The 121896-nt window shown below is 45.5% G+C and overlaps 1 protein-coding gene across 1 annotated transcript; it reads right to left on the reverse strand.

The window, feature by feature from the left end:
* Nucleotides 1-35840: 35840 nt before the first annotated feature.
* ZAR1 (zygote arrest 1) lies at nt 35841-121636 on the reverse strand. Its single transcript, XM_069201588.1, has 4 exons — nt 120789-121636; nt 61836-61928; nt 61686-61760; nt 35841-36047 (listed from the first exon to the last, which is right to left on the reverse strand). The coding sequence occupies exons 1-4, from the start codon at nt 121482-121484 to the stop codon at nt 35904-35906; spliced, it is 1008 nt and encodes a 335-aa protein (XP_069057689.1). The 5' UTR covers nt 121485-121636; the 3' UTR covers nt 35841-35903.
* Nucleotides 121637-121896: the final 260 nt, after the last annotated feature.

Here is a 121896-nt window from a genome sequence, read left to right on the forward strand (position 1 = left end):
AACGTGGTAGAAGTTTAGTCTCCAACATTCGTATAAAATACACATCCTTACGTAGGGACATTTTCTTAGAACATCAGCTGTGTTATTATAAAAACACTTCCTAGTCCCATTACACGTTGAGAGGGAGATTCCAGCTAGGTAACCACGACTATGTTGACTTCTGAATGCTTTGCTGCAGATGCTAACGCAGACTACAGGCCTTTGGCCAGGTAAGAGGGTTGAGGTCCTCCCGGAGGAACCCGAAAGGCAGAATTGGAGCTCAACATGCTGTGCTCAGATTATGACTTAGATAGGAACTAGTCCATAACTCATGGTGACAATGATAGCGTTATTCTTATGCTTCACTCTCCTCGTCACCATTTTAATATCGTCATGTGTCGTCCTGGTTACTGCAGCTCACGCTTTGCTATCTAAAAAGATATTGTTTTATTAAACCAGTCTTTAAAACGTCTGCTGCTTCGTATTGTCATTTATATAGGAGACCGAAGTGTGAGTGAGAGAACCGGAGGTGACCTGAGTGACCACGACTTCTCTGAGAAGCCTAATGTGTCATGCGCTCAGCTGCCCAATCATCCCTATCCTCTGGTAGAGATGAGGCACTGCTAGTTAGCCGGAGCAAAACCCGGATTTAGGGCAGCAGGTGTCACCTGCAGTGGGTCAGACTCAGTCTCCTGCACCGTGGACAATCTTGCTGCTCCAAATCCAGTAGTCTAATTAGAATAAGGAGAGCCTACACGACATAGTAATTAGGTACCCAGGGCATTGGGGCACCAGGGGGTTCCCCATGGGCTGCAGCATGTATTGTGCCATCCATGGGAGCCCATGCAAAATGTGTCTGCAGGCCTGCCATTGCATCCTGCATGAAAAGGTGCATGCACCCTTTCACCACAGGTCACTAAGTCACTCCTAACCCAGAGAACAGGGTGCAAGTACCTCTGTGTGAGGGCACCAGTGCATGACAGAGGTGCCCCATCAACTCCAGCTTCATTCTCCTGGACTTTGTAAGTGCGGGGAAGCCATTTTACCCGTGTACTGGACACCGGTCACTACCCGTGTCCAGCTACATAATGGTAACTCCTAACCTGGGCACTTTTGGTATCAAACGCATCTTAATCAAACCCCAATACTGTTACAAATATTGGTTGTGTGATTCCATAAACAATGGGGGCTCATCAAAGGACCCCCCCAGCACTGCTCCTACCAGTCTTCTGCATGCTGCCATCCCACAAACATGTTTCTACCTTCCTGCTGCTTACCCTGCTCAAGCAGAGCAAGGAAGAACAAATTATTTCCTTTGGGAGAGGGAGGCAATACCCTCTCCCTTTGGAAATAAGTGTTACATGGCTTGGGAGGGATAGCCTCCCTAAGCCACCAGTATGCTTTGAAGGGCACATTTGGTGCCCTCCTTGCATAAACCGCTTTGCACCAGTCCGGGGACCAACCCCGGTCCCTCCTCTGGCATGAAACTGGACAATGGAAATCACCACCCCAGGGGTGGTGCCCAGAGCTCCTCCAGATGGTCACTTGATTCTGCCATCTTGAATCCAAGGTGGACAGAGGCCCCTGGGAGCATCAGAGTGGCCAGGTCAGGCAGGTGAAGTCACAGCCTCCGCCTGATAGGTGGTCACCCTGCTAGGTGACCAGTCCCCCTTCCTGGGATATTTAGGGTCTCCCTCCAGGGTGGTTCTTAAGATTCGATGTGCAAAATTCCAGCAGGACTGTTCTGCATTGTTTACTTCATCTTCTGGTCACCAGGATTGCAAATGGACCCTCCAGGAACCGACAATCTGCAACTCCAGCGATGGCTCCGCTCTGCAACATTGTTTTGCTAGCTCCTTCCAGCGACTGCAACAGTTCCCTGGCTGTGCATCCTTTGAGGGTGACGGGTCTTCAGCCTGCACGAGAAGCAAGAAGGAATCTCCATTGGAATGAAGGAACCATTCCCCTGCATCCGCAGGCACCAACTGCAACAACATCGAGCTGCATGGATCTTCTCTCTTGTGAAACTGCATGGATCCTGCAACCCAGGTGGTGGTCTGGAGTGGTCCTCTCTACTGGCTGTCCAGCTTAGGAGACTGAGCCCTTGCCTCTCCTTGCAGGACAGTACCCCTGTGCACTGCATCTCTTGCAGCTGCCAAGGTGTGTTTGTTCCTCCTTTAAGGGATCTTCGGACTCTGTGTAACCCCCGCCCTCCAGCACTCTTCCCTGCAAATCAGTTTCCTGCCTGCGCTCCAGCTTCTCCTCTCCAGGTGTGCTAAATGGGCCTCACTGTGCCTGAGTTGCCTGTGGGGGCTACATCCTAGTTTTCTGACTCTCCTCACTGCTGAGGGAGTCACCTGGGACTCCCCTTCTTGGGTTGAGTCCCCCCTGGATCTTGCTGGTCCCCAGCAGCTCTGCAACTCTTCATCTGAGACTTTTGCCTTTGCCAAGGCTTGTTGGTGGTTTTCCAACACCACTGACTGCAACTCTGTCTTCAGAAATCACCTGCATCACTTCTAGGACTCTTCTCCTGCTCAAGTGCTGCACAGCTGACTCCTTGTCTCCATCGTCAACCTAGTCCTGCATCTCCAGAAGGGTGGGTAGTGGCTCAGACCACAACCGGACACTCCATATGGAACTGGACTTGTTCCCCTTCTTTTGCAGGTCCTCTTCTGTCAGGCTCTACCTATAGTTTCTTCCAGTCTTTCTTGGGTCTTGCACAGTCTGTCTCCAAAGTTTACCTGTGGTTTTGGGGAAAAAACATGTACTTACCTCTCTTGGTCGCTGGGAGGCACCCTGGTACTTACCTTTTGGGGTTCCTAATTCCTCCAGCTCGCCTCTACAGATTCCACTTCTTTGGGTGAAGGACTGCCTTTTGCATTCCACTTACTTAGTATATGGTTTCGTCTCCCCTAGGACCTTCACTGTTTTCTATTATTTTACTGTTAGTGATTAGCATAGAAAGCAATAGACTTTTAACGTGTATATAATAGTGTTTACACTCACCGCCTAGTGGAGTATTGCCTACACAGTATTTTAGTATTTGTGTTACCAAAATAAAGTACCTTCATTTTTTGTAACACTGTGTGGTTCTTTCATGTGTTTAAGCGCTATGTGCCTGTAGTGGGATTGCATAAGGTTTGCAGATATCCTAGATAAGTCATGGCTTCTCACCCACACCTACCTCTAGAGAGCCCTGGCTTCCTAGACACTGTCTACACCTCACTAATAGGGGATACCTGGACCTGGTATAAGGTGATTATACCACAGGTGCTCACCAGGCCAGTTTCCTACACATAACTAAACTCTTTACTTCCACTTGTGATGCAAGCAATGTGGGTCAAACTGGGAACAGGAGGCTTGATTAGGGGTGGGACTCAAAACTATACTGTGGTGAAAAACCCATGATGGGGTGGGGAGTTTGGAGTTAAAGGGAGGAGAGACCAGCAATGCATTTCATAGATGCTCCATGCTGATGCTAACTGCTATAGTTATTTTATTCTGACATTGAGGCAGCATACTGCAATCACGATATTGTACTCCTGCATCGCAAGCTGGAATGGAATGTTGTAATGTGTATCAACCCAATAAACTTGTTTAAAAAAAATAGTGAAGCTGAATCACTAGATGACAAAGGATAGGAGCAGCTGTAAAGGCTTTCTTCAAAGCAGCAGAGATCAAATAAAATTCCCTTTTTAATTTAGATTCATAATGGCTGAAAAAACGTAGAAACATTCTGAACAAAAGGTTCGTGAAATTTTGCAAAACCCACAAATTATTTAATACCACTAGGATGAGGTCATTCAACAGCTTGTACTTTGGAGTTCTCCATCTTACACCTTTCTCTTATACCTAACATCCTAAAAAGCAGCCCTCTTAAAAAGGACTACTTCAAAAAGGCATTTTTCGAATTTGGCAAGTAGAAAATGCCTTTGTAGTCTTGTGAGCACTTCAACATGCTCCAGATGTTGCTGTATGATGCTTTAGAAGATGAAGTCATTCAGGTACATCGCAGTAACATTATCTAACAAATGACTCAAAATGTTTACAAAATGCTGAAAGGCATTGGGGGCATGGCAACAGCCAAATGTCATAACGTAATATTCAGAGTATCAATACCATGTATTGAATGCTTTCCTCCACTCATCTTTCTCTCAGATTTAAACAGGATTGTATGTTCCCCCGCTAAAAGAAACCTTGCCTAACTTGTTCTGACCCAATAAAAAGAGCAATGAGATAGAAATTTCGAATTGTGACAGTTCAGTTTAAGTTATGGTAATAAATGGCCTGCACTACCCATTCCACTTTGCTATAAAACGTTAAGACCCAGCTGAAGAAGCAGCCTTCTTCCTCCCAGATGACTCAGTCACAACCACCCATGGTGCAAACCAAAGGTCTGAGGCTTCACTGGGCATTGCTTGTGGTTAGCAACCACTTCAGAGAACTATGTTGCAGTCTGTACGGTAATCACAGGCACATTGCCCAATGACCCGTTCCCATTCAGCTATTTGTCGCTACATTCCTGATAAGTGCTTTAATCCAAGATCCTACAACCGAAGTGACAAGATTGCTCTAATAAAACAACAACTCCTATTAGTCAAATAAATTGTTAAGATTAATTTTAATCCGTTAGAGTCAGAGCAGCCAGGAAAGTAAACTGTTCATGTTTTGGAGGTCTCTCCTATGAGCCAAGCACTTATCGGTTCCAAATCCCCAATGAAGTACCGCACGGTTATGTAATGGGGAACAATACCATTGCATTTCACAGTCCTTTATGCACATGGTAGTAGGAAAAGAGTGTGGCCGCACAGATCACTACATTCCTGTCTCGATCTCCAAGTACATTTAATTTTAGATTGGTAGCCAGAATAGATGGAAATTGAAAAGTACTCAACAGAAGCAACCCTGAGTGACTATCCTGCCCCTCTACTACCACAAAAAAAAAACATTCCTCTGAAGTTTTTGGGACAAGTAGCCACATCAGACTTGGAATGTGGTAATTTTGCATCGACTAATATGAGTGCTAGATGGAGCCCAGTTATAACTTTTGGTTAGACTTGTTGCTACAACATTCTTGATGAATTACTCTGCTGAGCTACAAAGCACTTAGTCAATACCATTCTAAGAGACCCTCGAAAGCTGGCACTTCAAATTTAAGAGTTCAAGCTACAGAACAAGATGTGGTAAATAGTGCTGGGATCCCAAAAACAGTCAAAAAGGAGGTTTGGGATGGGATCAGATTGCCAGAAAGCAAACCAGAGACCAACGTACTGTTGTGCTGGTCTGGCACCAGGCCACAAGAAATTGGCATATGGTCTCACTTGAATGTCTTCAGTATCTGTAAGATCTATTCCATCATGCGGAGCTCAGATCTTCTGTGTCTCATCTTGAAAACAATTACCACCTTGAATCAATTGATTGCTAAATTGCACAAATCAAATTATCCTTCAGAGGGTACCCACAGCACTGAAACCAAACCCTCCTAATGTATGTAACAATCTAGTTGAAGGCCAATACCGGATTTGTGAAGCCCAAACACCACTCAGACAAAAACCTACCAGTTATGTCAAAACAGAATAAACTCCAGTGATGTCAAGATCAGTAGCAAGGTCAAAGAACCGCATTCAAATGTTATGGAAGAAGCGTACGGAGAAGAAATGCTAAATGTTGGAATGCACACAGTTCAGTAATATTATGCAAGTGCTCAAGCATAACAGAAATAAAAGTTAAACCAAGGATGGCAAACTTTCTTTTTGTCAGAAATTGTGTCTCTAGTTGGCAGAGGTATGCACCCTGTCCAAGTTGGAGCCACAATCCTAGTCAGGGTGAGATAGATACAGACTTAGAAATAACCTGTGCTCACACTCTGGTAGCTTGGCACAGAGCAGTTAGGCTCATCTAAAGAAGCAAAGTGTTAAGTATTTGTGCAACACAGTAACAATGCAAACACCACAAAAAGAACTCCACATAGGTTTAGAAAAATTGAGAATATTTATCAGAGTAAAACAAGACCAAAACAATAAAAATCCAATCAGTAGACCTTGAGATATGAATTTTAAAAGATTAAACTAATAGTAGAGATGAATGAAATGTGTTGCAGTCGAGCTGCTCAGAGCATAGTTGTCAGCTCACGTAGGCTGTGAATCTGCTGTCCAACAGCCTCAACGTCGAAGAAATGCATCAGTTCCAACTGGCAGAGTGGTGACGATGGATTGGGTTTTGCAGAATTCGGTTCCAGAACCCACTTCTGAGGGCCAGGGCTGGAGGAGGAGAAGGGGGGGGGGGGCAGAAGGGGGGCAGAGGGGGGGGGGGGGGGGAGGAGGGGGCATCTCAGGCAAGGGTAGGACTCACAGATGGCAGAGTCCCGCAGCACCAGGAGAGTTGCAGGCAGTCTTTGGGAGTTTTTCACTACTGGATCTGTAACACTTAAAAGTACATGTCCTACTTTTTACTTACGTGGCACCCTGCCCTATGGGCTACCAAAGGCCTACCTTAGGGGTGACATATGTAACACATGGGGAGTTTAAGGTCTAGCAAGGGGTATTAAATGCCAAGTTGAAGTGGCAGTGAAACTGCACACAGGCTCTGCAATGGCGGGCCTGGAACAGGTTTAAGGGCTACTGAAGTAGGTGTCACAATCAGTGCTGGAGACTTACTAGTAGCATTTAATTTTAGTTTACAGGTCCTGGGTATATGATATGCCACTTTACAAGGGACTTACAAGTAAATGAAATATGCCAATTGTGTATACACCAATGTTACCATGTTTAGGGGAGAAGCACATTCACTTTGAGCACTTTACGACTGCTAACCAATACTAGAGTCCTAAAGCCAACAAAACCAAGGTTAGAAAAAGAGGAAGACAAAGTTTTCTGGGTAGCCCTGCCAAAAGGGCCTGTTCCAACAGTATTTTACATAAGTTAATTCTCATTAGAACAGTGAGAAATGCATAAGCACCAGCCATATATTCCAGAGTCCACAGAGCTCCAGTTTCCATCATGCATTTGGTGTCTACCTGACCTGTCAGAGATGGAGGAATTAAGAAGCCCTTCAAATGCCAACACAGACAGGTTTAGTGGAAGCAGAGTTCTTGTACTTTAACACTGTGGCTTCGGGTTTAGTAAATTCTCACGTAGTGGTGGTTGGAAATGGCCCTTTCTGCAGGGTCATCCCCAAACTTTGCCTTCCTACTCCTACTTTTCTGACAGTTTGTTGCCTTTAGGACTCTGGCACTTTACCAGTGCGAAAGTGAATGTGCTCTCACAACAAAAACTTTGTACAATCGGCTTACACCTGTTTGGCTTATTTAATTTACCTGCAAGTCCCTTGTAAAATGGTATACCCTATACCCAGGGCCTGTCAATTAAATGCTACTAGTGGACCTGGAGTGCTGATTACACCGACAGGCGTACCCTTTCAAACTTCTCAGGCCTGCTGCTGCAGTGCCTCCGAGTGCAGTTTAATGACACTGACTTGGCAAGTCAAACCACTTGCCAAGGCCTAAACCTTTTTACTACAGCTAAGTATGAGGTAGGACATATTTACATGTCCTAGTAGTGACAGACTATTTCATTTTTCACTGCTGTGAGTACTGCTCTGCTCACAGGACTGCACTGGGCATTCCCATATATGTCCAAGTAGTAATTTCTGATCTGTGAGGAGTGGGCATGTTTGGAGTAGTAAACAAAAAAACAAACAAAAAAAAAAAAACACACACACACACACACACACACACACACACACACACACATACTTACTGGTGTTGGTGTATTTTTCATTATTTAAGAAAATGCCACTTTTAGAAACTGGGCATTTCTCTGTGCTTATAACTAGTGCTTGGCAGCCTGACTCCAATCCACGTGGGGTGCAGACTGACAGCTCCACTTGGTGCATACTTTCCAGAAAGCCATAAACACAGGAAGGGCTGGGTGTGACAAAAGAAACATCTGCATACAGATAGTCACCCTGTGCTGGGGAGAGGGATGGTCGTCGACACCTTACATGTCAATAGGCTGTGTCCTGCCCTCTCACAATAGACTGATTTACCATCTCTTCCGCCCTGCAACCCCCCTTCCCAACTGATGTTTGGAGCCAGGGCTGGGGTTGAAAAGGGGTGTGGTGCTCTAAGGTTCTTATGAAGTGTACCCAGATCAAACACAATGAGTATAAGTACAGGGGGTTCTTGCCCCAAGATTTGAGAGCACTTTTGGGAACCAGGACTCTGCCAGAAGGACTGCACCGATGGACTCCTCTGCACTGCTCTTCCGTTGCTGTCTTAAGTACTAGTGGGCCTCACTGGAGGGCTTTTCTGATTGTTGCCCTACTGCCAGCTGTTCCCTGATCCTGGTTTGCTAGAGGACTGCTTCCAGAAGACACCTTCATTTGACTGCCTTGTCCTTATGTGCTGGCCCGCTGCCTGCCCTCTACTCTTGTGCCCCCAGTGCTCTCAAGGGACGCGTGGACTGCTCTCCTCTCTACACTTGTAAATCGGGGCCTCAGGGTTAAAAGAGGACTTCCCAGAGGCATTACTGCTCCAGCCGTGGGAATCACAGAGTCTGACCACCCAAGCTGTCCTAAAACAGCACGTGTTGGGCACCCTCTCCCATTTTTAACCAGCACATGGCATGCACTAGTACTTGCTCAGCCTTAGCCCAGGTTTTGTGTCTCACTTCAGTCAAGAGGGCTCGAGCTTCAGGGGCTGTGTGTTTCTCCCTCCCCAGCACCGCGTTTCACAAGTGGAACAGCCACAACCAGGAGGAAGCACCACAACAGGGTGGCATTGTCCAGCACCTCCAGGCACTCAAGGAACATGAGGCCCTGCCCACCAACCTCATTGGCACTTGCCAGGGGATTCCCCTGCAGCTCACCAGCTGTGCAGGCTGTTAAGAGCCTCCCCTAGATCCCACCGTGTTGCCCAAGCAATGAGGGGGTTTCATCGAGGGGACTCGTGCTGCACTGTTACAGCAGTGGTAAAACAAGCATTCCCTCACTCCCAGTAGACTACCAGAGGTTGTAGACACCACCTCTAAACATCCAGTACGGATATAGGCAGAAAGTCACCACCTGGTCACTGGCAGTGGCCCACACTTGTTTTCCTGTAAAGCCTACATGTGGAGGACACCCAAAGAGGGTTTCCCCACAATCCGAGATTGGTGCTTACACCCAAAGCCCTTCCCTGGAGCCGTACCGGGGCAGGGAACATGACAAATAGCATCCACATTGGGGGGCCTCCCCTGCCAGGCCAACATTCGGAGACCTCGCGGGGCAAGGTGACCAGTACCGTATAAAAGCTATTTAGGAGCACATGTACTTCTGTGTTTCTGGTACCCATTTAGGTATACCCCTCTGGAGTGGGTGGGCATGTCAGCCCCTAGACTCTCCACATCAGTATGCTACAATTGTGGGTATGAGTGTCAGAAGCCTGGGGCCTAAAACAAGTTATGTTATTCTGATGATACTTGTATTTGTGCAATAGGGTGATTTACACGTTTTCACACTGCACCTCACCCTTGATGCTATCATGAATGGGGTGATTATTTCCTGCTGCAAACATTTCATAGATACAGGTCAGTTGCTTCATGATGATTATGACTTACAGTACTTATGGGGTCAAGTGGTTATTTGGGGGGTGGGGGGGGGTTGACCTGAGGCAATCTGGATCCCACTAGCTCTACGTCACAGGGTACAGATTGTGTTCACCTGGCCATGATAATGTATATAATTTCAGGTTTTGCATAATAGGCAGCCATACTTATGGTATCTGAAGATGCATACATTTTCTATTATAGCCTACCTGTGCCCTGATGTAGGACTTCCATGTATAACCAAGGATAAGGACTCAGGATTTGCATAGGGTGCCCAGTATTTGCAAGATATGCTGTTCTGATCCTTTCGGTATCAGGATATCAAGGACTGCATCATATGCCCAGTAATGAGGTCTTGATAATGTACAATCTAGAAAACGTATTCTCTTATGGCACGCACTGCACATGGCCAGTGCCTAATATGTACAGTAATTCTAAATTATGATGTTCTGGTCTAAGCATATGTGTATAACATGATATATATCTACACACATACACCCTGTGTGGCACTTCAATATTTCATTTGTGGTATACTTATTGTGTCACGGGGTGTGTGTGTGTGTGTGGCAACTGCCTTACATGACCTCTGGGGATAAACCGGACTACTGTCAATACGGGAGGAAGAGCAAAGCTATACATGAGCATACCAGCACACTATGACTGAGCTGATCTTCACTCTAGGCCCTTTGCTCACCCATCCATTGCTGCCCACCTGCCTGCCGCTGAGCCGGGCAGAGAAGCAGGGGGACCAGGCTGGGCAGAGAAATGCAGAAGCGGGGAGGCCTGCTGCCACCTGATAGCCCACCCCTGCCAGCCTGCTGCTGGTGAGGCGAAAGGTCCAGGAGAGACCAGCAGCCAGATCTGAAGCCAGTGCTGAAGCAAAGCAAGTGTCTGCATTCAGTTTGGTCAGTTGCGCTGTGGCTGCACCTGGGCTACAGGCAAAAGGCAGCTCCCACCCTACTGATTCAATTATTCATCACAACTTCGCTGACACTTTTTTGCCACTCCTGTGCTGCGATAAAAGCTTAATAGCCACATTTTGTCTCAGCCTGGGCTGATCCCACCCACTGTAGCACATCCCAGAAGTGACCTTGGCAAAAGACTTAAAAAGGAGCAACACCACCACTGGGGCACCACCAGGACAGCTGCAAGAGATGCGGTATTGGAGCTTTGGTGATTTCCACAGCATTAACAGGCAAGTGCAGCAGCTGTAGGCATTCACTGCAAACAGTGTGCCCTGGGCCCCTGCAGAAGTGGCCCTGCTACGTTGGGTGCAGCTTGCAGGGACTTGGTGAGCCTCGCTTGCCCCCGACCCCAGCCTTCTCACTCCTCTGAACAGAGGACTCCTTAGCTCCTGCCCCTGGCCTAAAAGCATACGCAACCAGCAAGACCAGCACCCTGGAGTCATATTGAGCCTGCAGCTTCTAGAGCATACCTTCTGGAAGGCAGGCAAACATACTTGTGCCCCTCTCCCCCCCCCCCCATCAATAACCCACTACAGAAGGAGGGGCTGGGGTGGCGCCAGTCACATTAACAGCCCACCTGGACCAGGCCAGGACCACTCCTTGGCCTAAACAAGCAATCTCAAACCCCCAATGGGTGGAGAAGGAGGAAAAAAAAAAAAAAAAAAAAAAAACCTCCCTCCAACCACACACCCCACAAATCCAGAATCAGGCGGGATAAGAAAACCATGAAGTCAGGAAGAGTAAGAAGATCACCCCTCAGGAAGTCAGTTATGCTTATAAGAGGAGCCTCCATCTATTTGATAAGCAAGCAAACATCCAGCCAGCCCTCTTACTCATTGAGATCACCAAGATTGAGGCAAGCAAAGAAGGAAAAGCAAGCAGCAGCTCAGGCGAAATAACAGCTCAAGCAAAGAAATGCTGCACGGATTAACTCTAGCCTAATATATATACAAGTTTAGTTTCTGGAAAAAGATACTGGGTCGGTCTTTCTCAAGCAACAGCAAGATTCAAGGGCTGCAGCCTCCACTACAACCATCAGTAACAGCCACTCACGTGACGGAAAGTCCACCCCTCTTATACAATGCCATGGTGGAGGGAGGGCTGAAACCCAGCACAGCTGCAGCCTTAAGTCTGCCGGCCCATGAACCACACAGGCAAACCATCCAGGTTACAAACTTCTACCCGGAGCAGGTGTTGGGGACAGAACCGCCTAGACAGGGTGGAAGTAGCCATTATCCAGCAGCAGCCAACCCCAGGGCCACAAGAAAGGACTACCGAAACATGTGGCTCAAAATGACAAAGATAGTAATAAGGCGCAAAACTGTTAAATCAATGATTCATTGACCATCTCCCCTCAAGAGGAAAACGCCCCACCCTTTGACACCATTAAAAGCTCTTCAACAGACGGCGATCCACATCATCAGCTGGGAGGCTGTGCAATATCTAACTGCAGAAGACAAAGGGATTCTATCGTACTTTAGCAGGCAGGAGTGGGAGGATATGCTAACAGCCTATTTCTAGGACACCTCCCCTGCTCCTAATACAAGTCTGCAGACAGGGAGGAAGAGAACAATGCTAAAAGAGGAATTCGACCAAATCTAGAGCAGTCAATCATGGAAGTGCTTGGACATCCCTGATAAAAACTATGTAGCTCCTGGTGGAAGGCCTTCTATAATCAGACAAAATAGACGTCCAACTCACACTTCTCAATACTCTAGCAGTCTTTGTTGCAGGACTCAACAGGAAGTTAAGTGACTTGAAGCTCCTTCTCACCCAGTCACAATCTGACCTTCTCAGCATCCAAATCAGCTGTGGAAGTGGCCCAGTTGTGGACAAATTATCTTCGTTCCCCTCTGTGCTGAACAAAACGTACAAGGACTTCAAACTTGGGATCAAGCAGTTTTCTTCTGTCTCATAACAACCAGAGCACACCCTTCCAAGATGGAGACTTGGTAATACAAAAGATACCTTATCAAGAACACCGAGAGCAGCAAGAGACCAAGGCCATTCACCCACCTCAGCTGGCTCAGAGCCCTCTAAAATCTCAGGCCTGGCTCTTGGTCACAAACGGCTCCCAGAAAGCTCCACAGAAATAAAAACAAATGCTAAACAAAGACGGGCCCAGAGGCGTAAAAGGCAGAATAAGAAACACCCTGTAGTCACAGCAGACATTGTCCTTATGTTCGGGTCACCGACTGGCCCAAAAAGTGGTACTGCATCGATAAGGTCCAGGGAAGAAGCTTCTGGCTTGGGGATCCTCAGGGGGGGGGGGGGGGGTAGACCACAAGCTGGAGGAGCACTTAGTGAGCACCCAACCACTAGCACCCAATGGGCAAACTCAACCAATCCCTTCAGGGGCTCCACCACAATATTTAACCACATAGATGCATACAGAGAGCCTATTTGATCAACAAGTAAGCAAGCCAGGATGCAGGGAGAGACCATCTGGGATCACAGCTAAACTGTCTCCTCCTTCAACCTCAGCCCGAATCCCAATCCCAGCGGGGGTGCAGACACCCTCAAAACATCAAGAGATCAGAGAGAACTCATTGTAGATCTGCTGGCCTCTTCAACTGGGACTGGCAGATCAGAGCACACCTTGTAGTAGAAGTGGTATCCCCAGCAGTCACAGTCAACAAACCTATGAATGCTGCCCTAGGTGCTAGGAACCTTGATGAGGGAGCGCGCTACCGGACCCAAATATCACATTATTCGGATCCAACATAGTGATGGTATACCTCATCCGCCTCAAACTGTCACTAATCCTCTTAATGCAAAGAAAAGGGAACAGAACTCTGTTGTGTGCAACAGGAAAAGGATCAAGCTGGCCAGACATTTATAATTCATTGACAGCACTCAGATGGCGCTCTCCATTAGCCTAAAATAAGTAAAAGACTAATACTATAAGGGGAAGTCTGAGTATGGCAGATTAGAAATTGGACTCACTGCTGAAATTCCACCGTCTTGGAGGGGACCTATAATTACACTCAACTTTATAAGTGGGGACCGATCTCTGCCCCCAAAAAAAGTACAGTTTAATTGCCCTCATTGATGTTGAGGCAAAGTACTTTGCAGGAACCTTGCTAGAACACCTGTTAATTTGGGCTGCAGAAAAGGGGTGTAATACCCTTTAACCAAACCGGGTTTTCAAAAACAGACAATACCAAATGCTATGGCCATTTCACTCTTCATTGACAAGGCGAACGTACTAAAAACAACCCATGCATAGTTATCAACTTCAGGGTGGCGTCTGATCATGTGGGGGAGGTCCAGGCTCTGGAGGAAGTTATCACTGTGGTGCATCCCTCAGCCACTACTGGAGTGGATTATAGATCTCCACCCAGATAACTGGATGCAGGTAAAATTGGGAGCAGGTACACCTCTCCACGTGGATAACAACCAGCATAGGACTGAAGCAGGGGTGTCCCCTGGCTCCCACATTGGTAAACCTATATCTAGCTGATCTATCGGGTGCCTTTGATACCTGTAATCCACAAGCCAGAGGCTACGGGTCAGTCAGTGTTGAGCCTCATGTACACAGATGACCTGGCACTAATCAGACACACCAGGGTAGATCTCCAGCGACTCAATACAATGAAGGAATACTCTGAAGAAAGTGTTCTGAATATTAACTTTGATAAAACACGCACAATGTCAATTAGTAACAGGAGGAAAGCTCCCTCCGCATGATACTGGGGCGAGATACAGATTCAACAAACAAAAACCTTGGAGTGAACATGGATAAATCAGGCAATTTCATGCAACAAAGGAGCTCAATATGAGGGGGAAAGGCCTAGCCTTCGCTGTATTCATAAAGATCATAAACACGCCACTGAACAGGCCCTCGTTTACTCCTATTCTATGGGTAACAAGCCAAGCTCCTACCCACAATAACATGGCAGCAGCATTCTAAGAGGAAGGGATGCACAGGTTTTAGACTGCACAGTAGCAAAAGCATACAGGATCGTCTTAAGTCTATCGAAATACACCTGCCCTGCGTAAATCAGACATGAATTAGGTCTGTTAAAACACTCTCATTCAAGATGAAGTGCCTACATTTATTTCTGGAGCAAACTAAGGGCTGCCACCCAGTCACTCTTAATTATTTACGGCAGGAGCCCCAGCAGAACAACCCCTGGCCTTCCATAGCATATCCCAATGAATCCCTGGCTGTGACAGGGCTTACTCAATTATGGGAGACTCCCAAGAGTCGTCACACTTTATAAAAAAAAATAATAATAATTGGTTTGGAAATCTATCAAGTTACAATCTCTTCAGGAAGGGCCCATGCTTGGATGACAAGTTCTTATATAGCTCAGGTGCCACAGACATGTCTTCACCTGGGCTTCTCAAGACATAAGAGCAGTTCTTGCGGTAATGCTTGGGGTTGCTACCTTGTCCCTCAAATTAAGCCCCCCTGACCAGAGATCGGACAAACAAGAGCTGTCTGTGTAGCTCTGGTACTGAAGATATATTGCACTTCTTTTGCACCTATGAAAAGTTTTTATCCAAAGGATTTTATTGTTGAAGAACCTGTTGGCTGGTAAAATTTCTTACTCTGGCAAACAAGAAGCTATAGGGGCCACTACAATAACTTGGGCTATGCAGTGCGATTTGGGCAATGTAAAATAAAGACCCATGGGTACATGTATTTACACATTGCCCAAATCAAACTGCATAGCCCAAGTTATTGTAGTGTCATTTTTCTTCTATGTCAAGTTTATATTTTCTACAACCCAACGTATCACATAATTTGCCTGTTGTACAAGTCCTCTTTGGATCAGTAAACTGCAAGTCCAAGGTTCATAAATCATTCAGGTCCTATGTGCTGACCTGAATTATGACCCTTGCTGACCCGTTTAAAGTCAGAGTTGTTTAAAATAAAGAACCAGGGATACGTGCATATAAACAACTGACTTTAACAAGGCCAGCAAGGGACATAATTCAGCTCAGTACATTGGAACTGAATGATTTATAAAACTTGGACTTGCAGTTTATTGATCAAAAGAGGACTTTTACAGCAAAACAATTATGCAATGGGTTTTAGGAAACATTAAATTGACAGATGAAAAATGTATTATGCCCACATGAGGTACAATATGTTTTATATATTTAAGTGATAAATACGAGACATTTTACATTAATAAAAAATATTGGTTTGATTAACTGCAATTGGTTTTAAGTAACTATGTAAATAAAGATGATAAACAAACTGACTGCTCTATGCCAAGCTCCCGGGGGTGAGCACAGGTTATCTTTGGTGTGTAACTTACTCGCCCTGACGAGACTGGTGGGTTCTGCCTGGCTAAGGTGCATACCCTAGCCAAGCAGAAACCCCTTTTCTAACATTGGTACTTCAGTAACAAAGGATGTGAACTGAAACTGATGGTGTATATCCCTTTAGCTGGGCATAAAGTAAAGAAAGCCACATACTGTTGGGTCACATTTATTGGCATAAGGCTGAAGTAAAAGTGAAGGATTGCTACAGGATCTGACGGACATGCCAGGTATTTGCCAGTTTTTTGTTTTTTTTTAAATCAAAGGCAACCTTGATTATTTCACTGGCAGTAGTGGGGACATCTTAATATAGGGTGATGATGACCAATGCCAGCTAGACCCCTAGATATTTTGAAATATGGCCACTGGGACCATATTTATACCGTCTGGAAGTTACACAACCAGGTATCCATAAGTTGTACCTCTCACGCAGGTACCAACCTCAGAGAGGGTTCATTTGAAGAGTGGTGTGGTGTTGGAAAATGGGATATTGGTAAGGGCAGGTAGGTACCTACACTTAGCAATAGGCCACTAACCTCCACTTAGGTCCAGTTAGGTCTCAGTAAATTAAACCCAGCTCAACCCTTGGTAGCTTGGCAACGAGTGACCAGGCTTAACTTAGGAGATAGAGTGAAAGCATTCGAATATCACAGAACAGTAATTAAATAAAACACATGAAACAGTTTTAAAAATCCAAATTATTGTTTTAACGCCTAGAAACAAAAAGCACCAATCGGGTCATCTGGTTGCACCTCGACCGGGGTAAAGTCAAAGTTTAAGGCCGACTGCGATAGAGCCCGGCTTGGCTACAGGCCGCGGGGGAGGCCTCGGTCAAAAGTTTACCTTCACACTTAATCGTTTTTCGGAAGATTTTCTTCAGCGGGACGAACCTGCCAGTCCAATCCGACCTCCTGGAACACTTCTCCGGATACGCGTAGCGGGAATCCTCGGTGGAGAATTTTACCTTCGGACTTAGTCGTTTTTTCGAGGTGAAAATCCTTCGACCGGGGTAAACCTGGATCTTGATCCGACGTCCTTGGAGCCCTCCTCGGATACGCTGGCTGTGAGGTCCCAGTCAACTTTGTACGTTCGGACTTAGTCTCTTTTTTAGAGATTTTCTTTACCAGGACGAACCCGCAAATCAGGCCGGGTCGCGGTTGAGGCAAGCCGGCTAGAGTTGCCGCGGCGGGTCGGTCCTTCTATGGAGCTTTTTTCCCCAAAGTTCTCCAAACTTCTGGGTCTTCTCCCAGATGTCCTTTTAAGGTTCTTTTGGGGTCCACAGCTCACCCCAAGGGTCCAGAAGCTCTGAGGTGATCCTTGGGGGTGTGGACTACAACTCCCAGAATGCACCTGGCGCAAATTCCTTTTTGGCCACTGGGCAGTGGTCAGCTGGTTGATTTCTTCAGGAGTTGGTGCAGGGGACTCTGGTTAGCAATTTTTCACCCGTAGCAAACAGGTAGTCCCTCCTTGAACAAGTTGAAGCCAGGCAAAGTCCTTCTTGTGGTGAAGCCCAAGTGTGCAGCTGGTGCAGTCCTGAGTGCAGGTTCCAGGTGCAGGCCAGGGGTCCAGCAGGGCAGTCCTTTTGTAGTTCTTCCTGGTAGGGATGTGGTAGGGAACTGAGGTGTGGGTGCAGGTCTGCCAGTTTTATCCTTGCTCCTGGGTGAAAAACAGGGGGGTCCTGATTCTCCAATCAGGTGTAGGGTCCTTCCCCCTGTGATGCCCACTTTCTGGGAAGTGTGGCAAAAATCAATCCCAGGAGGCAACATTCCTCAAAAATCCATCATGGCTGAAAATGATTTTTGGAAGTTACATCTGGCTGAGCCCACCCACTGGTGTGGCTAAAAATCATAAACACCCCCTCTCCTTATCTAATCAAGGGGGCACCTAGTTGTCTGGGGTTGCAGGATGTGGGGGTGTTGCTGGGTTGCTCCAAATGTCCTTCTCTGCCTTTGAAGACCAGTTTGGCAGCCCTCCCCCTTCCTGCCTCACCATCTGCTGAGGGGAGATCCCCTCCCACAGGCACATCTTTGTGTGAAGCAAGGCCACTTCATACCTCATCAAGGTAGCCTGGCCAGGCTCGCCAATCAGGGCACAGCAGCAAAAACAATGCAGGGCTGAAATTGGCAACTTTTCAGGTAAAGTTTAAAACTCTTTACCTGAACAAGTTATATTAAATCCCACAACTGGAAGTTGTGGGATTTATTAGAACAATTAATTTGATACCAAACTCGTATCTGTCATTTAAGGGGATTTTTAAAATTAAAATAAAGTCTCCCCATTCTAGCCTATGAAGGCCATTCACTACAATTAGGGAAAAACGAATTTGGCTGTTTTTACCTCACCAGGGTTTATAAAACTACTTTTATAAGGTCCCTGCTTGTAGTTACATGACACCCAGCCCTAGGGGCACAAAGGGCGCACTTTGGGGGTGACATATGTAAAAATAAGGTAGTTTAAGACTTTGGAACTACTTTTAATTCCTAAGTCGAATTTGCATATAACTTTAATTTAAAAGCAGCCAGCAAGGCAGGACTGCCTTTAAAATGACACTGGGCACCTTGGCAGTGCACCCACCTATGGGTGCACTACCTATGCTGTGGTCCCTAAACCTACATGCCCTACCATATACTAGGGACTTATAGGTAGGTTGACTCAGCCAAGTATAATTAGCCTAATTTGCATATTGATTTTACACAGAGCACAGGCCTTGGGACTGGTTAGCAGTACCCAAGGCACCATCAGTCAGGAAAACACCAGCAAACACTGGAAAATGGGGGCAAAATGTTAGGGGGCCTCTGCAATCAGCCCTGTCTTCTCACATGTGGGATCTTCATGACACCATGAGGACTGCGTGGGGTAAACGTGTAGTTCATGTACAAGCTCCACATATTTTGTACCCTTTAATCAATGACTAAGAAGACACAAACGCAAGTCACATGCATGATTGGGGGCTTGCTTTCACCATTTATTTTTTCATACAGTCGTTAGAGGGTAGTACGATGTAAATTCTTTGAATGTTTATAACCCGGTGAGCGCCCTACATTCAGTGAAATAAGAGTAGATTAACTGAGCACCTGTGGTTGAAACAGGGTCAATGCCTCCCACACAATGGAACTATACTCCCTCACCTGGGCCCAAGGTTCAATCGGAACAAACATCTAGGCAGCTTCACGTATTAGAGTTGTACAAATGAATTCATGGCCTGGTCATATAAATCGCATCTTGGCTAAAGTGCTGACACATCTATTAGGAATATAAAACATCAGATTAGATGATCTCAAGAATCTAGTGGCCATTTGTCTGCTTCAGAGAGGAGTGGGTAGTGGAAGAAGGTAGAAGACGGTTGAGCTGGGATACACATGACTTGAAAACCCTATATTAATGCTTCTCCATACCAACACCACCCAACTACACTGACTGGGAGGAGAAGGTCCTCGCCATCCTGCACCCAGAGGGACTCACTGGAGGTGTCAAAGCCCCTCTCTTCTTACTGGTCTAGTCCACGGACACACTGATGCTTGGAGGCTAGGCTTTCCGCCTTTGCAGCATGCCCTGGTCCACTGCTGCATAACAGCTTTGCTGCCTCCAAACGCTCTCTAGTCCACCTCAGCCCTTCAACATAATTTGCACAGTGAACTATTCTCATCAGTCACTTTGAGTGTTGGCTCAATCGCTGCAGTCCTGGAGGGTACAAAACAATGCCTACTTCCATGCTACACCACCAGCTCCATTCCGGCAGGAAACTTGTGTTCTCTCCCATTTCATATGGGAGACGGGAGGAGGGATTAGGCTTCTCAGCAAATCCCCAATCCATTTATAGAATGCCTAAACTTAATAGGAACGAAGATGCAGATGGCAGTAGGATCCGAAATTCATGGCTAAATTGCAAAGTTTTGGGTCTTTGACCTCTTTCTGAAAAAGGTATCCAGGGACTATATCAATAAAAGGCTTGGGCCCAATGTGGTTAAGGCTCTGGCCTTAAGTGTTACTCTTGAACAGATGAAGACATGACATTTGCAGACCATATTTAGTCAGGACAAAACCAAGACATTATTGGTCCAATGGGAAGACTTTCAAGGAAGGAATGTAAATATGGCTCTAGATTAAGTCTAATATTAGGCTTACAAAAGCAGAGATGGGACACACAAGCATGGAACTAACCAATACAGCTCTGAATTAATTGAAGCCTACCTATTCGCTTCTCACGCACACCTAGAAAAGCCTAAGTCATTCATGCAGGATCCTTTCAGAACATGCAATACAATCTTTGGCCTTTCCAAGGGAAGGATTATCAGGCCATTATAAGGGGCCAAATATATTTACTACAGTTATACAAGATGTTGATCTGACCTTCAAATGAGGTGGGGATTAAATATAAAAACTGAAATTTGTACTTCCTCAGCCACAGGAAGTCATTACAAACAGGCATATATTTATGCTATGTGGCAAATTTCACAATGAGCTGTAACTTCATCAGCACTTCCTTAGAAGTATTCAGGCCCAGCCAGTTTTCAGTGGTTACCGAATCCACCCACCAGTTTAGCTCTTTAAATGTTACCAGTTGAATGACATGTGGTGGGAAAATAGTCAGTCATCGCCACAAATATGGAAGTTCCAAGACCATATCATACAAAGACTGTGTAGATGTTAAAAAGAACTGGTGGCAGGGTGGCGAGTAGGTGCCAACTCTGAGATACCAGAAGTGTTTATTGCACAAGAAGCTGCCTGGTTCCCACACTACATAAGAGTCATTGGATTAATTAAAAAGATTTAAACAACCAAATAGCACTAGCAACCACTCGCTACGTGGTGTTTAATGTGTAAAATAATAATTGCAGGTGCCTAAAGCTTTTCTTAGAAGCCCACAACTAGCACAGACAAATGGTAAGATTTTCAAATAGGGCTACAAAGACTAGATTCCACCTCATGCCCCTTTCTTCCTCCACCATACAGTTCATGCCCGTTTATTTTATTCTTCCAGATTTGTTTTTTTTATCCCTTTCTCACTGTTTTCCCATCTTTCTTTACCTCATTTTAGCCTTTTCGGTTTTTCCTCTCTTGCTCTGGATCAAAGTGTCATGTGGACATATAAGTGCTGGTCCCTAAAAAATGAGAGCCAAATTGGACCCACCTACAACTACTAGCTAAAATTAAGCAGTGTCACTAAATTCACTAATCTGTAATAGAACATGGTGTCCAACGTGTCAAGTGGGAGCAAAAGAGGGAATAACTGCCAGCTCAAAGTGCTTTTCTAGCATCCAACAGAGAATTCATTGCCACAGCCTAGCATTAATCAGACTGCCGAACAGACTGTGATCCTTAACTTGGAATTTGACCACCACTTCTAAAATTGTGTCAAGAAACTGGGCATGAGTAAAGGATCTAAAACATTGAGTCAAGTGAGGGCTTCTGAAGTAACCAAGAGCAAGGCTTGTATGAGGCACTCCTGGATTTTCCAAACATTTTCACCATCAAAGAGGAGCAGGAGTTCTGTAAATATTGCACTGAGTGCATACTACCAAGGATGACTGCTGGTTTGTTTGGAGTCAAGGATATTAAAGTGAATGACGGTCTTAAAGAAGCACAAATGATGAGGACGACAGATGAAGTCAGCCTTTTACTGCTACTTACATCAAGCATGCAGGCCCAGATAGATTACAATAGGTGACAATGGTGATCCACATGGATTGTTGCTATTAACACGTTTGTGGGCAAAGAAATACTAATTACAACTGTGAGACAATCAAAGATAGTCAATGTGTCTCGCTTCAACTGAACACTGAATTCCATTAGAACAATGAAGACTGATTTAGTTCACCTACTTGTGCTGCCAATTATTTTGGATTAGTAGTTTTTTGCACTCTTCCGTGGCTACTCCATAAGTCTGTCAGACCCCATTCTGGGGAGCGGTGGAAGCTAATGGCCCTCAACCTCTTCTGAAGCGGACTTTCAGGGTAACAAGGGTTAGCAGTCAGGCATCTCAGGGAGCTTGTGTTTGGGTGTTCAGAGCTGATCAACCAACCAACACACAACTCCTTATCAGAAGTTGGCCAGGTTTTTCATACAATAAATATTGCATCAATAATTTCAACACTGGGTTTTTGAAGTTTCTGCATGTTGAGCTCTATTACAAGGAACAAAATGCACCACAATCACCAGCAGACTTCAATACAGCATTGCACTCTATGCAGGAATCAAGAAGCTCCTGAACATGCACCAAGCTGTTTAGGAACACTGCAGTTAAGACATCCTCAACCTACCTCATCACACCCACATTACCCCACACCTCAGAACTTCACTTCCCCATACATAAAAACACACTCAAAAATCTTGACAAAAACACAAACACTTCACATCACTGGCCCCGTCTACCTCAACAGCTGTGTACACTCCCACCTACCTTCCAGACACCTGCACGCAGCTGGACTCATTAGCACATGTACCCCGCATTAACAAAACAAAAGCCAGAGATCGTGCTTACTTACATCTCCCCCTCCCACATCAGAGCTTCCTCATCACTTAGCATTTCACAAGAAGCTGAAGATCTGGCTCTGAATAATCTCACCAAGGAAACGATAATCTGCCCACATGTAAAGCTCCTGGATACAATCACAGGTGGTTAGAGTTAGAGGGCTACACAAATAAACTTAACAAAATCTACACGCCCCAGCAAATAAGAGGCATTTTTCTGCCTATGAAATGGACAGGTTCGGATTTCTGACATTTAATGGGGGAAGTAGTAAAAAAAAAAAAATATATATATATATATATATATATATATATATATATATATATATATATATATATACATACATATATATATACACACACACACACATATATATACATACATATACAAAAGCTCGTATGTGGAGTGCAATAAAAAACCCATTTAAAAAAAAATAAAACTCAGTTCCGATGTGTTACTGAAGTTATTGCACATAGCAATTATCTACTAACTCATAATGAAGGTGAATAACGTTAGTGTTAAGTTTATGGGGAAGAAACCTCTAAACTGAGTAGAAAAAAAAAAATGGAGCCTTTGAAATTGATGCCCATACCCCGTACAAAAATTATTACTTTTCAATTTTAATTATCCTTTATTAAAAAATAAATTACAAATCTGTATTTAACAAAAAAATCTAATCTAGACGGTCACTGTTTTGCAACACCATGAATAATTTGTATCTTCCTCGTGCAGGTCACAGAGGGAAACAATAAGGAGTCCTCCGGGAAACATAAGGGCAAGGCTCACCTAGAGATTCTTTCCTTTCACAAGGGAGTCTGCAGTCTCCACCCATACCCCTACCATTTACTGAATGGTAGTGGCCAAAGACTAATCAGCAGCTCATTGATAAAAAAAAATAAAAAAAAGTATTTTGATTAAGTAGTCTCCACCCACCTCACTTTAATGTCTGGTGTTCTCCCTTTAGCTATATGAATGCAAGCAGCTCACTTCCATCCCGTCTGACAGCACAGCCCTCACCCTCCACCTTGTGCTAGACCAGGAGTATAGCAAGTGGCTCTCACTGGCATCCAAATCTCTAGCTCACTCACACCATGCATTACTGTTATCAGACTGGATGCAAGGACACAAGCATGCACACAGGAGAGGATCTTTACACAAGTTGGCCAATAGGCCTGAATCCAAGTGACTCAGATACAAAAAAAAAATAATAATAATAAACTTACTTTTCTTAACTGCAGTATGATGTGCTACACTAATGACATTAGTCCACAGCTAGTACTAAAGGCATGCTTCGTGCAGCGCTCCAAGTAACAGGACAAGTCCAGGACCGCTCAGTCGGGGACATACTTCGGACCCTGTGAGCACACTTAGATTATTAGCATGATTCCAGGGCCAAAATATTAAGTCAGGATATCAGATATACATGCGATTAAGCACTCAGGTTAGGGGAACATACCTTTACACCATGCAGGGGACACTGCTATCCAACAGTCACTCTTAGGGAATTGGCTTCTACTTTATTCCATTCAAGACCATGAGCAAGTTGGCAAATTATGTTTTGTCTCCCTCATATTCATAGGATACCACTTTGAGAGACTAGCTTAGTCTTCAGCCACCACTATTCATGGGTGCAAATTATTTCAAAATACTTTGAAGGGCAGCCTGTGAACTCACAAGGTTACTAGTAGGGGAGCAGATCTCCGCTAAGATTTAAATACCCAAACTGGGTTTGATTAGGGTGAGCTGAAGTTAGTAAATGTCATGCAGCTATCTCACTAGTCCAAGTTTGGGGGAAGGCTTCAAACTAGCATTAGATGAACACTATCAAATGTTCATGAATCAGCTTCCAAAATGTATGATCTATCCTCAGTCAACACAGACCGCTTTGGCTTCTATAAACTGTACTGCTCTGTTGGTGCCAGTCAATGCAGCTGATATCCAGAATTTCAAAAACCAATAATCTCTGCCCTCCATAAGACCAAAGATTGGTAGGTTACAAACCTTATTGATCTGAAAATCCTAAAGCAACATCACAGGGCATGTTTTCACAATGCTTAAGGCCCAATACAACCATGGACAATATGGCTACTCTGTCACATGAAGGGGACGAAATCGATCCACACCTCAACCTGCTACATGGGGCTGCAAAGAATAATGAATTGGACATTCAGCTCTTTCCCCACCCTGAGAGAAAAGCAGCAGCGGGGATGACGGCAGTTAGCGTAACTGCATATTTGTATTTTCCTCTACCCCAGAACTGAGGGATGTATGCCATCAACATGCTCATAAAGGGCAAGATATGCAGAATATTTGATAAGGGGCAACAACAAAGAACAAACTGATGTTAGACTTATACACCCAGTAGTGTTGATCCCCAATCAGGCACTAGAGAGCCAAAGCTTTCTGGGGACTAAAGAGCCTCAATGTAGTTACGAAGATGGATATGTGCCCTATGCCTTGAGAACACAAGCTCATGGATGAATTACTGTCCGACAGCAGCAGTGGATGGTGCCAAGAAAAGATTTTCATTTTGCGCCTTGCATCATAACTGGCACAAATAAAAATGAACTGATGGGCTCACTCCTCCCCACCCCCCCCCCCCCCCAAACCAACCCCCCCCCCCCCCAAACCAACCCCCCCACCCCCAACTACCACCACCTGGAACATAGTAGGTTATTCAAATTTCAGAAGCACAATTATTCCTTTGACCTTCATTTCTAACATTCTCTTAAATTGCTTCTCGGCACTCCTGCCACCCAAGACATCTACTCAGTGCCTTCAACTTCCACCTTGATACCCATGATGACCCAACACCATAAACCTCCTGAACAACTGCATAACACTCCACTTCAAACAACTCATCAACGTCCCATCCACAGAGCCAGATACATTCGACCCAGTTCTCTCAGCAGGAGACAACATCACTAACACACTGCCGAACACCACTGGACCGATCACAAGTGAGTCCACTTTACCTACACAAAGAACACTGCACGCCACTATGCCCCCAGCCACCTCACCATACGCTGGGGCAAAGTTAGACACACAACTCGCCACGCTCTCAACCACCCCCTCCCACTGGACACTGATGAAGCTGCATGCAATCTACACTGCTGGTTATTGGAGTTAACTGACAACGTAGCAATCCCCACTCCCCCAAGGAAACCAGCAGGAAATAACACCTAAATGGTTTTTGCTGTCTATGGCAGACCTACAGGAATCCAACCACTCCTGAAGTTGATTGGAATGTAAATTGAGGAACAGCAAAATCAACTGAAGACCGCACAACCTACAAGAATGCAGTCACCACGCATGACCAGAACATCAGAGCTGCCATTCCAGCATGCCTCAACACCAGCACTCACAACAGCAAAGAGCTCTTCGCCATCGTCAAAGAGTTCATGAACTCCGGAACAGAGACTTCATCCAACCCTCCCTCCCAAGACCTCTGCAACGACCTTGTCACCTTCTTACACTGAAAAATCCAGGACATTTACGAAGGCTTCAGAAACCAAAACCTGCCAGCATCACTCACCACCACAGACCTAGCACTTCACTAGATCCTGAACTCCTGGACCCCCACCATCACCAAAGAGGACACCCAAAGACTGAGGAACTCCATCCACTCGGGAGTGAGTGTCAGACTACCACCAATAACGTCAGAACCCAAAGAGACATGCTGTGGAGTGCTTCCAAGATCTTCACTCAGCCAGACACTTAACATCTACATGGCCCGCGTGCCAAGATCAAACACCACAATCTAAACAATCTCCTATACCGACAATACCCAACTGATCCCCTCCCTGTCCGAGGACTCTGCAAGGCCAAGAGAAATTTCCACGAGATGAGCAGTCGCCACCCGGATCGAAGCCAACTGCCTCAAACTCAACTCTGACAAGACAGAGATCCTCGTAATCGGCTCCACCCCTTCTGCCTGGAGCGATTCCTAGGGGCCCATCGAACTGGGAAACGCATGCAAGCTGGGCATATTCCAGGACTACTCTTCATGACCCGCCAAGTCAACGCCATCTCATCGTTCTGCTTCCACACACTCCGACTCCTGCAGTAGATTTTGAAGTGGATTTCCTCTGACAGGAGGAAGACAGTCACCCACGTACTCGTCACCAGCAAACTGGACTATGGCAACACTATGACGGCATCCCCAAGAAACTTCAATCAGGACTACAAAGAATCCAGAATGCAGCAGCCAGATTCATCCTGCCCCCCCCCCCCCCCCTATCCCCCCCACACACACACACCCCTCCTCCCACCTCAGAGGTACACTGGCTAACAAGCAACAAGCACATCACATACAAACTCCTGATCCACACCTACAAGGCACTGAACAACATAGGACTGTCATACCTCAACCAGACTAACCTTCTAAGCACCAAACAGACATCTGTTCTTCCCAGCTCACCCTTGCAGCCGTCCAAGATATGGAAAAGCACAACAGGAGGAAGATTCTTCTCCTACCCAGCAGCCTGGACATGGAACATGCTACCCCTCAAGCTCAGGCAGACCGCATCATTGAAGCAGTTTAAGAAGGACCTCAAGACCTGGCTCTTCAACTGAGCAGCATGCCCACAAACAGCACCTTGAGACCCTATGGGTGATTAGCAGTGCTCTACAAATCTCAGATTGATTTAGTCATGTAGGCACAGACTGGTTTCTAAATATTTTGCTCTACTCCAAACTATCCAAATAAGCCTCTTTGGCATGATTTGGCAAAGTAACTCTTAAGAAATTCAGAGCATGTAAATCTGTGGACTTGGAGTGTCTCAATCCCAATTATCAATATAAAGTAAACCACCTCTACACAAAGCCATCTTTCATCTAGGTACTCTCAGCACCCAGTAGAACACTCAAATAGGGCTCTTAAGGTTCACTGTATGCCACCACAGTGCTACACAATACCCGTTTACAACAATTTACTAGTATCGGATCCATACGTTGCTTCCACAAGCCACCTATCCTATTTAGAGCCTAGTGCCAGCAGCTATACAGATCGCCCAGCTGGGTCTTCTCAGTCCGTCCTACAGACCTACACCAGCCTACAGGTTACCATTCTGCATGCTACAGCACATCTCCTGCCCATCAAATAGCCCTGTCTGTTTCAGCAACCTTGAAGTTATCCCAGGGCTCTGACAAATTGACAGAAACCCAGCTGTTGGCAAAAACCCAGCATCTTCATTCATAAAGTCATTGGACCTACTGTTCCTCAAGTGGCGTCCTGAGAGAGCCACCCTCAATATCTCCTCTTAATAGAGCTCTCCTCTTAGGACAGCACAGCTCCTAAAGCTACACCACCTTCAACAGGTCACCCTCAAATTATCACTAACCTAGAATGTAGTTTTATGAAATACACCACCTCCCCAAAAACTGAATTATTTGCTCACCTTTTTCACAGCCTTCAACCCTACAAAAGCAAACTCAATTGTTACTAAAAATACACCTATTATATTTTTGAGGGGTAGGGGGCTAGGAATACTGATAATGTCCAGACAAAATCCTGGTATTGTAAATTAACTAATCATTGGTAAACGGAGCCATCTTGTTTGGCATCAAACTCAAAACGCTTTCTAGGGACACTATCATGTAATGCGTCCTAAAACATAAGACCTGCACAAGTATAGCCCAACTTCCTGGTTCGCTCCTCCACTACACCACAGAACATTATAATCTAATAGCAAATGACACTAGCCTCTATCACGGACAGACATCTTAAAATTAAAGCGGTCTCAATCGTGGACTAAAATAATTGAAACTGCACTACTAGACATTCCTGTGTTTACCTTCTTCAAACCCTTGTCCGTTAATATCAAGCTGAAACAAAATCAGATTTCAACATTTTTTTTAAAAAGCTCGCCGAAATTATAAGAAATTGTCTGTGCATCTTCCCTTCCTTCCATACAAAAGGACTGGAATACATTTAATTGTCCTTCAAAACTAATTTCCGATAAACCTTTGAAACTTGAGACCAAACACTATGCAGCTGAAGATTCAGGATACAGGTCATAAATTCACAACAAGACTACTCAGTGGTATTTGCTCCAACCACAAGTGCTTAAATTCAGTTACTTGCACAAATATTGATAACCCCAAAACCTTCAAACTATTAAAAGTCCAGTCTCATCATAACCTTTCTGCACTCCCAGAAACCGAGTGACAAGAGCTCAATGGTACATCAGAAAACACCACCAAGAAAAGAGCAAGAAAACTTAACTTGGTTTTATTCCAAACTCAAGTACTCCAAGCCCTAAAGAAAGGTGCAAGAGACTGAACAAATATCTTCAAAACCACCAGGCACTACACATCCTACCTAGGAATCCAATCCCTAGCGAACTCATCACAGCAACATTTTAAGGAAAAGATGTAACAAGTATATGCAAGGAGCTCGCAAGTAGTTCATAAACAACTCTTCCGTCACATACAGAATGTACACCCATTATAAATCTAACAAATAGACACCGATTCCCAGATTCTTACTGCACATAGCCTGTGCCAATCCTCTTTAGGGGATGGATACTTTCATTATTATAAACCTGCTAAAGCCCTCTGCCCAGGATTTAATGACCCTCTATCTCACTGAAATCAGTTCAGATCAAGCCTCTAAGAAACCAACCAAGATACCCCAGAACCAAAACACCAGTCTCCAAGCCCTTCCTGGAGAAAAGTGAGAAAGGTCTCAAAACCACTTCTTGCCCAGACCGCCAACTATCTACTAATCATTCAATATGAAGTCTGTCTTAAATGCACCAGTACCCCTTCTAATACTAAAGAAACTGAACATTCCAGATGTGGTTGTTGCTTGCTTTCTGCCCAACCTATCAGTGGCACCACATCCCTTTACTCAAGTTTCCTCCACGATGTGGATGGAGTATAAATCACCCAAAAAATATTTCAGAAGGAAGTTTGAGAAAATGGACTCCTATAGCTAAGCACTGCCTCTGGCCCATGGTGTACCACAGGGACCAATACTTTACCTTGCAAAAAAAAAAAAACCCAAAAAAACACACCATTCATCAATAGACTGTTTTCCCAGTAGTCAACCCTTCAACCATAGGCCTAAAACATTTCCTAGAAGAACTAAATCGCAAGTTCATTCCTAAAATTTAACCCAGCTAAAAGAGAACATCTCCTCTCAAACATAACTTCATCAGCAGTCCACTAAACTTACATGAAATGTACACAAGTAACCTCTTCTCAGAGTCCTTTGCTAAATGTTGTTTGTGTTGACTAAAAACACAACATGTTTGCCAAACTCCTATGAAACAGTCTTCTGTTCAACTCCCCTCATGAGAGTAGCTTAACATTAATCTTTAGCCTTCGTGACCGCAGAACAAGCATTAGCGTAGTCATCTAGGTATCCACAAAAAGCAGCAAAGCACTGCCACCTGCTTCCCCCCGCCCCCCACAAACATACTGTGGCTTCGATCAAGGCCACTCTAAATGCAGCAGTCCCCCTCTTCCCTGCTAATCTCATACTATGGAGAAGTAAAACACTCACTTGTTAACGTTCAGGAAAGTCCTGAACACTTCCCCTTTACACTACTCCTTGAGGACTAACATTGACTGTGCAAGTTAACTCTCTCCTAGCTCTGTCTAGGAAAGATGTAATGTTAAGTTTTGTTACACAGGAATGCCTCAGTTGTACATGAGACTAGGTCTGTGCTAAAAAATAAATAAAAAAAATCTTACAAATACTTCTATCTCCATTATCCAGAAAGGGTTATTTCTTTTATGTACAAGTAACCCCGCTCAAAGTACACACCTGGATTTATCCAACTGAATTTCATTTAGATCTTATACCACACTTCTGTTGTACAGAAACATTCAGCTGTGCCATTGCCATTAACCTAGCAAAGCCTTTTATTTTAATGCAGGGCAGTTAGTGGTTACTGGGTAGCATCTTAAGCAGGTACTGTCTTTCAACACTACTGTCAAAAAGCCACCACAACTACCCCACTTCAAGTGAGTAACCAAATTGTTCCATACAAGCACTGAACTCTCCAAATGCGGCAATGGCAAGCAGCCACTGGATATTTCAGATCGTAGCAAGTGTAAGACCCTCAAACAAAGCAGGACAGTAAATGTCTAGTCCATACTTTACCCTCTGTGACTAGGGTTCGATCAATAGTACTCTCAAGTTGGTCAAATACGATGCAACAAAACTAGAAGATACTATCAGTGTCTGGGACAGAATTAGGACTCAGACTATGTTGTTAGCATTTATGAGCCATACATTAGATTTTAGAAGGGCATTGAACCAGTGTTTGGTATTGTACAATCACACTGGTTTGCTGAGCAAGTTCTAAGTCCTGGGGACAACTTAACTGGCCAATACTAGTGTGTGTTAAAGAATATGGTACAGGTTCTGACGAAGAAAGTATCAATTCAGTTTAGACTAAAATCGGCCTGCCATCACTCATTGTATCTGCTTCTGTATCCAAAGCGAAACAGACTGTTTAGGCCCCACAGCTGATCCTCTGAAACTTTTAAAAAAATACCTTTTACACAAAGTTCCCACACACACACAGGTGCATGGCCCTCACCCAATACAGTAAGTGGTGCTAGGGTGCCCAGCCCAGCTTTGCAGCATGTTGGTTTTCAAAAACAGAACAAACATTTTATCTTTATCAACCTAGCTGGTTGTGATATGGAGTTTCAGCTACTGTAACACCCATGGGAACAACACAACTCAATCAACCCATAGGCTCCATTAGTCCCAAATGATAACTTGGATTTAGGGTCCAACTGCACCCCAAATTTCTCTCCAGAACCATATGAGCTAAAGAGGAACCAAATAGAGGCACCTTCAGGGGAGTCAAGGGCAACCAACTTAACAGGGATAAAAGGAGGTGGGGGGGGGGGGGGGGGGGACTGTCTGGATCTGGAGGAGGAACATGGGTGGCATAGGACCGAGCATTTAGGAATAATGCAGGCGGGCAAGCTGGAACTTAAGAGTGCAAAAAGTGATTTATTCTTTGATATAGTTCCACAGGACAGGCACAACTGGTTCAGGTGTGAGATGGACACCCTGCTAAAAGCAGTGCCCTTTCTTGCTTCACCTCACCAATCTAACTGCTCTGGCAGATTATGTTGACCTACAAACATATCACCAGCACATCGCCGCATCCTGATAAGGGAATTTTGCAGTGGTTTGTCATCACCTATGTACCTGTTCACTTATGATCAATACATACAAGGTCTATTCTCTGCTGCAAGGATCTTGTAACTACTGAGCTAACTAGTCTACCGAGTTGACCTCCACGCAGATGCTCTGCACAATGGACTTTGTGCCGATATTCCTGGCAGTCAGAAGTTACTTCTCCTTGCTAGCAGTTCCCTTTCTTGTCAGGCCACATCAAAAGAATGCTCCAAGACTTTTTCCCAATTAAGTGTAACCACAACCAAGGTCCAGGCCAATACCAAACATGCGCTGTGGACTAATGTGGATGCTCCCCGAAGTACAAATTACAGTATCAAATGGGGCCAATGTGAATTTTTAGTCGTAGACACTAGTGGGAGCAAAAATAATTGTTTCTTAAAATAAAAAATAAAATAAAAAAAAATATAAAGAAAAATTGAGACATTCTTCCACAAAGTACATTTTAATAACTTGTCAGAGATAAGCTTATGCAAGTTTATTCTGGCAAGAGCTGCTGTGAGAAGCAGGGAAATGGATGCTATATAGCAACTAAAACAAGCAAAGTGTTGTGGTACTGCACACTAAAACTTGTTCTACATGGATGGGGTAACAAATCTGAAGCTGGACAAAAACAATTATATCTTCTCACTCCCAATCAATCAGGAATTTGCAAAGCACACTTCAAGGAGGGGGGGGGGCATCCAGGTCTTGAGAAGTTTCCTGAAGGTAAGGAGGTCTTTGGTCTGGCGCAGGTGGGTGGGACAAGTGTTCCACGTTTTGGCGGCGAGGTGTGATCTACTGCAGTTTATAGTTTTGCAGTCGCATGGGATGGTTGAGAGGGTGAGGTCGGCGGAGCAGCAATGTCAGGTCAGGGTGAACGAGAGCCGTCTGTTGAGGTATTCTGGTCCGGTGTTGTGCGGTGCTTTGTGAGCATGGGTGAGGAGTTTGAAGGGGATTCTCTTGTTGACTGGGAGCCAGTGCAGGTTTCTCAGGTGGTCTGTGATGTAGCAGTGGCGGGGGATGTCCAGGATGAGGCATTTGGAGGCGTTTTGGATGCGTTGCAGGCTCTTCTTGAGTTTGGCTGCGGTTCCTGCGTAAAGGGAACTGCCATAGTCCAGTTTGTTGCTTACAAGGGCTTGGGTGACTGTTCTTGTGGTTTCGGTGGGTATCCATTTGTAGATCTTTTGAAGCATGAAGAGGGTGTTGAAGCAGGAGGAGATGGCGTGGACTTGCTGGGTCATGGATAATGGAGGAGTCCAAGATGAATCCTAGGCTGCGTGTGTGGTCGGTGGGAGTCAGAGCGGCTCCGAGAGTGGCAGGCCACCAGGAGTCATCCCATGCGGAGGAGCCAAAGATTAGGACTTCTGTCTTGTCGGAATTGAGTTTGAGGCAGCTGCTCTTCATCCATTCGGCGATGGCCTTCATTCCTTCGTGGAGGTAAGTCATGGCGGAGTCCTTGGTGAGGGAGAGGATCAGCTGGGTGTCGTCAGCTTACCAGATGTTGAGGTTGTGGGATCGGGCGAGGTTAGCGAGTGGGGCCATGTAGAGATTGAAGAGGGTCAGGCTGAGGGACGAACCCTGGGGTACGCCATAGATGATTTTGGTTGCCCCTGCGCAGAAGTGGGGGGGGGGGGGAAGGAAGTGAGGAGGGATGAGATGCGTACTATCTGGGTTCTGCCAGTGAGATAGGAGGTGACCCAGTCCAGGGCTCTGTCGCGGATTCCTGCACTGCTGAGGTGTGAGTGTAGGGTGTGGTGGTAGATGGTGTCTAACACAGCCCAGAGGTCCAGGAGGATTAGGGCCGCGGTTTCGCCATTGTCCAGTATGGTTCTGATGTCTGTGGTGGCGATGAGGGCAGTTTCGGTTCTGTGGCTTCTGTGGAATCCGGATTGGGAAGGGTCCAGTTCTCCTTGAGCAAGCAGGTTAGTTGTCTGTGGACAGCCTTCAATGACTTTTGCCAGGAAGAGGAGCAGGGAGATAGGCCGGAAGTCCTTGAGGTCCTTTGGGTCTGCTTGGGTTTTTTGAGGAGGGTGTTTATCTCAGCATACTCCCAAATACTTGAATGCAATTTCCAATCCAGCCCCACAATTATGTAGCGGTTTAGCTAATTTATTCTAAATTAAATTTCAACCTTAATTGCTCACACATAATTGAGATGCCCTCATAATGTAGTTGATTCAGACAAACAAGCCACTGTTCTACTAGAATGAATTCTGAAGAATGCCAACTGCAAGCAAAGTCTGGGTTTGCTAGGAGTTTCAACTTTTTCATGGCCAGAAATGGAGATACCAGAAAGTTGTAGATCATGTATTACTAGAATTCCCTAGAAGAATGTCTCCCAATTGAATGTAAGTGGAAACTGCTTAAAACTGATCCAGTGTTAATCCTCCCCAGTGACTTATGGCTAATATACACTGTAAATGCTTTTGAATTTCAGCCATTCCATATTTTATTTATTTTTTAAAGATTAAAATGAGTTTGAATGATACAGGGATCTAGGCCACAAAAACGAAACCTCTGAATAGCACTGGTAACAGATATTGGATTGTGGCGCCTGGGGAAATTCAGTCTGGTGAGTACATTTACTTTGATGGTGGTCAAACACCAAGGTCATGGTTTCTCCAACCCACCTTTTAAGATCAGAAAACAATCTGATTAGCAACTTGGAATAGTAAGCATGTAAAGCATACACTATGTAATTAAATTGCTTAGTTTCTAGTCAGTTTACAGCCAGTTAGTTTCCTAGCATACAAAGATATTTAGCACAACAGGATTACTGAACTTTAAATCTTGAAATACTATGAACGCTATGGGAACAGACTTGGGATTCCTCATCATGCAAAGATGATCTGCAAGCAAAGTTGCATTGTAAAATTTACCCCAGATTTCCAGGTCACCAATGTATTGAGTTTGATGCATTGTGAGCAAGCACTACCTCGATCTGTTAATAGGGGGAAAATACTACTGTCCAATTTGATGTTACTTTATTCAGATTCTATCAATGTTTCAGCCTGAAAGGTCAAATTGCAAAATTAGGTGAGAGGTCTGAAAATGTTTCAGCTAACTTTGTGCATTGAAAGTTCGTTATAATGCAATACACATCAAATAGGTAGGTTTAACATGGTCGAACTGGTGGCAGTCAAGACCCATCAATGTGTTTTAGTGTGCGGTGTTTGCAAATGTTTTCTTTTTAAAATAATTATTTTTTTGTTTATTTATTGAAGTTTTACAAGTACAAAAAGAAGAGAATGAAGGTGAGGCAAGGACATTTGCTGCAAAAAAGCATTGATCCAAGAACAATTGACCAATTGCATACATGAAATTAGATGTGTCATTTGCCATTAGAAGCAGGGAGCGGGGAAATCCTATAGCGGGCATACAAAAAACAAGGGGAGAGAAGAGGAAGGGAGACCACTCTGCAAGCACCCAACAGGATAGTGCAACATATAGGGGGTCAAAGGCACTTGTGTCTCTGGAGCTTGCTGAGGCACACATGGGTGGGCAGAGGAATGAGCATTTAGGAATAATGCAGGCTTACTTCAAATAATCTCTAGTGATGCTTTTTTAATTGGGAGTCTTATCAGCTGGGAACAAGTGAGGTTCTGCGTTTATAATGGGTGGACAAGCAGGCAATTTGATTAATGAACCTTAAAAAGTAAGGTATCTCACAAGCAGAACAGTCTGGAACTGGAAGAGTTGGATGGAGGAAATTAAATATACAACACAAACCTAAGCCAGAAACAAGAAGCAATGCTGCACCACACTTAGTTGTACATTAACTAGAGTCTGTTTTGGCATGTGGATGTAATACAAGAGTTCAATCCCAGAGGTCGTTAAAACAAAATCAACTACATGTTTAGCCTTCACAAACTTTAGATGACAATTTAAAGCTGGAATAAAAACACTATAAATATATACATCCAATTATGTAGTCTTCCAAACAAGTTAGAAGACAATGAATAATTAAGATTGAAATGCTTGACGTAGCGCACACACATTGCTGCATGGTATCTGAATGATGAAATTGTCAGAACAAATGTAAAAGCCACCCAGTCGGATATATTAAAGCAGCCTTTCATTCGGTTTAGACAACAACTCAAGTGGAATGAAAAGCAAGTTAACTCAAAACATCAAGTATTTGTCTCATATTAATTTGTAATTGAATTCCATGCACTTACAAAGATTGTCAGGTAGATTGTTGGGTCACAGAACTCTTGCCGTAGACAAAGCTTTTTAAAAGTAGTTCTGCTGTGCAAAGTGTGCACAGCTAGGATAGGACTTTAATGGGATTAGGGAAAATTAAGTGGTGTAACATTTTACCAAATCCCTACTCGTGATGCATCAGATAATCTCCTGTGTGTCTTTACTAAACAAAAAAAACTACTGCACATTTTTGGATCATATTTATTTGAATGTAATATATACACACACACACATTTTCAGTCATTCAAAATCAAACAACATTCTCATCTATTTAGCTAAATGATATATTTGAAACTGAAGGTACTGTCGCAGGACAGGCGTTTGCCCTTGCATCTCCCACACAGATCTTGACGATGGGGTCTTTTTGGGTCCACATGGCGAAGCTTTACAGGACACGTGCACCTGGTCTGCTTGCAACTCTGAAAATAGCAGAACAAGCTCTTTATTCCAATGTTAAGAACCCCTGTCTTGCAAACAAATTGACAATTCTACATTTGCGCCACTTGCTGCTACACACTTATTGTGCCTGGTTCCCAGCAATTAACTGCTATGAAGCAGTGGCCACTATATACAGTAAATGGGCAGATAAACCCAGATCAGGAAAACACCCATTGCTAGCAAGGCAACATTTTAATGCACTTAATCTGAAATGCAGTGCTCCCATCTGGAGCCAACAATCAATATGGTGATACACTAGCAGGAGAAACTTACTGCTTCAAAAACCTTCTCTCCACAGAAGTAATGGTGGATGGAGTACCATGTATAAGAGACTAACCTGCAAACCACATTCCATCTCAAATCAAACAATAAGGACCCAAGTTACTGACCTATTGTTCTGAAAGAAAAATATGGACCTTAAAGATCAGGCACATTTGTTAACTGCTGTTTAAAGAACTTTCAAAATATGGTCTGCTTACGAGTCTACCATAAAGCAAAAAATGAGACTGCCTGACACTAGTCAAGAAAAGCTTTGCCAACAAAATATTAAACATTTTAAACTAAGATAGTTCTTTAATGAAGGTTTGACAAATCCAAAAGGTATGGTAAACTATTTCATATATAGTGATCAATATTTTAAAAAAACAATATGAGTCATTAGGACACCATGACCTGTCCGGTCACAAGATTTTAAAACCCAAGACAATTTGATCCAAATGTGTTGCGCCTCAAATTAACCCAGGTGTTCCCACTGCTGCATCTGCAGTATTTACAAGGTCTCAAATCATTACCTGCCTAGCTGCCGCCTTTTGTAAAAAAACTAAACTAAGTTAAATCTAACTGTTTTATCTGGCTAACAACCCTTCTCCTTTAACGACTAACCGCAACGAACCTCAAGGGTCCAATACACTCCAACCAACTCCACTGCAGCAAAAATGTTGCTTCTGACAGATGTTCATTATATATTTTTCTATGTAGGTCTTAAACAAAATCTTTGTTAGAGCAGCACTGGTTGTTAATAAATGCACAGGATTCTAACTTAATTCCATAGTCTGAACATGCTGACTTGATTACACCTATTGACAGTTGTTGGAAAGTGGGTTATTGGTAAGAGTAGGTAGGTAGGTACCTACACTTAACAGGCCACAATCCCCCACTAGGTCCAGTCAAGGTCTCAATCAATTAATCCTTGCTCAACCGTTGGTAGCTTGGCCCACCATCAGTTAGGCTTAACTTGGGAGACAGGTGTGTAAAGCATTTAATATCAACAAAACAGTAAACAAGTTAGGCACACCACACAAAATTCTGGCACCAATTTATAACAATAGGAAATATTTTTATCCTTAAGACACCAACGACAAAAATCCAATGAAGGGAACCAGGGACATGAATTTTTAAAGTTTAAGAGTAAAACTAGTGCTTAGAAGCAAATAGCGCTCATAGGGTTGAAATATTTTATTTTTTATTTATTTTTAAAGACATACTGGACAGTTTCAGGCCACCCCCGATGTAACACTTACTTTCAGAAGTGTTTTCTGATTCAGGAAAGTGGTCAACAGCACCAGCCAAGGGTTCTGAGGCTCTGGTTTGCCTCTTGGGTGTGAGGCTACAATTCCCACAGTACAACTCTTCAATTTATGGAACTTTTTACAACACAGTTGCTCCAAACTTCCAGATCTTCTGCCAGAGGCCCTTTTTGGGTCCTTTAAGTGTCCACAAGCTTGATCAAAGATTCCAGAAGCTGCAAGTTGCTTCTTGGGAAATTAGGACTACAGTTCCCAGAATGCACCTGGTCCGAATCCTCAAATGGCCACTGGACTCTTCTTGCAGGACTTGATGCAGGGGACTCTGGTTAGCTCCTTTGTACCTGTAGCTTACAGGGATTCCACTCCTGAGTTGCACAAGCAAGGCAAAGTCATTTTCTTGGTGAAGCCCAAAGTGTGCAGCTGGTGCAGTCCTTGCGAGTGCAGTTATTTAGGTGCTGACCAGGTGTTCAGCAGGACAGTCCTTCTCCGTAATCTTTTTCCAGCAGGGATATGAATTGTTGGGCAGCACTGCCATATTTATCCTTGCTCCTGGGTTGGTCAGGAGGGGGGTACCACTGACCAATGGGGTGCAAAGTGCAACCCTCTGAGGTGACCACTTCCTTTAAAGTGTGGCATAATAATAATAATAATAATTATAATAATTATAATAATAATTATAATTATAATAATAATAATAATTATAATAATTATAATAATAATTATAATAATAATTATAATAATTATAATAATAATTATAATAATAATAATAATAATTATAATAATTATAATAATAATTATTATAATTATAATAATAATTATAATAATAATTATAATAATTATAATAATAATAATTCCCAGAAAGCAATGCTCTTCGAAAAAAATCTAAACGGAGGAAATCTCTCCTTGAAGGTTACAGCTGGCTGAGCCCACCCACTGGTGTGGTCAAGTTTCCCCTCACACACCACTACCAGCCCCTCTCCTAATCTAAATATTGGAGCTCCCATCTGGCTGGGGGAAAACAGGAAATGGGGGTGGTCTGGTTTCTGTCCCAGGTGGCCTTTGAAAATCAGTTTGGGAGAGTGACCAATGCTGCTCTGCCATCTGCTGCTCTGCCATCTGCTGCAGCAGTTCTCCCACCAGATTCTTCCTTTGTTTCAGCCACGGGCACTTCAAACCTCATTAATGGAGCTTGGCTCAGGCTGCCAGAGACTGACCAGTGAGGAAAGTACACTACAGGGCTGATTTTGGTAACTTTCAGAAAGAGCTCTAAAAGTTTGTACTAGCTATATGTTAAACAACTTGCCAAGTTTGGATTTATTCAAACTTAATAGTTCTTTTTCTGGTGGAAATGAGACTTAAAGTCTCCCAACGTTAGCCTATGGAGTTAATGCCTGACAATTTGGAAAAGTCCTTTGGTGTTCCCCCTGAATCCCCCCCCCCCCCCCCCCCCCCTGCACCATGGCTTATAAAACAGTTTATAGAGTTCCTGCTTATATTTACACTGCACCCCACCCCTTGGGGCAGTTAAGTCAGACTTTAGGGGCAACACATGTAAAAATAAGGTAGTTTGGAATTAAAAGTACTTCCAAAGTTCTAAAGTCAAATTTGGGGCTAATTAACGTAAAAGCAGCCAGAAAGGCAGACCTACCTTTAAAATGATGCTGGACACCACAGCAGTGCACATATAGATGAACTAACTATACTGGGGTCCCTAAACCCACGTCCTACCATATACTAGTGACTTATAGGTAGGTTGTCAGGACCATTTATAATTGGGCCTAATTTGCATATATCATTTAAACAGAGCACTGACCCTGGGACTGGTTAGACTGTACCTTGGGCAAGGCTGAGTCGGAAAACACCAGTATCGGCTAAAAAAAAAAAAAAAAAAAAAAAAAAAAAAGGGGGCAAAAATTGAGGGGGCTTCTGCAATCAGCCCAGTTCTCACAACAGTATTAGACGTGGGCAATTGAACAAACCATAGACCATGCAAAACCATAAAGACCTCACAAGGTCCTGGTGTTGCACTTTTGCAGCAGGTGCTAAGCCCAGCCACACCAGCGGGCTACTGTTTTATCATACACGAGGAATGTCTGGTAATAGTAATGGATCCCACAGATTCAGGAATTTTCTACTTACTGAAAATGTGAAGAGAAACCTGAATTTGTAGCCTAAGTTTGATGTTTACAGGGCATTATGGGTGAGGAAAGTCGTGAGAAAAGGTCATGTATCCATATGAGTCACACCATCTTAGACTCCCCTGGGTGCCTAGTTTGCTGTAAGGCATGGGTTTAGTAGCTTTTCCTGTTGCAGACTGACCTCAAGCCTACCCACACTTTGGACTATGGAAAGAAAAAAAGAAAAAAACACAACAACAACAACAACACACACACATAGATATCTATCTATCTATCTATCTCATACAGTAGAATAGAAATGTTCTTCACTTGCCATGGGGTTGGGAATGAATTAGTCCTCAAGGAAGCAGACTGTAGGGGCTTTAGGGGTGCTGCTTGATGTCCTGAAGGACTGGCCCATTATTTCTTTGAACACTGTCATCCAGTGGGATTTCTTCCCCTCACCTGCAGGGCAGCAGAGTAGAGGGACACTCGATTTCCCATCTTTTTTTTTAGGGTGGGGTGTAATCCAATGCCTGGGTGGGACATCCATTTTAAGACCATTTTGAAATACCTGGTTGTTTTTGCCCCTGGGAGAGGGGCCAGATTACAGGCCACAGCGTAGTCTGTGCAGAGACTTTAAATTGATCTAACCATTCGGAAATACAGTAGGGCATGAATCTTAGCTGTGCAACAGGTGTGAGAAGTGGGTTTTGTATGCCTTTCAGAGGATAAGCATGCATTCCTGCCAACGTCTGATGGCATTAAACTCTCGGAACTCTGATACCCAGATTACAGACAGCTAAACCTTGCAATCTTGAGTAGAGCTGGCCTGTCCTCAGTGGGAGCTTCTTGTGATGGCAGGCGGACCTCTCCAGGAGCACTGAACAGGGCAGTCTGTCCCAGACTGGTGCTACTAGAAAGAGTCAGACATCTGCCTCAATTTCCTTGAAAAGAATGGATGAGTAGAGGTTGGGGAGGGGGAGAAAATCAAATCCTGACCAGTACATTTATATTTCATTGTCCATGGACTAGGGGTGCCGGTACCTGAAGTTTTGACATTTTGCAATTTCAGTAGCAACCAATAGGCTCATGGTTAGGGTTGCCAACTGAATTCACATCCAGCCAACTCTCCACCAGCAGGTGAATGTTGCAGATTGTTGCCCAGTGCTAGATTTCCTGAACAAGTGCTGAGGGGCAAAATTGGGTTTCCCTCTGCTTTTGGATCTATACAGAACTGTCATATTATCTGTTTAAGAGCACTGTCTCATCCCATGCAAGTTTGAGGAAGACTCAGGGTTAGATAGATGGCTAGCAGATCCAGGCAACTGGTGTGGTACTCCTGTGCTGAAGAGTCCAGGTGCCTTGTACAGCCATTCCATGGAGATGAGCACCCCATCAGAGATGTGTCTATGGTGATGGTCACTTGCAGAAGGGGGCCTAGAAGGCCTGTGGAGCAACAGGTTGTTGCGGTTCCACCGTAGGAGAGCGCAGAGCCCTGATTTTTACCAAAACTAGATCTTCCCAGTGCCCTTCCATTTGTGCCCATTACCTTAAAAAGCATGCCTGGAGTAGTTGCATGTGTAATCTAGTGTGTGGCTTTATACAAGGTAATCATCCAACACAGTTCTTAGAGTTTGGGGACTTTGTGTCCAAGAGAAACCACGGCTGTTGGAAGGCAGTCACTCCTATTTAGGATATGCTTTTCCTGTCATGTTCCTATCTGAGCCAAAAAGGGCTGGCTCTGCTGAGGCTGAAGGTGCGATGTTGGTGAACACTAACATGTGGAGCATGGACACTGATGTTCAAGTGTGTGGTAGGCATGGTTTGCTGCTGCTCTTGATAAGCCAACTGTCCATGTATGGGAAGGTATGCATGGCATTTCTGTGCAGGTGCACGGTTGTGCACATTGTTAGCACTCTTGGAATCCTAGTGACTGAACAGTATGCCTTGAATTGGTGGTGTTAGCCACTTTACACAAATAAAGGTAAAAACAATGGGTTGTGTGGAGGGAGGAGGGTGGAAGAGATGTGAAAGTACGCATTCTTCAGATCCAACAGTGACAGTATTGCCTTGGAGCAGCAGGATGACCTCCAACAGGCTGAGCCTGTGAAAGCGTGGAGCGCTGGGGATAAATCTGTTCAATGGTGCGGGGAGTGGCCAAAATGGCGGCCAGGACAGAAGCTTGAGTCAGAGCTCCGACCCGAGCCTACTAGAAAATATCCTGCCGGGCGATCCCGGGCAGCTGCACGGAGCGCGGAGGAGCAGGGGGCCGGTGCGGCACCCAGGAGTGATCTGCTGTCGTCCGTGTTGCCGTGGGAACCGGGCCGCGGAGGAGCTGGTGGCCGTGCCGATGCAGCACACCAAGTAAGGCGGGGCTGACTGAGCCGGCCCCGGAGGATCCCAACCCGGGTCGGCGATCGAGTCCGGGGGAGCGCCCTCCCACCGGATCACGGAGCCTGCTGTGGAGAGTGGGTTGGCGCACTGCTCCCCTTCTCCCCCCTTGTGTTTAAACTGCCGGTGGAGAGCCTTACCGGCTGCCGCTCCACAACGGGAGGAGCGGCATCAGGAAACACCGCCCGACCCGCGGATTGACTGTCTGCAACTGCTGCGGAGCCCCCCTTCTGCCCCCTGCGTGAGGTGGGGCAGGCTTCGGAGGAGGGGGGCTTCCCTCTCCGCCCCCCCCCCCCGACTTTGGCTGCAGGGCGGATCACGTTGGGGCCCCCCCTCTCCTGCACACACGGAGGGGGAAGTGGGGACAAAAATAAACAATCAAATTTAAAAAATAAGAAATAAAAAACGGCGGCACGAACAATAGGGAATAGGGTCAAGACCCCTGTGCAGACCTCGGCGACTGCAGTTGTCAGCTGCCAAAGGTTGAGGTGAAGACCGTGGGCACACCTACCAGCAGGCTGGCAATACCAGAAGCGGCAGAGCAGGGCACCTTTCTCACAGAGAACGCAACACACCACACAGCAGCACCCCATACGGAGAACTAAGGTGGTCGACTGCCCCTGTGTGATCATAAAGGACTGCGAGACCCGAGGTGCTGCAGGCAGAGGGAACTGGAAGATTGTGCTGAAAAATTACCCCCCACCCCGTTTCGAGCGCAGTGAGTACTGTAGGCCGGGCTGGTTCTGATATGCGGGGATCTCAGCTGAGGGCCACGGCGCGCAACCACCCTGCTCCGCTCATTGCGAGCGGCCTTCTAAGTGCACACAATGGCTGGAAGAACTAAATCTGCGAAAAACCAAGACCGACACATTGGGTCATTCCACAAGTGACCAGCAGCTGGCACCGACTCTACAAGCACTGGAAACCACACTACAGGCCCACTCAACCCAATTTGAAAAAGTATTACAAGCAATAATGGACACTAAAACCTCTCTGGAGAGCAGGATAGACTCAGTATCACAAGACCTAAATTTGCTTAGAGTGGACCATCGTAACTTGGCAGAGAGAGTGAAGTCAACGGAATCTGAGCTAAAAGAATTGAACCCCTCGGTCTTGGCTAACCAAAAACTACAACGACTGGATGTAGTGGTAAAAATACTATGGCGCCGCGCCGAAGAGGCGGAAGGCAGATCCCGGCGCAACAACGTCCGCTTCCTGGGATTCCCCGAAAAGCCAACAGCAGAATATAAAAATAATTTTGGAGCAATGGCTGACAGAGGAGGTATTAAGTGGGACTCCGTCGAGGTTTTCCCTCTGTGGAAAGGGCACACAGGGTACCAGGGAGACCCCCGGGTCAACCACCCAGACCTCTGATTGCGAGACTTTTAAATTACAGAGACCGCGACTTAATCCTATAGCAATTCCGCAGCAAAGGCCCATTAGGAGGCCTCAGAAATCAACGCTTATCCAGACTTCACTCAGGAGGTGCAGAGACAGCGCAGTTCATTTGTAAAAATCAAACAACGCCTCCGTGAGCACAACATTAAATACGCCCTGCTGTTCCCCGCAAAGCTGAGTAATATCAGACAAGCGCACCCACGCATTCAACTCTCCCGAAGATGCTTGGACGTGGCTGCACGCCAAGGGCTTGGCGCGAACCAAATCCGGAATAGATGAAGGAGAGGAATGGCTACCCGCCCCAGCGCGGAAGCATGCCAAGAAAAAACCCAAGGGCCAGCCCACTGAACAACAGGCAGCTGAGGAAAGGGCAAAGGCCTTGAAAGAAACTCCTCTGCACACGCAAAACACCTTTGGGGCACTGCGGGAGGCCTCGACGGACAGCCCAGATTCCAATTCCGATTCGACCAGCTCGGCCTCCACGCTCAGTCACCTGCGGGACCGAAGCTCACGCCTCGAACAGCAGACGAACTGTAGCCGTGGGACGCCGGGTGCCCCCTACGTCCTCCTCCTTCTCTTGCCTCCCCCACCACCCCCCCGGCAGAGGGGAACGACAAACCTGCAAGGAGGTACAGATTAACTTTACACGTGCCTGCACGCTGAAGAACTCTGCTAAGGCCTTTGAGAATCCTCTGACTATTCAGCTGCTTCTACTGAAGAGTAGGTTTAATGGCGGTGGCCGTCCTGTCGGGGTGAGGGGGCCGACCCGGGAGCGCCCAGATGTACATGCAGTCTATGGCTGCGGAAAGTTGTGGGCCCCACACGTGAGCCGCAAATGGTCGCTAACATGGCTGCCCCTCAGGTATCCATATGGACGCAAAGTTTGTTATGTATTAATGTGTTTGGTAGCTTGAACTCAGTTAATAAGTTGGGGTTGAGTGTCAGTAGGGGGAGTATATGGGGATTAATAATTAAGTCGAATATTAAAGGTTAACATAAAACACTGGTAATACTGCTAGCGATGTCACATTGGAGTACACACCTAATCGGGCTGGAGGGAACACAAGAGCACACAGACAATAGCTGGGGATACGGACAGGCGCTACACAACACGAAATGGCGTTAAACGCTAATCTCTCTCTGCATAAATATGATATTATTACGTGGAACGTGAGAGGCCTGGGCGCCCCAAGCAAAAGAACCCGTGTATATGATTGCCTCAGACGCCAGGGCGCACATATAGCTATACTACAGGAGACACTGCCTGGAACCTGACTTGCGGGAACTACGAGAAAGATGGGGCAGACAAGTGGTGGGCACAACGTACTCGGCATTCGCCAGGGGAGTGCTGATTTGGATAGCAAGCGGGGTTCCCTTTGGCCAAACCTCACAGACAATAGACCAAGGGGGGCAGATATGTGGTACTAGAGGGGCACCTAGACGGGAAGCAACTGTCAATTGGCATTTATGCTCCCAACAGTGCGATAGTTGAATTTCTGGGCACACTCACCCCAGCATTATTAGCACACCCTGACGCCCCAGCTATCTGTGGGGGCGACTTTAATAGCATCCCGAACACAGAATTAGACAGGTCAACCTCTACCCTAAAAGCAATACCAAATAGAACAGCTAGAAGCCCCTTACTTAATTGGGCGGCAGACATGAGAATATTTGACATATGGCGCACAAAACACCCCCAGCAGAGGGAATACTCATTTTACTCAATACCTCACAAGGTACACACAAGGATAGACATAGTATGGGTGACCCTGGATATCTGCAACCTGACGAACAAGTCAGAATATCTGGCCAAAACATTATCAGATCACTCTCCACTTAAAATAACTCTGAACTGGGGCAGCGGACTCTCGCAGATACCTACTTGGCGAATGCAGGGTGAGGCCCTCCAGGACCAGGCGTTTAGAGAAGGATTAAATGCAGCAGTAAAGCAGTATTGGGAGATCAACAAGGAATCCACCAGCTCCAGAGCGTCAGAATGGGAGGCACACAAGGTCGTAGTCAGGGGGTATTGCATTTCAACCAGCTGGGGAGTTAGGCGCACGCTACACGCGGAAATAAATAAGCTAGAAAAGGAACTGGGGGAAATAGAAAAAGGGGTAGCAAATAATATGACTCCATACACAGCGCTAAAAGAGACACGAACAAAATATAACCAAGCAGACGTCCGCCTTCGACGGCACGATCATAAATACCGTTTAATGCGCCTACATTCAGAGGGCGATAGGTCCGGCAGATTGCTGGCGTGGCTCCTCCGAGAAAACAGTCAGCGATTCCCCCATAGGGACTATAAAGGGATCTGCAGGCAAAATGCTCACCACACAGGAAGAGATTAACGTAGCGTTCAGGGAATATTACACAAACCTATACACCAAACGCACAACATGCACACCTCTACAACTACAGAATTTCCTAGCGGGCTCCCCAATGGCGCATTTATCACTGATAAACAGGCAGACCCGAGAGGCTCCATTGACACTGGAAGAGTTAGATAGAGCAGTGTCGCAGATGCCCAGGAATAAAGCCCCGGGAACAGATGGACTTCCAATAGAATAGTACTCCACATTCTACACACTTGAAGCAGCACTTGCTAAAAGTGTTTGAGGAGGCATGGTCGAACAAAACTCTACCTCCAACATTAAATGAGGCAATGGTGGTGGTCCTCCCTAAACAGGGGCGCGATCCCTCCGATGTTAAATCCTACAGGCCACTATCCCTCCTGAACCTAGACTGTAAAATATTAGGCAAAATCTTGGCTAACAGGTTGGCCCCCCCTAATTCATATGGTGATACATGAAGACCAAAATGGCTTCATTCCAAAACGCAACACCTCCCTAAACATCCGCAGGCTCCTGGGGGTACTGGGCGACACCCCCCCCCCCCCGGAGGAACATGAAGAGATGGTACTGTCGTTAGATATCGAGAAGGCGTTCGACACTCTGGAGTGGGACTTCCTGTTCGCCACTATGCAGGGCATGGGAATAGGGCCTATTTATATACAATGGGTACAGATGCTGTACGCCAGACCACAAGCCAGGGTAAAAACAGGCGGGGTTATATCCCAGAGTTTCTCGATCACAAGAGGCACTAGACAGGGTTGTCCCCTGTCCCCCGTTTGCCATGGCGATGGAGCCGCTGGCTACCCGAATATGCGCTATGCAAGAGAGCTGGGGAGTGGTCAGGAGTGGGTTACACCACAGTATATCACTGTACGCAGATGATGCACTAGTATACTTACGGAACGGGACTGAGATAATACCCTTAGTAATGTCACTCCTGACCGAGTATGGGGACTTATCTGGACTGGTAGTGAACTGGGATAAATCGTGTATATTTCCGCTAACTAGATGGTCACCAGTAAGAAAAGAGAAAGCCCCGACTGGCCGCTTAAAATGGTGCTTCGAAACATTCAAATATCTGGGGGTGCACATATACCATAAAAATGAGGACCTTAGAGATGGGAACCTAGGGAGAGCTCTGACCTCTATGAAGGGATCCCTGCGGTTCTGGACCAAACTCCCACTCTCACACCTGGGCAGAGTGGCAGTGGCAAATATGCTATTGCTGCCAAGGCTACTATATTACTTCGCGGCACTGCCACTTTGGGTCCCGAGGAGCTTTTTCAGAGATCTGAATGCAGTATTGCTGCAGCTCATCTGGGGCAGAGGCAGGACGAGGGTCGCACTCCCCACACTGCAATACCCGCTCGCTGCGGGAGGGCTAGGGGCTCCCAACTTCGAACTTTACTATGCGGCTGCACAGCTACAGTGGATACTGAATTGGTTGCATAGGCCAACACAGGCGGAGTCCATGTGGATCCGGGGGCGGTTAAACGGGACACCACTGATCACATGGTTAATTAACAAAATTCCTAGAGGGGGACTCGGCAACCCACTGATGGCAGTAGCTCACATGTGCTGGCAAAGGTACATACAAAAGGGCCACAAAGCAATTCCATACTCGCCGCTCCTCCCACTGGAATCGATCCCGAGCTGGGTTGACGCAGCTGGACCACACTCACTTAAGCCGTGGACCGAGGCTGGAATAACAATGGTTGGGGACTGCTTTGAGGAAGGGAAACTGATGTCATTTGAGTCCATTCAGGCCCTTACGGCGGTGAGCCCCGGGTACTTCCTGTCCTACTATGCCATAAGCCACCTAATTAAAAGGATGTGGTCGGCTGGGGACGGGGAGCCACCGTGTTCTCCCACGCTGCACCATATTCTGCAATTTGTTTGTTTTGTACATTGCATATGTATATCCTTTACTTTCTTCCTTTTCTCGATCCTGTTGTGCTAGTGGAAACACAATGATAACAAATCCACAAAATCCTTTCAATGTAATTGCATATTCATGATGTAAAGACTTGCATTAAAAATTTAATAAAATATATTAAAAAAAAAAATCTGTTCAATGGTGCACGGTTGTGCACATTGTTAGCACTCTTGGAATCCTAATGACTGAACAGTATGCCTTGAATTGGTGGTGTTAACCACTTTACACAAATAAAGGTAAAAACAATGGGTTGTGTGGAGGGAGGAGGGTGGAAGAGATGTGAAAATACGCATTCTTCAGATCCAACAGTGACAGAATTGCCTTGGAGCAGCAGGATGACCTCCAACAGGCTGAGCCTGTGAAAGCGTTGAGCGCTGGGGATAAATCTGTTCAATGGCTGTAGGTTTAGGATTGACAAGAGGGCACCATCCTCTTTGGGGAGGAGAAATTAGAGTATGTATTGTCTGTTAAGGCAAGTATCTGCTATTTGTGTGTAGCACTTTAACCTCTTCCTGTAAGAGCTGAAGAGGATATGAGCAGAGGACATTGTAACAGGGTGGAATGCTGAGTGGAATGCTGAGTGGAATGGAGTGAAATTCCAGGCAGTACTATTTTTGCTCAATGGAGAACACCCACTGACTTGTGGTGATGTCTTTCTACTGAGAGAAGTACCTCAGTATAACCGCCAAACAGGCAATGTTAACAAGGGGGTTTAAGCATATGCACACAGTCTGTTGCCTGGCTGAGGTGCCTCTAATGGCCAATACCCCTGTGGGCCCCCAGCTGAAAGGTTTAGAGCTTATTTTGGGGAAGTGGAGGAAAGGGGCTTGAAAACAGTTGGTGTAGTTGATCCAGTAGACTGACACGAGACCGCTGAATTAAAGCTACCCCTGGTTTGTTGTCTGCCTAAGAGAGATCTGTGACTAGGAGACAGCAGGGCACTCATGGACTTGATGAGTGTCTTTTTGATGTTTTCGAACATCAGGTTCACCTGTGGGACGAACAGATGTTCCAGCCATTTAAGAGGATAACCCTCTTACTGATGCATGTTAGATTCTGGAGGGCCCCAGGCGCCTTTTGCTACTGTTGAGGCAATCTGAATGTGTTGGCTTTTTCTACTGGACTTCTGCATGGCTTAAACCATTAGGCTCAAGACCAAACATGGTTTTGGACATTACTAAGGTGAAGAATGGGAGGAACTTATGTGCTTGGCATTATTAGCCAATTGACTAGTGATTTCTCGTGGTTAGTACTTCCTGAGTTTATTAATCTTCACATTTAATTTCCCCTTTTTTTTAACTATAGTCATTTGAGTATAAAATGAAGACATCCATATTAGGTACTTACGTGTTTTGTTTGATCACACCACTTGGAATTTTGTTTTGGAGCAGAGCACTATACATTTCCTACTCTTTTGGCTGCATTGTATGTTCACATGGTATTTCTCAGTGCAGCCATGTACCAAGTCCACTCTCCTCAGAGTTGTGGACCCGAGGAAGAGGTATTTTTTATTTTTATTTTTTAAACTTTTGGCTCCAACACCTCTTGCTTCACACAAAACCTATTTTCCTTATATTGTCACAAATACAATTCATTGTCACCTTATTCTCTTTGACATACCTCATTCAGGAAGAAGGCACCATGGCACTTGCTTCGGCTGGGGGATCGGAGGAGAACGGAGTGAAGGAAGGTTTGGAGGGTCCACCGTCACAATCTGTAGTCTGAGGTGTCCTGGCATCGCAGCAGAGTGGGGTTGACTAGCCATGCTTGTTTCTATAAGGGGTTGGGGGATTGAGGCAGTTTCATAGTACCACATTTTGTTCTCTCCCTTGCCCCCTCCCACCTTTTCTCACCCCCCCTCCCCCAACCTGTTGTGTCACCACTGCATTCTGGCCAGGGGTATTTGGGGACTCAGTTCCATTGATTAGTGGTAGGAAATGGTTGGGCAGGAAAGGAGTAGGCTGCAGGTACAGTATTGGATTTACAGCATGTTGGTTTGTTATTTTGCTCTTCATCTGGGGAGGGGGCTGTTATGGTGGTTCATTTGACTTGTGTTTCTCTTGTTGGGGTCTTTGGCTTGTTCTCCCATTGCTGAGCTGTAGCAGACACTGGATCCCTTGAAGAGGGAACGCTGACTGGGACGCACTACCTGGACGACCGCTGGGAGGGGCTTTTATTTTCCACATATTACCCTCATGGCTGATCGATACAATATTACCAGGAAAGTAAGAGGGTTACAGGATTACTTTAAGAGGTTCAGGGTCCATATCTACCTTGGCCATCACAAAGTACAGAAAGCCTTTATCCAAGAAACACATCTCATGGGCTCTGAAACACAAACTCAATAGGAAAAGGCGAGGTCAGGTGTTCTCAGCCTCTTACTCCTCATACACCAATGGGGTTGATAAGTATAGCTCTGGGTGTCCCTTTTAGGCACACATACAGTGAGGAAGATGTGGAGGGACAGTATTTGTTGTTACTGGGCACCTTAGATGCATTGGTAATCACTGTACAGAATTCCTATGCTCTGAATATTGATGGCCAACAATTTTAGAGTAAAATGCAGGGACTTCTGGAGGACCGGATCGCGCATACTATGGGCAAAACATTTTAACAGTATACAGAAGGGCAATGGGGGGGGTATGGGGAGAAATCAGCATCCACCCAGGAAGGGTACCAAACTATTGGTGGTGGGGACACTGAAGACAGCAATGAGTAATCTGGGCCTGATAGATCGTGGTGGACCCTATACATGTGATGCCAGGAATAAATCTATTACTCATTAGCATACAACACCTAGACACGCCTGGACAGGTTTCTGGTAGGAGGCGATTTTTCAGACCATGCACCAATATCGTTGACTTTTCAGTGGGGAGACTCTGGGGGAAACAGGGGACCTGGCGGATGCCTGCTGACCTCCAGACTGACGCTACTGGTTGGGAAAAGTCTTGTAATGCCACTTCAGAATTATTTAACTGAGAAACGGGGTATTGTGGATACCAGAGCAGTTGAGTGGGAGGCCCTAAAGGCAGTGATGAAGGGAGAGTGTAGGGTACAGTCTATAGGGTCTGAAGGAGGTTTGCGGCAGATCAAGGAGCAGAGGCAGGCAGACCTTCAACCAAGTGAGGCAACCTTGGCAGAGGTGCGTGCTTCAATGACAAGAGTGCAGGGAACTGCATAGCACATGGAACACTTTAGATAAGTCAGGTCTGAAAACATAGTCCGCTCCTGAATAGGGAAGGGGAGAAAACAGGTAATCTACTTGCTTGGATTATCAGACGTTAAAAATACCTCCCATACTACATATAAATAATAATATACGTGGTGAGCCACAGACTAGGCAACAGGATATTCTGAATACCTTTCTGGAGCACTTCAGGAAGTTATATTGTGCAGGCCCACAAGATGCGGAGGGGAGAAGAGACAGGTTCCTGGCTGGAGTCTGACTTCTCTGGCTACAGCTGACAAACAGGATTTAGAGGAGGAGCTCACAACAGAAGAGATGGAAAACTGCCAGCAAGGCAGTTGGAGCTAAGGCTTGAGGGGAATGGTTTCCCTGTCGGGTTGTTCCCAAACTATTCAGCATTACTTATGGAAAATTGCTATAGGTTTTTTGGAAGCCCAGGGTAGAGAGTGCAAGAAGGTAGCCTCTTTTTGGCATGGTTACCCCCACTTTTGCCTGTTGTCAGTATGTTTTGACTGTTCACTGGGATCCTGCTAACCAGGACCCCAGTGACTGTGCTCTCTCCCTTTAAACTTGGTTGCTTGGACCATAAATACCCCACATTTGGCATACTGGTGCCCCCATGTAAGTCCCTAGTATGTGGTACCCAGGGCAGTGGGGGACCAGGGGTTCCTTATGGGCTGCAGAACGTATTATGCCACCCACGGGAGCCGATGTAAAATGTGTCTGCAGGCTTGCCATTGTAGCCTGCGTGAAAAGGTGCATGCACCCCTTTCACTTCAGGTCACTTGACCAGATCACTATGGTAGGCCTTCCCAGCCCAGAGGGCAGGGTGCGGGTACCTGTGTGTGAGGGCACCTCTGCATGAGCAGAGGTGCCCTTTACAAACTCCATTTCATTTCAGTGTGGGGACGCCATTTTACACGTGTACTGGACACAAGTAACTTCTTATGTCAAGCTACATAATGGTAACTACGAACCTAGGCATGTTTGGTATCAAACATGTTGGAATCTTACCTCACTACTGTTGCCAGTATTGGCTGTATGATTCAATGCACTCTGGGGGCTCCTTAGAGGACCCCCCGGCATTGCTCCTACCACCTTTCTGGGCAGCCCACACTACTACCACCCCTCAGGCTGGTTTCTGCCCTCCTGCTGCTTGCCCAGCTCAAGCCCAGTAAGGCAGAACAAAGGATTTCCTTTGTGAAAGGGGGGGGGGGGGGGGGGGGGCAACACCCTCTTCCTTTGGAAATTGGTGTTACCTGGCTTTTGAGGGGTAGCCTCCCCAAGCCACTGGTATGCTTTGAAGGGCACATTTGGTGCTCTGCTTGCATGAACTAGTCTACCAGTTCAGGGACCTCCAGTCCCTGCTCTGGCACGAAACTGGACAAATGGCAAGGAGAGTAACTCACCTGCCCATTACCACCCCAGAGGTGGTGCCCAGAGCTCTTCCAAATGGCCCCTTAATTCTGCCATCTTGAATCCAAGATGGGCAGAGGGCTCTGGGAGCATCAGAGTGGCCAGGTCAGGCAGGTGACGTCACAGCCCCCTCCTGATAGGTAGTCGCCTGGCTAGGTGACCAATCCTACTTCCAGGGCTATTTGGGTTCTCCCTCTTGGGTGGGTCATCAGATCTGACGTGCAAGACTCCAACAGGAATCCCCGGCAACGTGTACTTCAGTCACTGGAACCGCAACTGGACTCAACAGGAACCTACAGTCTGCAGCTACAGCAACAGCAACGCCTCTGCTCTGCAACATTGTTTCTCCAGCAAGTCTTCAGCCTGCACAAGAAGCAAGCAGGAATCTCCCTTGGAGTGCAGGAGTCACTTCCCTGCATCTGCAGGAACAAACTGAAACGATGACTGGCTGCGTGGATCTCCTCCCATTCTGAACTGCGTGGATACTGCATCATGGGTTATGGTCTGGAGTGGTCTCCTCTGCCAGCTTTGGTGAAGGTAAGCCCCTTGCCTTCCCAAGCAGGACAGTACCCCCATGCATCACATCTCTTGCAGCTCCAAAGGCTTATCATCCCCTCCAAGGGATGTTCAGGCTCTGTATAGCCCCTGCCCCAGCACTCTTCCCTGTGCAGTCCTCTGCGACGTGGGACCTCTCTTCAAGTGTGCTGCGTGGGCCTCTCTGCAACTCCTGGGCTCCGTATCTGTGTTGGTCTTCTATGGGGTCTGACTCTTCTTCTCTGGACTCTGCACTGCTGAGGGTCACCTGGGACTCTTCCCTTCACCGCAAACCACCCCCATCTCCCCCCCATGCGGGGAGTTCCCCTTGGGCATTGCTGGTCCCCGGCAGCTCCAATTTGGCACCAACCACAACATTTGCCTTTGTCAAGGCTTGTTGGTCGTTTTTCCACACCAGACTGACTGCACTCTGGTACTTACCTTAGTTATTTCCTAGTTCCTCCAGCTCCCCTCTACCAATTCCACTTCCTTGGTTGGGGACCAGACTTTCATATTCCACTTTAGTATATGGTTTAGTCCCCCTCCCCAGGCCTTCAGCACTGCCTATTGCTTTTAACTGTTTTCCATTGCTTTTTATGCCTATTTGATTGCTAATGTACAGACAGTAATATGTTTCCTTACCTCCTATTGGAGAATTGCCTAATTAGTAATTTAGTATTTGTGTCACTAAAGTACCTTTATTTTTGTAACACTATGGTTCTTTCATGTGTATAAATGCTGTGTGACTACACTGGTATTGCAGGAGCTTTGCACGTCTCCTAGATAAGCCTTGGCTGCTCATTTACAGCTACCTCTAGAGAGCCTGGCTTCTAAACACGGACTACATTTCACTAATAAGGGGATACCTGGACCTGGTATAAGGTGATAATACCTTAGGTATTCGCCACAAACCAAGCCAGCTTCCTACAGACAGCATTTTCATGAGAAAATGAACCACCAATCACCAATGAACACCCTTTGTTCCCCGTAGCTAAGCCGGACCATTCATACATAAATGTCTTAGATTATAGACATTTAAACAGTCCCACATGCACATCTGCTACACAACATGCACACAGCCCTCAAATTAACTACTGTGGATATTTCTAACAGTTTGACAAAATATAGCAGCTGAAAACAGGGATCTGACTGCCTTCAGTGAGCTAGGCTCGCAAATAAAATTTTGCAGACTCCCACAAGGGAGTATGAACAGTCCTGGACGGTTCTCAGCACGTGTAACATCTATACTACACAACATTGACCAGAGGCATTATCCTATGTAGATAACATTGACCGAACAGATGACGTCCTGGTCACATACCTAAAGGTGGGCTACAATGTGGTGGGTTTTGCAGAAATAGGCTACAAATTTAATTTCAAGTAAATAAAAATTGCCCCTCTGTGTCCCGTTCTTGGTATACCAGTTATCCGATGAAAGGAGCCTGGCGTCCCTCTTCTTAGAAAAGGGAACACAATTGCAACCACCCAATGGTATATAAAAAAAATTAAAAAAATACAATCATTGTTGGCCTCTTTCAATTTTGGCAGAACATACATCCCAGATTATGCAGAATGCATAAAGCCACTATCACTTGCTACGTCCAGACTGGTGAAGTAAATATTGCATGGTTGAACACATTTTCTCAGAGCATTACAGCAGACATGCTTGAGGCAAAACATCTACATACATGTAGAACACAAACTTGGTCATCAGAGTAAATGCTGGTGCCATTGGGTTCATCTATGTAACAATCAATTAAAGAGATATTGTCCCCACAGCATACAAATCACATTTGTATTCAACAGCCGAACAACGCTTTGCTCCCACTGAGAAAATTCTGACTGCTGTTCAGATGGCTGTCATAAGACATCTGGCCCAGAGTAAAACGCATTGCTGTGACCCCAAAAGCAGTCTTGGAGGCTGGGACAAAAGCTAGTGCTCCAAACGCAAAAGTATTGCATCCACGTTGGAGCCATTGGGCCACCTCTGACTGCCACGGATGTGGATTTTGTTTTTGATCCAAAACGTCAGGCCCAAGAGTTCCATCACTATGAACTTGAATACCCAACACCTACAAACAGTTTGTCTCTTGATCAATATCAAATGATTATCTATACTGATGGTTTAGCGCAACCAGCAGTAGGCACCAGACAATAGTCTGCCGCTTGCGTGGCTGTGAGTGGATTCATGAGAGATGGTGAGTTCCAGCCACAAAACATGTATACCCTCATGGACTGCACTGCACAATTGGCAGAGCTTAAGGCTCTATTACTGGAACATATGGACCCTGAACATCTAACATTCATTGTGTGTGATTCGTATTATTGTGTCCAGTCCTTAAATGAGTACCTGTGTTAGTGGCACCAGAATGGCTTCAGAGATTCAAAAGGAAGACTAAACAGACTTCTGTGGGGGAAGGTAACCAAGCTAAAGGAGATGGGCCATCAATGTGTAGGAATACACGTTGCAGAAAACACTTTGGCTGATCAAGCAGCCAAGTCAGCAGTAGCCACAGCTTCTGTTGCTGCGATTACTCATTCTAGGAGGAGGTTGGATGATGAAACACTGGCTGCTGTGAAAGCTTCAGCAAGCTCTTGCCAAAACCATATCCCGCCAAATATTCCTACCATCTAAACACTCAAAATGTTGCATTTACAATCATACCAGGGGTGGGTGATCATGTAATCCCTAAACAAGACCAAAGATTAGATCTAATAAAAGCAGCCCATGAAGGCGTTGCTTCTGCCAATGCAGGTGTGGCAGCTACAATTTAAATTATTGCCAAAACGCTATTGGTGGCCAGGTCTATACAAACAGATCAGACAGTAGGTTATCTGTTGTGACATCTGCCAACAAATAAGAGTCCACTAGGAAACACCCACCACAGACACTCCTCCTAATTTCCAACAAACCCCCTACAGTGTGTGTGTACCTGGACCACTATAGTCACCTAGCACCTGATGGTACATACAAATACATCTTAGTCGCTGTTTCGCCCTCCGGAATTCTTATATGGCCACAATGATCAACAGACACAAACTGTTAAAGTTTTGCAAATCTTCAAATAGGGAGAAAAATAATTGTGCTGCGCCACGATATGGACCAGGGCCCTGCTTTTGCCTCAAGGGCATTCAGAGACACCATAGGGAGTATGGGTGTCCAACTCCATTTCTGGTCTCCCTATTACCCTGAAGGAAATGCAGTGCTGGAATGGAAAAAAACATGACTTAAAGCAATCCTTTACAGCAAGGGTACTAGGTACAGGTCGTAGTTGGCTTAACTACCTATATGGAGTCCTGAGAGCACTAAATCTGCCAGGAAGGTTCTTGGGAGGGTGGATTTCATATGATGGTCTATTGAAATACCCATCCATGTCCCAGATCTTGATTGCCCTGGCACAGTAGCGGCAGACACCTTTTGACAAATTAATGGGTCACTGTTTTGCAGGAATTATAACAGTTCTGTGATGAACTTACCTGCATGTGCCACCACCCTGGGATTGAGGGATTCATCAACATCCACTAGTTGGATTCCAAAAGTTGGGATATAGTGCGTAAAAAGACTGCTTGGGGGAGGGAAAAAAACAAAGGGGGAATTGGTTCCATGCCTGGGAACCAGAATGGCCATTCTACCACCACTGCCTGGTTCCAAAGAAAACCACTTTGTATCAATTGACAATGTCAAGTTACACCATGTGGCCAGCCCTACACAGTAGGCCACGAGGACTCCGGGGCAGTTCCTTACCCCTCACTGCCAGTCGGGATATGCTTCTTCAAAATTTAACCAATAGTGCTGAGACTTTCGAGCTTAGGGAGGTAGGGAAATGAACTTTCATTATTACCTCTCTAAATCAACAAGATGTCCCAAGTTATGAGTTATTTTTCTCTAACTCCACACAAACGGATGGAATCTTACTACGAACCACCAGAGGATACATCTGCCAATTCTTCTCAGACACCAGCTCCAGCTTTTTCATGAAATGCTTCTGGATATTTTGCAGACATCAATAATTTTTCAGATTCTTCAACTGCATCTGTATCAAGAGCATGTAAGCTATTTACTTGGCTTGTAACTATCCGATTCATCTATGGAGTTATCTATGGGTCCTGTTAATTGTGCTTGCCCTCCTTCTTTGGATAGGGTTCTTGGTTTTCTTTCTGCTGATACATGGGCACTATCTTTCTGAACACACTGCTGCGGAACTGGTGAATGAGGTTTTGAAACATTACCTACCCTCACATAAGTTCAGAAGAGATTTCTCCCTAGTGAACATTTCAGCTATTCTGATTCCTAATAGGATTGTTTGGGATACAGCTCCTTTTGATATATTTGGACCGACAACTGATATAAATTCCATATATATTTAAAGTTTCAAGGATGGCATAACACCTGAGGTGGTTTCTGATTGGGATATGAAAACAGTTGATGCTATGTTTTTTGAGCTTGAATACTATACTTTGTTTGAAAGTGAAGATGTTTACTAAAACAGCAAATTATGAGGAAATGTTCTGTTACCACAATTTTGCTCATCATTTTATAAATAAAACCAGCACGCTGAGAACGGTTTACAATTACAATGGGAACACTGCCAGTGGGGAGATCTAAAACATATAGAAAAGTTTGCATTTTTAACATCCTGCCCAGTAAAATATACAGAGTATTATTTACAACTGCCTCCTATGAAATTGAAGAATGTCCTGTGAACCAACACCAAATTCATTTATTCTGATTCTTTTGTTTCCCAGTTGGCTACTGTAGGCTATGAATATTTTTTTAAGTCAATTGACTTAGTGTGTGTGTGGGGAATTAGAAATTGGCTAATAGAGTGATGGGAAGCATTGCTTGGAGCAGGTCTTATTCCGTCGCAAATTATACTTTTAAATGAAACTGTGCAACAAACAGGTTGTTTAGGCTTAGTAAAGATTAAGGAATTGAATGCGCCCAGTACAACGCCACCATCTAAATTTGATAAATGGCAAAAGATTTTAATGTCACTGAAGAACAGCTCAAAGGGTGAGTCCCAAATGGAACATTCAATTCAACACTTTCAGGTCCAAACGGGTGGTTAGTGTGGCCAGTGGACACAAATGGTTGTCATTCACAGTTTGTAAATTCACAGGAGGTTTTAGAGCAAGTAGATCTGACCCTCGTTATCTCGCAACACACCAGTATCATACCCACATACCACATACAGCGTGTGCAAACTATGTCAACCATGATTGAAATCTTCCACACTATTTCCGGGGACCTGTTTTCTGCATTTAACTGGACACAAAAGCAATAGATAATGGCTAAGAAGCAACTTCTATTATGTTAAACATTAAATAGTTAGAAAAGTTGCCTTTCACTGTGGCTGAAATACCATCTGCAGTTTGGTTAATTCACTGGGTTATTTTTCTGCCCATTTCAACACTTCAGTTCATCTCGTGCTTGAAGTACATTCCTGTAGGCAGATTTGAAAAACTAGGAGATAGATGCATTCGTGACGTGTGGGAGCTACCCTTTACGCACAAATGTTGATCTTTCTAAGCAGAAAGAAATGCAAGACTTATGTAGCCATTCAATGATTTGTAACCAGTTCTCCTTGCATGGATAATGTAATGCTTCAGCTGCTAATTTAGCTTGTTATCCGAAGGGTATTCCTGTACCTTTTATTCATCCAGCATTCCAGGTGCTCTCGAATGGGAGTTATGTGCCTCTGAACGGAGAAAGCTCTAGTAGAATGCGAGTCGGAATTGCCTAAGTAGTTTTGGTCGCCCAAACTGTGACTTGTAGCAAAAGTGTGTTTAACAGTTGGAATTGTACATTTAAGACAGCAGGTTCTGGTTTTGTCAGCAGCTTCCAGTCCATTAGGCATAATACCTTCAGTCATACACTGAATATTGGAGTATTCTGGGGGATTCCCTAGAAAAAAATAATTAAAAAAAAAACTTCAGCATTTGTTGGTGATATCTTGCTGTTGCTATTTTTTTTCTTCACAATGGCTGCCCTATCTCAACAAGGACTGGTGGCGTGAACGCATGATGCAGTATTTTGGAGCACCACGCCAGGAAGAAGTTGAGTCCAACTAGTCTTTGTCATTCAGACCGGTTCAGAACTGCATGCAGCCTGTCTTTAGATGTTTGTGGTGCCCATTCAGACATGCACTGAAGTGTGTGTTGCTATGCAGCAGCTCGTACCTTCTTTGCACGCAGGTCTGTTGATGTTCTTGATGAGGTTTCATTACCAGACATGCATTTTGAGATTGAGGTTGCTACGATAATCTCCCTATAAGCCGCCCTCTCTGGATTAAGTGGCTCCCGGAGCTACACCTGGCACTTCACAGGATGCTGTTGGCTCAGCCGGAGTTATGACTGAGGCAATGGAACAGGAGTGCTCCCTCGCTTTCAATGTCAACGAACTGATTAATTTGTCACCTGTGGAAGTGTAATCTTTCCTGAAATCAATAACAATTGACACTGGTGATTTTTTTTAAAGGATCATGATTGTTGATGGTCTGACATTTGCCCTTAATTTGATGGAATATTTTATTTCAACTTCAAATTTAAAAGGTAAATTTAGGCTTGATTTTGGTTTGTCCTGCTTGTCAACATGGACATTTTTATCTCCTTTTATGCACATTTTTATCTTGATTTTAATAAGAATTGTTGTAGGCAGTGATTTTTAGCAATAGATTATATTTTTTATAGACCTTGGCACTCTCGAACTGGCAATGGGGAGGGTGTTGAGGTTATTTTAGCGTTTATGTAGGCACATTTATTTCAGCATGGGTCAGAGGCCTGTGCCCTCTTCACCTAGTCACTTGTCATTTGTCATTTTATTCCTCTTATTTTTGCAATGCTTCATTTTAGTGGCGATGTTTGATTGTTTTAATCAGTTACCCTTCCATGCAGAATTTGTTATTCATCTGTGCACAACATTTCATCCTGTTCTCACTCCAAGGCTGCACACAATAGTTTAACAGGTATTGCCGGTCCAGAAAGTACAATACCCTACACAGAAAAATGTGTAGTCACATCAGTGCAGTTCTCAGAACAACAAGATGTTTCATTATAAAACATGCCACCTTTACCATCTTAGAGTGGGACATTTCAGTCAGCCTGTCATTTCATGCTGAACACTGTTGCAGTTTCTGTTGAAACCTCACGCTTCCTCTTTGTCTACGTGGGAGGACTCCCAGCAGACTAACAGACCTCTTCTTTATGTCTGAATACAGGTATGAGGATAAGGGCTTCCTTCCCTGGAATAGACGGGCGGATTAGGGGTACCACTGCTATTTGCTCTCATGTAGCAACTTAGGTATGTAGGTAGGGATATTATGTACACTGCTGTCACAGTAAGGTTGGACTCTTCCTGTGTTTCACTTCCCTGGCCACTGCTGTAATAGTGTTGTGTTTCATTATCCTCATAATCGCAATGCATGCCTTTTATATAGTACACAGTTGCTTCAATAAAACCTGTTGAACCAAAATCCTGCTTGTTTGCCTTTGCATGTTCGAGACTTGTATATCTGAGAGAAAGGGCTATGATCCGTTTCACCACGATTTCCCTGCAGAGTCTTAGAATGTCATGCAATAGGCTGCCACAAATCACTTTTACTGGTGAGGTGCTGATTGCAAGCCAAAAGGTTTAGAACGACAGCGGTCACATGGTGTGGGATCAGATTCCACCCTCACACTCAGTAGTGCTCCTGCACAAAATCCAGCAGTCTGGTTACTACAAGTGTATAAATATATACAACAACAAAAAGGCAGATCGGCTCCTCTCCTGCAGACACAGGCTCCCAGCCTGCTCTGCATTAAATCCAAACGCTGCTATTGAAGGCAGCATTATGATTGAATGGAGCGCCCAGCGAAAGTCTCTGCCTGCCGTCTCCAACCCAGCAATGCACTGCCTGCGTTGCTGGGTTAGAGAGAGCCCAGTGAGCATGTGCGTTTGTGACGCCCCACCATAGCGGAGGAGCTGCTCCTGCTGGTTAAACAAAACCTTTGATATCCGGAGCATGGATGCCAGATAGAGCTTTCCAGTAATTCACGCATCAATACTGGACTATGTCCTTCTATACAAATCTAATGAGCAAGTTAAAAATGAATGTGTAAAGGCAAAATCTAGATTATCTCTATATATCTACACACACACACACACACACACACACACACACACACTGTGGGATGGTGCACAGCAGAAGGCACAGGACCCGCTTAACATCCAGAAAGATTCTTCGCCACACCCAAAGGAAAAAGCAGCTTGCACTCCAGGAAGTGTGTTCCGTGAAAGTTTAGTTAACGCAGCTGACGAAAACCTGGGGGTCGAAATGCATCAGACGCTTTAATTAAACTTTCACGGAACACACTTCCTGGAGTGCAAGCTGTTTTTTTTTCCCCCCTTTGGATGTGGCAAAGAGACAGAACACAAGAAGGTCACAACCAGTTTCGAACTAAACTTCCAAATCCAGACCATTACAAACTGAAAAAAGTCTGTAGAGACGCAAACTAATTAACTTTTTCTAAAAGTGGGGAAAAAAAGGTGGGCGACAGCATCACAAAACTGGTCACAGCAGCAGGCACCACTGAGGCTCTTAAAACAATGATGGCAATGAAGGGGCATTTGTCCTTTAGGCAATGCATTTTGCAACTGTCCTTTGCTGATCAAGGCATCTTACTTTCTATACCATGCTGAGAAAAAAAAACAAAAAAAAAAAACAAAAAAAAAAAAAACACCCCCACACACACAAACATCTACTAAACACTTACTTGACATATGATATCTTCTACACGGTAGGGATTGAAAGATTTTTGACAAGCTCTACAAAACTGCCGGAAATAAACCTGTGAACGAGAACAATGGGGATTATTACTGCATTTGTTTTTGATAATCAGAGTGACACATGGTAGAGTACTTACCTTGTTTGTTCCCTGCACACACCACACGTACGCACTCTCCCAGCGGATATTGCACTCTTTGCAGTGGTAAAAGCCATATTTCTGCTCCAGAAACTGAAACAATGACCAGAACAGCATCAGCTTAAGAAACAAATGAAAACCAACTGCCCCAACAGTTCACACTAAGCACATGCCCCCATCAAATAAGGCTGCATTTACTCAAACTGTACTGTACCACTACAGATTTACCTGTAAGTGAACATCAGTTGTAAGGTAAGCGTTGCTCTTTTTCCATCATCTCAAACATCGTAGGCTTAATGAAGAAATTTGCAAGTTTAATTAAACATGTCTAAAGTAAATTAAGCTTACTCACTGCTCATCTTTACACAACAGTATTAATGTCCCTAACTTGGTTAGGTTTGACCACACAATCCCACAGAAACGTCAGTTTAAAGGATAGATGTATATCCACTTGTTTGGCCAGTCGTAGCCCAATAAATCCTCCAGTCTATACTTAATAACTTACAATACTGACTACCAGAGATTTCTCTTAAAGCTAGGATCTGTTCACACCATCAGTCTATCCCTTCCAACTGAACGTTTCCATCTAGCACCAATGTCATTTGAAACACCCCTCCCAATGCCACATCCCTAAAAGGTCATGGATATCCTACTCCCCTCTAATCCCACCCCCAACCACCACTCAGTCTGACACTTGCAGGATACCCAGTGATTCCTTCATCTTCTCTCAGGTTTCTTCCCCTGCAAATACCATCTACAAAGGTCCATTATTATCATCCACCCCTGCAAGGCACCTGGTCTACTGACAAAGCATTTTTAGAACACAATTGCCAGAGAACACCGCAATAAAAAGAAAAGGAACCTAGTGTGTGAGTAGTCCTGGAATAGCTCAATCGAATTTCAGCACAACCATTTTCAATATACATGTCAAAACGCATTTCCCCATCACTTCCCAGTGCAAACTAGCTGCAAATTTCAGGGTTACACCATTATGCCAGGCAAGTGAATCCATGGCTCCCAAATCTTGAAGTTTGTGTTCCATGGGGTTTGTATACTAATTTCTCCATTGCTTCACTTGAATTCATCCCATTACCCTTTCTGCCAGTGTAGGGGCTCGAGTATCTCACCAGTGGCAGGCGATGTCCCTCTTCGCCAACATGTATTCTATAGCAATGAGTATTTGAGTGGTCTGCGGCACCTCCAAGTCATCCATGACACCCAACTTTGGGGTCCAGTACCAGACCGTCGGTGGCTTTGCTTATGGATGACCCGGTACTTGTTGATGATTGGGCATTCCCAGACTACATGAAAGGAATAGCCCCATGTGGCACCACAGTGGCCCCACAGTGGGGGCAGGCAGACTAGAGGCTCAGACCATTTGCAACAGGCCATCTGGCGTGTTGCAGAATTTAGATTGGATGCAGTAAAAGTGCTTAGCTATAGCCAGTACCTTGAGACATTGTCTCAACCCACTCATTGTCCCAGAGTATCCCCAGATCTGCCTACCAACGAGCCCCAAAGGTCCCCAGGGGATTGGGACATTGTTGATCAGTGCTTTATACAATCTGGAGACACCGCTTTTGCCTAGGGTCTCTATTATCAGATGACATTCAGTGGGGTTGAATTCCAGGATCGCTTCAAGCATAGTTAGGTAGGTGTCACAGACGTACTTTAATTGTAGGTATTTATAGAATTGTGATGAATTGAGCTGAAAGTCTGTAGTTAATTCCTGAAAGGACAGAATGGGACTACTCACCCATACGTCGCCCAGGGAACGGATGCCTATTAAGTCCAAGCTCACAAAAGCGAAGGCGCTTCGCTGTCTCAGAAAGATTTGTGCCCGGACAGTCGTGTTGCTGACCTTGTTTTGGTCTGCCATTTAATGTGCCTTAATGCAGCACGTCAAAGTATAGGAAGGCATGCGATCTGGGGGAGGGAGTGGGGGGGAGCAGGATGAGGATACCATGTGGTCAAACTATAGAGTTCCAGCCTCAGCATGGGATCTCCCTTATTGGCATAAAACCAGTCATTTATCGGTGTCATGTGGGATGCCCAAAACTATAACTGGATTTTGTCCTCTCCCAGCCCTGTCTTTTAGGCGGTTTAATGGCATTTTTCATAGCATCTGCACCTTTAACTTTGGGAAGAATGAGCTTGCCAGCACATATGGGAAATGTTGAAGACTGTATAGGAAGAGTGGATGGGTTACTTTTTTTTCTTTAAAAAGCCTTTGACCCCCGTCTTGCTATAGAATTTCCATTAGGTGGGGAATCGAGCGGTGAGGGAGCTGGATGTAAAAGAGCATATCTTCGGCATAGAGAAAGACTCCACACAGATCAGTTCTGTTAAGGGCTCCAGGGCAAATAGCAGTAGTACCAATGGGAAACACTACTTGGGAAAGGCAGCAGACAGACTCCAGCTGACGTGGACCTGGCCTAAAAATCAGTATAAAGAGTGCTAATCCAGAAGAGAAACCGGGGTCCAAAGTGCATCTTACAAGAACGGCCAGAAGACCGGGCCAGTGCATTGTGTCAAAGACCTGCTTCTGTCTACCAGAAAAAGAACTAACCCTTCTTCCAATTCATCAGACCGGGCCAGAGCCGGATGAAAATGGCGGAAACAGTGTCTGGTGCTCCCGTTGGGCATGAAGCCATTCTGGTCTGTATGGGCCAGGTAATGTATCGCCCATGCTAGGCGAGAGGCCAGTACCTTGTTGAGGATTGTGGATACCACATTAATTAAGGAGATGGGGCTATAGGAAGTACATTCTACCAGGGAGTTTTTTGGCTTGAGTATCACCGTTACAGTCACCCCTCTAAGGTCCCAGGGAAACATTTGCTTTTCAAAAAAGATAATATATGCACATTCCCATAGTCTTCTACATGTACAAATGACTGAAGGTGCTCATACTCTAAAACACATTGTTGCCATAATGTGTATTACCAGAATTCTATACAGTAAGCCAGTAGCATAAATCAGAAGAAAAAAGGATTGGTGGAGCACACAAAATAATCAACTATATAAACAATTCAAAGACCAGTTGGGTCTTAAATACAATATTAGGAATTTCCATGGTTTTCAAAATCATATTATGAATTAACTACAATGGTGTTGGTGCTCTTATCAGAATATACAATGGGTTAACTTGTGATCTTAGATATGCAACACTGTCTAATAGTTGTCTATCAATTTCCTTAATATAATCCATTATATTCAAAATGACAATGTTGCCCCCACCCCCCCTGTTGGCTTCCTTGATCACTATGTTATGATTATTGCCAAGTTCTTTCAAGGCCAGTCTCTGTCTATTAGTTACATTGTATGACTTTTGAAAATGACCTCTTGATCTGCTTTTGCAATTTGTTAAATGTCATTTACTAATCTCCCAAGCGTATCTATAACATTGTTACTCAGTAGTTTGGGAATAAACATGGACTTGGGTTTAAAACCACTGTAAGGTTAAATCCTGAACATTTTTTAAATCCTCCAACAGATTTTGTATGTCAAAATTAAGATCCATATCTTCCAAGGTGAGTAAAAGCTAGATATCCATAATATCTTATTGTGTAAGTGCTTATTTTGTGTGCTCCACTGATCTTTTTTCTTCAAACATTTGCTTTTCCCAGGCATCTTCATACAATGCCCAAAGGTGCGGGACAAGTAAAGGGGAGTATCGCTCGAACAGCAACAGGGGGAAATCCATTGGGGCCTGCTGAACCTCTTCCTAAGAGGAAATGATCAAGCTCCACTCCATCTGCGGATGGAAGTGCCTACATAGGGAGGCCCATAATTATAGTGTTCAGTCTCTGAAGGGGGGCTGCTGGTGGGCATAGAGATCATAATACTCTGCAAACTTGGCTGCTATGAGAGTCGTGGATCAGATAATTTCTCCTGTGGAGGTCTGCAGCTCCATGACAGCACTGCAGATACTGCATGAGTTAGCAGGCCAAAAAAGAAAAAAAGCAGGATACCTATCTTATCCTCAGTGTTATGCACTACTGGTGCCAATTTGAATCATACCAACTACCTTTTGTCTTCTGTAATGAGCTTTATATTTTGAATAAACCTTCATGGTTGAGTTTGAATTTTGTCTTACTAAGATTCTTTATTTGCTCAAAGGCCCCTCCATCCTTTGGCACTCACATGGTCCCAGATGCTGTGCATCGGCTCTCTGAATTTATTAGTGCAAAGTGCTGATACTGCTCAACTTATTACCACCTCCTTCCCAAAGGAAATACTCAGTACCATTCTTGCTCAATCATGACCTTCTGATTCACCCAGACCTGCCAGTTTCCCGATCTCCCTCTAACCATTGGCGGGGGGGGGGTGAGGAGACTGGCAGCGGGAACTGAAAATCCTACCAACAATGTATCTGCTAAATCCAATTGTGTTTTCTTCCTCTGCCTTTTGATTCTTTTCAGCTGCTCGAGTCGTCACATACTTGAAAGACTTCCATGTCACAGCTGGCAGCCAGCCTTGTGTCATAACAGACTTTCAGCCTACACAAACCAGGCTGGGACTTCCCCTTCCCCCTCAAACTTTATACTGTTTTTTGAAACGGAGTAAAACAAAACAAAGAAGCTACACACTGCGAAAACAATAGAAGGGTGGGGGGGGGGGGGGGTGAGTCAAAAGCAAAAGGGGAGGAGGAAATGGCAGAAAAAGGCAGTCTGATGGGGAAGAGTGCAACGAAGAAAAACATCACATCAGAGAAAAACATCCTTGGTGTTAGGCAGCCTACATAGAATACAAAGCACAAACTGTGGGAAGGAAGTATCAGCCAACATCGTCATGCTCCACAGCAGAGTCTAATGGTAGGAGATAAACTCCAATACTCTGCCATCTGTCCTTAGATCTTGAGGTAAATGGCTGTAGGGATGCATAAATTTCACTGGTGGTATCACAGTACAACATATCCTGCAGCCAAGCTGTTAGTGGGGACTACGCTGTTGTCCCAATAGAGACCGACCTATCATTTAGTCAGAAGCAGTGCAATAGCAGTAGAGCAGTGTAGGGTAGGGGCTTAACATATCCCCGCATGGTCATCATAGGGTCTGGGTAGTGTGTCTGTTCTAGCATGAGACAGGGTGGAAAAGATCTCTTCACCCCCAACAGAATTTGACCCGTGCACCAAGTGGCAAAATCCATTTTACATTTAAGGCAGTGATGTGATTTAGTGGGGTTAAGGCGCTAGTGGTTATGTACGCACAGAGTAAATATTTATAATGTAGTAATTTGTGGGGATGATTATTTGAGATATGCCTAGTTTGCGTATAGAAGAAATATCAGGATTTATCCAGGATAAAGAGCTCCAAATCACGTTCCCAAGCAACTCTGGACTTCACTGCGCTGCAATTGTAAAGGAGTGTGGCAGAGTCCGAACATTAATCAGCAGCTATCTGGGTGGAAATAATTAATGCGTGGGAAAGGAAATCTTTAGGTTCTTCATGGTAGGTAGGTAGGTATCGTGCTCTGCAAGCCGTGGAATACAACATTATCCGTGTTAGGCCTTCCCATTCCAAAGTGGAAATTATTTTCAGAGTACTATTTACATATCACCCACAGCACACAGCTAATGTAGGTGAGGGTTGTACTATACATTCCCGGGTGAGTGGAAGCCATGGGTTATTTGTGAGGGGCCTGTGGAGAGTATAGGGCACCCCAGCCCAAATAACACAGAAGTTCAGGTTTGAGATATGGTATCCTAGGATCTGGGTGATCCCAATAATATGCAAAGTGTGACTGAGTCACTAAGTACTATAACTGTATATCAGGAACCCTGAAACCACCTCAGTAATAGGGGAGTATCAGAGTGTCACATACAAGGTCAGCGGCCAGCCCATATAAGCCATATTAGCAGTCCTAGCAGTGTAGTACAAAAAACATAAAATAATAATCTTCTCTATATATCTATATACATACACACACACACAAATTATGGAAGAACCACCATTTTGATGATGGCAATGTGCCCGGCCATTGCCAATGGCAATTTAATCCAGCGTTCTGGCTTGTCTATAGCACGGCCATAGTAACAGCGTATTCCGGGTTTAAAAAAAGAAGAAAAAAATGCTCAGGTAATTGGGGGAATCCATGCACCTTTGCAGTGGATAGTCGAAGACACACGGAGTACAATGGCCTCCATCAGTGGAAATAGCTCCGATTTGTTTGTTGACTGAAATTAGAAAAGTTCCCAAAGCATATCACCTCCAGGACTGGGTGGGGGGGGGGGGATTAATTGGTAGAGAGGCAAATGACAGGGAATGTTTACATTGGAGGCACCTGTCCAGGTGACATTCTTGAAGGTGCCCGACAAGGATAAATAGGAGAGGGGAGAGCAGGCAGCCCTGTTGGGTACCTTTTATTAGGGGAAACGTTTGAGAGCATGCCATTTATTTTAAGGTGCGCCAAAGTATATTTATAGTGTAGCATAAGGTGGTCTCTAAAGCCTTTGGAAATTCACAGTTTAGTTAATATGGTGTGAACGAACAGCCATTCGAATGAGTCAAATGCTTTTTCGGCATCTACTAAGGCAACCGCCGCAAGAGTGGTGGGCGAGATCTGATTTATTACCACAAATGCAGTGCGAAGATTGAGGTGCAACTGTGTGGGACAAATCCAGATTACATGGAAGAAATTATACGATCCACTAAAATGGAAAGGCGTGTGGCTATTACTTTGACCAATGTTTTGTGTCATGGTTTAGAAGTTTTATTAGTCTGTAGGAAGTGCAAAGGTGGGGAGACTTGCCAAGCTTGAGTAGTAAGGTAATGACAGATTCTTGCAGCGTGGGGGGCAGTGTGCCCATTTCACGACGATCTCCAAAAGTTTCAGGATCAAAATGGACTTCTATGCCTTGTAGAAGTTTTCCTTGAAATCATCCAGCCCCGGGGCCTTGGAGCCACTCAGGGCATCAATGGCGTGTGATATTTCCTCACAGGTAATGAGGACAGCCAGGAACTGCTACAGGCCAGTCTCAAGCCAAACTATGGATCTCTCAGCTAAATATTCAGCCAGGGCTGAGTCACTCACCTACGCATGAGGTGTATATATAGTTGTGTGTAATAGGTTGCAAACGAGTCTACAATGGTGGCTTTGTCAGTAGTGATCGTGCCAGCAGCCTGCAGGAAGCATGATATGGCAGCCAAAGGAGCTGAGCCAATGTGCAACTGGGACTTTCACCCTCGCCATACCTGCATACTTTAAGCATATTTGAGTAAATAGGTCACCTCTCGCACAGCCAGGTCTCGAATTTCATGCATGTGTGGATCTGTTGTATAGATGTGGGATGTGTGGCGGACATATCTATCATATCAATATCACATTATTTCCTCTACATTTTGGCTAGGTCATTTTCTGATACTGCAGAGAACCCTGGCATGTTTAGCATATTCCTCTGATATAGGCCTTGAAGGCCATCCAGAGTACAAAGTGTTTCTGAACAGACCCAGTATTGGTTGTGAGATATTCTTTTATGGCATCTTGGATAGCCGTATGGATACCTAGTCGCGTAATGCATTTTTGGGAAAGCGCCAATACCCAATTAAGGAACTCTGACATTGGATGAGTTAGGTTGCCGCTACGGGGGGTGTGAACCAAGAGTGCGGAGATTATGTGCAATATCAGTAAGCCATAGTAGCGCTCTATGGGAGAGATAATGATCTATACAAGTCCAAGCAATGTACAGGGCAGAGTAAAAAGGTATAATCCTTTTGGTTGTGAGCACCACACATCAGTGAGTTGAAAGGTGTCAAGGGGATCAATGACCGCCTGCAGCAAGTGTGGCTTAGCGATTGTTGCAGAGCCAGTTGAGTCAAGGCGAGGATGGCATGTAATGTTGAAGTCACTGCCCAAGAAGACCTGGGACTAACCAATCAGAGCAGAAAGTTGATAATAGAACTCTGGAGGAAATCAACATTAGGTGCATACACATTTACTAGTTATATGGTTTTACCTGTCAGCATCCCTGTCACCAGTCGGTACTGACCCTCTGGATCAAAGACATTCCCCTGACAAACGAAAGGAAAAAAAAAAGGCTCCTGCAACAATGCCAATTTAATACCATGCCTATTGAGATAGGAAAGAACCTACTTCCCTTTCTTTCCTTGGGTTGAGGTCGCTGATGTTTCATATCATATTGCCAAAAGTGAATATCCTGCCTATGCAGAGTGATGTGTCTATGGAATGTCACGCAACAAAGTAGTAGTGTGGCATCCATGGCCCAACATTATACAATAGAACCCCTTCCACCAACCGACACCAGAAACAGCAACAACCAGTGCTTAGATTGTGCTGGTGTTTTCTGGTGCTCAGCACCGGCACTCATTTGTAAACACTGGCACATATTTATGGTAAGCAGCTAAATGGCGGCGCTGTGTGCATCTTTCAGCAAGTCAAGCACTCAGCTATTTAACATAGGCTATAAAAATGATGAAACTGAAGTTAAACTTGAAATTTAAAATGATTTGCATTATGCCAGGTGCAGTGAAACAAAATGAGTAATACCTTGGACCCTGGCACTTAATTTTCACAAATTAAGAACTGGCAACAACTGGTGAATCCCAATAAAGCGGAGAAACAAACAGGGTAGTCTACAGCTCAGAGGAGTAATGCCCACCTGTACAGTGGGAACGTATAAAGATGGAATCTGTCGAATTGAGCAGTTCGAAAGTTAGCTATGTCCATTGTGTGAAGTCTATTTATGCCGGAGTAACCGGGTATCAGAAAGGCCAAAAAAAAAAAAAAAAAAAACTGGTTAAGTAATAAATGCAGAGGAAGGATTGTTCAGGGTGGTGGGTCATGCAGAGATCCTGATGTGGAGGCAGCTAGGGACCCAGTGGCGGGCACATATCCAGGCGAGGCAGCACTGATTTCATGCTGCTTGCAGAACTGAATGGCATCTGAAGGGGTATTGAACACAGTTTTGTCCGTCCCGCTCCAATCGCAGTTGCACTGGATACAGAATGCCATACCAGAGGCCACAGTAAGTGTTTTTTTTAGGCCAGCAAACTAAAACACATCTTCTGAACTGCCTGTGCAAATTCTGGGAAAGGGATAATGTCATGCCCGGATATTGGAGTGGTCCCTTTTCACAAGCCAGATGCATTTCTGTGTCTCAATCTTGGAAATTGAGGAGCCAAGCGATGATAGTTGGGGAGGTGGCCAAAGAATGCGATGTGGTCCAAGTGATCTATGACCCTCTCGACGAAGGTAACAGCAAAGGCTTCCCTACAAAACTGTTGCACCATGAGTTTTTCCACAAAAATGTATGTGCGCCCTGTGTTCGTGGTCTCTGCTATCCCTACAATGCATAGATTATTGTGGCAAACTTGCACCTCCAAGTCTTAATTTTTAGGACAGTGGTTTTCAGTAGCGGCCCTACTTTTTCCAAGGCTCTTCAGGACATCCACGATTTATCCTTGCTCTCGGATATACTCCACTCTGCGTCTTCAAGTCTGGTAGTAAGACAATCAAGACGCTCATTCATACGATCCAAGCGATTAGTTAAGATGTCAAATCTTGTGTTTATGGCCTTGAAACCAGCCCTTAATTCAGCCCGATGGCAGCAGTAAAGTGAGAGGTCAGAGTTAGACCCAAGGGGAGGCTTTAATGCACCTGGAGGAGAATATTGCCATAGTTCCAGGGTCCTCGTGGCCTCACAGGAAAGCTGCTTCTGCTTAGGGTCCCCATACCCTGTCACACCAGTGTAGTTAGTGGGCCTTCAACGGGGCTGGGGGGGTAAGAAGTGGTTGTTCAAGGCCAAGCCCCAGTAAAAGAAGTATTTCTAGTGATGTCACCCCCACCCCTCTACGTAGTAAAGCAGAAAGCCACAATCAGGTGGTGAGTGTGTGCTGTAGTGCCTCAGAGTCCACCACAGAGGTCTGCGATAGTGTGCCAAGAGCCCAGCAACAGGATGTTAGCCCTCACGCTGCACCATCAAGGATTCAAGCAGCAGGCAGTGGCCGACAACCCTCCGGATGGAGTAAGGCACAGAGGCCACTCACTCGGACCCTGTAGTGTGCAGAAGAGACAGAGGACATGCACGTCCGCAAGTGCCTCAAATAATGCAAGGTGGGTGAAAGTCACAGCTTAGCCCAGGCCTACCTAAATCCAATGCGATTAGCATTTAATGCACTTGCACCTGCATGAATAAATCCATTTTGGAATGCACTGAAGCTCATTTGAATGTCTTATCTAAAAGCAAGTAGTGGCTTTAAACCAACATTGTTCTTTTTACTTCTCTTTTTAGGGTGGGGCTCGACATTGAGAAGTATAACGCTTTAGCATACCCAAGTGGTTTGGGCACTTTTTAGGATTAACTTACAACACTATCCACACTCTCGATTCCCCCAAACACTGTGTAGATTATGGCACTTGGTTCTGACAAATTGAACCGGGTCAATTATGACTTCTTATGGCATGAAACATAATGACCTAGTGATACCACCATACTGACAGATGACAGACCATTTCTGGTCCTGGCCACTATTACTTTAGTTTTTAATCCATGCAAGAGGACCCCCATATTAAAATCATTAGGGTACCACTTAGACTATTTCAACTCACTCATCCCAGTCTATACATGCACACACAATACATACACCTTCTATATAGCAATTGGAAAGAAATCTACAGTAAAGAGCAACCCCACAATCCCCCCCCCCCCCCTCACCCTCTTGCGGGGCCAGTTGGGTACTACAGCACCAGCCCAACATGGATCACGCCAGATGATTAAGCATATGCAAAAAGAACAGATGACGGACAGAATGTGGAACAAATCATACGTTTACCCCTAGTCACAGATCTGGGATTAATCCATCAGTGTTTTGTTTTTTTTAAACCTGCCATGCCATGCCGTTCCAGTTTGGATCCAACCATATGCAAATCAGTCTTGACCCTGTTCCCCATGGGAACATTCCAGTCCGAACTACCAGATCACATGGGAGATTGTGTATGAACATTGCACAGTGTTATGTTAAGGCGCTATACAGTCAGTAGAGAGTTTTTCCCAATATAAGGTTGGAAGAGGTCAAATGTGAGTGATTTGATGTTGGGAATTAAACATGTGTTCCAAAGTTTTGACGGAAGGATGGCTGACGTCACTCAACTTTATCTCCAATAGGAACGGAACACTCTAATCGCTGTCCTTGACCTAATGTCTGGAAGTCATTGCATGGTTTGAGGTTAATTTTCACGCGCGGAGGGAAGTGACAGACTCATCATATAGTCGGAGTAAAGAACAGCGATTGATTTTAGAAATAGTTTGCATTTATATTTTAAATAGGTTGGTGTGTGTGTTTAATGAATGTTAATGAGTATTTAGACTGTGGATAACATCACTCTAAGATGGTGTCCACGCTAGTACTATTACATTGGTCCTTTTATTGTTTCTAATGTATTTAAATTTGTTTGGTAACTACACTCCCGTTACCCGTGACAAAGGTTCATTTGGACCAAAACACGTCGGGAGAGGCTTGAAATAAAAAAAAATTCACTCAGGAGATTCAAGAGTTCTTTCTTTGGAATAGTGTGTTTGGATTAGGAGGGCAGCCGGAGCCTTCCTCGAATCACTGCATTCACAGCCCCGGGGAATACTGGCATTTCTGGATAGCTATATACAGGGAGTGCAGAATTATTAGGCAAATGAGTATTTTGACCACATCGTCCTCTTTATGCATGTTGTCTTACTCCAAGCTGTATAGGCTCGAAAGCCTACTACCAATTAAGCATATTAGGTGATGTGCATCTCTGTAATGAGAAGGGGTGTGGTCTAATGACATCAACACCCTATATCAGGTGTGCATAATTATTAGGCAACTTCCTTTCCTTTGGCAAAATGGGTCAAAAGAAGGACTTGACAGGCTCAGAAAAGTCAAAAATAGTGAGATATCTTGCAGAGGGATGCAGCACTCTTAAAATTGCAAAGCTTCTGAAGCATGATCATCGAACAATCAAGCGTTTCATTCAAAATAGTCAACTGGGTCGCAAGAAGCGTGTGGAAAAACCAAGGCGCAAAATAACTGCCCATGAACTGAGAAAAGTCAAGCGTGCAGCTGCCACGATGCCACTTGCCACCAGTTTGGCCTTTTTTCAGAGCTGCAACATCACTGGAGTGCCCAAAAGCACAAGGTGTGCAATACTCAGAGACATGGCCAAGGTAAGAAAGGCTGAAAGACGACCACCACTGAACAAGACACACAAGCTGAAACGTCAAGACTGGGACAAGAAATATCTCAAGACTGATTTTTCTAAGGTTTTATGGACTGATGAAATGAGTGAGTCTTGATGGGCCAGATGGATGGGCCCGTGGCTGGATTGGTAAAGGGCAGAGAGCTCCAGTCCGACTCAGACGCCAGCAAGGTGGAGGTGGAGTACTGGTTTGGGCTGGTATCATCAAAGATGAGCTTGTGGGGCCTTTTCGGGTTGAGGATGGAGTCAAGCTCAACTCCCAGTCCTACTGCCAGTTCCTGGAAGACACCTTCTTCAAGCAGTGGTACAGGAAGAAGTCTGCATCCTTCAAGAAAAACATGATTTTCATGCAGGACAATGCTCCATCACACGCGTCCAAGTACTCCACAGCGTGGCTGGCAAGAAAGGGTATAAAAGAAGGAAATCTAATGACATGGCCTCCTTGTTCACCTGATCTGAACCCCATTGAGAACCTGTGGTCCATCATCAAATGTGAGATTTACAAGGAGGGAAAACAGTACACCTCTCTGAACAGTGTCTGGGAGGCTGTGGTTGCTGCTGCACGCAATGTTGATGGTGAACAGATCAAAACACTGACAGAATCCATGGATGGCAGGCTTTGGAGTGTCCTTGCAAAGAAAGGTGGCTATATTGGTCACTGATTTGTTTTTGTTTTGTTTTTGAATGTCAGAAATGTATATTTGTGAATGTTGAGATGTTATATTGGTTTCACTGGTAATAATTAATAATTGAAATGGGTATATATTTTTTTTTGTTAAGTTGCCTAATAATTATGCACAGTAATAGTCACCTGCACACACAGAAATCCCCCTAACATAGCTAAAACTAAAAAAAAAACTAAAAACTACTTCCAAAAATATTCAGCTTTGATATTAATTAGTTTTTTGGGTTCATTGAGAACATGGTTGTTGTTCAATAATAAAATTAATCCTCAAAAATACAACTTGCCTAATAATTCTGCACTCCCTGTAATATATCTAAGTAGAAATATGGTCACAGAATATTGTGACTCATAACATGACTAAAAGGACAAATTGTCAGATTCCTTATTTTGTGAAGAAAAGTGTACAAGTCTCAGAAAATAGCTTGAGTTGACAGGTAAGTTAAACTATAAAAGATTGCTACAAATATGGAAGGACTATGGAGACTCCTTTAGAACATACACAAAGTTCAGAAGAGATCAGAAAAGGTTACAGAAACATTGTAAAGAATGTTTTAAAGCTACCCAGAGACACGTCCCCCCTTGTCCAAAGGAAGGGACATTTGATGATAAAATATTTTAACATACTGCCATACATCTTAAAAGTAAACATACAGGAGTCAAGTCGTAGTAGCGAGAAGCCACCTCAGCCTTGTGGTGAGTCTTATGCGAAAGAAATCTAAAGACTCTTCAAATATCAGCACATCTTGTACTCAGTTTGCTCTTCACATCTCCATAGGACCTTACAAATCTCTCACCCAAGGCACCGACTATCCACTAGTGCAGTTAGAGGCAGCCGCTGCAGGATTAGAGAATCCCCAGGTCGAGACCCTCTCCACTATGTCTGAAGCAACCCAGCCCCACCCTTTGTGTTGTTCTACAGACACCAAAGCCGAAACACACAAGTACTTCCAGACAACATTTAAGGGTGGGTGACTCAGTCCGGGACAATTGGTAGCACGGTTTACACTACATTTAGATTAAGTCTCTCCCCAGGAGGGTAGAAACAGGGCAGGGTCCAGGGAACAGTGATGACTAGTTGCACGCTTCATCAGCAGCATCACCGGTTACAAAAAAGAAATACAACAGGAAGGGTGTTTAAAGAACAGGTATCTACCCTACAATGGAGAGATGCAGATAATGCAAGATGGAATGATTATGTTGATCGGGCTGTTGATTTGGCCCAATTGCCAGTACCCCAAGAAAAGGATGAGGTCTTCAAAAAGACAGAGGATGATTTGCCACCTTGGCAAAAGGAGGAAGGAAGCATTATAATTACACCAGAAAACATTCAGAAATGGTTGTCCCGAAGTGAAGAAAGTAAAGACGAAAGACGCAGGAAGAGAAGTACACTCAATAAATTAAGGGACGTTTTGAGAGAAGACGGAACAAAATCAGTCTAGGTATGCAGAGGACATGGGTGAAATACATCAATCTCAGGAGGCTAGATGCCTCACCTACAACATTAGCAGCAGGGAAAAGCCCTTCCTTGATCTTGATGATAGGGATAGATAACCCAGTCACACAGATATGTTTATGAAGACAACTAAAGAAGGACAGCAAGGCGCTTTCAATTATACTAGGAGTCCCCGAGCGACAGCTTGAGCAGTTACGGTTTCAGGCAATACATTGTCAGCCATATCCCAGAAAAGGATCTTCTGAGGTTGCAGGGGGATTGACAACATGACAGACTGATATAACAGATGAGTGTTCAATCAGTTCTACACACACTGACCTCACCGCCAAAGTGATAGTCGCCCAAGAGGAAAACAGTTGGTACAAGTCATAAGCTATACAGAATTCGAGATGGTGGACTGAAGGCTTAGCTCTGCAGATGAGCCCATGGCCAATAGAAGGGTCCTTTGATCCACGTGACATGGCAAATGCAGAGGATTGCATTCTCCAGAGTGAGGGGCATCCAGATTGGGATTACCTTTATATGCTGAAGAGTCTGCACGTATGGCAAAAGTATGCCTGACAGCATAACCCCTAACATTCCTTTACCCTGCTATTCAACATGCCCCCAATATGCAAGGGATCTGGGACACCTCATACTTGGATAATGTAGGGAAATGGGCTCCCTGTTGCAGTTACACCCCACACACACACACACACACACACACTTTTTGCCCGATATTGATGCTGACCTGACTGATAACTAGGCCCCAACACCACAAGTGTTCTTTCACTAAAATGATACATTGTTTCCACAATTGGCACATAGATAAGTCCCTTGTAAACGGTACCAGTGGTACCAAGGGCCCTGTGACCAGGGAAGGTCTGTAAGGGTTGCAGCATGTGTTGTGCCACCCTAATGGACCCCTCACCTAACACATGCACACTGCCATTGCAGATTGCCTTTTTTCTCCCCACCAACACACACAAAGTCGACATAGCATCCCACTCAGGATGCCATGTACACAAAACACTGCCTACGGCATAGTTAAGTCACTCCTACAGCAGGGCTTAAAAACCTAAGGAAGGGTGCACTATACCACAGGTAAGGGCATAGCTGCATGAGCAATATGACCTTGCATTGTCTAAGTCCATTCTTAGACATTGTAAGTGCAGTGTGGCCATATTAAGTATATGGTCTGGGAGTTTGTCAAAACGAACTCCACTGTTCCATAATGGCTACACTGAATACTAGGAAGTTTGATATCAAACTTCTCTGAATAATAAACCGACACTTATGCCAGTGTGGGATTTATTTTAAAAAAAAATGCATGCAGAGGGCATTTTAGAGATGCCCCCTGTATTTTACCCAATCCTTCAGTGCAGGACTGACTGGTCTGACCCCATGGGATGAGAGCCTTTGTGCTCTGAAGCCAGAACCAAAGCCTGCACTGGGTGGAAGTGCTTCACACTTACCCCCTGCAGGAACTGTAACACCTAGCAGTGAGCCTCAAAGGTTCAGGCTTCGTGTTACAATGCCCCAGGGCACTTCCACTAGTGGAGATGCCTGCCCCCGGACACAGCCCCCACTTTTGGCAGCAAGTCCAGAGGAGATAATGAGAAAAACAAGGAGTCACCCCCAGCCAAGACAGCCCCTAAGGTGTCCTGAGCTGAGGTGACCCCTGCCTTAGGAAATCCTCCTTCTTGCACTGGAGGATTCCACCCAATAGGATTAGGGATGTGCCCCCCACCCCACAGGGAGGAGGCACAATGAGGGTGTAGCCACCCTCAAGGACAGTAGCCATTGGCTACTGCCCCACACCCAAACACACCCCTAAATTAAGTATTTAGGGGCGACCCTGAACCCAGGAAATCAGATTCCTGACCACCTGCAACAATAAGGACTGCTGACCTAAAAGCCCCGCAGAGACGACGGAGACAACTGACTTGGCCCCAGCCCTACCAGCCTGCAACAAAAGGGCCTAAAATAGCAGCCACTACCCAGACAACTGGTGTCTGTGGGATCAGTCCCAAGAACCGCCCAACAACAATACCCACAACAGCAGCAATTTATAACAGATCAAAGTCCACACATGGATTCTCTGGGGCGGTTATGAGGTTTCTGTTTACTAAACAAGTGGAGATCGAGATAGGAGTGAGGGAGGGACATTGATGGTAGTTTATTATTTTCGGTCTTCCCCCCAGCTAATTTACTGGGGGCAAGATCTTATGGCCAAGCTTAATAACACTACCCATTTTGAGCAGGCGGGTACTATAGTTTGTTCTACCCCTGGAGTCCCTCCTTCCAGGATCATGGCTGTAACAGTAGATTCTTCTACTGGAAACCTAATCAGAACTCAACCCACTGACATAAAAGCAGTTACCATAGTGATTTATACAGTAGCAGAAACACCAGAACTATTGGGATGGGAGTTCAGCTACCACAGGGGTTCCTTTTCAGACAACAGGGGCAAGATTCTTGGAAAACCATTACTGAGTCGATATTACAAATAGAGGCCTTAGAAATAACACCAACCTATGGTGCTCTGACAGCCTGCGATCCTAACCGTGTCCTATGGGCATGTGTTATATTCGCTGGGCCAGGTAAAACAGTTAAGGAAATACTGAACGATCAGTTTGATTATGATCCCAAGAAAAACTGTCATAGTTTTTCAGGATGACATACCACTAAGGACAGCAGTGGAAGTGAGGACGCTCGCACCAGGTAGAGGCTTTGATTGTGTTAGGAATGCACATCTTCCCCAAGTACCAGACAGTCTGTGGACCAAGAGTCCCTATGATGTAGGCCTTATTTGCACCACCACCCCATTCATAATAACATTAAAGAAGGGTTAGGAATGTGGCATTTAATAAAATATCTACTTGTCCATAGGACATGCTACTACATAAATCTACTTGTCCTGTACAAAAAAAAAAAAAAAAAAAAAAAAAAAAAAAAACATAAAACTGCTTGTCACTTTGGTACCATGTACAGCAGCAAAACACATTATGGCAGGAGTCTCACTATATGAGCTCTGACAATAGCCTCTCTGATTATGCCACGGTTAATACTAGAATATGGCTTGAATACTAGCAATTTCCTTATTTTCCAACCTTTCTGCAGAGCTACATACTGGGGATGGCGTACGTGGTAAGCAAGATTTCTAGGGTTGAAATGCTCTTTTGAGTCTGTGCAAACCTACTACCCTACATGTAGTATGCATTTTCACAATCTTTTCGAAAACGGGACAGGTTGAAGATTTACTCTTGAAAAGGACAGAAGTAAAACTTCTTCCAGGGTTGGGGAAAAAAAAGTGGTTAAAGGAAAAGTGAACTTCTAAACAAATCAAATCAAATCATTAACATTTATAAAGCGCGCTACTCACCCGTGCGGGTCTCAAGGCGCTAGGGGGCAAAGGGGGGGTTATCGCTGCTCGAACAGCCAAGTCTTTAGGAGTCTCCGGAAAGCGGAGTGGTCCTGAGGCTGGTGGGGAGGGAGTTCCAGGTCTTGGCCGCCAGGAAGGAGAAAGATCTCCCACCCGCCGTGGAGCGGCGGGTGCGAGGGACGGCAGCAAGTGCGAGGCCAGCGGAGCGGAGGGGGCGGGTGGGGACGTAGAAGCTGAGGCGTCTGTTGAGGTATTCCGGTCCCTTGTTGTGGAGGGCTTTGTGTGCGTGGGTGAGAAGACGGAAGGTGATCCTTTTGCTGACTGGGAGCCAATGCAGGTGTCTCAGGTGTGCGGAGATGTGGCTGTTGCGGGGTACGTCGAGGATGAGGCGGGCCGAGGCGTTTTGAATGCGTTGCAGGCGATTTTGGAGTTTGGCTGTGGTCCCGGCGTAGAGGGTGTTGCCGTAGTCCAGGCGGCTCGTGACGAGGGCGTGGGTCACGGTTTTTCTGGTGTCGGCGGGGATCCAGCGGAAGATCTTACGGAGCATGCGGAGAGTGAGGAAGCAGGCGGAGGACACGGTGTTGACTTGCTTGGTCATGGTGAGAAGAGGGTCCAAGATGAAGCCGAGGTTGCGGGCGTGGTCTGCGGGGGTCGGTGCGGTGCCGAGGGCCGTGGGCCACCAGGAGTCGTCCCAGGCGGACGGGGTGTTGCCGAGGATGAGGACTTCCGTTTTTTCAGAGTTCAGCTTTAGGCGGCTGAGCCTCATCCAATCTGCGACGTCCTTCATACCCTCTTGTAGGTTGGTCTTGGCGCTGGCGGGGTCCTTGGTGAGGGAGAGTACAAGTTGGGTGTCGTCGGCGTAGGAGGTGATGATGATGATGTCGTGCTTGCGTACGATGTCGGCGAGGGGGCTCATGTAGACATTGAAGAGTGTCGGGCTGAGCGATGAGCCTTGAGGTACGCCGCAGATGATCTTGGTGGGTTCTGAGCGAAACGGAGGGAGGTAAACTCTTTGGGAGCGGTTAGCGAGGAAGGAGGCGATCCAGTCCAGGGCCTGGCCTTGGATCCCGGTGGAGCGTAGGCGGGTGATTAGGGTGCGGTGACAGACGGTGTCAAAGGCAGCCGAGAGGTCGAGGAGAATGAGGGCGACTGTTTCACCGTTGTCCATCAGGGTTCTGATGTCGTCTGTGACTGAGATGAGGGCGGTTTCCGTGCTGTGGTTGGTTCGGAATCCGGTTTGTGAAGGGTCGAGCAGGTTGTTGTCTTCCAGGAAGGTGGTCAGCTGTTTGTTGACGGTCTTTTCCATTACCTTGGCTGGGAAAGGTAGAAGAGAGATGGGGCGGAAGTTTTTCAGGTCGCTTGGGTCAGCCGTAGGTTTCTTTAGTAGGGCGTTGACTTCAGCGTGCTTCCAGCATTCGGGGAAGGTAGCAGAAGAAAAAGAAGAGTTGATGACGGTCTGGAGGTGCGGGGCGATGATGTCGTCGGCTTTGTTAAAGATGAAGTGCGGGCAGGGGTCCGAAGGGGCGCCGGAGTGGATAGAGTTCATGATGGATTTGGTTTCTTCCGTGTTGATGTGGGTCCAGTTGTTGAGGGTGATGTCCGGGGAAGCGGGTTCAGTGGTGTATGGTTGGGTCTGGTGTCCGAAGCGGTCGTGGAGGTCGCTGATCTTGCGATGGAAGAAAGTGGCGAGGGATTCGCACAAATCCTGTGAGGGCGTGACGGCATTGGCGCTGGGGTTGGAGAACTTTTTGACGATGCTGAAGAGTTCTCTGCTGTTGTGGCTGTTTTTGTCTAGTCTGTCGGTGAAAAAGTTCCTTTTGGCAGTGCGGATCAGGTGGTGGTGTTCGCGTGTAGCGTTCTTGAGGGCGGTCATGTTGTCAGCGGTGTGGTCCTTGCGCCAGGCCTTCTCAAGGGCACGACAAGTTTTCTTTGATTCTTTGAGGGTGTCAGAGAACCAGAGAGGTTTTTTGGTGTTGGTCTGTCGATGCGTGCGTTTGAGGGGAGCAAGGTTGTCAGCGCAGTTGGAGATCCAGTTTGTGAGGTTGAGAGCTGCGTCGTTGGGGTCGGTGGTGAGGGTGGGTAGGTCAACATATTTTCACATGAGCAAGCAAATATACAAATGCTTATTTGCTCATGCTAAAATGCAGTTTATAAATATTTTCTAGGAGTACAATTTCCTCATCTAGGTCTGTAAATTTATGTGAATTAATATGTAAATCTGTGATAATGCAAAGACATAGCATGGGTGCACTTTCATGACTCCCTTTAACAATTAGGCCCCTACTTTGGTCTAGCGTTAACCAAGACAGTTTGTGTCTATTAAAATTCTCTTTCTCTCTATCCATCTATTGCTGGATTCACTGAGTGATAGCAATCTGCTCTTTCACAAGGAGCACTTTGGCATACAAAGTAGTTTTGTTTGGTGCTAGAAACCGAGGCAATATGTGCTTTTTGAGAACAAAAAAATATTTTTGCTAATGTTTGTTACAATGGTGAGGGCCTGGCAGCTCCCATAATACATTTTTTTTACAAAAGCCATTTCAAAATAAGATACGCATTCACAAAACCAAAATACTCCTGCTCCATAATATGCTACTGTGACCTGGCAGCCAAAGGGTTTCTGCTTCAGGGGGTTGGGTCTGCTTGGCCAGAGGACAAAATAAAACATGAAAACTTGTCCTGGACCCCCGAACAATATGTCCTGGGTGTCTGGCGATACAAAGTCCACACTCCTGGAGGGTGCTATCCTACCTAGGGTGAGACAGTATCCCCTTCCCAAAGAAGCAGATGAAGGCATCACCCCCAACACACAGACATTACTAGAGCAAGGAGTAAGTTTACCCAAGAGTGTCCACTTGGTACACAGATTTCCGCAGTTAAGAAATCTAAGGGTAAAACATGGTGTATGGTTCAAGACCTGCATCCCCAGAACGATGTAGTGGTACCAGAATTCCCAATCGTTCTCATCCCTTCCATTATTTTAACAAATATGCCTCACGATGCAGTTTTCTTCTGTCAGATCCTAAGAATCCTTTCTTTAGCATCCTTCTTCATCCAGACAGGCATTGTTTGACAGTGTGCTATCACGACTCCGTATTCCTATTCTCGTTCGCCTCAAGGGCATTGTGAATTACCTAGTATTTTCAGCAGAGAGGTGAAAAATGATCAGTTGAGTTTTGAGTGCCAGCACGCTGTTGCAATGTATATGACTTTGGACTGCAGTGCCACAGAACAACAGTGCCGGAAAGATACTGTGTCTCTTTTGGTTCTCTCAGAGAAGATATAAAGTAGAGAAAGACAAAGTTCAGTATTGTCAAGAGGAGCTCCATTATCTAGGGCAAATACCATCAGCTTCTGGTCAGCAAGCATCTCCTGAAAGAGTAGTATGTATACGCCAAATGACTGAACCAGAGACTTAAGGGAATGCAGAAGTTTCTTGGTGTAAATATGGGAGGCATTAAGTCGGATTACATCACTTTAATAGCACCTCTGCCGACCTATTAATCAGGCAAAAGACCGATAAGATAACATGGACACCAGAAATGAGGGAAAACATAAAAAATGTGAAAACTGATGTAACAAGCACCCCAGTTTTGGGTACTCCTGATTACACTACAGAGTTTTACCTCTTGTCACTGCAGTGATTATGGCTGTCCTCCCTTAAAAATATCCTTTAGGACACAAACACATTGCATACTTCAGTGGTCTGTTGTACTCAGTAATGAGAGGACATTACCCCCCTGAGAGCAAGCTCTCGCCACTGCAGCCTTTGCGGTACAAAGAAGCACCCCCATTGTCACGGGGCACCTCTGACACTATGCAGAGTTTATCATTCAGAAGGCTACCTTAACTACAAAGTATATCAGGGTATGAGGTAATACGGTCACTCCCATCTTTGAAGGCTGTAAGGTGTCATACAGTGAGCCCCCAACACTTTTGCTCAGCCTAGATTGGACAATGCACATGATTGTGTAACGTATATCCCTAATTAATTTAGCCAGGAAACAGAGGGTCCTATTCCCGGCAGCATTGTGTATTTTGTGGACAGGTCCTCTACCACTGACCAGGACACAGGAGTAAGACACAGATGTGACAGTGGTCAGAGCACTGCAGCACAATTACTCAGAAGCTTCATATAGTTGAGCAGCTAACCCTGCCAGACCATTATTCCGCACAAGCAGCAGAACGGATAGAGAATATAAAGCAAGGAACAGGAAACGTTATCACAGTCTGTTCAGATTCAGCTCACATAACTAGCACTGTACATTCAAGCATAATGATGGAGCAGAAGATGCTTCCTCAAATCAGGCGGGAGTCCGGTCATGCATAGGAATCTTAGGCTTTAATAGAGGCACTTGCCTTACCACAAGCAGTGGCAGTTGGTGTGTGGCACATACAAATGGACAGGATTTTAGGGCAAGGGGAAATGCACTAGCAGATTGGGCAGCTAAAGATGCAGCTAGGCGCACACCCCCTGTCTGTGCCATCAGGTTCATAACATATCCCAGTCTTAATGGGCCAGGCTTCAACGCCGCACGAGCCAGAGTCAAACATGACCACATGTACTATTACACCTCATTATGCTGAGAGCACGTTTACATCTTCAAGAACTACAGGAAGCTGCTCAATTGCATGAGCAACAATTATGGAACACTAGATGGTCCTTCCAGTCAGGGGATGATTTAATCTATAAATAAATATCTACAGGTAAACTGGTGATGCCTCAGGCTTTACTCATAATAGCTCTTGCTCAATTACATAAGCTGAAAACCTGAGATCACTTATCTATGCAAGATTAGTTTGTTCTTAACTTGCATGATATGCTTATTAGGCGTATGTTCATAATTGTACTATTAGCCAACAATTCTCCCCAAACCGCACACGGAAGGTAATAAATTCCACCATACCATGACCACGGTGGAAGCAGAACCTTAAGTCAACTGCCTTGCTAAGTCAGCTGCTACTTTTCTGATTTGTGAGGTGATTTGCCACTGGAGAATACCAGAAGGGATAAGATCTGATGACAGCACAATTTATCAATGCTATGTTTACACATCTCAAAACAATGCTAGGGATAAAACAAATTATCTTCTGTTAACCACCCTCAGAGTAATGACATAGCTGAGCACTTTAATTAGGGCTTGAAAAATCTACTTGACCACTCGCTATGGTGAGACATATTTGATCAGGTCGAGCTATTTTAGAACGTACTCACCCCTTCTGGCGAGTTGACGAACAGGTGTTCTGTTCATACAAAAAGTGGAGCAGCAATAAAAGATGTATTTAAATCCTGGGTTGTCATTACAAGTTTGGTGGCCCCGGGACCACCAAGCCGGCTATGGCGGTCACAATGCCATTGGCCAGGCGGAGAGGACCGCCATATCATGAGAATGGCGGTGTTCCCAACGGAACACAGCCAATACACGGTCAGTGCAGACAGACTGCCGCGGACAGCATCTCCCGGCCGGGGGGGGGGGGGGGGGGGGGGGGCATGTTTTCGCTAAGCATATTATGAGGTTGCACACTGACACCAAAACCCTGGCGGAAACGAACCAAGTAAAATAGAACACTCACCTTCAGGAACCCCAACTTGAAGTCTTTCCACTGCTCCTGCTGGCCATTCAACAGCAGAACCAGCGACGGCAACAAAGATAACATCCATAAGTACACCCGCCTAGCACACACTGGAGGGAAGGCCATTAGTACACACCCACACACCAGTTACTGTCAAACACATACATCACAACGCCACTGAGTCACAATGACAACATCAACACAACCACACAGATGCATTGCCAGAGAGGCACACTGCACACCTACACAGTACAACACATACTGGCAGCAACATGTACCAGCACACAACCAATCTAAACCGCAACACTGCCAAAGTGTCCCGTCACACGCCACGTCCAGCCACCACACAAAGCACATCACAAATGCAACACTACACACAGATGCACACACCACTACCACACATCACAACAAGTCCATAGCACGTCAGCCACACAACTCATGCTGCCACACAAACACCTAACACACAGAAGGCACACCAATACCCACACAACACATGAGTGTGGAAGGAAAAGCAGGACAAGTTTGTTAACCTCACAACCAAATGGTGCTGTGGTGCAGATGTAATGCACATCAAAGAAATATGAAATTTAACTATATACAACATAGGCCTACTGGCCAGTCCAAATGTACACAGTGCCCCTGACACACAGGGTATAGTTACAGGCCCCAACTTGACTCCCGACTGTAAAGTGGCCCCCACACAGTAGGGGCAGGCAGGCACCTTGGGGGAGGGGGGGGGCTTAGGTTTTGTAGGTGTGTCCCTTGGCTTGTGTTTCGGTTTGGACCGGGGTGGGGGGTCGATTTAGGTTTCTGCTTTTGGGTAAGTTCTTTGGATTTAGTCTTGGGAAGGGTGACCCTGGAGTGCGGAGGGTTGGGAGGAAGATGGGCTGGGCTTAGGGAGGGAAACCTGGAAAACTCAGAGGAAATGTTTCTTAGGGACACAAGGGTGGTTGTGGGAAAAATGTTTGGGAGTAGATGGAGAGGGAATACTTGAGGTGTGTCACTGTGGGTGTCTTGGGTACAGGTGCCTGGGTGGAAGCCACATGCGTGCTGGGTGTCTGTTGGGTGGGTGTGTGCGTTTGTGTCTTGGGAGAAGGGAGAAGCAAGGGTGGATGTGTCTGTTGGGTTCTGTTTGCTGGTAAGGTGGATGTGCTGCATGTGAGGGTGTTAGTAGTCTTGGTGAGTGAGCATGTGGTGTATGGGGTGGATATATGCAGGTCTGCTACTGGTGACTGTGGGTAAGAGGTGACCTGTGGCTGATCTGGGAGTGTTGATTGCAGGCGTGAGTAGTGTGGTGTCTGTGAGGGAGGCGGGGGGAGGAAGTCTGTAAGGAGTGGATCTTGTTGTGTCTGCATGTGTGTGTGTGTGTGTGTGTGTGTGTGTGTTGCCTGTGTGCATGCCTGTGGTGGGTCTGTGGTTCCTGTGTTTGTCTTAGCGAACAGTGTCTTGATGGGGATGAATGCTGATCTGACTGTGTGGGGGAAAGGTGTGTCCGACTGAGCACAGGTAGCTGGTTGGGGGGGTGGGCAGGGGTGGTTTTGGGGGGGTGGGAGGGACAAACTGAAGATGGAGGGACAAACTGAAGATGAAGGGACACTGGCTGCCATCAATGAGGAGGCCAGAGCCTGAAAGGATCTCTGAAGGGCAGTCTGGGCACCATGAGTGCATTCCAGGTAGTCATTAGTAAATGTAATTTGTGATGCCACTCCCTATATGGCATTCACGATGGTGGACTGTCCCACATAGATGGAACTCAGGAGGTCAATAGCCTCCTCTTTGAGGGCAGCAGGGCCATGCGAAGGAGACGCCCACCCTCCTTGTGTGAGCAGGCACGTGCAACTGGTAGGCAGCTACAGGGAAGACGGGTGGTGGACAAGGATGAGGCTGGGCCCAGAGTGGGCCACCACCGCCAGGGAGCGTCCATCGGAGAAGGATTCTGCAGATGTAGCATAGCCAGTCTACCACATGGCACTCCCCCTCACCCCCACTGGTCCCCTCAGCTCCGCTGCTGTCAGCCTCCTGTGTCCCGTGGGCTGCAGCTTCCCCACTCGTCAGTGCCCCTTCGCCTGGGGGGGGGGGGGGGGGGGGGGGGAAAGAGGAGAAAAAAAGAGAAAGAGAGAAAGAGAGAGAAAGAGAGAGAAAGAGAGAGAAAGAGAGAGAAAGAGAGAGAAAGAGAGAGAAAGAGAGAGAAAGAGAGAGAAAGAGAGAGAAAGAGAGAGAAAGAGAGAGAAAGAGAGAGAAAGAGAGAGAAAGAGAGAGAGAAAGAGAGACTCTGCACTGACAACCCAAATGACTTCATGTTAAGGTTGCATGGCCACATAACCCTTAATGTGGTCATTCATTCCTTGCCCCCTGCAGCCATCAACATAATCTGTACATGGTAGCTGGTCGAGAACACACACATTACCACTGTCATAGCGGCTGACCAATACAGACGGCAATGGCCCAACACCTCAGGTTCACTGATGCAGGAAGCTGCTCTACCAAAATAAATGGAGGGTGTCTAGAGAAACCCAAACATTGAGTGAGTCATCTCTTGTCACTGTCAGCATGGTATTGACACACAAAAGCTATAGATGGATCCTACCTTGAGATACACCACAACTAGTCAAGCCAAACCCATAAAAGGGCTAAAAAAGTGAGAGGTTAGTCTGTACTCACCCCTTTGTGGCTGCTGTGCTGCCCTCAAGCACCCATCCACATAAGGGTAGGCTGCCCCCAAAATGTGGGCCATTAGGGGGAGGGGGTCAGGGTCCAACCGGCGGAGAAAAGACTATCGAGGGTCCCTGGTATAATGGGTAGCCCAACCAGGGAAATACTTGAACACAAGAAAAGGAACTGAGCTACAACTAATATTCACTGTTGTTTACCATGTAAAACAAACAAACAATCAAGAGAAGTGCAATACAAAAATGATATTTATTTCATATGTATGTACAACAACACACCAATAATAATCCAAGAAAGATATATACATATCTACATGTTCAAAGGGAAAGACACACACACACTTATATAAATAGTAAATGGACAAAGACAAGGAGTTATACAAGACAACACACAAAAAATGATAGAAACATAACAGAAAAAGAAGAAAACCAGAAGTCCAAACTATACAGAATACAATAAAATACAAATTGAATATATACTTTCTCTATGGCACTACTATAAAGCCTTAATAACATTCACAGTTATAACATATTGTAACTTAGAACAAGATCACGTCTCCACTTAATTCATAAGAGAAAATTACTTGGACCCTAGAATTTCATATTTCATTCTAACAATTGTAGGAACTAAGCCTCATATTTCATTCTAACAATTGTAGGAACTAAGCCTACGCGCGTTTCGGCGGTAAAAACTCCGATTTGTAGAACCGCCTTCATCAGGGCAATTCCTTTTTAATATTCGATGACTGATATCGCAGATTTTTTAAAATTCTCGTCTTTCCCATCTGAATCAAATCTGATGACAATGTTGGTGCGTTCCCTTAGAAAGAGAACACAAAAAACGTGATTCTCTCGCTTCAGCTTCTGATCACACAGGGCTCCTTATAACGGCATACAGCCACGATTCACGAATCCATCTCATAATGGTCTTCAAAATAACCGGATTTCTAGGTGGAAAAAGTACTTTTACAGCTTCCATCACTCTTCCATCTTCTGATACACCGACTTCTCCATGGCGAATGTGGCCCGAAAGCGCCCGATAAAAGATTGCCAGACACGATATCAGTCATCTAATATTAAAAAGGAATTGCCCTGATGAAGGCGGTTCTACAAATCGGAGTTTTTACCGCCGAAACGCGCGTAGGCTTAGTTCCTACAATTGTTAGAATGAAATATGAGGCTTAGTTCCTACAATTGTTAAAATGAAATATGAAATTCTAGGGTCCAAGTAATTTTCTCTTATGAATTAAGTGGAGACGTGATCTTGTTCTATGTTACAATATGTTATAACTGTGAATGTTATTAAGGCTTTATAGTAGTGCCATAGAGAAAGTATATATTGATTTTGTATTTTATTGTATTCTGTATAGTTTGGACTTCTTGTTTTCTTCTTTTTATGTTATGTTTCTATCATTTTCTGTGTGTTGTCTTGTATAACTCCTTGTCTTTGTCCATTTACTATTTATATAAGTGTGTGTGTCTTTCCCTTTGAACATGTAGATATGTATATATCTTTCTTGGATTATTATTGGTGTGTTGTTGTACATACACATGAAATAAATATCATTTTTGTATTCCACCTCTTGATCGTTTGGTTGTTTTACATGGTAAACAGTGAATATTAGTTGTAGCTCAGTTCCTTTTCTTGTGTTCAGGGTCCAACCGGCACCCCTCCATAGTTTTGAGGCCACCCCCAGCTGGGCCTCAGTGTTCTCCTTGGCCCAGCGTCTCAGGTCCTTCCACCGCTTCCTGCAGGGGGTCTATGCTGGCTATGGACCCCCAGGGCCCGCACCTGCTTGGCGATGACACACCACATCCTTTTCTTCTGATAGGTGCAGACCTGCATGGGAGACAGACACAAGGAGAGAGTCATGTTGAGTAGCATCACAGCAACAGCATTGACCTTCACACAAACATCTCAAGCCCACACAAATGTGTGTTAATGGCACTAATGCACTCTCCTTTGCTACCTGCATGCATCCAATCCGTGTGCACCGCCATCACCTTCCAGCGGCGCACACACACACCACTATTTGACAGGACAGTAACACTGGATTCCCCTGCTGCTCTGGTGCCCCATACAACCATTCATACAGGGGTAGGACCTCATCCACCAGCCTCTCCAGTTCTTCAGGTGTGAAAGTAGGGTCTCCCCATCGCCTGGAGGACGTGGCATCATGGCTCCCAGAGACAGAACACAGCAGCCGAGGTCTTGCTTGCCAGTGCCAGGAGTCAAGTGAGGTAGGCTGCAGAAAATGGCGTCATGGCCACCGCGAACCTGACCATCACTATTGCCGATGATCATTGGCCCCAGTCTGCCATTGACAACACTTTAATCCAATGAGGAGTTGCATGGTAGTTACCACCACCTACTGCCATGACGTCTAATGCCGGCGGAATGAGCTCACTTCCATCTGTCCTGTGCATGCAGGACACGCAGCTGCCTCTTTACAACTAGTCAGTGTATTGTAGGTGATTTATAAGTGCGTCATGGATGATTTTTATTGATGTGCATGAAATTAGTGTTTGCACATCAGACCTAGGTTCACACATGTGCCATACATGGGCAGTGTAGTTAGATGTACTGAAAACATGTGCCATAATTTGCTGCCTCAGATGGGGTTACCATATCCGTATGTGTGCCGTTTACATACAGGTCACCTGGGGACTAGGGTGTTACATGGAAGTTCTACATGTCGTGTGTTGCAATCAGTTTGTATGGGCCTTGCAGAAATCTGGGATGGCATACACGTTCAGTCTTCATGACCCATATAGTCAGTGTATACTTCAGCTATATATCCACAGTACTATTGTGTGCTACACGTATTGTCTCAGTTGTCATGTGCACTGTCGACATGAACTGGTGCCTTCTCTCTCCCATTCCTAGATACCGTGCAATGGTTCACATGACCCATCCACTGCTGTACTGGCCTGTAGTCAACCTAGCTACTCTGGAGGAATGCCACATCATACAGACCCATCGTCTGAACCATCAGACCATCCTGGAACTGTGTACCCATATGGAGCCGGATCGGCCGACTGGCATCCACAACCTCTTTGCCACCCCTCCCACAGTACAGCTCTCAGTGCTGCACTTCCTCGCCTCAGGCTAGGTTACAGTGGGCTTCGCTGCTGGGATGTCACAGCCGATGTTCAGCCTAGTGTTGCGGGATGTACTGTGTGCCTTACTCAAACACCTGGACAGCTACATCAAGTTTCCCCCAACGTGTGGATCTGCTCACTGTTAAAATCTGACTTCTATGATATGGCACACATCCCTCATGGGGTAGGGGCCATAAATTGCACCCACATTGCTTTGGTTCCTCCGAGGGCCAATGAACAAGTATACAGGATCAGGAAAAACTTCCACTTTATAAATGTCCAGGTAGTGTGTCTTGTTGACCAGTAGATCTTACAAGTGACCAGGATACGTCACAAGTGACGTCCAAGTTTCCTAGATCTGTGCAGGACTCATATTCTGAGGAACAGCAATGTCCCACACATGGCACAACTACAGAGAGAGCCTGGCCCATTTGTAAATATTGCATTGCATGTGTCCAACTATTATGTCACCTCTCCACATTGTGCCCTGTGTCTCTACGGGTTTTGCAATAGGTTCAACCTTTGTGAACAGAGGTGACTCCAGCTATCCTAACCTTCCCGGGCTGCGACACCTGTTGTAGGAAATTGGCTCTGTATATACTATCTCAGAGTCCAAGGGTTCCTCTTAGAGGTAAGTTAGTGCCAAAATTAGATAATTCTAATGCTCTATTTTGTGGTAGTGTGGTCGAGCAGCAAGCTTATCAGAGGGTAGTGTTAAGCATTTGTTGTACACAGGCAATAAATGAGGAACACACACTCAAAGACTTACTCCAGGCCAATAGTTTTTATAGAAAAATATATTTTCTTAATTTTTTAGAACCACAAGTTCAAGATTTGAAGTAAATACATAAATTGCAAGGTACTCTACACAGGTAAGTTAGGAACTTTGAATTAGAACAACAGCATACACCGTTTTGGTTAAAATGGCAATAAGCTATTTTAAAAGTGGACACTGTGCAAAAAAAAAAATCAACAGTTCCTGGGGGAGGTAAGTATTGGTTAGTTTGTCAGGTAAGAAAGACACTTACAAGTCTACGTTCCTGGGCATACGCAGCTCACCGTTGGGGGTTCAAGGCAACCCCAAAGTTACCACACCAGCAGCACAGGGCCAGTCAGGTGCAGAGGTCAAAGAGGTGCCCAAAACACAAGTGCCTATGAAGAACAGGGATGCTCCTGTTCCAGTCTGCCAGCAGGTAAGTACCTGCATCCTCGGAGGGCAGACCAGGGGGGTTCCGTAAGGGGGGCGGCGGCAAGTAGGCACACAAAACACACCCTCAGCGGCACAGGGGCAGCCGGGTGCAGTGTGCAAAGCAGGTGTTGGGTTTTGTATAGGAAACAATGGCGGGACTTGGGGGTCACTAGCGATGCAGGCCGGACACAGGGGGGCTTCTCGGGCCAGCCACCAACTGGGCTAGACCTGATGGTCACTCCTGCACTGAGGTTCGGTTCCTTCTGGGTCCTGGCTGCTGCGGGTGTAGTGCTTGGTCCAGACGTCTGGTTCCTTGTTACAGGCAGTCACGGTCAGGGGGGGACCTCTGAATAATTCTCTCTGCATGCGTCACTGTGGGGGTGCAGGGGGGTCATCTCGGGTTACTCATGAGGTCCCAGTCGCCTGGGAGTCCTCCCTGAGGTGTTGGTTTTCCGGAGCTCGAGCCGGGGGAAGTCAGGTACAGAGGGTGAAGTCTCTCTCACTTCTTTTGGGGGGGTGCGGGGGGGGGGGATACTGGGTGGAAGAGAGTTCTTTAAAAGTTGTTTTTGTTGCAAAGATGATGTTGTAGGTGAACAGTGCCTATGTTCTCTTGAGTTTCTTGGTCCTTCGGATTTCAGGGCAGTCGTCTGTGGCTTCAGAGGTCACTGGTCCCTGTTGTACGAGTCTCTGTGCAGTTTTCTTTGAGTCAAGAGACAGGCCGGCAGGTCTGGGGCCAAAGCAGTTGTCATCTCCGTCATTTCTGCAGGGCTTTCAGGTCAGCAGTCCTTGTTGTAGGTATCTGATTTCCTGGGTTCTGGGGTGCCCCTAAATACTAAATATAGGAGTGTGTTCAGCTTTGGTGGCAGTAGCCAATGGCTACTGTCCTGGAGGGTGACTACACCCTCTTTCTGCCTCTTCCCTGAGGGGAGGGGGCCACATCCCTAATCCTATTGGGGGCATCCTCCAATCTCAAAATGGATGATTTCTAAAGGCAGGGGTCACCTCAGCTCAGGACACCTTAGGGGCTGTCCCGACTGGTGGGTGACTCCTTGTTTTTCTCATTATCTCCTCCAGCCTTGCCGCCAAAAGTGGGGGCAGTGGCCAGAGCGGCGGGCATCTCCATTAGCTGGGGTGCTGTAACAAAAGGCATGAGCCTTTGAGGCTCACCACCAGGTGTTACAGTTCCTGCAGAGGGTGGTGAGAAGCACCTCCACCCAGTATAGGGTTTGTTCCTGGCCACTGAGTGACTAAAGTACTCTCCCCATGTGGCCAGCAACTAGTCGGGTTGTGGCAGGTTGGCAGAAACTGGTCAGCCTAGCACTAGGAGTCGTACTGGTATTCAGGGGGCATCTCTAAGATGCCCTCTGGGTGTATTTTATTATTCCACACTGGCATCAATGTCCATTTATTGTGCTGAGAAGTTTGATACCAAACTTCCCAGATTTCAGTGTAGCCATTATGGAACTGTGGAGTTTGTGTTTGACAAACTCCCAGACCATATACCCTTTATGGCTACCCTGCACTTACTAGGTCTAAGGTTTTGCTTAGACACTGTAGGGGCATAGTGCTCATGCACATATGCCCTCACCTGTGGTACAGTGCACCCTGCCTTAGGGCTGTAAGACCTGCTAGAGGGGTGACTTACCTATGCCACAGGCAGTGTGAGGTTGGCATGGCACTCTGAGGGGAGTGCCATGTCGACTTAGTCATTTTCTCCCCACCAGCACACACAAGCTGTGAGGCAGTGTGCATGTGCTGGGTGAGGGGTCCCCATGGTGGCATAATACATGCTCCCATCCCTTAAAGACCTTCCCTGGCATCAGGGTCGTTGGTACCATGGGTACCATTTACAAGGGACTGAGTGCCAGGGCTGTGCCATTTGTGGGAACAAAGGTACAGTTTAGAGGAAGAACACTGGTGCTGGGGCCTGGTTAGCAGAGTCCAAGCACACTTTCAATCATAACTGGCATCAACAAAAGGCAAAAAGGCAGGGGGTAACCATGCAAAGGAGGCATTTCCTTACACCAGTGAGATACCAAACAGATGGGGAAATTGTTACAATGAGGTCCACGGCATTACGTGGCATGTCAGTAAGAGGACTTTTGGGCTACTGAAGGCCAGATTCCGATGTCTACACTTCTAAGGAGGTGCCCTGCTCTACAGGCACAAAAAGTCTGCCAGATCGTTGCTGCCTGGTACATACTACACAATCTGGTCCAGAGACTTCACATCCCATTACTGGATGTAGAGAAGGTGGCATCTAGACCAGTGGCTAATGGTGACATAGAAAGTGATGAGGCAGATGAGGATGCAGATGACTCCCGAACAGAGTAGATTCTGCAATTCTTCCAATGATTTTCAGGTAGGTGTAAACTGTACTGTATGTGAACTGTACTCCTGTCTGCCTTGTGACATTGCTCCTCCTGGTGTTTGGCATCATTGGAGGTGTGAAGTGCAGCTATCCCTCTGTGTGGCTTGAGGGAAACATATTGCCAGTCAGGGGAGGTGTTACTGTACAACAGTCAGAGCAATGTTGAATATGCTTTTAGTTAGCATCACATCTGCCAAAGATGGAGTATGTTTGTTCCTGGGATTGCTACGTTAACTGCATAAGGAGTGCCTACCAAAGTGTAGTTATCAGTATTGCTACTTATCCTCACTGTACCCAATGGAAGATTATGGTACCTAACTTTTACTGACAGTGGACTTTGCCTTCAGTTGGGTATGTCAGCTGTGAGGGATAGTCCATTGTGAAAGCATGGCTTGGAAATGTCGATCTGCCATGGTAATTTGTGTTAACATTCCACCTGCAAATTCGCACTTGTAAGGACAAATATGTACTGCATGTTTGTTGAGTGGCTAACATTTACTCCTATTGTGATGGCTGTCCGTCTTGGTCTATCTGCAGGACCGATGGGAGGTGCTTCTCTGGTTCGACTGCTGGCTCCCTTGACAGAATTTCAGAATATGTCTGCCATACTACTATGTTAGCTGCACATGCTGTCCCCTCTGTCCATCTTACAGACATTTGCTGCTCAACAGGTGGAGTAAAATTACATGTTTACTACATAAAATCATAGTTGCTACAATAAAGCCATGTAAGCATTAGCTGTGCTCAGTGGTGTTTGATTATTAAGTGCAATGAGTGGGGTCATGGGGAATGAAATGATCAGAGTAGTTGGCCCAGTTATAGGTAGTATAGGTCCAGTATCCAAGGGGCATGGGAAAATGGAGATATGACAGTGGACAGTCGGCAGGGTGTCTGTGGCACACAAGGGAGAATGTTCAGGAGAGGGATCACTTCCTGGCGGTGGTTTTGATCTTGGCATCAGGTCCTGCAGGATGTCTGGATGGACGACCTAGTTTGCATTGGGGTTCCTCTGCTGCAGAGGCAGGGGTGTTAATGGCCTGAGGGTCCTCTGGCAGGGCCTCCATCCCACTAGCTGCAGCTGATGTGGACAGCACAGTTGGTAAGTGGCTAGTGGAAGGGGCCTGCTGGTGGGTGGAGGACGCACACCAGATGCTTGTAATTTCTGTGAGCACCCCTGCAATGAAGGCCATGGTGGCATTGTCTGCCTGCCACTGCTGCATGGCCTCCTGGTAGTATTCCCTCTCATTCTCCTGCAAGGTTGAGAGTATCTGGCCCATCTTGTCCTGGGTTTGCTGGTATGCTCCCAGAACTTTAGAGATGGCCTCCTGGCCAGTCATTTCCCTTGGGGGCCTCATCCCTTGGCCCACAGGTTCCCTCCCACTACCCCTGGCCCCCTGTGCCCCTGGCACAGTGTACCCACTCACTTACACCAGGATCTTCCTCGTCTTGGGTGTGTGGGATAGACTCTGGTCCCTGTACTGTAGGGTACACTGCTGATTGAACAGTACTTGGGACACAGGTCTCGGGACGAGGAGTTGGCTAAGATATTGATGCCACAGGAGTGGGGGCTCTGATGTGGGCATGGTGAGGCGGGTAGTAGTGGACTGACCAGTTGTCCCAGATGGGACAGGTAAGTCATCACTTTCCAGACATCCAATGAGGAGGTCCTCACTGGGGCCTTTTTCCTGGGGACGGCTGGCTGTCTCAGGCATCGTCTGGACGGTGGCAGTGGTACCTGTGGATGGCGAGGGTAAGAGTTACATTGTGGAGGTGTACTTGTTAATGTCATGGTCTGGTGCAGACAGTGCCTTGACTTGCTTCCCAGTGATGGCAGTGACAGATGCTGCACTGCTGACATTGATATGTGGGTGATGGATTGTGAAGATGGTTCCATGTTATATTGAGGTTTGTGGATAGCATTGCTGTCATGCCATGTAGTAGTAAGCAGTTGAAGTATCAAGTTGGTGTAGGAGGTACCATGGTTTTACGTGCAAGGGTTCCACTGGGGTGTGGGAGTGGCTGATTTTCAATGGTAGGGCAAATGCATTGTGGGAATTGTAGTGCTTGCCACAAGTGCTATCCATGCGGGAATAGTGGCAGTGTGGTGGTGTGGCATGCAAGGGAGGGCCATTGGGTGGCTAAGGTGTACACGATGGGGAACACTGGGGGGGGGGGGGATAAATGATAGAGTGGTGGGGACGCATGCTGTACAGGTGTGGTTGACTGCTAGGTGAGCGATAGTGACTTACTAGAGTCCAGTCATCTGGGTATTCCTGTCAGGCCCTCAAGATGCAGGATGGCAAAGACCTTCTCCTCCCATGATGTGAACTCTGGGGAAGGAGGTGGGGGCCCACTGCCAGTCTTGTTGATAGCAATCTGGTGTCTGGATGTCATGGAACGCACCTCCCCGTAAGGTCATTCCACCTCTTCCGGATGTCCTCCCTTGTGCATGGATAGTTGCCCACTGAGTTGACCCAGTCAATGATCCTCCACCATAACTCCATTGTCCTGGTGATGGATGTTTGCTGGTCCTGTGCTCCCAACAGTTGTGGCTCTCCCCTGATGATTTTGTCACCATGACCCTCAACTCATCATCTGTGAATTGTGGGTGCTTTTGTGGGTGGTAGTAAAGTGGTTTGGGGTGCACTACGGTGGAGTGAGTGGTGCTTGATGGGGTGTAGGGAAGCCTAGTTTAGTGTGCTGATGTGTTGTGGTGTTTGTGTGCAGTTGTGATGTGTGTATTGTGTTGATGGGCAGTTATGTGGTGTGTGCTGAGTGAGATGTGTAAATGTGCCTATGGTGTGCAAGTACAAATTCATGAGATGTTTGCTCCTCGTGGTCTGTAACAGTCATTTAGTTGCAAAGGATTGTGGATTTTGTCGGGGGGGGTGCGAGTGTCTTAGGTGTGAGGTATTCATACTGTCCAATGTGGTGGTGTGTTCTGGTGGAAGTGATTCCTTCACCGCGGAGATTCACACCGCCAATGGTTTTCCGCTGTACAATGACTGCTGTGCTGATTTGTGGGCTGCGATATGGAGGGCAGGATGGTGCTGCTGGTGGGACTGCCTCTCCCACCCTCTGTCAGCCCATCAGTCTCAGATTTGTGGCTGTTTTTTTGGCAGACTTCAGTTTGTGACTCTTAATATGGCGGTCGGGATACTGCCAACACAGGAGGTCTTTTGGTGGCCGCCGCCACAGCGGTCTTCAGAAAAGACTGCAAACCCTTAGAGGGCCTCAGTCGTGTACGTCACATTTGCTCTGTGTTCAGACAGTGGTCAAAAGTAAGTTTGTCCATTTTTGCATACCCTGCCTTCATATTCTTCAGAGACCTTTATACCCAGAATTAATGTGAGTTCTGCATTCCATGCGGACCCAAGCGTCCGCACCATAGATACCCTATTGAAATACCAATCAGAGCCCTGCATGCCATCCTAGCAATCACAGCTATTCAACCTTTCAGAATCCTGTATACTCTTCCATGATACAAATCTAAGCCCTGTACATCCTGCTTTCATACCCACAAGAGACCTATATATCATGCTTTCTTACCCTTCAGAGCCCTGTATTCCCAGACTTCATACCCATCAGCCCATATATACTCTGCCATCATACCTGACAAAGCTCTGCATACCTCGCCTTCATACTTCACACACCAGAGCTCCGATTACTCTGCATTCATACACACTACAGCCCATATACCCTGTGTGCATACTCAGAGCCCTGTATACCATTTTTATATCCGTCAAATGCTGTTGTCTTGGTTTTTCAAGCCTTCCGCTCATTCGCCAATCTCCAGACACCCATGTTCAACCTGCCCGTCCTGGGCACAATCATTTTCAGGGCGAAAAATGAAAGTACTCCCTTGGCCGGGCATACATCACCCCACCAGCCAAAAAATAAAAAAATAAAAAATAAACACAGACACACATAATGGGGAGTCGCAGCCAATAGGACAAGGGAGCAGAGGGTCAAAAATGTTTGGGAACCACTGCCTTATACACACCAGTTTTGGTCATTCCGGGAATCAATGTCTCTAAACTACATGATCACTCCATGAGCCATGCAACAACTGTTACATTATCACCGGCAGATAAGAGCTCCGGAATATTATGGTATTATCACTTGGAAAGTTGTTCCCCCAAGAGCACAGGTTGTTAAAGGATGCTCAGCTGTTCTTTGGAAGTGTTCTATCGTATGCGCAGGAAGAAGCAACTGTTCAAAATCTACAAAAAAATAACTAGATGAACTAATGAAGGGAATTAATGTCACAAAAGATTGATTCAATGCCATGAAGGAAGAGCTGTGTCCCATGAGAATAATGATCATGCAGCACATTATGTACTTGATCTTACATGAGGAGTATGCACCAAGATAGGGACAGCTTGTTGTACTGACATCCTAGCAAACAAACCGGATAACGAAACTTTGTCGGAAGCCATACAAACTTTACAGAATCTACAAAAGAAAATGGTGGCTGAAGGAGGTGCCTCAGATGAATGGTTTAGAGGGTGGTTTGATTGGTTACCGTCCTGGATGTCAGGATTGTTTAAGGTTTTGCCATTTCTAGTGCTGTTGGTTTTGATATGTTGTGGTATTCTATTAGTTGCAGCTTGTTGTGAGAAGGAGTACAAAGGTGGGAGGCATGTTCACAGTTAGGCCACCTACACAAGTAGTAAATGCACATGGCAATCATTTGATACCAGTGGTAAATCCAGAATTAGAGAAAGTAGTTGAAATATCAACTAGAGTCGGGAATGTTAAGGAGAAAATGAAATTAAGAAATCTCACTACTGCAGACATCAGTAGAGAGCATTGCAGACATATACGTGGTCGTACAGTTCAGGCCTAAGCTTCACGGTAATAGAGAATAGGTGAAAGTTCACTAGAAATTAGAATAGACAATCAGCAAGTTTCAGTTAAGTAGATCCACTTCTTAAACAAGCCTTGAAGAGTTTATTAACAAAGCATACAAGTGTGTATCCCATCCTCCTGGGGAAAGGAATGGCGACATTGAGACTATGGGTAAAGGGTAACTTAGGAGTTCACAGATTTAAATAAGGAGTCTTGGGAGCAGAGCAATAAAACACATTCTTGCGGGGAAGTTAATGTTTCATCTAAGATTGGTTATACTTACGATAAGAAAATGTAGAGAAAAGGTTACAAGTTTAAAGGACACAGGTGATGTTCATGAAAAAGTAGATTATTAACTAGATCATCTTTGATCTGGTATTGGCTTTTAGACAATTGTGTTTAAATGATAATTTTCTTCAACTATATAAAGCAGTTGTCTAAGAGTGGCAAATTGAGATCAGCTGATTGCCTCTGCAGAGGTAACTTGTCTCCCGGTCGTGACAGGTAAAACTACTATTGCCTTGCAAGGAGAAGTCTCGTCTTTCTTTTACCCTTCCCGCAATATTGGTTCTGACTCAATCAGATGTATTAGGCCAAGCTGCAAACCTGTGTTATACATTGTAGCCCTCCCTGGAACAAAGCCATCTTGGTCCAGTCACATCATGTCAGTCTTATATTCCAATACTTACTTTAGCTATAATCACCACAATAGCCTGTTTAATTACTGAAAGAATTCTGTATGAGGCACATGTGATAGTCACTTTAATAAAGTCTGGAAAACCCCTATCAGAGCCTCACAGAACGTGGTGGACGGGCATTCAGCCTGGCATAATCAAGTGTTCAGCACATGCAGCACAAGTACTGCAGTAAAGGCTTAAGAACATCAGTTATTAGGCCATCACTAACCAGGCCTTTTCCTAAGCTTGGCTCACAATGTCTACTCCGATTTCAGCCTCCATTAGCAAAACATACAGGCGTTCTGTACCATTTCTCAAGCCGCACAATGGTGGTGCTATTTAGGTAACCCATTTCTGGTGAAAAGGCACTGCTAGTGCTTTACAGAGAATGGTGTGAAATTTGAATCAATCCACTCTTAGACCATTTTGTGCCACTCTCAATTGTGTCTAATTCTAGAATACTCATTGCTCAGGCCTCGAAACTTCTACTTGCCCACTCGCTATGGGGAGCCATATTTGATCAGGTCGAGCTATTTTTTTTTTTTTTAGGACCTACTTGACCCTTCAGGCGAGTTGACAAAGAACAGGTGTTCTGTTCAGTCAGAAAGTGAAGGAGTCCTTTAAATCCTTTTCTTGTCACATTTGCTCTGTGTTCAAAGACAGAAGTCAAAAGTCAGTTTCATTTACGATTAGTTTTTCTGACTGCAGAGTCCCAGGATTTTGTCATTTTGATTCCTAAAGCACAACATTTTAATAGCCAAGTCTACTGTACAAACATTTCTAAATATATATTTCAGTATTTGTGAAAGCCCTTTGTACATGTGTGATGAAAAAAACAAAATTTAAATAGGAAAACAAATCAGAACACTTTACTTGGTAATGTGGGAAGAATAAATGTTTTCTGAAACCCATTTCATAGATTTGTTAATACATTACATAGTTTGATCAATAATGAAGCAAGTTAATGGGAAGGTGTATTTGACATTTTGGGGAAATTCTCAGTAAACGACTGTGACCACATCATGATTTAGTAATATATTTATTAAAAACAAGTGTTTAAACAAAACCAGAAACGCTCTTGCCTTGGTTACTAATAGCATTGTTAACTAATAGGCAAGTAATGGATCATGTGTCCTCCATATGTGGGCTAGATTCTTATTATACCTGGAGCAAATATTTAGTCAATTTAATCAAACAAAAGTTTTTTTCGTAAAGCAGAAATGCTGATCTCGCATTTGAAGGTACACTCATGTCAGAATGAAGAAAAAGGTGACTATAAAATACTTGCCTAGGATCACACAATTGAGACCCGTTTACGGGTCACATACGTTACAGTTATGGTTGAAAAGATTATTCAAGTTACTCGACCTGAAAGTCTAACATTTTTATGATTGAGGCCTGGTGATGCCCACTTCAATCTGGTAACACCTGCCATATTACTGCCTGGGCAGCACTTTCCCAGTATCTAAGATCAGCAGCATATTTATCCAAACGCTCGGCCTTTGATTTAGAGAGTGCACACACACACACACACACCTTTTGATAACCCATCTCCTCAGGTCTCCATTTCTAGTTTCTTCATAGTGGCAGTCAGAGCCCCAAACTCTACTGCCTGCTTGGCAATGCTGACCACATGCCCCCACACTCAGCCCCCAAACAAACCTTGAATGCCACCCAGTCAATGACTGGTCTGATGACCTAGTACACATTTAATTCAAATTATCAAGTAATAACCCATTTCATCTCCACCCTGAAGACAGGGTCCAGTGGGGCTTCAGAGAGGAATCACCATTGTCTGCACTGGACAGTCATCTCGGGGGATTATATATTATTTCAAACCAATTTACAAGTGGTCACCAGGTGCAGGAGTTCCTAGAGGAGCTAATCTAGATGCAACAAGGCATTGTGAGCAGAATAGCATGTATAGTGGCGAATCTCAGGGCTTCTACTCATACAGATGTTAATTAGTCTAGATTGTTTTACAAGATTCACTAGTGTTTTGGTGGTGCAGTGTGTATAGCCTCGAGGGTTTTCCCCCCCACTGGGATAGTCACCAACAAACGCTACTTTACCTGGTACCATCTTGGTATGTCCGAGCTGTGTAAAGAAATCAGGGCTATAGATTTGGCACATAAACATTGATGAATGTAACATATGCCCAACCCAAACTGCCCTACAGTATTATGCATCTCCCATGGTCATCTTCAGCTGTGGCTAAAAGGTGGATATGAGATGCTTAACATATTAACATAGCCAGCCTTCTGGCATGTTAAAAGTATCCTGCCTTCTACCATCCCTTTGAGACCCTAACCACCTGTTGTGTTTGACTCATACTAGTTAAGACTGCTGGATTTGGGTGGCAGCACCACTAGGCTGTGGGGAACGGAGTCCAATTCCACACTGTGTGACAACTGTTAGCCTAACCCTTTCAGCCAGCTAGCAGTAGCTCACCTTCACCTGAAAAGTGGTGGTAATTTGTGGCAGCCACACGCATGAAATTCTGATTTCTCAGGGAAATCTTAGTGTAACAGATCTCATCCTTTTCTCTCAGTTACGTTCGTCTTACACATGCAAAGAAACTGAAGCAGGAATTGGTTCAATGTAGTTTATTGAATCAGCTGGTTTCTAGATATAACGGTATGAACTGCAATGATTAGGATGATAGAACACAATTGCAATGTGGTGACAAAGAAAGTGAAACACAAGAAAAATCCCACCATTACGTCAGAATGCTTTGTGTTAGGATTCCTACCTACGCCACTAATGCGAAACTAGAGCACAGCAGTGTTAGTCCTAATGTGCCCTTCAGGATCCCTAGGAAGGCACCATCCCCTATACCTGGATATGGTAGTAGCTAAGAGGGCTGTTGGTCTACTGAGAACCCTCATGTCGATGAAAGACGTTAAGTCTCAGCAGACCGCTGCAATGAGGCGACAGCATGCAGTGGCAATTTTCAGGCTCAAACTCTCCCTCTAACGTACAGGGGGCAGAGGGATGTTTTTATAATAAAAACAGCCAGTGTTCTGAGAAACCTGCCCTAACGTAAGAATATTTTTGTTTCTCAAAGTGACAAAGATTGCGGTGTTCCACTTTGTACTGACAACACAGAGTACAGCCTTGAGCAAAGTAGAGAACATCAGATTAAAAGAATGAAAACTGTTTCTGTGCTAAAAGGGAGTGAAAATAAATCACCACAAAATGAAGGTTCTGCTCAGAAAGTAAAATGAATAAACTAACATTATTACACTAAAGGGCACAAGCTGCAGGCCTATACCTAAAATAACATGCCCATTAAACATTACTAAAATAACCTCAACACACCCTGGCTGGGGAGATGGGTTTCCTGATAAAAAATGATTGATGATCTCATGTCTATGTAGATACAGTGTTTCTAATATTTAGAGAGTCATTAATCCTCCGACATTCCACGACAACATAATTTGTCGCAGGTTATGTTCTGAATTCATTAGTTGAATGCCCTCTTGTAAATTCTTCTGTGCCCATCTGTAGGAAAATGCCACTGTTGGCATGGTCACCCCTCACTTTTTGTCTAGTGTTGATGCCAGCGTTGATTAGAAGAGTGCTGGGACCCTGCTAACCAGGCCCCAGAGCCGGTGTTCTGTCCCTAAAATTGTACCTTTGTTTCCACAATTGGCACACAGTGAAGTCCCTTGTAAAAGGTACCTCTGGTACCAAGGGACCTGTGGCCAGGGAAGGTCTAAGGGCTGCAGCATGTATTATACCACCCTGGGGACCCCTCACTCAGCACATGCACACTACCTCACAGCTTGTGTGTGCTGGTGGGGAGGAAATGACTAAGTCGACATGGCACTCACCTCAGAGTGCCATGCCCACAGCCCACTGCCTGTGGCATAGGTAAGTGACCCCTCTAGCAGGCCTTACAGCCCTAAGGCAGGGTACGCTATTCCACAGGTGAGGGCATAGCTGCAGGAGCACTATGCCCCTACAGTTTCTAAGCCAATTCTTAGACATTGTAAGTGCAGGGTAGCGATACTGAGTATATGGTCTGGGAGTTTGTCAAACACGAACCCCGCAGGTCCATAAGGGCTACAATGAATACTTGGAAGTTTGGTATCAAACTTCTCAGCACAATAAACCCACACTGACGTGGGATTTATTGAAAAATGCACACAGAGGGCATCTTAGAGATGCCCCCTGTATGTTAACCCAACTCCTAGTGCAAGGCTGACTGGTCTGTGCGAGTCTGCCACTTTCAGATGAGTTTGACCACATGGGGTGAGTCACCATCCCATCAGCCAGGTCCACCCCTAAGGTGACCAGAGCTGAAGGGACCCCTTTAGAAAGCTGATTTTTGAATTTTGACTATTTTTCTAAATTTTTAAAAGTCCTGCTAGGGCCTTGTGTAAGTCCCGGTTAGCATCTCTCTACGTTTTGTAAAAGTCAGGATTTAAGTACTAGAAGTAGTTTTTAGTTTCTTCAAAAGTAATCCCAACTTTTAGAGACATAATTAGTAGCTCAGACGATATGGTGATGGAACTCAACCTCAACCCTTATCTGCATCTACGGATGACAGAGCTAAGGTCCCTCTGTAAGCTACGAAAGATTAAAACTGGGTCCAACCCTACCAAGGTCAAGCTCCAGGAGCTCTTGGCAGAGTACACTAGGGACCACCCTATTGAAGGGGGAAGACCTCCCCTCATATGGGGAAGATGTTGGGGGATCAGAAGGTAAACTCCCCCTCCTACCCCAACTAGGGAGACCAGGGTTCCAAGACTCCTGCCTCCACAGACAGGACTCGGACTGTTTTTTCCACAGGAGAGTCCAATCCCTCTGGGAACATTAAGGACATCCTCAATGAGGGGAAGATCCTTTTAGTAAGGGTGGCCAAAAGATTAGCTTTGGAGAAACATCTCCTTGCTACAGAAAGGGAGAGCAGAAATGGGTTTAGCACCCATAAATGGTGGCAGCAACATAAATAGGGTCAGAGAGAATACGGACATCCTAAAAATCCCCAAAGGGATGGTTTCAAAATATGAAGGTGATGTTATCAAATGATTCACAGCTTTTGAGAGGGCTTGTGCAACCAGCAAACTAAACAGATCTCACTGGGAGCTCTCCTTTGGAAACTTTACTGGTAAGTGTAGGGATAGGCTCCTCACTCTCTGGTAAAGATGCAGAATCCTATGACCTTATGAAGGCTACCTGATTAAGGGCTTTGGATTCTCAACTGAGGAGTACAGGATTAGGTTCACGGGGCTCGCAAAACCTCGACCCAGTCCTGGGTTGATTTTGTTAACTACTCAGTCAAAAAAACTAGATTGTTGGATAACTGGCAGTGGAGTGCATGTCTATGATGGGCTGTATAATGTATTTATGAAAGAACATTTGTTAAGTAACTGCTTCAATGACCAGTTGCATCAGCATTTGTTAGACCTAGGTCCAAGTTCTCCCCAAGAATTGGGAAATAAGGCAGACCACTGGATCAAGGCTAGGATGACCAAGACTTCCACTGGGGGTGACCAAAAGAAAGGGGTCACAGCCTCCACAGGGGAAGGGTGGTGAGACATTCAAGGACAAAACTACAGTCTTTTCAAGGGCCCCAAAAACCTGCTCAAGAGGGTGGGCCCGAGCCTCTTCATAGTTCACAAGTGGGTATAAGGGTAAAAACATTGATCCCAAGAAGGCCAGGTGTCGCACCTGTAGAGAGCATGGGCACCAAACTGGAGAAAAGGCCTGTCCCAAGAATTGTTCTACAACTTCTACTCCAGTTAGCACTGGAATAGCCAGTCTCCAAGTGGGCTCAGTGTGCCCAGAGCAAATCAGGGTTCACAGTGAAGCTACTCGACTCTGAGGGTGGGATGGATATAGCCACACTAGCTGCATGGCCGCCTAACATGCAAAAATACAGGCAGCAGCTCCTGATAAATGGGACAAAGGTAGAAGCCTTGAGGGATACAGGTGCCAGTGTCACCATGGTGACAAACTGGTTTCCCCCAGGATAGTATTGGCTGGACTAACTTGTCCAGAGGCTGGTCCCGCATTGGTGATTGAACAAAGGAAACCAGACCTCTCTTCTCAGGAAGATGTCCTATCTTACCTGAGGGAACTGAGGGCATGGAGCTGGAGCCTTACCAGGTGGAGCTCTTGAGCCCAGGGGGACCCTCAAGGGAACAGCTGTGCCAGGGATAAAAGACGTGTCCAACTCTTGAATGCCGGCGGCAGTAAGCCGCTGCACAGGAAAAGGGAGATGCCAGTGACTCCCACAGGGAGTATTGGGAGGATGGACTCCTTTACATGGAGTTAAGAGATCCCAAACCTGGTGCCACTAGGAGAGTTGTAGTGCCTCAGGAGTTTAGGGAGTTTCTCACTTCGGCCCACGACATCCCCCTAGCTGGGCATTTGGGACAAACCAAGACCTGGGACAGATTAGTGAACCATTTCTATTGACCCAATAGGTCCCAGAAAGTAAGGGAGTTTTGCAGCTCATGAGTCACCTGCCAAGCAAGTGTCAAGACCAGTGGCCATCCAAAGCCCAACCCCCCCATTCCATTTCCAGTGGTGGGGGGTCTCCTTTGAAAGGGTTTGTGTGGACATTGTGGGTCCACTTGAACCTCCCACAGTCTCAAGGAACCAATACATACAAGTAGTAGTGGGTCATGCTACCAGATACCCTGAAGCAATTCCCCTTAGGTCAACTATTGCCCCTGCAGTAGCCAAGACAATTTGTATTTTTAGGAGTGGGTTTCCCTAAGGATGTGGTTTGTGACAGGTACCAACTTCATGTCAGCTTACCTCACACATGTGGCATGAGTGTGGGGTGACTTACGTTCACACAATCATCCACAAACCAATGGCCTTATTCAAAGGTTTAACAAGACATTGAAGGGCATGATTATGGGGCTCCCTGAAAAACTCAAAAGGACATGGGATGTTCTCCTGCCATGCCTTCTTTTCACCTACAAAGAGGTGCCACAGAAGGGAGTAGGATTTCCCCCCCCCACCCCTCCCTTTGAGCTTCTGTTTGGCCATCCTGTAAGGGGACCACTAGCACTTGTAAAACAAGGCTGGGAGAGACTTCTCCACGAGCCTAAAACAAGATGTGGTGGACTATATGCTTTGCCTCTGCTCTAGGATGGCTAAGTATATGGAAAAAGCATCCAAAAACCTTGAGGCCAGCCAACAACTCCAGAAGTTGCATGACCAAAAGGCTGCAATGGTTGAATTCCAACCAGGGTAGTAAGTCTGTGTTCTGGAACCTGTGGCTCCCAGGGCACTCCAGGACAGATGGAGTGGCCCTTACCCAGTGCTTGAGAAAAATAGTCAGGTCACTTACTTGGTGGACCTTGGCGCTAGCAGGACACCCAAGAGGGTGATCCATGTTAACCGCCTTAAGCTCTATAATGACAGGGCAGACTTAACCATACAGATGGGGATCAGGAAGCAGAGTGACCCTCTCCCTGACCTCCTCTCAACTGACCCTAAAGATGGGACAGTAGATGGTGTGGTCTATTTAGACACGCTCTATGTACTCATGATGTGGACACAAGCAACAGTTTACCTGTCAAAAACTAAATATTTAGACAGTCTGACCAAGTTGAAGAAAGCATCAAAGTGAAGTCCACGAGATGCTGGAGTTGGGGAGGGGGGGGGGGGTAATAGAGCACTCTTGATAGTCCTTTAGCTAGCCCAGAGAGATGAGGTTTTGTGTGAACTACAGAGGACTCAGTTATGTCACCAAGGCATTTGCTCACCTCATACCCCAAGCAGATGAGCTGATTGACAAGTTAGGTGCAGCCAAATTTCTGAGTACCTTTGACTTAACTGCAGGGTACTGGTAAATTAGGATGACACCTGGAACAAAGAAAACGACATTCTCAACACCTGATGGGCTTTCAGTTTACTGTTATGCTCTTTGGCTTAAAGAATGCCCCTGCTAACTTCCAAAGGTTGGGAAATCAAGTCCTTTAGTGCAACATATCTAGGTTATATTGCCGTCTTTAACTCCAACTGGCAGGATCAACTGGTCCACCTGGAGAAGGTTCTGCAGGCCCTGCAAGGAGCGGGCCTCTCTATCAAGGCATTCAAATGCCAGGCAGGGAACAGTTGTATTCTTGGGCCATCATGTACGTGGAGGCCAAGTGCAACCTTAACAACCCAAGATCCAGACAATTCTGGACTGGGAAGCTCCAAAAACCCAGACTCCAGTCAGGGCATTCCTTGGCTTGACTGAATACTACAGGAGGTTTGTGAAGGGATATGGATCCATAGCAACTCCCCCTCACAGAACGTACCTTAAAGAAATGCCCAGGAAGGTAAACTGGACCTTAGACTGTCAAAAGGCCTTTGACACCCTAGAAGCTTTGTGCTCGGCACCAGTTCTAAAAGCTCCAGATTATTCTAAGCAATTTACTGTGCAGACAGATGCCTCTTAACTTGGGCTAGGAGCGGTCCTGTCCCAAACCAATGATGAGGGCCTTGACCAGCCTGTTGCTTTCATTAGCAGGAAGTTACTGCCCCCGTATGTTAGCCCAACTACTAGTGCAAGGTTGAACGGGCTGTACCAGCCTGCCACTTCCAGATGAGTTTGACCACATGGGATGAGTGCCTTTGTGTACTCTGGGGTCAGAAACAAAGCCTATCTAGGGAGAAGGCGCTTCCCACCTCCCACTGCAGGGACTGCAACACCTGGCAGTGAGCCTCAAAGGCTCAAGCCTAGTGTTACAATGCCCCAGGGAACTCCAGCTAGTGGAGATGCCCGCCCCTCAGATGAGCCTCCACTTTTGGCAGCAAGTCCAGAGGAATGAGAAAAACAAGGAGTCACCCCCTCAGCAAGGTCCACCCCTAAGGTGACCAAAGCTTAAGTGACCCCCCCCCCCACCCCCTTGAGAAATCCTCCATCTTGCTTTGGAGGATTAGGACAGATCGGGATGTGCTCCCCTCCCCAGAGGGAGTGGGCACAGGGAGGGTGTAGGCATCCTCAGGGACAGTAGCCATTGGCTACTGCCCTCTAACCCTAACGCATCCCTATATTTAGTATTCAGGGGCGACCCTGAACCCAGCTAGTCAGATTCTTGACAACCTCACAAGGACTACTGAGCTGAAAACCCCACAGAGAAGAAAAGGAGACAACTGACATGACCCCAGCCCTATTGGCCTTTCTCCTGCTTCAAAGACCCTGCAACCGAAAAGCAATGCGTTCTACAGGACCAGCGACCCCTGAAAAGCCTCCAGGGGACTGTCTGCATCACAGAGGACGAAGAACTCCTGTGGCCAGCGGCTCTGCCCAATCAGAAGAAAAGACATCCATCTTTAAAGGGACTCCCACCTCACTTCAGAAGCTGGAGTCCCCACTACTCTACACCAGGCGCCCACGGCAGGGCCAGAGATAAACTATCCCGAGAGGGTCCCCAGGCGATTCAGACGACAGGTCCACCCTGGGAAGACCTCCCTGCACCACCACCACGCCGCCACCTGCAGAGGGAATCCTGAGGACCCCCCTGACTGCGACTGCCTGGGACGAAGATACTGCACCTACAGCCCCCAGGCCTGTGAGAAACCAACCACTGGTGCAGCAATGACCAGTAGGCAGCCCACACCCTTGCACAGTTAGTGGCTTGCCCAAGAGGTCCCCCTGTGCCCTGCCTTTAGCGCATAAGTGACCCTTGGCTCCCTCCATAGACTTCTATTGAGAACCCGATGCCCTGTTGGCACATTGCCCCCGGCCGCCCCGTGCTGCTGAGGGTGTGGTTTTTGTGCCTACTTTGGGCCCCTCCAAACCCCTATGGCCTGCCCTCTGACAACACGGGTACTTACATGCAAACAGACTGTCACCACACGATTAAGCATGTTTTTTTTACTGCCCTAAAACCTCATTGTGATAAATTCAGAAATGCAGCAGTCCAGCAGCCGCCTAGTCAACAAAAATAACTTCAGGTAGGAAGCAGCACAGTAATTGCAGCCTATATTTATTCAGCATCACTAAAAACTGGTCCATCTTCTTCCACTGACAGTATCATCACATAAGTTTCCTCGTCAGCTCTGCTAGATGCTAAATTGTCACCCTGCATAACTTAATGCCTTATTGGGATCTGTGCATATTCTTGATGCTCCATTATGAGTAATCTTTAATTCGCCAGATAAAACATCACATGTTGGGCTTTGCTTTCCCTTCAGCAGTATGACTGGCAGGAATGGGAGCATCTTATACGTTCTGCGTCAAGTCAGAACAGTGCTAGCTTCATTTTTTGGTACTTCAAAGTCTTCTTTCCACTGGCCTTGTGCAGTCCTGCATCCCAGTCATGCTAATTTAACAATCTGACGATGATGTGCCCGAAACCCTACCCAAGAGGTGGCTTGGGACCCAAAGTTCAAAGCATCCTCTCCCACCACCAACAAAACCTTTTCAAAGACGTCATCCGTCAGAGGCCTACCAGCAAAACCTCCGCTAAGGTTCCAAGTCTGGCTGTTGCCATTTCTAGAACTCCCATTATTCACCTGTTGTGCCATCATAACCAGGCTTTGGGTCCTCATTCTTAGCCACAGTTTCTAGCAGCTTTTCAAATTGCAAAATCTTTTTGCCTGGTGCAGGTGAGATATCCTCCAGCTCAGACACTTCTCTCAGCAAGGTCAATCCCAGAGGTGCATTTGTCAACTCCTTCAGGTGGTCAGGTCTGGAGGGATGGTCTGTCAATCTTTGAGCCTATTGCTACCAACAGATTGTTCATTAAAAAAAAAAAAAAAAAAAAAAACGTTAGCCTCTGATCTGTTTGAGTCACAGGTCGGGCTGAGACTTCCACCACACCTCTGGTTGAGCCAGCTTTCAGAATCAAAAGGGCAGTTTGCCATCCGTGTTCACATTTCTTCCAGTAAATTCTGTCCTGGAAGAGGAGTGAAGCCTTTCCCCAGTGTCACCAACTCATGTGCTGCAGACACTACAAGTATTTTTATACACCGTGTTGAAGTGTTTTGCGACATGTCCCCCTGTACTTAATGGCTTTGTGTTCCAGCTCCAGGTGAAATCATCACTTACCGTCACCCAGTTGCAGTTCTTTCCTACGAATAGGGCGCTCCGTGACTGGAGACTATGATCCTCATTTAGTTATGTTATTTATGCATCCCCACCCCACAAGTCACTAGCAAGAAAAAAATGTAGCACAGGTGGCATCGAGTGGTAATAGTGGCAACACACAGTTCATATATTTAGGCTCTGCTGGCCCATTGGTGCAGAGACGAAACTACTTGAAATGCTTGGTTTTGGCTGTGTAGTGATATTTGAGTTTTGACCACTGACTCCGTGTCGCACCACTTTGCACTTGGCCTAGCTGTTCATCACATTAGCAGTCCCAAGTTACAGACTCCATTTTGTATTCAGCTTAGACTTAGCTTCACCGCCACGTTAAAGGTGCGAGTATCTTTCCGTACAAAACATGTTATGCAACGTGTTTTCTATTCTACAAGTCTGCTTGTTCTTTTCTCACCAAAGGGTTAGGACATAACGTGGAGGAGTTAAGGACGTAATAGAATGTTGGTGGTACAGCAGGGAACGACTTGGGCTCGGGAAAGACACCTTGGGAAACTGGCCAGTTCCAACCTGTTTCTTTCAACCCGACATAAAATAGCCAGCATTTTTTTATACTTCTTGCGGAGCAGGAGGTTTTTTTTTCCAGAAATCTCCTTCCTCGCTTGTTTAAGCTATATAAAAGAGACCCAGGTCGACAGTAGGGTATTCAGAGCTCTCTCAATCAGGATTGAGACGTTGAATGCCCGATACATTTCCTAAGAGGGTAGATCTCTCGTTGCAGTTGAACCAGGGTCAACGACTTGCAGGCCCTAGGGTGATGCACTTTTATTAATTTGCTTTGTATTATATATATTTTCATCTCAATACAGGTGTTTGTATTTTTGCATGTATATATTTGCTGTTTATAGATTGAAGATTCTTTGTACATGTTCTTACTTCATTGCTGCACATTTTAACAGTGCATTACATTTATACTGGCCTTCCTTCACAAGCCTTGCAAAACAAAATAATAAATGTCTTTAGACTAAGAAGTGCATTCCAGACCCCTTTCAGTGTGTGTATTTTGGTTTGGTCAGAAGTAAAGCAAAACACTTTGGCGTAGGACAGCAGAGGGAAGGATTTATAAGTTGCAAGTGAACATTTAAAAGTGAATATATGTTTAGCAAGAAAACTAAAACAACTGCTTCTAAAAGCATGTGTGAACAGTGCGTTTTTGAAGTTCCTGGATGGTGCCGGGCACCCTATGATGTATTTGCTTATTTGGCTGGTTTATCAGAGAGTTGGGATGAATGTTTGAATGAAGCAGAAGTTTTGTCTTGCTTAAGAAAAAGTACTGTCGAAGGGAATGATCTTTCAGTTCTTGGCAGACGGGGATGAATACTTTTGTCTGCCTACAGAAAAATGCATGAAAAATATAAACAGTTAGAAAGGGTAAATGAGCAACTGGAAAAGCAGCTTGTGGATTCAAAGAATAGTGTTACTATGTCGTCTTGCCAAAAGACACATATTAAACCATTGTAGAACGTGCTGCCATCAAAGAAGCTCAACACAAATATTGTAAACGTAGAGGAGGGATAAATCAGAAAAAAAAGGTTAATTTAGTCATTGTTAATGCTGCTTGGGACTGGTGCCCAGATTAGTCTTGGGATAGCAACATTTAGACCAGCAGTGATCTTTCAAACTCTTGTGATGAGGAGAGTAAAAAAGGTAGAAAAAAGTGCAGAATGTAGTGCGTGCACAGCCAATATTTAGATGAAAGTTGCAGCACACCACATGATCTGGCAGGATTTGCACTACATGCTCTATAAAATTACAATCAGCAGAACGTAAATGACATTATAGATCGCTTTAAACAGAACAGGGGAGTCCCTCCTTGCTTGTGTCATGAGGTTGTTTGAAATCAGCACTTCTGGTGTTTTCTTAGATATTGGGGACTCTCGCAAGTTTTGTACTTAAAGTTCTCACCCAGTAATACAGGAACAGTGCAGGGGTTTTCAAGAACCCCACCAGACCACTTTGTTACAAATAGTTGTTGATGGATGTACTCTGAAGTACTAGAGGCAGTCAGAGTTAGGTGAATTAGGAATTTGGGATAAACCCGAGAAAGTGGAGGCAGAACCCCGCTGTGGAAACTACAGTACAAATGAAAATAGGGAGAACAGCAAAAAGAGAAAATACTGTGTTGATTGTGCCTCTTTTAGAATACATACTGGGAATTGACAATTTGGAAGGAATGACTTTGTATCTGGATGATGGTTATTATCAGTTTGGAACAAAGAGATACATTTTAGTGGCAGCCATGAGGGTGGGTCATTTAAAAATTCCTGCAGTGAAGGTGCCCCTGGCAACTAAAGTAATTAATCTGAAACAGTACTGCATTCCTGGAGGGCATGATGAACTAAGCGAAGCCATAAAAGACATGATTGAGACTGGTGTGATAGCTCAAACTTCTACTGGATGGAACAATCCCCTCTGGCTGGTTAAACGACGTGACAGGCAGTACAAAATGACAGTTCATTACCACAAGCTGAATAAACATACACCCCCTTTGACAGCCGCAGTCCTAGACACCATCACTCTGACTGAACGAATACAGAAACATACAGAGACATGGTATGCCACCATCAATATTGCCAACGCATTCTTCTCTATACCACTTGCACCAGAATATCAAGAACAATTCTAATGTTCACACTATAGAAGACACTTTTGCATGTTATCTTTGCCACAAGGCTAAATACATAGTCCCACTATCTGTCACCGGCTGGTGTCAGAGCACCTGGATGAAGTATCTGTCCTTTCCAGGTGTGCAACTGACCCATTACAGTGATGTGATTCAGGGAGAGACAGACGAACAGGTGCCGATTCCATTAAGGGTGGTAGAACTTTTGCAGATAAAGGGGTGGATGATTAACATCAATAAGACGCAAGGACCATCTCAAAATGTGAAGTTTTTAGGCATTCAGTGGAATAAGGGTCACGGGTATTACCGCAAACGAAGCAAAAGATTTGAGTTTGCCATACCCAACACTAAGTAGTAGACACAGAGATTTATTGGGTTGTATGGTTTTTGGAGACAGCACATCCCTCCTTGGAGTCCAATCTTGGCCCCTCAGTACAAAGTGACAAGGACGAAACAGGAGTTTGAATGGGGTGAAGAACAGCAGTGTGCTTTTGATTTGGCAAAGGAAGCAGTTCAACAGGCTTTAGACTTGTGGCCAGTGCAAGAGAGAAACATTGATTACATGTAACTGTTCAGGGACAATATGCAAATTGGATTATGTGGCAAAAACAGGAAAGGACGAGGGTGCCCCTGGGGTTTTGAACTAGATAACTACCCGACTCTGGGCAGCGCTATACTCCTTTTGAAAAACCGCTTTTGGCCAGTTATTGGGCTCTAGTGGATACTGAGCAAAGAACACTAGGTCATAATGTAATTCTGATACTTGAAATACCAATCTTGCAGTGGGTGAGGAGTTCACCTAAATCTCACCATATAGGACATGCACAAGAGGCTAGCATCAGATGCTGGAAATGGTACAAAAAAGACAGGACTCGAGTAGGACCAGCAGGTACTGCAGCCCTAGATGAACAGGTGTCACAAGCCCCTATACAGGATGAGGAGAGGGTGCAGGAGTTATTACAGGTAAAAGTCACCAGTGAGATGGGGTGCACCATTTGAATCCTTGTCCCCCCCCCCCCCCCCCAAGGATAGGAAGCATGTATGGTTTACTGATGGTTCATCCAAATATATGGGTACCAAAAGACATTGGAAAGCAGTGTCATAATCCAGTTCCCAAAAGGCTGTTGACCACTGCAGGAGAAGGGAAAAGTAGCCACTATGCAGAGCCGTATGCTGTTCATCAGGTTCTAAAGCAAGAGCTGCCTGGAACTTGTCATATTTACACTGATTCTTGGTCCACCGCCAATGGGTTAGCCACCTGGCTTCCCACATGGCATGCACATGACTGGTTTATCCACTCAAAGGAGGTGCGGGGCAAAGAGTTGTGGCAGGAAATTTGGGAAATGTTAGAACAAAGTAGTTACAGTATCACGTGGATGCTCCTTGTCCCACTGACTCACTAGAACTCTGGTTCAATTCCCTTGCCGAAGACAAAGCCAAAAGTTCAGAGGCAGAAGCGGCAACACGGGGTTCTGACTTTGTGGGGATGGCTAAATGGGTGCACCAAAAATATGGACACCTGGGAGAAAAAGCCACTTACAGGTGGGCAGAGATGAGATGCACATTCCCCTAGATTTGTTAAAAACCGATTTTGCAGTGTCCTATTTGTCAGCACACACACAACAGAGATCTCTCCCGCAGACGGTCAAAGATCAATTGGAAAGGAACGTTACAAGGACAGATAAAGCAAATTGATTACACTGGACCACTACCGATTAGACGCAGTTGTCAATACACCTGTACTGTAGTGTACACTTACTATGGGGACCTGATTGCTGTCCCTTGAAAACGTGCTACTCAGCACAATACTATCAGAACTTTGGACTTGTTAATGTTACACTATGGAGTACCACTCCAGGGCCAGAGTGACAATGGGTCACACTTCAAAGGCAAATTGGTGCAGGACTGTTCTCAGCACAATATTGAGAGAATATATCATATTTCTTACTATCCACAAGCCTCAGGACTGATTGAGCGAATGAATGAGCTTTCAATAAGCCAATTACGAAAATTATCTGATGGAACTTTGAAAAACTGGGGAGAGAGCATTTAAATAAAGCCCTCCAGATTCTGAATAACAGACCATTAACAAATGATGAAACACCCCTGATGCAAATGTTAACTCCAGCTTTGCAAATACAACCGCATGTGGCCACCAATACCATCATGTACTGGGAAATAAAGCCTGGAGCCTTCGCTCCTTACATCGCCACACCTGAATCTGCAGGTGTGGACTTACAGGTTTACAAGCTTACAGACCGAAACCACGTGAAAAAGGTGTTGGAGTACAAATTTCCCTGGAGAATTTCGGATCCATTGCTCCCAGATCTGGGTTAGCCCTCAAAAGTATTCAGATTTTAAGGGGGAGTGATTGCTGCAGATTACGAAGGAGAAATCAAAGTTATTCTGTTAACTTATGGAGAAGCTGATTTATTCACACAAATCGGAAACCGAATTGCCCAACTTGTCATGATTCCAGTGTATGGAGGATTGGTGAGGAAGCTGACTGCCCCAGCCCTTCTTACTGTACGTGGTGAGGGAAGTTTTGGTTCAACTGACAAAAACCCTGGTGCTAAAGTGTGGGAGGAATCCCCAAATGGTCCTCCAGAACATGCTGAAATTATAGCAAAGAGCCCCAATAATATCCTGTTGATCATGAAACCAGGAAAGGAAAAATGGGAACATATTCCAGCTGATAAATGTTATTTGTGAGAATGATCATACTTGTTTCTTTTACAAACCATACTACAGCTTGTCTTTGCCGTGAGTGTGCCGTGCGGACCCCCAACTTCAACTTTATTTATAGACAACGTCACACAACACCTTTACTGCATTTGAATGACAATATTTGGATTCATTTGGCGCAGACCATGCTAAACATATATATATTTTTGCTGGGGAGCCCTCGAGGGCTCCCTCATAGTCCCAGATAGCCCATTGGAGAGGGAGGGGGGGGGGGGGAAATAAACACAAACATCATATATATTCGTTTTTTTTAAATAAATATATTTTTGATTTTAAAAATTGTACACAAAAAATATGTCATTCTAAGTATCAGACCAAACCCCCCCCCAAAAAAAAACAAAAAAAACGACCTCACTGTCAATTGCTCCTACTCACACACCCACTCAGACACTTACACACCCACTCACAGACCCATTCAGACCATCATGCATCCACTCACAGACACATTGACACCCTCATGCACCCACTCAGACCCACGCACACAGTGACGCACCCACTAAAACACTGCTGTACGCACATTCACACCCAGACAGTGTGACAGCCACGCTCACCCCCCCCCCCCCCCCAATACGCCCTCTCACACCCAGAGGCCACACAGACAACTATTGCCACACACAGCCAAGGGGCAGCACGGGGTTGGGTGGTTAGCCGCAGGCCAGGGCTTGCGGGCAACCTCCGCTCGCTACACATGGGTGAAGGCCATGCATGGTGTAAGGCTGGGGGGTAATCGGGGTTTGACATAGGGCAGTGGTTGGATTAACATTGTAATGAAAATTACTGTATGTTTAAAAAAAAAAAAAAAAAAAAAAAAAAAAAGACCGATTCACTGAAAAATACCAAAGGTTACAGGGACATTCTAGTTAGGTTCTGAATTTACTCACAAAACCTTTGAAATTCAGCAGTTCTAGTTAGAATTATTTCAAGTAACACTAACTCGTGCCCTTGCCATGCAGTTTTCTGATCAATAATTTTAATTTTAATCCCCACACTTTTTTTTTTCTGGATTCGCAAATCCAAAGTGGATCTGCAAATCCGGGATCCACAAATCTGCTGAAAAAACAAATGATTGGGTACTTTTTGCCCACAAGGGATTCCTAAGGAACCCCTCTATGTGGCTTATGGGGTTTTTCTCTCTTCCTTTCCCACCCCCGAGCCAATGCGACAAACAAAATAGCAGCTGCAACTATTCTGTCAGGTTGTGGCCAGCCAATCAGATTCTTCTTGTTGCTCTGCGTCCCTATAAATCTAAATTTTTGGCTTAAGTTACTCAAACTACTGAATGGATTTCCACCAAATCACAAAATGCATGATCAGTGCAAAAGAATCAGCCGGCGTGACAAATTTTGTGCAATTCCGTTCAATGGTTCGAGCTGTAGGCGTGTCTAAAGGTCCTATGGAAAAATGAATGGGGAAAATGCGTTTTGGGACCACCATCCCTTTTCTCAGCCCCAACTTGACAGATCACCTCAAGACAGAAGCTGAATTTAGCAAAGTATAAGTTTTGAAAATTTCATGAAGATTCATCAAACGACAAGTTATCAGCAAAACAAAACACTTACTATGGAAACATGGTCCTAACTAACTACCTAGTGTCGACCATCTCTATCTATCCATCCATCCATCTATATATATCAATCAAAGAAAACGAGCACCCGACTTGCCAGGGCTCTATTATGGCGGTCTTGATATGGGTTCGGGTATCCCATAAAATATTTGTAAGTTCACTCATTCAATCCAACAAGAGATCAAGACACCAAACGAATAGTTCCAAAATATATTGTAAAAAAGAAGAAAGAAATGGTATTCCTCATATATATATCTATATATAGTTATCTATATCTATATACACATATATATACATACATATATACATACATCCACCCACCATCATTACCACCTTCAAAATGGTGTGTATGCACGTGCCATCAGTCGTTAAAAAAATAAAATTAAAAAAAATACAAAAATAAAAATTACTGCCAAAGCCGGTACGTGTGGCTTGTAACTGAAAATGCACACCAAACCACCTGACTGGCCATGTTGGATGGCTAGACAGATTATATATCCGTCGTTAATGCTGCGGTAAATGCAACGAATTTTTAACAAATTAATAAATGTAAAAAAAAAAAGTTAACAATTCTGTGCACATACATCTGTCCAACGATGTCAGACAGCTATAGATACAGAACAATACAAGTATGAATAAATACAATGTTTGCAAACCTGGCTCTGCAATAAAAGCTAGGTCGAACTGTTGAAGCTTTTTTAGAGTGTTAGTAAGTTCGGAGCTGTAACCAGAAAGCAACTCAATCATTTTTATAAGAACGAGATCTAAATGTACATCTATATAGATAGTGTGCGACACTAGGAAGACTTAAGATCCAAGCGCCTTCTGAAGTCAAGCTAGGACTCTAAGAACGGAACCCAGAACTATTTCCAGGGTATAATTTGAACAAAAGGTGCTAGAAATGTAGCCAAGCTCAATCTTACAGGGGCCCATCAAGAACACTCAACAAGAGGCTCCTGTAGTCACCTGGAACACCTCGAAATAGATAAATTAAGTCCTTAAGCCTGTAGGTCTTGATACAAATTAAGCTACTATGTAACGGGGACAGGTGCCGATTCCTCTGACTATTGACTTTCAGTGCTCACAGTGGTAGTGCAAGGATTTTGAGCTCCAGTACCTGTGTAAAAGTTTTAAAAACCCAACGCAAAATGGATCTTTACATTGGCAACTGGGATTTGCTGCTCTACAACATGTTTAAACCAGAGGTCTCTTGAGATTTTGTCAGATTGTTCACTAATACTACAAAATAGTTTGAACCAATCTCAGCAAACTGGATGCCTCACGAACTTGGGCAAGTAAAGACTCCTTCAGCAGCACAACAGCAGTACGGGTCCATTAACAGGCGCAGTCTCTTGATGGTCCCAAGAACTGTCAGGCTGTCGATATAAAGTGGATATAAGGCATAGTTTTCCTGGCAAAGTACGTAGTCTTGGTGGACAGGCTTAGCTCCTGGAGTGATCACTAATGCAGATTCAACTCAGCTTGGCTGGTCAGGGTGGGTGCTAATCACAGGTACTTCTGTACTCATTTTCCCCAGTCCATGCAGCACAAGGATTTCTCCCTACCTGAGGACTGGTTTCGCCATCACGGAGATAACAGCAATTTCCAAAGTCTTGATCCGGCACCTGTAGTAGTGCTCTAGAGAGTCATCCTCCTTATTGCCCATTATAGGGAATAAACGGGTGACTGACGTTGGCATTGTTGTGAAATGCAGTCATACCGGTAAATAACCTAATGGGGTCATGCGTAAAACTAACACTGACAAGCAGTGCAGGGCACATCCTCTGGGGCTTCACAGCCAGTACCCAAAAGATCCAAGATATTTAAGGGGAAATTGAGCAGACGTTCTAAGGAGGAATGCAGCTCTGATTTCCAGACAGCTTCATCTCAGAACTAGAGTTTAGATTGGTAAGTTCACGAGGATATGTACCTTGAAGGGCTGTGCAACATCCAAGTCAAAGGTACCCATCTCAAACCAGAAAGGGGGCAATGCTAACGCAGGCAAATTGGTTTGGTCTGTATTATCCTTCACCAGAGCACAACCTGGATAGAAAAGTGCAGTCCCAAACTGCCCACAGGGGGTACAGGACTTGGGGCAGTTACACCTACATTGTCAGTCACAGAGACAAACTGAAGGGAAGCTTTCCATCTTGTAACTTATTTTCTCATTATACCCACCGTCTTTACCCCCCCTACCCTTTTTTTCACCCGGTACCTCAGATTACCCCAAGCAACAAAGAGGACAGCAGAACCCCACCACGAACCCATTGGTGGGACAGGAATAAATACCCCGTTTTGGCACCTGAGGAATTAAGTCCAGAACAAAATGTACCCACACTTTTTTTAAACTGTTAGTGCTAGCACTATCTGCAGTTCTCGCCTAAAGAGTTATAACACCCCCGCCAGTGTTTTTTCTCCCATAGCTACAGAGGTCTCAATTTTTCAGGTCTATTCTCGAATATCTCATTCAGTCCAGCATTTTTTTTCTTAGCATCCTGGTACTTGAAGCTCTATATCCCTAGAGCAATAAAAAAAGACTAAGTATCAGAATGCAAAGGAAAAACGTTTTGACTGCACGCCTTTTGCAAGCAGGGGGCTGGGAAACTAAGCCGCTGTTATTAGGCAAGCAATGATATTATTGGAAGCGTAGCAGACAGACTGGCAATGGGAGTCCAGCAGTGACCTGAGGGGATATGGGTGCCACTTAAGGGGGCGAAGGGAGAGCGGGATGGGGAAGAGGGGGATCGAGGGCTACCACGAAGTGGACACTACATACTGAAAGACTACATGGCAATTCGACTCGCAGTTCCACTCCCCCACCACCGGGGTCCTCACCTGGAAACGCAGCCGGCTTTTTTCGGGGGAAGGGATGGTTTCCTGCTGCCCGGGCTCTACTGCTGCGTCCCCTTCGGCTTTCTGGTCCTGCTTTTCTTCCTCCGGGCCAGTTTTCTCCTCCTGTCTGTCCGCGCCGCTCCCCACCGCGGGGCTGTCCTGCTCCTCGGCGGGAGGCTTCCTGGGACTCTCCCCGCCCTCGGGTTTCCCCTCTGCGCCGCCCTTGGCCTCCGCGTCTTCTTCGTCCTCCGTGAAAGTGGTCAGTCTGCGGGAAGCCACGGGCGAGTAGACTGCAATGGTCCGGGGGAAGCGCACGGTCTTGGGGGGCGAGGAGGCAGGGGTCCCCTCGGGTTCTTGCGGAGCCGGTCTCAACACACCCCGCCTCCTACGGGACAAGGTGCGGGGCCCCAACGAGCACTGCACGGAGGCGTCCTGCCGGGGGTTTACTTGCACCCCAACATCCCGGGTGTTGGCCTTGCGTAGGCGCGGGGTCAGGTTGGGGTTCACCTGGGACAGAATTGCCTTCAGCTGGGCACGCTGGTAGTTGTCGAAGTACTCTCCGGTGTCCGCGTAAGAGGCAAGGTAACCCCGCTGCCTCCAGCCACCCGTCTTGCTTTTGGGGTTCAGATACCTATAGTTGTAAGGCGTGTAGGCCGAGTACATGTAGCTGTCCATAGCCTCGTCCGATAGCGTAGCCATAGTGTTTGGCCCTGAGCCCGCCCCCGAGGCCTAGTTAAATAAGGGCGGCATGTGAAGTGTGCAAATGACTCAATTAAGACATGAAATTGGCCTTTTACAAACCCCGCTGCAGAGACACGCCCCAGACGCAAACCATAATCGCACGGGAGAGCTGAGAGTGGATAACACAAAGTTGTTTAGCACAAATCTTTATTGCTGGTCTGTGAGAAATGTCTCGTTTAGCCGAACTCTACGTGTATATTAATGCAAGTAGTGCAGGGCTTATCTTAACTTGTCGATCGGTGACATTAAATCAAACGTTATCTTGCTAAAGAGATTTTGCCTAAGTATTTCTAGTAACCCTGCAAGTGCACCTAATTGATAGAGTTATAGTATGTTAGTGTATAGTGTTTCCCCCCCCCCCTAAAATGGA

This window comes from Pleurodeles waltl, chromosome 1_2, assembly GCF_031143425.1.
Source record: "Pleurodeles waltl isolate 20211129_DDA chromosome 1_2, aPleWal1.hap1.20221129, whole genome shotgun sequence".
Lineage (NCBI taxonomy): Eukaryota > Metazoa > Chordata > Amphibia > Caudata > Salamandridae > Pleurodeles > Pleurodeles waltl.

Bases quoted from the DNA above. Each gene is read 5' to 3' on its own strand.
- ZAR1 (XM_069201588.1), bottom strand. From the start codon at position 121,484: ATGGCTACGCTATCGGACGAGGCTATGGACAGCTACATGTACTCGGCC. The intron at 61,761-61,835 runs GTAAGTACTCTA...TCTCGTTCACAG, and splicing joins GTGTGCAGGGAACAAACAAG to GTTTATTTCCGGCAGTTTTG. The intron at 36,048-61,685 runs GTAAGTGTTTAG...TGCTATTTTCAG, and splicing joins TAGAAGATATCATATGTCAA to AGTTGCAAGCAGACCAGGTG.